This window comes from Nicrophorus vespilloides, unplaced genomic scaffold, assembly GCF_001412225.1.
Source record: "Nicrophorus vespilloides isolate i.1.1-1 unplaced genomic scaffold, Nicve_v1.0, whole genome shotgun sequence".
NCBI classification, from domain to species: Eukaryota; Metazoa; Arthropoda; class Insecta; order Coleoptera; family Silphidae; genus Nicrophorus; species Nicrophorus vespilloides.
In genome coordinates this window covers 10,840-155,018 of record NW_017096383.1, presented here as the reverse complement: position 1 = coordinate 155,018, position 144,179 = coordinate 10,840, and the positions used below count along the sequence as shown (strand labels likewise).

Below are 144,179 nucleotides of genomic sequence, written 5' to 3'. Positions count from 1 at the left end.
TATTCATAAAAATAAACAACAAAAGAAATTCATTAATTCCAACCGTAAAAATGTAATAGAAAAATTAAAGTTGTATTGTTTAAAATCGCTTTCATAGTTTTTGCTACGTATTATATGGAAATTATTAGATTACTAAAATCGTATTTGTAATAAACTTTAGTTGTTAGATTAAGAATTAAATCTAATTAGTACTAAACACAGTATTCAATTATATAGGTAAAACTTTTAAAGTTTGTGGGAGAAATTATTAAGAAAGATAAAATAAATTTTACAGAAAAATTGATGTTTGTCCAGAGAATCAAAATCCTTCAGTCACTTCAGTTTTCTTTCAATTATATAAGGTTTAAGCTTCAATAATAAGTTGTAAATTAACAGCATATTGAAATTGTATTTTTATGGTATTTTTAGTCGCAATTTCATAAAGTTCACGCATACAATCCTGAACTCGTTGGAAAAGTATTCAGCTTTGAATTGAGGTGGATCATGTAATTATCTTAAAGGGTTGTAGAGAAATTCATGAAAAACGTGAAAACTCGTCGGATTTCAACGAAACAGCGATTTTACCGAAAATCCTATTCACTTTTTTTTTTCCATTTCAACAGCTCGTTGTAGCTCGACGATAGCACGATAGTTTCGTTGGAAAGGTGATATGTATTCAGCTTTAAATTGTGTGTTCGATGATATAATTATCTCGCCAAATTGGATTGAGAATAAAATTAATATACTTGATTTGTATAGAAAAATAGTTAAATAAATGGTTATATTCATATATATTTGAAGCGTTTAATTTTAAAAATAATTATTTCACTTTCGTTTGCTTTAAAATAAACTAGTTTTTGCAAATTAATAAGAAAGTTATTAAGCTTTAATGAGTTGGCGGTTATCGCGTATTAAAAACGTCTGTCGGAATATTCAATAAACAGTCTGCAACCACACGTACGTATGCCTGCTGCAGACTTTTCGACAAATTCTGGTAGATGTTGCCGCTTGTCTTAATTAAAATGCATATAACTCGAAATATAATTAGTATTTTAATTATTAGACTAAAGTAATAACATTTGTTTATTTAAATGAGAAAGGAAATTTATTTTGCGCCTAAAGCACAGGCAACCAAACATACATATACACTTAGATGAAGAAATTGGAAAACAACGTTTGTAATATGCCCAGTATTTCCGTAAAAATGAGCTCCCAGAAGAATGTTATACATGGACGTTGATCTTGGATATACACGGATTAAAATGAGTGCAAGTATTAATTTGTAGGTGCAATGGTGTCTTCATAATTGATTAACAAACTTTGGTATTTCACAAATGAGTTGAGAAAATAACGTCTTCGAAAATGACCTTTATTTTCGTATACACCAACTCTCAGAAGTGTTTTGGACATTAATGTTCGTAAGCTCTTGCTTCTAGAAGAATGTTAAACATGAATGTTCCTCGTAAAATATTTGGGTGGTATTTGACAGATCAATCTTGGGTGCTTTTCTACACATTCTTCGGGGTCGCAAAAACTTTTTATGTCCAAAAGGGGATCGTGGACCAAAAAGTTTGAGAATCACTGCGTTATACTATAAGAACTTTTGTATTTTTATAGGAAGGAGTTTATCATGTTGTACATTTATCTATTTATCAAATTTTTAGAGTAGAATAAAACATTTTTTTTTATATAATCATATGTTTTTATATTGTTTTGATACAATTACTTTAAATATATAAATTGTGTTCAATAAACTAAATCATTTTTTCTCAATTCTAAATTAAAACAATTCAAACTATACAGTGAACTTGCTCACATAATGATTTTTTTGTTGTAGTTGTTTTTAATAAACTCTATTTACAGAAAATGTATTGAATTAATTAATACTTTTAACCATTGGTAACATTGATGGGAATGTTGATTACATTATTGTTGGGGTGCAGATTTGCTGCTTTCCTCGTTACTTGTCTGCTGATTCTGCATTTGCTGTCTGATCTCTCTGTTATCTTGCAGCAGCTTCTGGAGCTGAGAGTAAATATTATCGTTCTTCTGCTCCATGCTGTCTAGGGCTGAATTGAGTGCATCTATTTGACTGTTCAGGGCCTCCAACTCTGTAAAGGGTTGTCAGTGCAATTAAATGTTAATATTGTTGATGGAATATAATGTACCTTCTTGGCTCATGTCCTCCACATCTGAATCGCAGACCTCCGAATCGGAATCCTGGCCCTCATCCATATTTTCCTGCGGTGCGACCTTACCCATAATTTTGTTTATTACAGTTTATTTAAGCGCGACTGATAATGAATGCGATAAGCAGTCGAAATCATATGACTCTGACAGCTTAAAGTGAAGTTGGCTGTAGTTTGAATGAGTCATAAAATGCACTTTTTTTTTAAATGATTGCACAGTAAATTGTTTATTGGATATTTTTTTCGATGGTATAAAATTGGATTTACGAGACGAATCTATTGAATCCGTTAGTAATTATTGTGGCTTTTGTGAAATTGTAATGATAAGATGTCGTTTTTTCGACACCATCAGATAAGATGTCTCAACATCCCATGAACAAATAGGAAAATAACGTCTTAGATGTTACAGAAGAATGTTATAAATGAATGTTGATCTTAAATATACACGGATTAAAATGAGCGCAAATATTAATTTGTAGCTGCAATGATTGCCTCATAATTGATTAACAAACTTTGGTATTTCACAAATGAACTGGGAAAATAACGTCTTCGAAAATGGCCTGTATTTTCGTAAATATGAGCTCCCAGAAGAAAGTTATAAATTCATGTTGATCTTGAATATATACGGATTAAAATGAGAGCAAATGTTAATTTGTAGCTGCAATGGTGTCCTCATAATTGATTAACAAACTTTGGTATTTCACAAATGAGTTGGGAAAATAACTTCTTCGAAAATGGCCTGTATTTTCGTAAACATAAGCTCCCAGAAGAAAGTTATAAATGCATGTTGATCTTGAATATACACGGATTAAAATGAGCCCAAATATTAATTTGTAGCTGCAATGATGTCCTCATAATTGATTAACAAACTTTGGTATTTCACAAATGAACTGGAAAAATAACGTCTTCGAAAATGGCCTGTATTTTCGTAAACATGAGCTCCCAGAAGAAAGTTATAAATGCATGTTGATCTTGAATATACACGGATTAAAATGATCTCAAATGTTCATTAAAATGAGTATAAATACAGGTTTGTAGCTACTATAGCTTCTTTACAATTAATTATTAAACTTTGGTATTAGATAGGATGGAAAACAACCTTTTCGAAAATGGCCTGTATTTTCGTAAGCACATTCTTCCAGACTGTTGATCTAAAATATGCAGAGATTAAAACGAGTGTATATATTGATTGATAGCTAAATAAAAAAGCTTTTAATATGTTTCTGGTGATTTGAAGAAAATTTACATTTTTTATTTTCCTATATTTTCAATACATCTGGCATTCAAAAATGTTATCCTGTCTTTAAAGATCATGTAGGAAGCAACAATAGAATCATGGGTGATGTAGGGTTCATAGTTGTTATCCATTTCCTTAATGAAGTAATATAGTAACAGTTAAGGTTTCCACTATTTGCAATTTAAAACTGCTAGTAAAGAATGCTTTCCACTTTCTGGAGAACTTAAGGTCATCAACTATATATTAGGGGCATGTTGCTATCAGATCCTAAATTAATAACAATTCTACCAATAATTGTTGACTACTTACCTTATGATTATTAACAATTAATGCACATTCTTATATGAAGACACTGATTTGGTATGTTTTATGTAAAAGATTTTATACAGTTTCTGTTGTATTTTTTCTGAAGACAAAAAACTTTAGTGATCAATGGTTATTGACACGTTCCATTAGTACTTGCCAGAAGTGAAATATGAAGTTCAGAAAAAGGTTTTCCATAAAAGTAAATAGAAGAAGGAAGCAATGGAGCATGTTGATCATTAAGTTTGTATTCAGAAGAATGTAGAATGGACAGGAAATCCAATAAAGACCTTTAAATTTAACTTGCGATAGTAGTTGTCACTTTGACAGTTCTTTCACTAACACTAATGCAAATTTCAAATTACAACCAATCTGGAACGACAAATGCTAGGAGCTCAGATACCTACTCGCTACTCATAGTCTCCTAGTGCAAATCGAAATTTTCTGGCATTTTCGAGAATCTATAGGGGGGGGGGGACTTACGTTTTGATGCGCAAAAACCGCCAACGCATTAAAGCCTAATAACTTTCTTATTAATTGACCAAAACTAATATATGTTATAGCAAACGAAAGCGAAAGAATTATTCTTTACAACAGTAAATTCAAATTTTCTAATATATATGAATATAACCATTTATTTAAATATTTTTTATACCCTCACGTTTTTTTTAAATTAATCGTTTACCACTCGTGTAATTAAACAATCAAATACGCAAATTAAAGAAAAAACTGCAACCATTCCAATGAGCTAACGGCCGGTGCATTGTGGTTTGGTCAATACATGTATTAAAAGTTATCAAAATAAAGCATTTTAATTAAATTCTTAATCTAAATAATTAACCTATGACCTAACCTAATGAAAAATATATTAGCACCTAAAATATATTATTTAGCACGAATCGATTTACTCAAATTTTGTATTTGATGCAATAGGAATGATGTTATGCAACATGAGGTTCAGAGATGAGCCTTGTGGAACACCCTGAAGCGGGAAGAAGGATCCAGAGAAGTAAAAGCGGATATACATATATACAAATAATAAATGAAACAATATTTAATGTGTGTTTGGATATAGTTTTTTTTATTAATCAATTTTTTTTATCACAAGCTTTCAACAATTTAAAACATCTATATGTATATGAAAATACTTCTAAAAACTAGGACTCTTTTTGTTTATATTCAAATAACATTTTGAGATTACTCTAGTTATGTAAAAATTACACAATATTTTAATTTAATAAACGTTTTTTTTTTCTTTCTTTTTGGTGTTACGCAGTGTTCATCATTATTGTTGTATTATTATTTTCAAGTTAATTCCTCCTCACATTTCAAATACGGAATACGAAATTTCGACATATCCGCATGTCGCACAAAAGAACAAACGTAAAAACATGTTTGACGCAATCAAACAGGAAATTAAAAGAAGAACTAAACTACTCAACTCAACGTGCACACGAACGGTCGTAAATATGTTTATACAACAACGATTTATTCAAAGTAAATTAAAATAAATAACAACAAGTCTCGCCAGTTGCGAGCGTAAAACATAATTAATTAATTAATATATATATATAAATTGTTGATTATTTGTGAACCCCCGAGAAAAGAACGACTACAAACTAATAATACAATAGTTGGTTTCATAATTATATATATTTTTTTATATATTTAAATTATATTAAAAAAAAAAGAACAGGAAAAAATCTATTTGCTCTTGTGTTGTGTTTTTATTGTTGTTGTTGCTTCGTAAACCTATTAAAAGTATTTTCTTACAGGAATAGCCTGACTTGGTTTATGATACTTATTTTTTTCAGTTAGTCCACAGCCTAAGATTTTTTTCTCCTTCGTCTCCAGCTCCGCCATCAAAATTTCCTTTTTTTTTTTAAACTTCTCTCTCGAAATTGAAGAAAATAAATTAACACAAATAGAAAAAAAAACAAACATAGAAGAGAAAATAAACTAGACAAATAATACTATCCTTGAATTGGAGTCAATGGAGGACACTCTCGAAACCTGTGACTAGCAGTACACAGAATCCTAGTTTAAAAGTCTAAAAGTTACATAGATTACAAATCCTTGCGTTAGTGTAGTGTACAAAATAAATAAATATACAGTTACATTTTTTGCTTTCATAATTAATGCGAACGAATATAAAATTGTTATTATTACGTTATTTACTTGGTTTTGGTTTGATTTTATTTATTATTTTGACATCATTGTAGAAAATAGAAATAAATAAAGTAGTAAAAAAATGTTATGGTGGCGTTTTCTTTTCAGGATTATAACTAAGTATCCTTCATTTGAAAATAATTTTTGTAAAAAGTCTATGAATATAATATACATATACGTTTGTTTGTTTTTGTTTTTTTTTTCTTCCTTTTTTTTTTTTAGTTTATAGGTATTATAATTATATATTGGACTACCTAAAGGGAAAGTTGTCTTGTAGTTTTCATTTATCGTCCTCGTCACTATAGTCATCGTAATGATTATTGTGGGATGACTCCGGGGGACTCGGCGAGTCGTAACGTGGTGCTTTGCGCGGCGGCGATGACATCGCATCATCGTAGTCGTCGCCGTTCAAGGAGTTACTCGAGGATGAGGGACTGCCGTCGCGAGTCGGCGAACTTGGCGGGCTGAGGGCGTTCAGGATCTTCCCCTTGGACTCGTTCCACATGTGCGAGAGACGTTCACGGCCGAAGAGCAGCAGGAAGTTCTCGATGAACTCGCGCGATTTGTCCTCCCACTTGGTGATCAGATCGACGCGCCTCTCACCGATCGTGCCGAACACCTTTTTGCTCTTGTCCTTCAGCTCGTGCATCTTGTTCTGAAGACGGATCTTCTTTTCGCTGAGATATGAGATGTTCAGGTCTTTGGCGGAGTATCCTCTCGCGAGATTCCTTCTCACGTAGATGTCGTAATCGCGGACGATTCGCGCGACGATATCTGACGTGGAAACGCCGTCCGTCCTTTCGGTGGGCACGAACATGCCCTTCGCCTTCCACTTGGCGTAGATGTCATTGCAGTCGGCCGTTCCGTACGGCAGGTCATCGTGCGCTATGAAGTCGATCTTGTGCTTCTCAATGTACGTCTCATCCACCTCCCACGGAGCGTCTCTGATGATCTCGTCCACGTACCGGCAATGCCTCAGGGCTTCGTACCGTTCGGTCTCCGTCATCACGGTGCGACCCTTTTTACTATGTGTCAAAGAATCATTACACACTGTAATAAAAAAAAAAACGTTTATTAATTATCAATTCATCATCTACATCAGCGCTTTCCAAACTGTGAGGCGCGCCTCTATGGGGAGGGGTGGACTAGTCTAAGGTGAGGCGCGAATATTAGTAGCAGTGAGAAATTTTCCAAATATCTGCTAAATTATAGATACATTCCTGTGCTCTTATCCATATTGCTGTAATACGCGTTCAAAGTTGAAAAATTGAAATTAGAACGTTCGAAAAAGCAGTGTTTTCACATTTCATTGATTTACTCGATAACTATAATAGATAAAATTAATCCAATATATGCATATGAAAGCTGAATGTTTGGGGGAATCCAACAAGTATAGATACATTCCTGTGCTCTTATCTATATTGCTGTAATACGCTATAGAGGGGGGTGGGGAGGCGCCATGGTTACATACTTTTGAGGGAGCCGTAGTAACATCAAGTTTGGAAACCACTGATCTACATCATCTATTCAACATCTACAAATAAACAATCTCAACCAAATACTTATGATTTCAATTAAACTTCATATATGATATTTGCAAAATAAACAATAACAACATTCATTTCATGCTCACTCATCACTGTGCTATATTTTGCAGTCTTTATTTTTCCTTTCATAATAAATCGTATATAAATTGGTGCTTTTCCAGGTTTAGAACATTCTTTTCAAACTTGTTAAATTAATTTTCTTCCGTATTTTTGCTTAAAACTCGAACAATTTTTATTTTTAAGTTATTAAATTATGTATCCATTTATAAAGAAAAATAACGAATCAAAATGTTGACTCGTCGACTTTGAAAGGTTAAATAAACAAAGAGAAACAACTTGAAATTTATTGAGTAAATTCGGAAGTTTCAAAAGAAAACAAAACTTTTCATCTACTTGATTAATTTGACTATATAAATTTGTGTTTCACTTTATTATTCAAGACTTCTAAGATCATATCAAAAACAGTCTAAGTGAAAAAATAAAAGATAAACAACCAATCTACAAAATATATAAAATCAAATAATCTATTTCCAAGATTGTATTAATAATTGATGAAAAAGAATGTTATACTTTAATTTTAAAAAAACAAGTTAAAATGTTTGTATAATGTATATGATTTTATGCTTGTTATTGTGGTCTTGTTTCTGAAATAAATTGTATTTTGCATAACATATATAAATATGACATAACATCAACCAATTTCTATTCTAAGTCATATACTAAATAATATGATATTAACTGATTCTAATAGGAAATATATTAAAATAAAATCCTTTGAAACTTACCACCAACGATGAGATAGACATTGGGGAACACGTTCTTGGCCTGCATCAGCTGCCTCGCATGTCCCTGATGGAAAAGATCGTAGATGCCATCAGCGTAAACCCTCACCGGTCTATGAGTGTTCCCTGACCTCGCCATCTCGTACGTGATCTTCGAGTAGTCGCATTGCTCCCGAGTCTTCACAGCCTCAGCTTCCGTATCGAAAGGAGCCTCCCTGCAAACGGACTAAACAGAAAAAAACAAACAAACAATTAGAAACCAATAATTACATAAACTTCTGTCATCGACTCATGTTTCAATGTGCATCTTTCTACTGTTACATCAACGTCTTAATTACATTATCCGTCAAAGACGTCCTGTACCACGAACCCATGTTTTGATTTTTTTTTCTTCTTGTGATTGGCGTGCTTTGTATATATTTTTGTATGTATTTGTTTTTTGGATTTGCAACTTCTTTCCCGACGCGCGCTCAGTCTGATCGAACGTCTACGAACGTTCCTTTGTTGATGGCAGCCAACTTATTGAATAATTGAAGCATCAGGCCACTCTCCGTCGTTAAATATCGCCGCAACTGATCATTTAGAATTGAATTGGGACAGATTTAACTTGAAACAATCCACCACTTCTGTTCTCGCATCGATCTAAACGAATCGCAATTAAATAATAAATGGGACATAATCAATGAAACGTCAATTGATATACAATTCGAAAATTAACCAACTGTAATACGTTGCAAAGCATACACGAATCAGTATTAATTGGGAATTAAACAGTATAAATATTGATACTTTAAAATGTCTTTTAAAGTTTGTAGAATATTTAAAAAATAATAATTATTCATTTTAATTGATTATATAAACAATAGATGGATTATAATCAAGATAATTTACATAATCAATATTCACGGATCAGAAAGAGTATAACATTTTCATTATTATATAATATTATTATATTATAATATCTATGAGTAATTATTTCGGTATCAAAATACAAAATTAATTATTCAGTTAAGAGAAAATTATAAGAACATTCGTTAATCAAAGTTCAAAGTTGTGACGGTTGTATAAAGACTATCAGCAATTTCAGCAACATCTATCGCTGATTTTCTGTTTCACACAACTTGTTACACATTATCTGCAGTGACGGTTGTAGCTGATCCTATTATTCCGACTTAAACAAACTAAAGTTAAAACAAACATACTTCATACTAAAATCCAAATGATTCGCTAATTAGAACATATCCTCCGAAATGTAATTTAATTTTAAGGTCACAGTTGACTCATAAATTGAAAATTACAAATAATAACACGATTATTGTTTATATGCAATCAAAGTTTAACATATTTAACAAGAAGTTAAACAGTCGTTAAATATACATAAATAGGTCAATGCAGGTTTTAAAAATAAAACTTCAAAATGGTTATAAATAGTTATAATTTCCTTAAGTAACAAACGAATAAAACGATAAAATATTAAAAATCAAAACAATCAAGTATATAAAAAACAACAAATCTAAAAAAAAGCATAGAATATGTGTAAAATAGATAAAATGCAACAATTAATATTCATCCCTTGCTTACATACAAATCGCTTGTTATGGCTGTGTGTAACATTCATACATGAGAGAAAAAAACATGTGAAGAATGCGTAAAGAAGAGAAGATATGTTACGCAAGATTTGTATATGCATCCAAATAAACGCTTGATAAGCTTCAGTCTTCGATTGTGAAATCAGCGTTATGTACAACATAACGTTATAAGATTGAGTATGAGGCTAAAGAGTCAGTCTCGATGATTTAAAAAAATGCACTCGGTAAGTAACGCAATTATGTCAAAATAGGTAAAAAAATGAATTCAAAAGATTTCTTGAAAGTTTTTTTTCGTTGAATTTTAAAATTAAAAAATAAGTACCTTAATCAATAAGTACCGGCGACCAAAAATAAAATTAGAGAGGAAGTATATGATATATAGTAAAAACTGTACTTGTAAGAGAGAAAACTAAAGAAAACCTATGAAACTTATTGAAAACAAATGATCATCTAAAAATATGAATATGTTTTCCCTCTTATTGTTGTGATTGTTTTCGTTTATTTATGTGAGTCTAATTTTACTTGGAGGCTCTATGATGATTTCGTTATCGCTATCATCATCCTCATCATCGTAGGAGCGGCTCGGCGATCCGGGCGGTGTTATAGCATTCATGATCCGGGAACGCGATCCGGTCAGAATGCTCTTCAATTTATTCCTGTTCCTTCCGAAGAGCATCAGGAAATTGTCGATGAACTCTTTGCTCTTCTCCTCCCACTTGTTGATGATATCGTCCTTCCTCTCACCGATGCTCCCCAGCAATTCCTTGCTCTTATCTTTGAGCGACTCCATTTTATTCTGAAATTTGAACTTCTTCTCCCTCAGATAGGAGATGTTCAGTTCCTTTGCGGAGTAACCCCTGGCTAAATTCCTGCGGGCGTAGACGTCGTAGTGACGGACAATACGCGCTACGATGTCGGAGGTGGAGACACCCTCCGTTCTTTGAGTGGCTATGAACATGCCCTTCTTCTTCAGCGGCGCATAAATGTCTTCAGTGTCTTCACTGGGATAAGGGATGTCGTCGTGGGCGACGAAATCGATTTTGTGGGCAGCGATGAACGCCTCGCTGTGTTCCCAGGGCGCGTCCCTTAACACCTCATCAACGTATCTGCAGTGTCTGACCGCATTGTAACGTTCCTCCTCGTCCATGACGGTACGTCCCTTCAGTCTATGCAACGTCTTGTCACTGCACACTACAAATAAAGTACGTTTAAACTCATTCCTCATTAGTTTCTATTTGTTCTGTATTTTATTTAATTATTTTGTGCTGAAAGGAACTGGGGAAATCTTGGATTTACCTCCGACGATGAGATAGACGTTGGGAAAGCAGTTTTTGGCTTGCAAGAGGATTCTTGCATGGCCCTGATGGAACAGGTCAAAAGCCCCGTCCGCATAGACTCTGATCGGGCGCGGGGATTCCCCGCGCTCCGCCATCTCTTTCGTTATTTTAATGCTGTAATCGCATTGCTCCAAATTCTTTCTCGCCCCTTCGTCCTCACTAAACAGCGCTGCATCGCAGAAAGACTAGAATAAAATCTACATTAGACATACTCTACCACTAGTGCAAGATACAAACATATTAAAAACACAATAGAAAGATACAAGCGAAAATAATACACAACAAGCAGCACATACCAAAACAAAACAAAAATCGCATACATTCTTCATTTCTAATGACTTTTGTATGGTTTTCGCCATAAACAAAATATACAAGAAATAACGCAAGAAGCAATAAAAGAAGAAGCAAATAAGAAAACTACAATAGTGTGCTAATAAATAAATAAAAATATACATCTGTACGGTATACCCATACTTTACCTTCGCTTTAAATGCATTTCCCTTCGTCGCACGTCCTCAAAATAAAAGAGGATTTACAAAATAATGCACTTTTTTCACACCTTTAATTAATTTATTAAATTAATCATCAAGACGCAATTAGTAATTCATTGGTGTTTGTTGTTTACTGCACGTTCTTTCTTTCGATTTCAAAACGTTCCGATAAAACAACCAAATAACTAACTATAACAATGAAACACTAATGATGTCGTTGCGTTTTAATTGGATTCTATAATAGCATGCAGAATGCTTAACCCATTAACGCCCACTGTACTTTAACTAGTACAGTCCTCGCTAATTGTTTATCAACTATACGACTCGGCAGGCACTCCATTCCGAATGCATCCAATTTGTGCTCAAGTAACATAACACATTTTATTCTCATTACAAGAACAATTCTGTTTTTTGTTATAACAATAGTTAAATCAACAATCTATTGTAAATTTAGTTTATACATTTGTTTTTAACAAGTGTACCAACTTCAAATAATAGTTTGGTTCTGTTGCTAATAGTAACAAAAATACGTTAATATTATTTGTTTAAAATTCTACCAACTTGAAAATAATGTCACAAAAATTTAATAAATTGACGTTGAAATTTCCCATAACAATCAAATTAAATAATCTGTCACATACCAAACCACAAATCGCATAGTGTGTACACAACTTTAAAAAAAATATTTATTTATTAATTACAAACGAGATTTGTCGATTTGTTATTTGTATTCAAAAATGACAAAATTATTAGTTTACATATTGAATAATTTGATGATTATTCCAAATGCAAACAATTATTTATAAATGATTTTATTTTAATTTACTAATGTTTTCATTAAACGAATTTTCCATTAGCAGCAATCTATTTAAAACGCCGGAAATTATTCATGCCACGGAAAATCGATGAACTAATTTCATGGCCATGGTGTTGTTTCCACTGCGATTTCTTTGCATTCGTCGACAGAAGTATCGATTCGTTGGACGAAAATCCAAACCGAACGTTCGTACCTTTTATTTATTTAAAAACGAAAAAGAACGAATTTCAGAGTCATGTGAAATGAATGAAACTAGTACACAGCACGTTACCTCCTTGATAATCATGTTGCATAACAAACATAAAAAAACGTTCTAATAAACTTCTTTTATGTTCTGCTCTACCTCAATGCGTTGCCATCACAAGGAAACTTATGTAACGCACACTTTTTAACACAGCAGCTCGGTCCACACTATCAGGCTGTTAAGAATGAATGAATCGTGAGTCATCCGTCAGTCCGCATACACATTTTAATAAGTTATCTAAATAATTTATGGTCAAACATGAGATGAGGTCAGTCTGCTTCGGAACAGGACGTAATCGAAGAACTAAGGTTCAACGTGTTACAATTGCGCAATCGAATTTGAAGACCGAAGGTGTAGAGGTTTTTCATGATAGCGACGTGACCTTGACTTTGGTTCGCGTTTCGCAACTGCATTTGACCCAATTGCACTTGATAAAATCGCGAAAACAATTTTGCGCGAAACGATGCGCAAAGTGAATTTCTAGCCGAAAACAAAAATGTATGTTGGACGTTTATCAAGGCAAGATAACGACCGGATTCAGGATCGGATGAAACAGAATTTGCACGAAAATGTAATTAGTAATCACAAAAACTAATTAAAACATGTTATATAAACTATAGCAGATACATAAATGTAAAGATAAAAAAATAACAAATTTGTTAGGTTTAATCAGAAGCACGGCATTAATAAATTTGAATATTGAATTATTAATGATAGAGGATTAAAATAATTTAAAGATGTATGATAAAATATGTTGAAAGATACGTTTTGTAATACCAAACATTATTCAATATCTAAGTTAACTCATTAAATCACTTCTATCAAGAACAGGTCAGTATCCCAACAAATTGTATTCAACGTTTTGCTTCAAATTTAAGAAATATATCTTTTTTTCTCTTATTCAGTTTACAATCATATTGTAGTTTAATGTGGATAGGTCAGAGATCGTTATGTTGACATTAAATTTATAATTGTCAAATAATTTCTTTTGCTTTGGGAGAAAAGCATTGATAAAATGTTGTTATTGACAAAAATTTAGAAAACTTGCATTCTTATTTTTTTTCATAAAAATATTCTTTTAAAAGCGTATTTTTAAGGAAAAAAAAGCCTTGAGATTTTATTTGAACAAGATTGTATCTTGCCAGAGATTGAACGTAACCATCTTATAATAATAAAAAAAATAACGTAATTGCTGTGATGCAATATTGATAAGAGACGAGACGTGAGTGAGAGCTCGTGGAGATAATTAGTGAATAATACTGCATTCGCAAAGAAACTTAACGTATTTCGAACAATCGATGTCAAAAATATATCGCATTTCTCCGCAATGAAAAGCATAATTATTTGTTAATAGGTTTTCTTTTGTTTCAAAACATTTATTGTTTACTATTAAAGTTTTATTTCTAAAAACTTATTTCGCCGATAAGAATGAAACAATGTAGTTTCCGTTTTGAATAGAAAAAATTGCAATAACAAACAAAAAAAAACGCAAATAAATTAATTCATCTCGTTCAAAAATTTTAAAATAAAAATAATTATTATATTATTTTACACGTAAATCTACGAAATTTTTGTTTTAGAAACAGTTGAAAATCATTATAGAAAAATAAAATTATATCGATAATACTTTGAACAAATCAGGCGATTTTTTTTACTGAGTAATACTGAAATGATTTTATGTAATGTGTAGAGATAGAGGACGCAGATAACGGGAAAAAATAAACTTTGCGATATTCGCGGATTTCATTCAAACAACGTTATCGGAGATTTGCCACTAAACTAAACAGTAATGTGTGGATTTAGATGAAATCGCACCGTTGTGGTATGAAAATCTTTTCGGATTCACTAGAATTTAGAAATCTACACTAAATCGATACTAATTAAAGAAGAAAAAAAAACTTGGCCATGGATTGCGTGATTTCAATATTCTTGTATTGTGAATGAATTAGGTCAGGTCATGAATAGCTTAATCGAACTTCCGGTTTCTATACGTTTACAATCATATTGTAGTTTAATGTGGATAGGTCAAAGTTCGTTATGTTGACATTAAATTTATAGTGAATATAAATTTAAAAATAAACTAATTGTTAAATAATTTATTTTGCTTTGGGAGAAAAGCAATGATAAAATGTTGTTATTAACAAAAATTTAGAAAACTTGCATTCGCATATAAAATAAAAGCGGAAATAGATAATGAAAAATACTGAATCATAATGAACAATTATTTCATTTCTCATAATAATTTGCATTTCCGAAGCACATTATGTTTTTATTGCATAATACTGCAGTATTTCTAAAACTAATTAAATTGAAAAGTATAAAAGATTACATTTTCTAACTAATACAAAATATAATTATTTATAATTAAGAGCCAAAGCGACAAAAAATGTCAATGAATAATTTTTTTTTGAAATGAAATCTGAAATCAAATTTTAGATTAAATACACAGAAAACATGTATTTTTTTATTCACAAAAGGTTTTAATAAACTTTTCTGTCTATTTGTCTCTATAAACTACTTAAAATAATGAAATCAAGTAGCATGAAAGAAAAGTTTAAACGATTTCTTATTAATCTCTCGCATGTGATAACGAAACCACAAATTAGCATTTGTTTTGTGTTAATCAAAACAAAAATTGCTGTTTTGACGTTTAACATAGGTTATTGTAAAATTGTATTATTAACGAAGATAAAAACATTAATTCTATTGTTATGTCATTAAATAAACATTGATTTCAATTTTCCAAATTTGATGTTGAATTATGTCAACTTCAATGCTGAAATATATAAAATCATTAATCGTTAGATTACGCAACATGGGTCATGTGGTGCAAAATAAGCAAACTGATACTTGCGGATTGTAGTTATTAAAACATCTTTCGAAATAATGACAATGAACGATCACTTCGAACACCGTACTTACTTCCAGCTGGTAAAATATTGCTTTCATTATTTCTACTCTCACAACGAACGTTGATTAAACTTAAACTTTATAAATTTAAAAATAGATTTAAAACAAAACTGAAATAAATAAACAATTTCACAACGGAGGATTGTTGGTTTTGAAGTTGCGGAACGCGAACGTCATTAGGTTGTCACGATCGTTGTCAGACTGCCGGCGCTGCCGTCCTGCGTTATATACTCGAACATACAGGACTGTATATACGTGAAATACAAACGTGTAAGTTGTTATCAAACGTATTATCACTTCAGTTTCATGCATAAAACATAATGCGTTATTAATATTTATTTTTTGGTTTGTTAGCTTAGTAGTTGTGTTGTGAAATTAATTTCGAATAGTTTGTGTTTCCCGCTCGAATTGAAAAAGCTCATTGATTGATCAAAACATCGCTGAATTATTCAAAGGGGGAAAAGATGGTGAGATGGACGAGACACGCGATGGAATATTTCATCCATCGATATTAACCGGTACGTATCAACAGTAAGAGTCTAATTGCTTCTACAAATATTTAACAATAATCCAGTTTCGAAATGGTTAAAAAAAATATGTAGTTATACAGAGTGTTTTAGTTTGAATTTACCCATGGCGACCAACGTGTGTCTTCAATTTTTATTTAATTGTCAAATTCATTGTTTTATTACATAAACATTAGTTTAATTTTTTAATTTAATCATTTTCACGAAACAACAGTTTTGTAATCCAGATAAAAATTTGAATTCATTACTTTTACGTCCTTCATTTTTAATGATTAACATAACTTTTACATTTACTTACTAAAATATTTTTTGCACCAAAACGAGGAGCTTCAGATATTTCAAAAACCTGGCAAAATTTTCAAAAATTACGTTTTTAATACTAAATTTTTTTTAGAATCAATGGACATTTAATAACATCCCAATTATTATCGATTTATTTTTGTAAGGTTATTCGAAAACTTTCATCAATCTCAAATTTTAGATTGATTGGAAACAAATAAACATTTTATGATATAAATATAATTTGACAGTGACAATTATGATAATTCATTATAGATGATTTTTCTAATATTTCCTAACACTTACATTGTATATTTATATCATACAAATTTTGTAACAAATGATAAGATTATTTTGATGAAAATTAGTCAAAATTTGACTAACATTGAGCTCAAATTGTCATTTTGTGTATTTTGCTACGTTTTCATTATACAATTTCGATTCGATTATCATTACACTATTATTACAGTTACATAATAAAATGTCATACACGTCAAATCCAGAATCAATTGCTACTAATGTAACCTTTTAACACACTTAAGAAACTTCAGTCAATGTAAAATTGTGTGTCAAATATAAATTGCGCGGTAACAAATGAAATCAATAGCAAAGTTTATTTCTTCACGTAAATTCCTGAAAGAAAAATTATTACTTTATTTTGATTATAACTAATTTGTATATTAATAAATGTACAATTAAAGTTGTACTAAAATATAAATTAGTTCTATAAAAAAAAAGTGCAAAATTTAAATTTAAAAAATAAATGAAAGAAACTGGACTTTTTGCATTAATGTCATCACAAATGAAATGTATGTAAAATTTCAAATTGAATAAAGAAATATTAAACAGAACATAAAGTGAACATTATAAACCAGCGTTTCTCAACCTATGGGTTGCGTAATTTTTTTTCGCGAAATGTCATCTGTCACCATGTGTCAAATGATGACAGATGACATAAAATGTTGTCTGTACATAAAATGTTAATATTTTGACTGCAAATAATTGTATATGTATTATACACTTGAAATTACGTATTAGGCAGAAACGTCAAATGTGTCCACACTGAATTGAGCTACAGATATTGCGTGTCCTTAATTCTAAATATAAACATCAAACGAATATTTTCTGTTTAATTAAATTTCTTTAATAAACATTTTTTCTCTCTCCTCTCTGCTTCACGGAGCAATTAGAGTAAATATTTACTCACTGTCAATCTTTAAATAAACTCGTTGTCGCAATTGTAGTTACTTCTTATTAGTTTAAATGGAAACGTAATCCAATTTAGATTGAATAGAAAATATATATATATAAAATACGTGCTCGTAAATCCTGACCTGCCTTCATGTGACATCGACCTTCCACTTTTCTACAGGCTTCTTTTACTAAATTATTTCCGGCGAGCAGACAAAACATTCGAAGTTAATTTCTCTGATATTTAAATTTACAAAAAAAAGCAGTTATTTCTTTCTATTCTATCAGCATGCAAATGAAGATATTAAATTAGTATGAATCATTTATTGAAGGAATGACTCGTTCAATGAATATATTTTAAAACTTTGATTAGATTACATCATCTTCTATAATCCTTCCTCGTTCGACAACAAAACATATGTATTTATCGTATTTTCATGTGTCAACAACCCCTGGTGTACTTATATGAATGTATACATTATATTAATAGTAATAACTTGTACATTTGTTACACAAAATAATTATTCGAAAGAACTAATTAAGAAGTAAAAAGTTTCAGTTTGTTAACATAAATTATTTTTTTAATAAATTCGTTGATACACAAAAAAAATATGTAAAAAATAATAATAATCATAAATATATTATAATACTAAGGTATTACTGATTCATTCGCGAAAGATTCAATCATTATCATATGATTTTTGTTATAACCATTTTCACTTCACTAAATGATGCACAAATAAATGCGATCAATGTTTCAATGTTTTATACTTATATATAAGATGATATAAACGGGGGATATTTCTTTTTGTGCAAAAAATACGATAATTTTTAGATAGTGAAACAATTCCCATTGTCAAACATAGATGAATGAAACGACACGAAACACCTAAAAACGTTGAAATCGATTGCTTCACACATTTGTATAAAAAATGGACAAGTTTGTCACATCCGTTTAACTGTATTATTCGATATATATAAAACAATAAATATATTCTAAGGGTATTGATTTATCTAGTCTAATCTTCACAGGACGTGACTAATAAACTATATTTTGGGTACATATTCAAATACAGCAATAACTCGCATAGTGTCCATCAGTTTTTGTTCACTATAGTCCGGAATTGAGTAAAAATAAATAAATTTAAAAAAAATTATACTTATATATTCTTTTCATTCCATGTAGTCAAGTCTAGTTTTGTGCTGTTTATTTTTATGCGTCCTTGGTTAGTGCGGTTTCAAACAGCTCAGTAAATTATTAACCGCACTATACGAGGTATTGCTGCATAGTTCACTTTCTTTTACTTCATTACATATGTTCTATGTACCATAGAGATTATGTAATAAATTATTTCAAACTTTGACATAAGATATAACAACATTTGTGTCTGAGCAACATGACATGAATAATAACAATAAAATAATTAATACAAAACCTATGATCAAGTTCAATGCATTGTGTATATTTGGTTGCATATACCGAAATTTCGTAACGTAAAAAAATTGAACCATGGAACGACAATTAAAGAAATTAACGTTTCAGAAAGCGCGCGCAGTATTACAATTAACTTTATATCATGTAGCAAATATAGGAAACAAAAATTTCCGTTTTCTTTTTCGCGCTTGTTGCATAATTCTATTTCCGGCGGTCGATCTGCAGTTGCCTCGGTGCATTTTATATTGTCTTCTCTCTCTCTTTCTTTGTTTAAATAATCTTTTCGAAATTTCTTGGCGAGGACGCCAAAAATTCATATGCTCATAATAGAGTAGGAAACCGAAAACAAGTGGTGTTAATGAATTCGAAAATTGGGCCAATGGCTGAAATAGAAAACAGCGGAATGCAAGACCATATTGCAACGTGCTCTGCCAACCGACGATTATAAATCTCTCCTAGATTTTATATTTAGTTATTCTTTCTTTGCTATATTACCAAGACTTCTTGCATTCACTTGAGCAGTAGAAAAACTCATAAAAGTTTTAGTTCATCTCTGTTTTAATTCTGTCAATCAAATCTTCACAAACTCATTTTGAGTTCACTTTTCTATCTTATTGCAAAGGATTTATCATAAGTTTTTCAACCTCAAAACGTCTATTAAGTATAACTTGTTACTGAACTACTTTCAACTTTACAATTATTTGAAAACTGACTTGACAGGTACTTGATAATTTAAGTGACAGGTGTCAACTAACCAACTGTCAAGTAATATTACTGTAATAGTAGCACGTCATGTATTTATTATAAGAAAATATTACTAATTAGAAATACGACAACTGAAATATATAAAATTAAAAAAAAAATCATTCTGTAATGCATTAAAACTATTATTATTTCAAACTTACATTGATTAAGGCGTAAAAAATAATATTTACAAAGTGAATCTCACATGTTTGACAAATCTAATCTAAAAATTGATTATCAAAATAACATACACACGTCTATTTTTTTTATATATATAAATCACAAACAACAAACATTATATTACGTTCTATAATTATTTAACTAATCTTAAGTTTTTTTCTTCAATAAATAATAATTAATAATTTGATTAGTTTTTGAAGTATAAATAGAAGAACCACTATTTTATGATTTTAATTGTTTTGTTTTCATAGGAAATTTGTAAGCAAACATTTAAGTTTGATTATAATAATATTAAAATGATTGAAAAAAGTAACTTTTATCTGATGAGTGATGATCATTCTGCAAATGATTTCAAAGTCTAAATGTTATTTCTTTTTAGGTAATATTCAAATATTTCGGTTAATTGTCATGTATATAAATCTATATTGAATTTTCAAATTTTTTGCAACAAAAAAAAATGTGAAGTTCAAACATATCAATGTTATGAGTATTTAGTACGTAATATACTTATGATTTCGAAGGTTTTGTCTGCTTTCACTTATTAGTCACGATTATTGTATCAAACAGATACGTATTGATAAATCAAGATAGTTTATAGATTCTAGTTATCTACGATGGTATCAAAAGTATACAAATTAATATCTACAACATAAAATTCATAACAAAATTTTTGGTATTTCTTTTTTTAAACATTGGGAAAACCACAAAGCAACAGTTATTAATACAGGTATCCCCGACTTACAAACTCCCGGAGTTATGAAGAAAATTCTAAACTCTCTAAACTTTTTACAAGGAGATATAATTTAACATATATAAAAGTGAAAACCATGATAAAGTATGGTAAGCAGAGAATCGAACCGAACTTAATTTCGTTCCGGTTTACGGTTACCTTCCAAGTAAATGTTTATCGTTCCAGATTTGGTTTCGGTTTGTCAACAAATTTCGGTTCAGTTCTGGTTGAAATTAAATTACATTAAGAACATTGAAACTATTTAATAAAGTTTTTGATAATTTGTTATTTTAAATATGAAATAATTGTCTAATTATTCTTAAATATTATAATAAAAAAAATAATTTTAGATATAGTTTTGAAGTACAATATTAAAACCATAACTATTCTTTACAACATAAACTATTTCAAGATCTTTATACTTCGTGTCCTTGAATATTATATAATTTTTCTAAAGATGCTAAATAAAAAGTACAAGTATATTGAATGAAGGTCGTTTACTTTTTACACATAAAAAAATGTGTATGAGCACAATTATAAACCTTACAATTACTGGAAGTAAAGTAGCCTTGAATGTATTTTCACATGAATCTATTTTTTGGTCAAGGCGTACGAACGAACGTCATCAATTACAATTAGAAGAAAAAAAAACAAGAAACAATATTTTTGGCATATCCAAAATCGATGTTCGACCGAGCGTAGGCAGCCTTGACATTCGGTGGACAACCAAAATAGTTCGACGACCTAATCGAATTATAAAATCGATATACGCACTGGAATGTGTGCGTAACTGAACAAAAAGTTTTTTTTTTAATGAGACAAAAATAAACTATCATTTGATTGTAAGTTTCAAGTGAGTGAAAAAATTGAAGTTGTTATATTTAAATTACAGTTTTATTCGATGAGTAATCAATGTATCGCACTTTGGACTGCTTTCTAAAGTGGTTTTAGTTACCTCATCGATTCAGTCTGCGTCAGACGGAGCGAAAATTTAAGCTTGAATCGCAAATTCGACATGAATAATTGGCAGTGACATAAAAATAGAAAGAAAGCTAAAAATAAGAAGAATTAATCCAAACGTCATTATTATACAACTTACAGTACATATTTTAGAAGTTGTAAATTGGTAATATGGAAAAGAATTATGTAACTTTATATTGGATTTAGTAACAGTTTTAAGTCAAAAATATAAGCTTATAAAGCATATCCAAATCATTAACAAAATTAAAAAAATATATAATTAACTAGCTATGTACATTGTTGTTACTTGATTACAAATTATAAATAAATATTAATAACGGAAATCCAAAAAAATAAAATAAAAAATGTTATTTTAAGTGATTGAATAATTTAGTGATTTCATAACTAATGAACACAAAATATTACAAAAAAAAAATGAAATATGAATAATGAAATATAATAACTGTTTCATATAAATTAATTTGATTGAATAGTAATTTATTATTACATAACCTAAAAATCTTTCAATCATAAAATTCAATATAAACAAAATCAAGAATGTTTAATTAACCTTTTTAACAATATAAACATTTTTCAATGTCAAATATATTTCGAGTAAAAAGTTTTAAAATGTTTTCATTTCGTCTGCTTATTTTAAGACTTTAAAGTGATTATTATGAAAGCAAAATTAATTAATGAATAAACAACAATAATTACGTTGGATTGACGAAGTTTATTTATTTGAGTACTTGGAATTACCACAAATAATTACATCTGCAACTTTTATCATTTTGTTATGGAATTTCCATATTTATATAGAGCAAACAAAACTTGGCGTTTCTTAACACAAAATTTTGGTCGAGTGATATTTTTTAATGGGTCTTTAAATGACAGCTGTCACCTTGCGTCAAAGTTAGGATCTAATGAAATACTCTATTTTTATCTGTAACTAAAAACAATTGGGAAGTTAATAAACTTTAGTTATTTATTAAAATATGGAATTCCCATATTTATGAAGGAAAGAAGTGTTATATTATAACAAAATGTATTTTAGTCCAAATATATTTTAATAGAGTGTTAGGTCGAGTTATTTTTCTTAAGAGGTATCTAAACGACAGCTGTCACCTTACGTCAAAGTGACGAAATTGTGAAATACTCCTAACTATAAACAATTGGGAAGTTAATAAACTGTAGTGATTATCTAACATTTATTAAAAATATGGAATTCTCATATTTATGAAGAAAAAAAAATGTTATAACAAAATGTATTTTTAGTTAGCCTATTAAGTTACATTTTTACTGAGTCGTGAAATGACAGCTGTCACTTTGTGTCAAAGTGAAAGTGATGAAATACACTTAGCAATTGAACTACAAACAAATATGTTTGGTCGCGCAACAAAAAGGTTGAGAAACGCTGTTTTAATACATTAATGAACGCTCCGAACAAGCTACAAAAATAAATTTTACTATTCAAAATCTTTTAAGATATGAAAACCATAGCATTACAATTTTAGTTTAAATAAATATAAAGGGTGTCCTAAAACGCACGATTTGAATTAGCCGCCATTTGAGCAATAAATTGTCAAATTGTTTTTTTTGGGAAGTTGCCAACACTTTACTGCAGAAATGGCGGCAAATTCAAACATTGCGTTAATTTTGGAACACCCTTTAATTTGAAACATTCTATAATAGTGTGTACGTTTCTTTTTTTGGTAAAATTAGTCGATAATGAAAAAACTGTTTACCTCAAGCAATATCAAAGTTTTTTTTTGTAGAGAAACACTGGTATATATTCAATTATTAAACTAATCTATTACAAAATAAATACATTGTCATTTATCTAAAATAGTGTGTACGTTGCTTTTAATGCAAAAAAATACTTGATTAAGTTAAAATACAAAATTACGAAAAAGATTCTTCTATTTTGAGAAATTTGAATTATTTTCTATTATAAATTATTGATAAATTTTAAATTTTACAAAATAGATTACAAAGAATTTTTAAATATACGATGATCTAAAAACAGAAGTTCTCAACCTATGCGTCCTGTCAAACTTTTAATGGGTCATGAAATGACAGCTGTCACCTTGCTTTAAGCTAAATGACAGCTGTTACCTTGCTTTAAGCTAAATGACAGCTGTCACTTTGCTTCAAAGCCTCGACAAATTAATAATATAAACAATTGATTGCGACTAAAAAGTTGAAAAATTATTTTTGCTTAAATCATTCAAATCTAAACTTGGATAATGAACAACGGTTGGCCGAACCGCAGTGGAGACTTATTGAACGTATCACGCGATTTTCAATGATTGCCCGATTGAATGACTATTGTGAGAGGAGAGTTAGTGAATTGAGTGAGTATCCTGTTCTAAATCCGTCAGGCGTGTGTATGTATTTCGTTTAAAATAATAACATTTTTTGATAATGGAAATAATGTTTAAAAATAGACATCGAAAGGTATCCCCAATCCGAACTTTTCTATCTCCGTAGACGTGATAAGGACGGACGACGACACGCAGAAAGACATTATCTCGTGACCTTTTCGATCATCCACCGAACATAACTAATGAGTTTACAGCCCGAGACTACATCCGGAAATAGGTTTCAACACAAGAAGAAAAAAATAGTACTTCATTATTCTTACAAAAATAGAAATATACGCAATTTCTTAACAACCACGTCTATTATAAATAATTCTTCAGTTACATCATCATCATTTCGTAATGTAGTTAAGTGTGAAGATGCATTCCTACATTAAATATCAGTATGAATTTTATAATATTTAATTGTAAAATAAATAAATTTAAAAAAAAACATATTATCATATAACTAATGCTGAGAATGATATAATTGACTAAAAGTATCGGTTTTATCGTATCGTATTAAATATGTATTTATAGATCAAATTTAACAATATTTAAAAAAAAAACTGTAATAAAATCCAGAAAATTTCTATATTATGGTATGAGTAATGTTGTTAATAACTTAACGTTATTTTCATCACTCGCACAAAATGTGTATCAGTGGTTTTGTGTTCGCAGCACAAACATAATCTAATGGCGCATTAAACACTGTACATACACATGCGTCACATCTATTTCAAATTGTTGACTGGCCAAATGCGAAGTTGAATCAATAAACTATGTAAGATTCATACTCTACAATTCTTATTTCCTAATGTTTTGAAATAAAAAAAAATGCAACATAAACATTAATGTTTATATGATAATACAGGCCAGATGCGGAGTTGAATCAATAAACTTTATAAGATTAAAACTCTACAATTTCTAATGTTTTGAATTTAATAAAAATCAACAGAAACATTAATGTTTTATAAGATAGTCACAATGAAAGAGCAATAAGATTGATTTTTTTAGAAATAAATAATCGTGTACGTAAACAACACGAAACAACAGAAGATTATCTACGAAATTACATTTTCTTTCATTATTTTTTTAATACCGTTAATTAAAACCTTTTGTAATAATTAGTTTTACGCAATGTCGATTTCGAATGGACATGTTCTACAAAAAATATATATAAGCCCGTTACACGTGCTCGATTCGCGTGCAGTTACATAAACCCACCGAGTATTCACTTCTTCGTTACTTTTTTTTCATTCGTTTTGGCTGATTCATGCATTTATTTATGCACGTTTCTTTTCTTTCTCCTCGCCCAGCGAAAATGCAAATGTAACGACCGTAGTTAATGAAACATAAGGACATTTACCTTTTTGCATAAAATTGTCTCGACAATTCGCATTTTATTACGTTTTTCACAAATTTTAATATTGTGTACAGAAATAACTCGCATAATCCGGACAAATCGAGACTAAATAGATACAAAAAAACGTAAAAATAGTGATTGTATAAATATAAAGCCTTTTAAAATTAATTTGTTATTTTGTAAATTTGTTCTTTAATAAATATGGAAAACGTAAAGTGAAATATACGAGTTTATGAAATGAATTAGTGCTTTAGTAAATTGGGAATTCGTAAAGTGAAAACATGCCATTAAAAAATAAATTTGTACTTTAGTAAATCGAGAATTCGTAATGCAAAATAAATTTGTTGAATTCGTGAAGTGAGAACTCGCCTTTACGAAATTAATTCGTACTTTAATAAATTAGAAATGCGTTAAGTGAGAATATGATTTTACAAAATAAATTAATATTTTCGTAAATCGGTAATTCATAAAGTAAAAACATGCTTTTACAAATCAATTTGTACTTTCGTAAATAAATAAATTAGTTCTTTCCTAAAGTGAGACTACACATTTACATAATACATTAATTAAATCGTATATTTGTAATCTGAAAATTATTTTCGTAAATTGGGAATTCGTGAAATGAGAACTAATGCATTATTAATCACAACACAAAACGAAAACTATTTCTTCGATAAAATATTATACTTTTAGTTTTCTTTAGTCAATGTATTTCGAATAGATATGAGATTTTGATTACTAATGTTAAATAAAACATCAAACATTTCGTTTCGTTTGATCTTGCTTTGGAAGCGCAAAGAATCTTTGGCGAAGTTTGTTGGCAAACACGAGTTATGTTTACTCCATGATCCAACGAGAAATGATATTATCCTCAAGAGAAAACTGCCCCTTCCGACCGTTGACTTCACTCATCGATTGACCCTGTTTTTCATCTCCTTTTAGCTAAGTAAATAGGTTAGGATTTGTATTTTCTAGTTATCAATGCTGCTTTAAGGTTTGTTTCCTTATAGTTTTTATAATATTTTTACAAGAATTATAATGATACTTATTAATTATTTAAAAATTTTAATCAATTGTTTAGTTCTTTAGTTTTTTATATAAATACATCAAATTTTATATAAATACTCAAAGTTCTTCTTTGTTTGATTAAAATTAATTCTCTTTCTTCTCTTATATTTTATGACATAACATTCTATTACAGTTAATATTATAATATTTTAACACCTGTATTATTTCATCTTCTACTTGATACATGACGTGCATTTTTACTTTCGAATGAAAAAACCGGATCGAAAGCCGACGCAATGAAGTAAACGTCTGCAATTATTACGGATAATACGAGGAATAAAAAAAGCTAGAGAAAACGAAGGACATTTCATCGGCCGTACGATTACGCGAAAACGACTACACACACATGAGATAATCCAGATAACAAATAATGGATACACAATATACGTAATATCTATAGTTTATACAAACACCGTTAGATAACATCAGTACAAAAACGATATATTTCAATCACAATAACCACGTGAAAGAATACATGAAATTAGTTATCTTCTTCTTGTAAATTGTTTTTCTATTACATGTGTTTTTCATCTTACATTGACATTTCAGTAATTATATATTGTTGCTTTAATGCAGTGAAAAGTAAACAATGCAAGGACTAATGTTAGTTGTCATGACAAACAATAATAATTATCATTTATTAACAATAATTGCATATGTTGTCGATATATTTAATAGCAAATAAAAAATGAAATACTAATCAAAATTTTAATTTTCATACAAATTTGTTTACATGACAATAAAAAGTATTATCATTTGTTATATTATATAAAAATTGCAAAAAAAAACCGTTCCTTTCGTGATAAAACATGTGTTGATGTAAAATCATAATCAATAAATAAAAAAAGTAAAAGAAATGCTTACAAATTTGTTGATAACTTTTTCGAACCTAATAAATCAGCAATTTGTATGAAATAAACATGTTTTAATACGTATTTCCTGGTCATCGAAAGACGTTTCAGTAAAGGATTAAATGGAATTCGCAATATTTGAGCAAATAATTTAAAGAAAATATATGTGCAAATAATAAAATGGTTACCATGCAAACAATGCAAAGTTGCCATGGTGATTATCTTACGAGTCTTGACGTCGCAATTGATTTTCATCGACACGAAACCATAGAGACGACCGATGTTTAAAAGCCGTGGAATGTCTGCAACTTTTACTTGTCGGCTTTTCTTATGGTCAGACCGTCTGGGAGCGTTTACAATGTTTGCACAGAACACCTGGCATCTCGAGTTTCGAATTTCCATATCGTTTTGTTTACATTTTTCAATCACATCAAAAAAAAAAGCTGCTGTTACGTTGGATTATAATTAGATCAGTTAACACCTTAATTAAATTAATAATTGCATTCTTTAATAGATGCCGTGTTGCATCAATTATAATGAGTTACGCCCAACATCGACCCAATTCACCCAAATGCCAAAAACAAAGCACCTATGACATATTTACAGGATCGTCGATACTGACGTTACTTGAAGTATGTCAGATGTTATGAGTGCATATGTTGATATGACTGTACAGTATGATTCTTTTAAAATGACGATGCAAATCCGTAACTTACGTATACGATTTTGATTGTATGCTAATCGTTTTGAAAATTATGGAACAGTTTTATTTTTACATAGAGTTTATTATAAAACGAAGCAACGGCACGTCAGCGTTTGGGAGCGAAATAGAGCACAGCCTTTTTTTTATATATTTATATTTTCTCTAGTATACACATTGTACAATCCAGCCGAGTCGTCCAAATTGGCATATGGCACCAGATGCATGTACACACACCAGACAGACAGACACATTTATATATTTATATAAAACAGCAGATAGAAAGCACCATTTTTAGGGGGTGTTTCTAGGTTATGACACTCACCAGGTTGAGGGATTGGATTTTGGATTGTCCGTAGATGTTGTCTTCGGATCTGCTCCTCGTCCTTTTCCTTGACATCGTGGCTGTGCTGTGTTTCGTTGGCGGCCTCGTAGTAGTTTGCAAATCTGTTACAGACATAACCTATAAGTGCTGATGAGGTGTAACGCACAGACACACACACACTATTCGCTCTCTCAACCTTTCACAGCCTTTCTCTCGCTCTATCAAAATCCTATCTCTTCACCCCTCCAATCTATTTAGAATATCGAAAAGTTTACACACAGATTCATCTAAATTTAGATCACCATCTATGCAGATTGCGGAGGCGGCAGGTGAAGAACCAATTCATACAAAACAAAAATAGAAGCACCACAAAGTCAATGATGCTTACCCAACATCCTTCGGTGATTCAACGGAAGAAGCACCACTCAAGAACTGAACAACACTGGGTGAAAAAACACGAAACGAAAAGATCTCGCGCGCGTTTATTTACTCTTTATTGGTCTTGAATGTTAAAAGATCGGATGGACAACTAAGAAGAACTGAAAAGCACGAGAGTTCTTAGACCCTGCTACCGGCTTTCGGAGCAGTTCGAAATGGAATGAGGCCGAACGCCGGTGCGCCCCTTCTCCACCTTTCCCAACCCGGTCTTTCCCTACCAACAATAGGTTTGTATTTCTTCGAATTTCGGCTTAGGTATCCCATTCAAGATACAATCGGTCTACCAAACAACGACCCTCTTCATGCAGAACAAATTTCTAACGTTATTTGAACCCAATACCGTCATCTTCGTCACGATTTTTATTCCCTTTTCGACGATCCTAATTCGATTCGGGAGAGCACCGCCCCCTCTACAAACATTCAAAAGATCGATTGTTTTCGGAGGACAGCTCCATCTGGCGGCGTCGGTCACGTGGCGACGTCGTGACGTCACATCGTATGATCCGGGATTCCATGAACTTTGGCACAAGACATGCTATGTATCAGTGGTCTACGCGTCACCTATCATTCATTTCATTCTTTCTTTTTATTTGCTTGCTACGAAATTGAAACATACGCTATTACGCTGCTGCTGCAACGTTACACAACATATCAAACCGAAATTGCAACTGAAAGCATTTCATGTTTTTTTTTTTTATTTTGATTGAAGAAATTTTCAAAATGTTTCCATTCTATTCGTTTTATTTTTCTTTGACTTTAACGCCATGTCATTCACTTGTTCAATGTGCAGTTTTATATTCATAAGCAACTTGTTTTCTTCCTAAATGCATATTTTTTAATAAAATAATATATGTTTTGGTTATTAAGAAAATTAACTCATATAAAGTCAAGTTTCTTTTACACAATATAAGCATTCTCATTATGACAGTTATTTTACCATAACAAGAAGAATAAGTTGATTTTTATCAACTGTGAAATCCGTATAATATTAAATATTTTAAATTAAAAACAAGATTCTATACAGAAATGGTAAAATTTAAACATTATATATAACTTAGTGATATTAAAGAAAAACAAAAATGATTCATGCAAAATGCTGAAACCATAATTTCTGAAATAATAAATGTGAATCACTACAAAACAGGAGAATAAGAAAAAAGAACATGTAATGAGATAAACTTGTTTCTTTGACACCAACTGTCTCATTAAAGTATTGAATAACAAGAAAATAAAATCAAGATATTCTTGTATATAATAAATACATTTTGTTTGTTTATTAATATGAAATGCCATAATAATATGACATTTGACATTACAATCGAAATGTTTGAAAAAGATAGTAATAATTGTTGGGTTAATTGTTTCAGAACAGTAAAAAAATTCATGAAACTTTGGTTTTCTTTCAATAATTGTCATCATAATATAACATTTTCACATGACATTCGAAATATTATTTAAAAATTATAAATATATTATTTATATGACATTTGACAGGATTATAACCAACTTTTTAAATAGAGAAATTTTGAATTTTGAAATAATAAATATCACCATATTTGACATTACATTGGGCCGAGTCAATTTTAGGTTATGAAATGACAGCTGTCACCTTGTGTCAAAGCGAGAAACAGATGAAATACACTTAGCAAAAGGGTCATAGTACAACTACAAATAAAAATGTTGGGTAAAAATTTAAAATATTAATGTTTAAATTACCTTAAGTATCAAAGATTTACAATCTTGAATAGTTTTTAAATAGTTAAATTTGTATTTTAAATAAATTTCATTCAAATTATATTGTTTTGTATCATAGTAAATACATAAATATAAATAATTTTAAATCGATTTAAATAATACTTCAAAACATAAAATTTGTATTCACATTGTAACAGAATTTGCACGCGTTATACGATACGTCATTTTACACGGTTGTTTTGCTGTTACAATATCAAGGTTACATTTGCACTAATTTTAAATTTCTCCTCAACTTGGAAAATACTGCAAAGATTGCCAACTTCAATAATAAATTTCAAACTTCATTTTATTCAGAATCGGGTTCTATATTATTTTGCACTCAAATACAAGTAAATTTAATTTGTGCTGTAAACATATTTTTTTGTACTGTAATTTGTACTGTTTCGTTGACATACATATTGGATTTTTTTTATAAATCTAATCATCTCTGGTTTTCTTTCAGTTCAGAAATATCTAGATACCAGTCCTGGGAAATTCGATGAATCATTTTTGGTACAAACAACTGCGTTTAATTTATTGTAAACGCATGTGTTGTTTATACGCTTTCATTATTACTTTGTAATAGTCTAATTAACTATTTTTTCTTTTGTAATTAACCTGATGATATAACAAATTATAAATAACAAGCAGAAAATTTGAATTCAAATTTTCGCATCAATTTCATTCCATTTTATTTTGTTGTACACTTGTTAGAAACATGTCGCATGTGTAAATTTCATGCAAAAGCATTGGATCAATTACCATTTAACGAAGCCAACGAATAAAATCCGTTCGGACAGAAATGAGAATTTTCTCCAATTGCGTAAGCACACTTGATGCTTTCTCGCAAAACCGAATGGACGTGTTTGCTCGAAAGAAAAACGCAATTATGCAATTAAAAATTCTCTGTTAAACATCGTTATACTAAAAATAGCACAAAATAACGAAAATAATTGGGAATTGCGAGAAAATGTAAAATTTACAGAAGAAACGGGGGGACGTTTTCTGCTGACTCACTCTGTTATTATTCCACTCTGAACTTTGCTGCAATCATGCCACATTATAGAATAATAATACAGAATAATTTTGTTTGTTACGCAATGGGAAAATTGAGGTTATTTTTTCAATTAAAAGTATGTAAACAATAAATTTATGGGTATTTCAAAATGGGACATTTTTTATTGAAAATTTTGATATAAATATTTTAAATTTGATGAATTGTATTTGTAAAATATATGTGTACAGAAATACCTCGCATAGTGCCGGTAATTGGTTCCGCCAATATCCGGACTGTTTGAAATTAAATGAAAGTAAACAATAAATTTGATTTTTTAGGTATTTTTTTTATTGAAAATTTTGATAAAAATATTATAAAATTGGTGAATTGTATTTGTAAAATATATGTGTACAGAAATACTTCGCATAGTGCGGGTAATTAGTTCCGCCAATATCCGGACTGTTTGAAATTAAATGAAAGTAAACAATAAATTTGATTTCTTGGTTATTTTTTTATTGAAAATTTTGATATAAATATTTCAAAAATGATGAATTGTATTTGTAAAATATATATTTACAGAAATAACTCGCATAGTGCATATCCGGACTATTTGAAAGTAAATCAAAGTAAACTATAAATTTGATTTCTTAGGTATTTTTTTATTGAAAATTTTTATATAAATATTTCAAAATTGGTGAATTGTATTTGTAAAATATATATTTACAGAAATACCTCGCATAGTGCGGGTAATTGGTTCTGCCAATATACGGACTGTTTAAAACTAAATGAAAATAAAAATAAATCTGTTTCTTATGTAATTTTTATATTGAAAATATTTGATTTAAACATTTCCAATTTGGTACATATTTTATAAATGTGTACAACAATACCTCATATAGTGCGGGTAATCGGTTCCGCCAATATACCGGACTCTTTGAAACTAAATCAAAGTAAACAATAAATTTATAATTGAAAATGTACATCAATATAAACATTACAAATTTAGTTAATTGAACATTCCGGACTGTTTGAAACCGGACTAATCGAGGACTACAAAACGACATACAAATAAACAGTGCAGACTTGACTGTTCAAAGGAAAAAGATGCGAATTTTTTGAAATTAAAGAAAATTTTCTTTGATTTGAAATTTCTAAAGCAAACTGTAGTAAATCCGGACTGATGAAAGGCGCACTATGTAAGGTATTGCTGTATTAGTCATTACATTACACGCCCAGAATAGGGCAACGACCTTAAACTATTCTCAACAAAAGTATTGATTGAATTTAGCTTTTTGTTTATATGTTAAAATTTAAAAGTTTATTTCTTAATTATATTTAGCTTTACTTGATATTAACTTGCGATATAGTAAATATTGAATCAAAACTTAAATAACAACAATTTATAAAATATCATTTGAAAACTGACTAGTAAATGTTTGTATGTAATTGTACACGAAATGTGCACGTCACTTCCGCATGAGAATTATGTATTCATAAAATTTTCAAACGGATACGGATGGTCGAAAACCGTTTGAATGTGAATGGGAAGGTCACTCGTCTACCTGTAAAATCTAAATTTAGACGAGATATTATTTTGTACTTGCAAGAATTGCTGAAATTCCAACGATTTATACTAATCCATTACCTGATTTTGAAATGGTCAAACACGTTTTGTTGACGATTAGCACGAAACAGATGTTCAAACCTACTTTTTTTCTTTGCTAACATTCTTTTATTGTAATATTTAAATCGAATGACTAATAATAGAAAGTGCAAATTCGACTCAGTTTCTGAGTAACAAGTGTACATGCCAGTGGCGGAACTACAATGCTGGAGCGTGCAAATGAAAATTTGTTTAGGGTCTTCAAATAGTAAAACTAACTAATGTCTACTACTTTCTTAATGTTGTCCTCTGAGAACCGACTCCCTCGTTTTCATAACAAATTTTCTTGTATATATACGCCTCTCCAGCTTTGTGAACGAACTCCTTTACACATTCCTTATAGATGCTCCACGTTTACTCATGTTTTATTTTCTTAATCTAAGAAACAAACATTTCAAAATTTTGAACTATCAATAATCAATATAGAAGATCATTGGTCCTTTGAGCAAAATGTCATTTCTATATGCAATTGAAGAAAATGAAATAAGGGAAAAAGAAACCGATTATTTATATATACATTTTTTTAAATTTTGTCAATTAAAATTTAGTGAATCCGCACTGATCGAAGCTGCATTAAGCGAGGTACTGATATATAGTCAATCCGGACAGATCGAAGCAGCACTATGCGAGTTATTACTGTATATTGATGAATAATGTAATTGAGCAATTAATGCTTACATTAGCGTTGATTTCCGTTTTATTATCATAGCTACAATGACTATTTTAGACGATATTGACTAGACAATACACTTGAATACTGTAATACAATAATGCTTCGTTAGCTGAAGTAACTTGTTCATTTTTTCAAACTTTTATTGAAAATATAATTTAACAATAAAATTTCTGACCTCATCATAATTACTATAAAAATGAAATAATTATACAAAGTGGATTGAGATAGTTAATGGTTGATTATTCAAACTCTACAGGACAGGAAGGTCTTATCTAGGCGCCAATGGTAATGGAATAACTTTCTTGAAGTTTACATTTTTTTCTTCTTATCTTCTATTTGACAAATAGCAAACGATTAAGATATTTCCTACATTCATTTGTTAAACAACTTGATTTCAATTTCAATTTACGTACAACCTTTTCTTTTTAGTTTATTAGTGAGCTGTACATTGTTTTTATTTCAATATTAAATATGATATAATTACCTAACTTAATAAATAAAAAATAATGGTTATGAAATGTATACAAATTCGATAATTATTAATAATTTAATGTTAAATAATATGCAACCAAATATACATTTTAAATTGAATTGAATAATTCTTTAAATTTTTTTTAATATTATTATATTTGTTATTAAAATTACAATATTTACTGCTTTTTGAATAATTAATTTACTTTTTGTTGTCAATTTCCATGTAAAAGTTCATTTCTTATTCAAGTTTCTTTCATAATTATGTTAAATTGCTTTTAGTATTTATTATTTCGCATAATACTTTGCACAAAGTACTTCATTTTCCTTGAAATTCATGTTGTAATTAGTTTTAGATTCCTATGAAATATTAATTGCGTTGGGGTACTTCCGGAAGGGCTATAGACTATGTACTTAGTTTTGAATTATATATTAGATATGAATCATTACTTTCACTGCAACATACTGTAAATTCAGTCTTAAAATCCAAAAGCTTATTATTACATCATTTCTATTGTATAGAGTATTGTAAAAAGTAGTTATTATTCAACTTATAACATCATAACTAATTTCTGTAAAAGTTGTAACATAGCTATTGTATTTCGAGTATTTAGTAATATTATACAAGTACAGTGGAACCTCGCTTAACGAGTTTAATCCGTTCCAAAATTTTCGGATTTTTACTCGTATAGTGAAACATATTCAAAAATACTTCTCTTCTCATCGTCACTATGTTTCACGATACGAGTAAAAATCCGGATATTTTGGAACTCGTTAATCGAGGTTCCACTGTATTTTGTTATACTTTTATAATATTGACGATTGAAACAGACATTATGATATAAAATCAATTCACTAACGCATTATTTCTTACAAAATTATAACAAACAAATGTTAACAAGCAAATTTCAATTGTTTAAATAAATTTACAAAATTTCCAAACATAATTTTGTGAAAAAGTACTATATAAACATATGAAAGTATAGTTTTTTTTAAACAAATTATGTTTATAAATACTTATTTGTAAGTAATTTAAATAATATTATTTATTTATCAAATATTGAATACAAAGTAAAATACAAGATTCTAGAGTGTATGCAACTTAACTAACATCATAACTTAATACTAAATGTATAAAAAAAATAAAGTATGCAGAAGAGAATTAAATAAATAATTATCATGTTTTATTTGATATAATCGTCATTAAATAGTGTATCTAACAGAATAGAAACTAACATTACAAAAAAAAATAATAATGGAAGAAGTTAAAAACAAATTATGTACAAGAAAAAATAAAGAGGATTCCTTGTTGCGAGAATCTGGATATCTATCGTGTTCTTTTTTTACTTCTTCTATTGGATTAGTAAGGTCTCCTGAAGACGCCCGTGAATAGAAGGGCCTTTTCTACTTTGTCGTAGATCACGTAAACGAACGGATGGTTGCAGTTGAATTGGGCTGGTTCTGCAGGTCGGCTCGACCTGAAAGTGAAGAGGACCGTCGCCGCAGCAGCTTTCGTTCCCTCCTCGGTCACCTCAATTTTAGCCTTGTGGAAAGCATCTCCGAGGGAAACGTTGCTGTTGGTCAGAGTGGAGAAGTCGCTAGAGGACGTAAACAAATTGCCGACACCTAAAGCTTCCAAGATCTAAAAAAATACAAAGCAGAAAGATACGGAACACATGAGGAGGCATAGCATAATCTCACATATATTTTATTTAACAAATTCAATGTCCGTTCTTAAAAGAACGAAGAAAAAATAGTGAAAATAATTATAAAACTACCCGTAGTATAAGCATTAAATTTACACATGTATTATTATTATTTTTTTTTTTAGTAATTTGAAGCTGCCGAGCGTGTTCTTAATTGAGTATTCTCAATAGGGTTTTCTGTAAATTCCCGTGAAGAGGACGGTGTGCATGCGTTTGTTGTATATGAGGTAGACGAATGGTCTGCTGCAGTTGAAGACAACCGGTTGAATTTCGTTCATCATTCTGAATGTGAAGACTGCCGTTGCGGCTGCAGCGGTAGCCCCGTTCTCGTCTACTTGGATCTTTGCTTTGTGAATGGCTTCGCCGAGGGAGACGCGCTTTCTGCCTGTTGTTAGTAGGGAAAAGTCGGCGTCTGGACGGAAAAGGTTGCCCACACCAAGTGATTCAAGGATCTATGCAAAAATCACCACTTCACTGATTAACCGACGGACACAAACATCTCTTCGTATCCACATGTCTAACTACCACGAAAACAATTAAAATGCTTGCAGGCAACAACTTTATTATCAAAATAATCAATTGCGCGGAATTTCATTGTGATGCAAAAATCTATTAAAATTTAATTATGTATCGAAATTTTGGGGATGTTGATGTTTTTCCAACAAGCGCATCAATTGATAATTGGTGCTTCTTAAACTCAGGATTTCCCAGATATTATTTCTTTAGTAAATATTGTTATTACAAAACAAAAGTTCTGTTTTTCTATTGTAATTAATTTAATATTAAACACTTTAAACATAAAGGCTATATTATAAGAATGTTTGAAAATAGTAAAAATAGTAATAATTTCAATGAAAAGAGTAGTCATTGAAACTGAAGTGTAAGTACCAAAAGGACAAAGAAAAGAGGATTATATTTTTTAGCAAAGTATTTACATTGTAAATGATGAACTTCATACTGTAGGTTATATAAGGTCAAATAATGATATTTGAACTGGAGACTAAGTATCAAAAGTAGACGAAAATAGTAGAGGCACAAGAAAATAGATTATAACAGCAATTGAATTGAATAAAAGTATCAATAGTAAAGGAAAAGTATAAACTTAAGAAAAATAAACTGAAGACTAAGACGAATAAGAATTGAAACTAAACACTTATAAACAAATATTCAAGTTAAAATATTAATAATTGTCTATTAACCTTATGTGTTTTACCCATGTTTTATTGGCATAGTATTAATTAGTAAGTTCCTTTCAATTTTAATTATGGAAAACATGTTATTATGTCATAACTAAGCATTATTGTTGAATTTTGATTCAATTTAATGCGAATTTAATTTGAATCAATCAAATAAGAACTGCAATGTAAGCATGTATGTATAAAGTGTATTGAAAAACTTCCATTATTCTCTCATCCAAATATATAAATAATATTTGGCATCACGTAAAGGCATTGAGTTTCAGAAGCACTTCCCGATGTATTATTAGTTACAGAATGTTTAAAAATATTTAATCGATCATTAATCCGGTAATCCAAAATCAATTCAAAAATCAAATTTACTCGACAAAAGATCAATTACAAAAAATATGATAAACTATTTAAGGGATGGCTGGTAGGGCTTTCCTTTTCAAAATCACGTCATCGTCGGCTCTCTTGTTGTCAAAACCTTCAGCTTCGGACATTGCTTTAATCGGTTGGCTGTGCACAACCTTCCTGAGTCTTCTTAGAGGTGGAGCATCTTTCATAGTTTGTTTCTTTTCGATGCCAATTGGAAACTTGGCTGGAACCAAAATTGGCAACGTTTTCCGTTTATAGAGATCTTTGTCGTCGTCGGCGCGTGCAACTCCAGTCGAATACTTCTTCACCAATCTCGGAATCATGGAGGGTCTACGCGATTGAGTGCTGAAATTCCTCTGACCAGACTTGTTGATTTGCTTCCTGAATTTTGGGTTTTTCCTCTTGAAATTCTCCTCACGCTCGTTTCCGTACTTGTTCAACTCGACGTATTTGCTTCCGGTGAACGCGTACCAATCCGTCATCAACGTCGGAGGCGTCTCCTCCTCAATCTCCTCGACCGATTCCGGTACTTGCTTTTCCTCCTGCTCCTCCTTCGTCGCTTCTTGAGGCATTACAATTGGAATCTTTTGGCTCTTCTTGAAGGGATTGTACTGCTTCGGAGGTGCGTATTGTATAGTCTTGTTGTTGAGCTGATCAATCCTAATATCTGATTGGCTCTTGTTGATCCAATCCTCGATCACATTCTTGACGTTCATATCGACTTTCTTATCCGCAAATGTCGAATATTGGCGTTTCTTTAATCCGAACATCTCATCCCGTTTGGCTCTCTTCAGTTTTAACCTATCCGAATACGATGGCCACGGGTACGATTCCGAAATCGGTTTCAACATAGCCTTGGGCGCTTCGATCATCGCCCCGTTGACGTTCCTGAAGCCGATCTTCTTAATCTGCTCCTTGCTATCAATTTCCTTCACTACGCTCTCATCTTTCGTCGGTGTCATCAGCTCCACTTCATCACCAGTCGAAGACTTCTTCGTATCCTCCTCCTGCGTTTCCTGCTCCTTCAAAATCGCTCCGCTCAACGCTCTACCCTCATGATGAATCTTTATGCCGCGTTTCGAATCTTTTTTACCATTATTTCTTGGACCCGAAACGCTTTGGAATTTTCTATTTGCGTACCGAGAATTGTGCAATAATCGATCGCGGAATACGAAAATACGATTTAAAAGCCATAACGCCATAATGCACTGAAAATTTACGTGACGCCGATAAAATTTTTGAAGTTTTGCTCTGATTCCAACGCCGCCATCGACATTTCGAAGATCATCAAAACACTCGATTTATTATTATTAAAAAAAAACAAATCATTTTTATTAATTATTCAAAATCAGATGTTCAGCGAGAAACCAGGGCTAAAAGATATATGGTTCTTCCTCTTGTATTTCGTCAGAGGTACGCAACTGCTTCCGGTGTAATATTTTTGCGTCGTGAGTTCGGGTTTACGCTGTCGCACTTCAGTTATAGGTAAACCGGAGAGATTTGTTGTTCTGTACTGACGGAAATTAATTGGATTTAAATTGCACTTTAATACGTTCAACGGGTCCAGATTATTGATATCCTTCTGCTTATGTTCATTATCAATTTCCACTTTATCATTCAGTATCTCATCCAGGTAATTAGAGTTGTTATTTACATTTTCGTTGACCTCCTCCATTTTACCAAAAACAAGTTCCTTATTCTCTTCCGTCGTAGATTGATTTTCTTCGTTTTCCGTAGCCTTGGGTTTAATCAAGTCCAAATTATCTTGCGACGAAAACCAATCGGTAAGTTCCTGTTTCCTGTAGATATCGTGAACTGCTTTATCTATGAAATGTTTCAATTTGTCACTTTTATCGGTTTTGTGCTCCAAAACATTGCATGCCAAAATAGTGGGAGACTCTATTTGAAGCTCTTCCATCTTCTTCTGGTTTCTGGCTTTGATCCAGGAAGTGACATGCTGCAACTTGGCCAGTGTGGATGAATATCTGCTCGCGTTCGTGCAGTATTCTCTCTTATGTTTGATCTTGATCACGGCCGGATTGTTCAGAGCAATTTTGATGTTCGCTTTAGTTTTCATCGGTTTCGTCTCGAATGATTCCGTTTCGTATTTGCGCCATTCCGAGAAGTGCCTATTCAATCTGCGTAACTGATCAATTTCCGTTATTTTCTCCAGATGCTCTTTAGGTTTCGCGCATTCCAAATAGTAGCGATTGTCGTAGACTCTGGGCTTCGGCGGACACTGATTCTTGAAGTGCTTGGAGAGGAATATTCTAGCAATTTCGCGATTTACTCGAGGAATCTCTTGGCCGAACGGTTGCAAATTGATGGGCTGCAATTCTTTGGATGTCTGCTTTTTCCTTTCCAACTCTTCACGGACGCTTCTCGACATGACAGTCTGTAGGGTGTAGGGCATCATTCGAGAGTTTTCCATCGGAAAGAATCGATTAACATTCTTGAGTAGAAGGGGATGGTTGATCTCGCTGCGAACCGTCGGCGCTCTGTTGCCGAACTTTGGTAAATTCTGCGGCTGCAGCTTCTCAACGGCCTGCGGGGTTTGAACTTCTTCATTTAAAGTGTGGACTCCCTTCGAGTCGCAGTAGTTCCTCCGCCATGGTAACCCTTGGAGACAGCTGCTGAGTTTTCTGTACAAAACTCGAACGCCGCTCATCCTTCAAGAAAGGTAGACATCTTCTGGAGCACAGATCTTCGACTCGCGGATTTGTTTTTTTTTTGTGCGCTAACAATTTTGACAGTGATATTTTGTTTCAACTTTTTTTATGGAGCCACAGCAATTTGATATTCTGACGTTCTATTTATGTAAATTCGCTTTTGTTCTTTTTAAATACTTTCAAACATTCGTTGGTGTTATTTGTAAGATTTAGTTTTTGCAACTTACCGGGACCATCTGAATGGTGTGCTCCAAACTGAATTTGGGTACAGATACTTGGACGGTTCTGGCTGACAAAGAGCTGTTCTCATCGACGATGCTCTTGAAACGTTCCAAGGTGAGGCGTTTCAGGATTGTGGGGATTCCGTCTTCTTTGGCGAAGGGTGGCAACAAAATGTACATGCTTATATCGCCGCCTTGGTAAGGCAGTTCCAAGATGTGAGCCATCAAATCCTCGGAGACGTCTTTAATATTTACCAATTAGTTAATGAAATTTTGAAATGTTTTTATTAAGATTACCATGATTGAAGGTTCCTTCCACATGCATCATATCAACAAAGGTTCTTTTGCTCGGGGTGATGTGGAAGACATCGGGTTTAGTCAGTGCCGGATCGAATTTGTTCTCCCAAATACCCTTGAAGTAAGCAGCATTGACCAAGACCAGATCGGTGTTTTGATCGATAGTTCCTCCGGGAAGCAAATCCTTGATCATGTCCCTAGTTTGAGCTTCGACCCACGAATTGATGCCCATGCGAGCGACCTCCGGATCCTTCTGGAAATCGACGCTTTGCAACTCGTCCAAGAACAATGGACTCATGCACGACCTCACTTCAACGCTCTTGTCCACGTATATCCGGTTGGCGTTTGAGAACTCGTAGGAGGCATTCTTGGAACGCAATTGCGTCGCGAATTTGTCCAATTTGTACGCGTTGAATACATCGGCCTTGTCCTACAAAAATCAACAAATTTAGAATTCAATAGATTCAAATTAGATCGAAACACCAACCTGATGTTGATTCAGTTTCAGCGCTTTCCTCAAGTATCCTTCCGTTTGACTCCCGGAGATGAAGTAAGCCAGGAGAAGAGCGTGGTACGTGCTGTAGGGCGAGAAGAACAGGTTGGCATCCGGGTTGAGTTGGTTGATGGCCTGAAGAAGGGCCAGAGAGAACTCCTGCTGGCCATTGTATAAACCACTCTTGCTGTTCGGATTCGGAGGTCTGTTGTCGTTCGGCGTTAGACAACTTTGGGAATTAACCAATGCCACGGAGAGCAGCACGAGGCCGAAGGTTATCTTCATGCTAAAAAATTTATATAATTCTGTACGAGGAACGTGAAAACGGACTGATTTCCTTTCGATGTGCGCGCAACTGGACGGTTTCACTGTGACTGTGGGACCGAAAACCTCTGACTCAAGACCGGGAGAAAGTTTGACCCAGAATGAATTTCTTCACTTTCTCGTTGCGAAGACAAACAAACAGTCACTGCGTTCAATATTATATATATAGACACACTCACAGTCATCCAGTAACGCATTATGAATTCCCACTCTCGCAAAAATGATATATTTTCTTGATATCATTGCACAAACTTTTATCAAAAGTCGCAACAATCTAACAAGGCATTGTTATTATAATTTAAACGTTTTTAGATATGACAAATCTCTTCCACGAATCACGGTTTACATAAGCGTGTATGCAAAAAGATTTAAGTGCCCGAAGCGCAGAAAATAATCTATAATTAAGAGAAACTGCATTTACAAGCAAAAAAAAGACTTCCTACTCTTTAATTCTTCTCCAATTATTAATTCTCGCTTTTATTTTTCGACACGGATGACCCAAAACGTGCCAACATCGTGTGTCATCTCAAGAGAAAGAGATAAATGATTGTAGTTCAAGTTCAAGTGTTGATCCGTATCCATGAATGTAACGAGCCAACATTGAACATTATTAAATTTAAAAAAAAAAAACATCCAAATAATGAATTCTATTGCAAACGAAGAAAGAAAATCCTTGAACGTCAATCGGGAAAGCCGCGGTGAAATTCGCATTACGCAAGGCCCCATTGTACGAATGCAACGAAAACGCGACCAAAATGATTATTTATTGACGCAAACTTACGTAATCCGCGCCGATTATTTCGATAATTACGTTTCAAATCATTGCTTCAGCTACAATCCAAAATTGTGCATCCAATTCAGTGATAACTCTTAATTCATATCAAAATTTTCTATTATACATTTTCATTTTACTAACAGTTCTTTTATTACATAATTCGCATCCGGTTTCGACTATCTTTTTTTTTCAAATCGCTCTTGATTCATGCTAAATACAAGCTTGTATTAACATGAGCGAGACGGGATTCCCGCAAGGAGAAATTCATGTACGAGGAAGTCGCTGTTTTGTTTTCAAACAATCACGATTTATCATTGAAAACGCACAAAGAAACAACAGTTATTTCCACTTAACGATCCAGAATAAAAATAAATGAAAAACGTGCATCCATTTAATGCATTTTCGATTGTTTTCGAATTGCCGTATCACGAATCTGTTGAACAATAGAATTTTTGTTATAGTAAAAACAACACATGAATTTATATATAGATTTAGTACATTTTATGAGTAGAGACATTTTCTCAACTATAATAAGTTTCGAATGGAAATGGAAACACCAAAATGGAAATTGTCATAATCAATCAATAAATATTAACAGATCTACAGTTCAAGAAAGTTCACTTTAAGTTACGCTTAAATAAACATTATTATCAGTGTACACTTGATACGTGTGTGTATCTACGTTCCACGAAAGAATAATTCTTATTAGGTGAACTTGATCATGGAAATTCCTGATGTGACTGTTTCGAATTGTTTTATCTCACTTAACTTATGCACATATTCGCCAATCAAAGAAATATCTAAGAAGCACAGAAATAAAAACAAACTTGAATATATTTACAACTAAATTGAGCTAATTTAAATGCCATTGTTTTTGTTTTTGAACTTTTTGTTTTACGTGTATACTTTGCACGCCTACAAACAAATTATGTATCTTTCAAAGCCATCGAGTTTATTTATGTTTTTTTCATTATTAACACCATGCAATCATATGAAAAAAAAATGTTATGTCCAGACAGAAGAGAACAACACTGACCTGGTTGTGTGTGGTTTATTGTCATGGCAATTAGAAGGGTTATCAGGTCATGGAAACTGCTCATTATAACATGTTTTGCGTAGGTTACTACTGTACATATCCTGATTGATGTTTGAATGTAGTTAGCATTTTTACAGTTCGATGTAATTGAAAATAAGTTTATAAAAACTTCAATGAAATGTACAGCAAATACCTCGCATAGTACCCTCTATCGTACTATTCGAAGACTTAAAAAGACTTAACTTTGATGAAAACGAATGAATCGAAACCGTACTATGCGTGGTATTGCTATTTTTTTAATATTTTGGACGGAAAAACTTATGGCCATATAGTGAAACTACAATTCCTTAATTGTAGTGGGCTCATACAATAATGAATAATGTTTTGTATTAGCCCTTCTCAATAGTTATGATTAAATTAATTAATTCCTTATAAATGTAAGTACTTACTTCAATTTAGTTTTCTTTTTGTAATCTGTATACAACTTGCAATCAATATTATTGTTATTGTTTGTATTTATTGACATGTACTAAAATACGTCATTTTGTGACAGAAGCCTACTTGAATTTTAGATCCATATCGAAGAAAAACTTTCCATTTACTGTACATTTGATTCATACTTTAGTAATCTGCTTATTATTAAAAAAATATTTCATAAATTATTAATTTATTGAATTAAATGCCAATAAGGATTTATTATTTTATGTTTTTTTTATAAAATAAATTTTATAGCACGTCCACTATTACCGCTTATTTTATTGATGTAAATTGAATTTCAAGGAAATATTATGTTATTTTTATGTTTCACTTTGTACAAGTCTATATAGTGTGTCTTGAATTATTGATCTAATTGCAAATTTTATTATACAATTTCTCTACATCTTCTTACGTCATTTCGAGTGAACTATTAAATCTTGTAATTAAAGAAAATAACGTCAGAAAACTGATATTTTAAAATTTAAAAAAAATCCTTTGGTTTCATGGAAATATGCAAGTTTCAATGATTACAAGACGTCAATACAATTAAGTTTATGTATTTCCCATTGCAATACATAATGCTCGTTTCCAAGGTGATAGGTTACAAATTAGTAAACTTGTATCAACTGAATAATGCATGATTTCGAATTATTTGATAGAATTTCCATTTATTTTCATTAATTTCTTTTTATATTATTATTAAAACATCTTATTATCTTCAGTATTCTCAAAAGTTTGTTTTAAGAAAAAAAAAACAATATTTCAGAGTTGAAAATTTTCAAATTATTTTCATTCATATTAAATTATTTATTAAAATTGATCTCATTACCTTCAGTGTTTCAAAAAGTTTGTTTTATAATCATATTTTTTTTAGTTGAAATATCGCAAGATTTCTGAAAATTTAAATTAATTTTCATTCATTTTAAATCAATTATTAGAAAAAAATATTTCGTTGAAATATTGAAAGATTTTAGAGCTGAAATGTTCAAAATTTACTTATATATGAAAATTATGATATTATCATCAATATTCCATAAATGTTATTTATCATAATAATTATTAGTTAAAAGTGTGTTAGATTTTAAAACTTGAACAATTTCAAAATTAACTAACATAATTTTGATTAGTTATAATATATATAAAAAAAAATCTATTACACTCAATTCCCAATAGATTTTCATCCAATTTGTAAAATAAATATGTAGGAATCTACTAATAAAAGAAATAATTATATCTTAGTTTAATTGTGAAAAAAAACATGTTTAATAAACGTGAGAATCTATTATTTTAAAATATTAAGTATGTAAAAATATATAAAAAATTCAATTTTACCGAAGCAATTTCAATTTTATCAAGAAAATGATTGCATTTATTTATTAATTTTATGGATGTGGTTACTTGATTATTACAATTACACAGTTATTTATTATTAAATCATTATCGCTTGGGACAAACCCGAAGACTCTTGTATTTTTCGCCATTTCAAATCATTCGAATACAAATAAAAAAGAATACGAATTATGAGAAGTCAAAGAAAGTAAAAGGTGACAAATTAAATATGGATTTTGAATGTAGATGAAAGCATTCCGTGTATGTTCGATGCGTGCGTATTCCGACTTAGCAAAACTCACCTTGTAAATAAAGAGATATTTGAGACGATAGTTATAATTTGTATTCTGCACTTGGTCGTCCGATTCACATGAAGCGATTGCAATTGATGCGATGGGAAGGGTCAACAAAATGTTGCTGCTGATGATGATGTTTTTTTTTCTTTTCCTCTTTCTTTTCGAAAGCGATGTTCTCTTCGGAGAGATCGACGCGTCGACTTTCGGTTGCAGACTGAGCTGTGCTAAAGACCATCAACAGGTAATATATACGGACGCACTTCGGTTGCCGTAGTCAAGGTATTCACTAGTTCATACAACACACACACACTTATTCTCACTCAACCATCGACTTCACAATTTACGGAGAGTGCACATAGAGAGAGAGAGAGTACAATGGGTAAGTGCGAAGTGCGATTTGAAATATTCATTTTATCAACAGGCAACTGGTAAATCAGATCTATTACCTCAGTTGCAGATATTTTCTCATAAGACTGTAATAATTAATTCAAGAAAGACTCGTCAGTATTTACATTCGTTATTAAAGCAAATATAAGACCAAAATATTCAATAACTATAAATTTAAACTAGAAAATGTTCTGGAAAGAAAAACTAATTTCTATTATATATTACAAAATCATATTTTATCATGATACAGCAATAGTTGAGATTGAACTAATAATAGTAATTACACTCATTGGAAGTATAAAAGGCTACGATATTAAAGGAAGAATAATATATCTCAATTTCTGAAGTTTTACTTCTATATTAAAAACAGTATTTTATCATGATTAATTAATATTCACACATTGTTGTGATTTCATCCATTTGGCTATAATTCGCGTTCAATTTTTTTCACATTTTAGTGATTTACTCGGAAACTATAATAGATTGAATGGTTTTAAAATATGCATATGAAAGCTGGATGTTTGAGAGTATTCATACATTGCTGTGATTTCATCCATTTGGCTGTAGTACGAGTTCAAATTTGCAAAAAAAAAAGTGAATAATTAACGCTCTTAAAAGCTATAATACATTGAATGAGTACAAAACATGCATATGAAAGCTGTATGTCTGGCGAATATAGCGAGAAATCACAAATTGCTGTATGATTAGTATTAACTCGCGTTCAAAGTTGTAAAAATATTCAAAATAAACGCTCTTAAAAGCATTGTTTTCATATTTTAGTGATTTTCTCGGAAACTATAATAGATTGAATGGTATAATAAAACATGCATATGAAAGCTGGATGTTTGGCGAATGTAGCTAGTATTCACATATTGCTGTGATTTCATGAGTTTGGCAGTAATTCAAGTTCAAGTTTGTAAAAAAAAGTGAATAATTGAATAATATATATTATAATACATTGAATGAGTACAAAACATGCATATGAAAGCTGTTTTTTGACAAATGTAGCATGAAATCACAGATTGCTGTATGATTATTATTAATTCGCGTTCAAAATTGTAAAAATATTCAAAATTAACGCTCTTAATAGCAATGTTTTCACCTTTTTGTGGTTTTCTCGGAAGCTATAATAGATTGAATGGTTATAAAACATGCATATGAAAGCTGGATGTTTGGCGAATGTAGCAAAAAAAAAATGATTATTATGAGTTCTTGTTCAAGGTTGTAAAAATATTCCAAATTAACGCTCTTAAAAGCAATGTTCTTACATTTTAGTGATTTTCTCGGAAACTATAATAGATTAAATGGCTATAAAACATTCACTTGAAAGCTGGATGTTTGGGAAATATAGCGAGTATTGGTTTCATATTTTGGCTGTAATTCGAGTTCAAGTTTAAAAAAATAGTGAATAATTAACGCTCTTTAAAGCGTTCTCTCTGAAACTATAATACATTGAATGAGTACAAAACATGCATATGAAAGCTGTATGTTTGTCGATTGTAGCGATAAATCACAAATTGCTGTATGATTAGTATTAATTCGCGATCAAAGTTGTAAAAGTATTCAAAATTAACGCTCTTAAAAGCAATGTTTTCACCTTTTTGTGATTTTCTCGGAAGCTATAATAGATTGAATGGTTATAAAACATGCATATGAAAGCTGGATGTTTGGAAAATGTAACGAGTATTCACACATTGCTGTGGTTTCATGAGTTTAGCAGTAATTCGAGTTCAAGTTTGTAAAAAAAAAGTGAAAAATTAACGCTTTTAAAAGCGTTCTCTCGGAAACTATAATACATTGAATGAGTACAAAATATGCATATGAAAGCTGGCGAATGTAGCAAAAATTCCCAAATTGCTGTGTGATTAGTATTAATTCGCGTTCAAAGTTGTTAAAATATTCAAAATTAACGCTCTTAAAAGCAATGTTTTCACTTTTTAGTGATTTTCTCGGACACTATACTTATAATTATACTTATTAGAAAGTTTTCCCTTTGACTATCAAGCAAACTGTCAAAATTGAGACTCTTTATTAAAGTAAATTTAATATGAAAATATTGATAAATTATGAATTTCTGGAGTAAAAAATTATTCAACTTGTTCGTGCATTACTGATACCTAAATTTATCAGAATTGTTATAAACTGTTAAAAAAGTACATTTTAGACTTTAATACTTTTCTATTACTAGAAAGCCAAAAATGACACTAAAACAATAACTAAGAAATAATATAACTATTCTGTTTACGGAAAAGATGCTTTTTGTGAGAAAACTAAGTTTAGAGCTCGTGATTTCAGTCTTAATATTGATAATATTGATGAAAGCAAGATATTTATTGATAATAATCAGCAATATACGAAACATGAATTAGTAGAGATCTTAGAAAATATCAAAAACAAATTTCTATAGTGAAAAATTGATCAAATTACTTTACAAAGTAATATGTTATCATTTTACAGAGAAACAAAATACAAGAATTTCTTTGGTAACTCGTGGAATTGGAGCCATCAGATTTCAAAGTTTGAAAAACTCTTTGAATGGTAAAACTTTCACCATTATGATAACCAAATATTGAAATTGGTTCATTTTTTGGTGATAAGCGCAGAATCATGAAGTTGTCAGAAAGACGTCATTAGACAAAATGGAAAATATATAATTGTATTTCACACTAAAAAACTTGATAATAAATTTTGTTTAAAAATTCTATACGAATTATATTAAAAAAAATCAATATTGGAATATGAGAATATTTAAACATTATAATAATAATTATCTTCGTTAATCAAGTGAAATATACGATTATTTATGTAAGCTGATCGTTAGAGATAGAAATTCGAGGCGTGGAAAAATTTACGACTGAACGTTATGGCATAATGAGTCGACTGAAATTCTCATCAGATTGTATTCGACGATAAATTGGTCTGACATTGAGGTCGTCCTCGGAATCGCGTACGCTTCTACACAGTTGATACCGAACATCAGTCGGATCTACTTGCCGCAAAATATCAATAACAAAATATATCAAAACAAGTATTATCTCTCTCCCGGTTTTGTGTGTACAGTAAGTATCCAAAACTATTTATTAATATTATTATTTGATAACAGAAGCTGTAATTGTAGATAACATGAAAAAGTCTAATAAATCATTTGCATTTATACATTTAGCAATAATCAAAAATAGAATATCAAATAAAACATACAAAAAGATACATGTGTGTATTTTAAGTATTTTATATATAAACTCTAGCAAATAAGTAAAATAACATATTTTAGAATTGGATTAACTGAAATTCAATTATTTACTTAATAATTACTCTCATTAAATGTATATTGTGTTATATACAGGTATACCTCATATAGTACGGCTTCAATTAGTCCGGATTCACATTCAAAAAAATCAATTCTAAAAAAGTAGTATACAATATTTTTTGAAATATAAATAATTAAATAAATAATAATTAATGGACTTTTGTTTTAAAATGTAATAAATTAATACAAAAAAAATAATACATTAAAAATTTAGCAAAAAAAAACTGTATTTAAAAAGAAATCACAATCACTTTATGCATTTGCGGTAAATTATTAGAGGCTAACATAACCTAAATTTACCTAACCTATTCTTGCGAATACCTAATGAATTTATCAAAATCTCCGCTTTTTTTGTTAATTACAAACATATACAGTAAACCAAGTTTAATTGCAACATAAATATAAGTAATTAAGTAATGGTTAAATAAAATCTATTTTTTAACACTTTGTTACCAGAACATAGTTAAAATAAAAAAATTAAACTTTTCTTTGGATTTCTTTTAAAACACATTAAAATTATTTTTGCCTATACAGTTTTATTAAATTTCAGAAATATTTTCTATGAAAAAAATATATGGTACTTTTGGTGAAGTCAAACAATTTTAAGCTAAAATTGTATAATAAGTTGAATTATAGTGATTTAGATTAAAAAACGGTTCCATTTTTATGTATATATATATATATATATGTTTAGTAACAATATTATTTTATAAACTTATTTCATGGTAATCTGCTATATTTTTTTCTTTTCATTACAACATAAAAAATAACTTATACAGAAGTGACAAATATTACTTGAATGTAGGTTTGTACTCACTTAGTGCTTCCAATTTTAAAACAAATCATCATATAACAAGTATTTAGGTCTGTTTCATGTTTGCTTATAATTGGATAATTTATTTCTTTGATTTGATTTAATTCTTTTTTGGAGTCTTTCCGACAAAAATAGACTAAATATTGACAGATGTTAACAATGATTATATTTTAGTCTCAATTATTAATCGTTAGTCTAGACGTGTAGTATATGCATGTAATCATTTTAATATAACAACTATGTCACTCTAGAAACTCATCTTCATTTAAGCACACCAATATTCTTCAGCAAGTGGAATATACAATTATTGACCTGAAATAGGTTTCTTCTCAATAACAATAATACCAAATTAAAGATTTTATGTATAGCAGCTGCGTGCATCCATAAAATAATTCAGGACGAAAGATTTTATTACACTCGTTGAAAGCGAGTTTATATCCATATATAAATTGAATTCAATATTAAAACACAGTTTATTAAAAAAAAACACTCTATTTTTTTAAATATTTAAACTGAGTACGAATCTTTTATTAAGTTTTGCAATTTGAGTCAATCAATATAAAAATGATGATGAAACACTGAACATATGAATTAGTTTTTATCTTTTCCAAATTCAGTTTATATAAGTCGTATTCATGTGATATAATTTGATACAAATACTGCCTATTTAATACAAATATACACTTAGTTAGATGGATTCACTGACTTTCTTATGTATTTCCATCATATGATTACTAGTTAGTAAGATTTCAAATCCTTTTATATTGATACAAATTTATACTATTTTTGAGACATTTATATTATATATATATTAGTTTGAGTTTAACATTAACTTGTTTTAATTTAATATAAATCTAAACAAATATACTAATATCAAGTATTGAAGAATACATTTTCAGTAGTTTTATATTTTGAATATTCAAATTCTTTTGACTTGTTCGGAGTGAATGTTGAAATTTTCTTATTTGATCTGAATAAAATCTAAACTGATTTTTGTTATATATTTTTATGTAATATTTCAGCATAAATCTTTACTTCTCAAGTTTTCTACATTAAATATCACAAACATTTTCACTGTCTATTTTATATAACTCTAAAGGTCAAATGTTACTTGATGATGATATTTGGTAGATAGAAATCAGAAATCAATACTGATTTTTCATGTATTTTGATCGAATATTGTATTATTACATATTTACTATTTGTCGAGTTTCCTATATAGAGTTTTCAAATACTTTTGACTTTTCCGATTTATATTGTTAAACACTGCCTATTTAATACAAATCTGAAAGTCCGATGTTGCTTGGATTAAATACTACAGCTGATTTGAGTTTCCAAATCCTTTTTACTTATTAGAATTCAATTTTTAAACACTAGCCACTTCAAATAAATCTTCACCGATCTTTCATGTATTTCTAGAGAATACTTCAGCATGAATCTTCACTAGTTGTTGCGCAGTTGTGAAATACAATTAATTGGTTCCCATGTTACCTCGTTCACCGAGGTTATTGACTTTCGTTGCAGATGGTAATTTCCAAATGAAAAGACTCACGTATATTGATTTATTTTAATGCATCCGCGACACGCAACCTGCTTTACGTAATCTTTATTTATTCCAGATCATGGGTATCCCCACGGTGACGCTGAGTAACGGCCAGAAAATACCGGCAGTCGGTTTGGGCACTTGGCAGGTAAACCACATAATTCAAGTGATTTCTTCATAGGAAATTGAACAGGAAGAATTTTTTTTTTGGTAGGCGGCACCTGGAGAGGTGGAAGATGCCGTGAAGAACGCCATCGACATGGGTTATCGCCATTTCGACTGCGCATTTCTCTATGGCAACGAGCACGAAATTGGTAACGCAATCAGAGAGAAGATCAAGGATGGATCGGTGAAACGCGAGGATCTTTATATCGTGACGAAACTGTGGAACACTTTTCACGAGACGGAGCAAGTAGTCCCTGCGTGCAAGAAGTCGTTGGAGAACTTTGGCCTGGATTATGTTGATCTGTATTTGGTGCATTGGCCAGTTGCGCAAAAGATGAAAGGCGAAAGCTCCAAAGATCTTCCGTTCAAAGATGCTGAAGGTTACGATTACGATTACGTAGACACGTGGAAAGGGATGGAGGAATGCTTGAGTTTAGGATTAACGAAAAGCATAGGTGTTTCCAATTTCAATAGCGAGCAGATCGAGAGGCTCTTGGAAAACTGCAAAGTTAAACCTGTCATGAATCAGGTGTGATTTCCTACAAAGTTTTTGCGTTTCCTTTGCTAATTCGATATCAAATTTCAGATTGAGGTTCACCCGAATTTGAACCAAAAGAAGTTGATCAAGTTCTGCAAGGAGCGCGATATTGCGATCACCGCTTACAGCCCTTTCGGATCACCATCGAGACCATGGGCCAAACCCGGAGATCCTGTACTCTCGTTGACTGATCCACACATCGTTGCCATAGGTAACAACCACGGGAAGACATCTGCTCAGGTCATCCTCCGCTACATCGTTCAATTAGGTTGCATCCCGATTCCCAAATCGACGTCTCTCAAACGCATTACAGAGAACAGCGAGATCTTCGACTTTGAGCTGACCGAATCCGAAGTCGAAGTCCTTGATGGGATGAACTGCGAAGGCAGAGCCGTTCCCGCATTCGAGCTTCGCGACATGCCCAATTACCCATTCAACATAGCCTTTTGAAGACGCAACAAATCAATCAATAAATAAATAAACTTATTAAGCAAATTTACAGTTTTTTTTAATGTACGATACAGATATAATTATTATCAGGACTTAATCATACTGTTGATGTAGGCCATGTGTTTCTCGTCCAGTTTCATAAGGTAATCGGGTTTCTCGGTGGAGACCACTGCTTTTTTTGAGAGCAGTGGTCGAGCCACGAAGATGCTGAGATGGAGCACCGCGATCGTTCCAAGTAGCAGCTTGACGTTGGGTGTCAGGCGGCTCACCTTCAGTGGCCTGTTCTTCCTTTCAAAGTAAGCCATAACTCTGCGTTTGCAAGTTGAACAGGAAAGAGAAAAAATGTCAAAAATAATCAGTAAAAATTATCAGTTGAATAATTGACACAGCGAATTTTGTTTATTATTTACATTATTACTTGATTTTTTTTACTGCATTAATATGAATAATTGCATTACGTAATGCAATTTTAATCTCATATTTCGGAAGAAAAATTAAAGTTAAAGTTAATTAATAATGAATGGCAAAAACATATAACACAGCCAAGAAGACAGTCTCCAAACTCTGTTCCTCAGCGGTAGCAATCGCAAGCCCGACAACCGAAATACCGTCAAACAAATTCCCGACGTTCGAAATCCCGACTGTATTAAATCTTGCTTTGTTGCTCTTGTTTCCACCGCACACTCAGAATTAGTGAGAAAATTAAAAAATGTACATATCCTTGACACGTGTGGACATTTCATAAATACTTTTCGTTTAATTTCGTTTTTCAATATTACAAAATGATGTATTTAAAAACTAAATAATGATTTTATAAGTTATAAAAGTATTTCTCTCCTGCCACAATATGTACATTTTGTTTATTTATTTACATTGAATTTATGGAATTAATGATTGTCACAAAGATCGGTTTAAAAGAGATGAGTTTCAATCTCAGTGTAAAATTAAAAAAAAATGGTTTCTTATAGGAAATATCGCAGAAATAAAGCAATAATTGTTCGAAAAAACTTTAATTTATTAATGTTTATCGTTTTCAAATTGTTAACACAAATAATGAGATTCATGTATTTCTTATTCCAAATATATTTATTTTGATTGACATTTAGTTATAAATTGAATACAGTTGGTATAAACAAACCAGTTCTAGTTTTTTTTTTACTGAATACATTTCATGTGTGTAATATTTTTACAGTTGGAAATAGAGGATGAATAGATGAATCTAAAAAAAATAACAAGCTGCTTTGGTATCCCTGCTACCAACTAACTGAATATGATTGTATAAAGTATGCAGTTGGTGTACTTGTTAATAAAACTTTAAGTAGTTGGCAAATACAAAAAAAAATACTTCGCATGCTAATATTGGCTACATATTTGATAATTGACTACAAAATTCAAATAGTGTGAATACCCGTGGACTTGATTCAACCTAACAGTATCAGTATTCACAAGTATAAGTCACCCATCTAAATGCTAACCGCAACATACGTTTCTTAACTTTTATAATTGACAACAAACGTTAATGTCTTCAAATAATATAAAAAACGTAATGAATTAGTAGCATCTTGATATTGCGTACAAATTAAAGAAGAACCCACGATTTAGTGGGCGAAGGTTCAAAACAAGTGCCTGCGCCTAGCATTGAATAAGGACGAATTGCACGAGGAAGTGAACATTCCTAGGATTCAGGACTACGCAAAGAAGCTGGCGCATAACTTCTACGCAACAAAAGTTGAGGATTACGCCAATCCAACAATCATAACTTATTGTCTTTGCCATCATTTCCCGCAATTTTTTTTATTATTTTCAATATGTATATACAGCTTATTAGTTATAGATAACGTTTTTTTATTCACTCGACCCAAACCGAAGCAACGGACGCCAACCAATTGGAAAATTGGGAGCCGGTTCAAATTGGGCCCTTTCTGATCCCTCTCAGTGCTTGCAGCAATAGGGCTATTGTTCATCACAGATTGACAGTCAAATGAATGGACCTTCAGCCAAGTCGATGGACAATGACAGTGATAAGGATAGCAGCAGATTCACAGTCAAAGGAAATATTTGAATCGCAGAGCATCAATATACAAATCATCATAATGGTAACTATCCACCGGGAAAGATTATCCATTTAATGGATAAAAATGTAAGAAATATTCATATTTTTACAATCAAAATGTTGAAAAATTGTGTCTAGTAACAATAAATTAGTTGAGGCGGGTAACATAAAGTGATTAACTGGAATCAGGGATTTCTAAGAATTTTCTATCAGGGCTCTAAGGAATTTCTATGGAATTTGATGAGATTTATAATGGGTTTTCTAAGCGTTTTGTATAAGATTTTTATGAAATTTCTATAGTATTTACAGGATTATTTCCATTTTGAAGATTTTTGAAATTAATTTATATGTTTTCATTCATTTATATACTATTCATGGATCTCTTGACTTCTTTAATTACATAATAGTATCTCTAGGATCTATAAAAATATTTCAAAAAATAAATATTTTCATAATGGTTGTGGTTAAATGTAAAAAAATATTAATGTTATTAATTAAAATCAATTGGAAAATAATCTTATTTTTTTAATTGCTTCATAAAATCGTACCGCAATTTATTAACCATTAAATAAATAAATTGAAAGTGGTTAGGAAATTCTATGTATGTTTTTTGAATTACACCTTTTCTTATTTGTGAATAGAAAAGGAAAACCCAGTGCACTAAAACAGCAGATAATCCAATATGCAAATATTGCATATATTTAACATAACATTAATCTTTTCGCTTCGTTTACTTCCTAGTATAACCCCAAGGTGCTTTAAATCCTTTTTTCTTTTAAATTCATTTTAATGCGAATGTTATCAGTTTCCGTTTTATATCTGCTTTCTTTTTGTTTGTCGTTGCTGCTAATCAGGTACACAGGTTTCAAGTGCTGGGATTTTTCGAAAGACTCCGTCATGGCGAAGGATATACGACTGGGTATTTCGTGATGTAATAGTAAAAAAAAAAGAGAGGACGGAAGAATGGTAACGGATATACACTTTGTGGAAATACCCACGGATCTTCTGCCCGATAAGTAAAGGTTTCTTTCAATGTCCATACGAAAGATCTTGAAAGCTTACGTAGATCGTCAAATATTTCTTAGTCATTCAGAGTCATGCATGCTTCTCTTTTGCAATACATTCAAACAGCTAAAAGTCTAATAAAATCTATATACAAAAAAATGTAAAAAATTAACGGTGGCAATCGCAACCGAAAGACCGTCTATTGAAATCCCGACTATATCAAAATCTCGACAACCCTAATCCCGACTGTTTCAAAATCCCTACTATATCGAAGCGTAGTGACTTTTAAATTGTTATTAATAATAAATAATAACAATTAATAATCTAATTGTATTTGAGATTATTTCATAATGTTAAGGTTTATTATGAATAATTAAACAAAATTAAATAAATTAATAATAATTTATTTTTATTAATAATAAAAGTGTAGCACAAGGTGACTACGCTGCGAAATAATTTAAAAATATTATTGTAAAAATTTTCGATATAGTCGGCATTTTGATACAGTCGGGATTTTGATATAGTTGGGATTATGTTTGTCGGGATTATGGTTGTCGAGATTTTGATATAGTCGGGATTTCGAACGTTGGGATTTAGATACAGTCGGGATTTTGTACGTCGGGATTTTCGGTTGCCGGGCTTGCGATATTGACCCAAAAATTAAGATTAACTGATGCATTTTTCAACTAATTATTCGAATCTTCTAAGTTGAAAGTTCTAAGTAAATTTTATATTACTACTAGTATTTTAATGTTTCTACGTAATTAGTGTAATAATAAAACAAATGTCCATTATGAAACATATTTGGTAAATATTGACAATTTAACAATTCTTAAACTTGATCAAATGAACAAAAAAGAGAGAGTTAGTTAAATTATTCAATTTTAATTTAACTAACTCTCAGTGATTAAATAAACAAAACTAAACGTATGAAGTGATTGAAATAAATTAAATGAACAAGAAAAAGAATAAATGAACAAAAATAGGAAATAATTCAAAAATTAAAATCAATTTTTTATAATTAATTTTGAATTTTAATAAAAATTTAATGAACATTAATAAATATGAAATAAACAAATAATAAACTAAACTAAAATACTTCAATTGGTTTTAAAGAAACTTGAATATAGATTTTATTCAAACATGTTCAACTAGATCAGTGGTCGGCAAAGTGCGGCTCCAGAGCCGTATGTGGCTCTTTTGCTCCTTAAGTGCGGCTCTGGCACAAATATTCACGGAGGCGCAACAACATACAAACCTGACTTACTCAAACTTTCCAAGGATATGCAAGCACATTGTTCGCATTAATAAATATTTATTAAGTTTAAAATTTAGTTTTATTTAGTGTACTACTTATTTACTGTAATAAAAGTTTACTAAACAAGCAGATTTGGCTCCAATTTTTTTTTTAAATTGTTGTAATGTTCATATTTGGCTCTTTGACTAATAAATTTGCCGACTACTGAACTAAATTATATTTACGACTTACGAACTCCCGGACTTACGAACAAAATTCTAAAAACACTAACTTGTTACAAAACAATTTCTTTAATAAAATATAATATTTTTGGACCTGTTTTGTTGAATTTGTTTTTTTTGTCGTCTTTCATTAAATATTTGTGATGTTTACACGGAAATGTATTTGTAAGTTAGTATTTTGTTTATTTTAATCTATGTTTTCAAATTTATACAGTCAGTAGTACGGAATTAAACATATATAAAAGAAAAAAACTATGATCAAACCAATTCCCTTGATTTGGAATGGAACTAGTTCGTAATTCGTAATTAAGTTTTCATAATTAATATTGAATTTTAATAAAATTTAATAAAAATTCATAGATATTAAATAACAAATGCAATAATATGATTTTAAGCAAACTTGATTGTATGTTTTTTTTTGTATTCAAAGGTATGGAATTTTGTTTATTCTTTACGGAAGAATAATGCCAATTATCTGCAACAACAGGTTTTGTAATTACTATTAAAACAGTTACATCATAATGCAATTATCTTGAATGAATGAAATATGCAATACACTTAACACTTAATAAAAGATAATTTATATACAAGTCTTCGGCGCGTGCAGCAATTAAATAAAATACTTATAAATCATTTATTTCCAATTAAATTGATTTCTAATTATATTTCTCAATACCACAAAACTATCTTTTATGTATCATCATTGCATTTACATCTTGATTTTAGTTTAGTTTAATAATTTAGAATTTGTAAAATTATAATAAAAGTTTTCTAATCTGGTAAATTTGAGCCTTTCTAATGCTTTTTGTAACTGGAAATATATTTGAGTCATTTGTGAAATCAATGTTATTAAAAAAAATCTTTCAAAAATTTCCAATTTTATAATTCGTATTAACAGATGGCAAACAGAGATGCTACTGACTAAAGAGGTAGATGAGCGGAAGCTGCAGAGGGCCTACAGTTACAGTGGCATTGACATAAGTGATCCAAGGAAAGGACAATCAGCATCGCAGAGGAGTACAGTAATCCTGTATGCCGACGAAGAAGAGGAGAGGTTTTAGTGCGGAAAGAATCCCACTGTACCACGACTCCACTCGTGGTCCCTATGTAAGGTTTCTTCTCCTCTACAAAAAAAAGATGGTAAATTCACTAATATTACATTTAGACAATTCAATAAAACTATTATAAACGTTTTAATTGATTTTTGTTTTGATATCTTTCAAAGATTTTAAGTAGTACCACAATAATTTCCATAATTACTATTCATTTTTCAGAATAGTAATCTTTTAATATTTGAAAAAATTGACACATCATTTAGATTATGTCAAATTGCCCTCAATCTGACAGATGTCAAATATAGGTTTATTGGATAGATCAGTGATTCTCAACCTTTTTTTTTGTCACGGCACACTTTTAACGATTTCAAAATTTGACTGCACACAAAGAAAAAGATAAGATCAAGTTTAAATAATGAAGATTTACCACTAAAGCAAATTGGAATACATTTTCATTTATAAAAAAAAACAATATTAGATTAATTTATTATTATATTTATTTTCAATTTAATTGTACAATTATAATAATCTTATTTAAATTGTATTGCAGAGTAGTTTACATTATTAATAGCGTTGAATAATAACATAACACGTCATAAATCTTCATTGAAACAAAATAAGTTTTGCACTTTATTTTCAATAATTTAAGATTAATAAAAAAAGAGAGAGTTAAAACATCAAAATTAATTAGTTATTAAACATAATGGTAGTTTCTATATACAGGATGGTTACAAAAGTGGCGAAAGTTGAAAATAACATTCGCGACTTTTGCAAAATGTTTATTTATATAAAATATGTTTACAAATATAAAGTTTATAAACAAAATTAGAGTGTTTCATCCCTTGTTTATGTAATTGAAAAAACAAATGATAGAGGAAAACGAACAAAATATGTACATGTTATTGCTTCAACAATTAAATCGTATGGCACAATCATAGTAAAATCTAAAATGGCACAAAATTCACTCGATAATCATAAAAAATATATATATATATATACAAGACGAAGTAAGAAATATTTACAGATCATCCTGGAATAATCCAGGATTCAATTGTTTTCCTAATTATTAGATAATAAATTTAATTCGTTTCGCTTAATACAACGTGTAAACAAAATTTGGAAACGTTCAATTTTAATTAAGAATTTGATTATAGGTTGCTCAAAGCATTTTTTGGGAAATTAAAAGACAAGGTAAAATAATAATAATAAAAAATAATTAAAAAAAGACGACGATTTTCAGCTAGAATTTTTAATGGATTTAGTTTGCGTTTTGATCGAATTGTTCATTCGCAAAAGTAGAATCGATTAAAAATTCTAGCTAATTCAAAAAAGGAGGTAGCGTCACGTATGTTTGATTGGTGTTCGGTTCGATTTTGATCTCTTTTATCCGACTGTCGTACTCCTGTTTGATGTCGTGCATCATGTTCGTATCGTATTTGGGTGAGATGTTTCCGTAACGTTCCGGTGATCCGCCGTTGATGTGATTGACGTATTCGATTTTGGTGCCGATCGCGGCCTCCTCGGCGTTCGGGGAATGCGTTTGAAGCATCGAATATTCTCTGTTCAGGGGCGGACTCTGGTTGGTCAAGGGTGGACCGTACTCGTGGGCCCTTAGCGGTGCAGCGAACAGCTGATTGTCGTGCGAGTTGAGCATGTAGGAGTATCCGCCTTGTGGAGAACCGAAACTCTGGTAGCTGCTTGCTGGAGATGAGTTCAACAAGTTCAGATGTCCTAGTTCGTATCCAGGTTGGTAGCTCCAGGTGTCTACCGGCACGGAGCTGTTGATGGTGTTCGTGGATTGCGTGAATGGTCCGAGGGTGTTGTTGAAGTTCGAGCTGATGCTCGAGCTAGGTGAATTTGAAGCGATGTATCCGGTTTTGCGTGGTGGTTCCCTTTTGCGCCATTTCGCCCTTCGGTTCTGGAACCAGACTTGCACCCTGGACTCGCTCAGATTCAACTTTAAAGCTAGTTCTTCGCGGGCAAAGACGTCCGGGTATGGAGCCCTTTCGAAAGCCCTTTCCAGTTCTTCCAATTGGAATGCAGTGAATGTGGTTCTGTAACAAGAAAATAATAAATTAATTTGTGATAAAATATACACATCGATAAAATTACAAGATTTCAACTAATTTTATATTTAGTTACAAAGCTCAAGAACTGTTACTTTTGAATTGGTTATTGATGAGCTAGGCAACTTATATTACACAAAAAAAATAAAAATTAAACAAAGTCTAAATATAAGTTGTATTGTAAATGAATATTAGTGCATTAACTCCAAATTTAATCGATTAATAAACACTGCTATACCCAACAATATAGATTTATTGTTTTTAAAAATATTCATTTAAAGTTTTCCAAAAGTTTCATTAATACATTTTTAAAATTACTGAATTTAAATTTAATTGTCTTTGTTGTGATTTAAATCAAAATAATAATATGTTTCTATTAACTGAAAAAGGAATCTTATTTTAACTTTGATTAAAGGAATGTTATTAATTATTATTATTTGTTACATAATATTTTATTAACGTTACTTTGTTTATCAAAAAGTATGTTTCCGCCCGGGTTCGAACCGGGGACCTTCTGCGTGTGAAGCAGACGTGATAACCACTACACTACGGAAACTTATATAAGTTTTACTTTTATAACAATTAGCAAGAAAAGTGTAATTATATGGAACCCCGCTTAACGAGCACCTCGCATAACGAACATTTCGTTTAACGAGCAAAATAAATTGAATGAAAACTGACTCCAAAATGGAACGCCTTATAGTATATTACTATAGTTTATATGAGGAAAATTGTTTCACTATACGAGTAAAAATCCGGATTATGCTCGTTAAGTGAGGTTCCACTGTATTTTAATTACAATAGTTAGTTCATTATTTGACTCAAATACTTGCATTTATTACAATTCACACTAAAATTATCGATAAACCAAACAAATCTTTCATATTATTGTATATTGACCTAACAAATAGTTTTTTTTTTAACATGAACTGTCAAAAATGTCAATATTTGATTTTATATATTATTATTATATTTTATACACGATAAATTTATAAAATGTTAAAAGTATATCATATTATTATTTAATCAATATATAAAAGTTTATATACTGAAAACGAAAGCTTTTTTAAATATATTTTTGTTTATAATTGATTTTATATAATATTATTTTCTTTCTATTGGCATTATGTACTTTGATTATATTGGTTTCGCTGTAAAATCGTATAGCCAACTTTAATTATTGACCGCAGTCTGTCCGCACTTTTTCAAATATTTAGAAACTCAAAGTTTTTAGTTCATATTAACATTATATATTTACAATATATTTAAAATTTTCATTCTGAAGTATAAGATTTGAAAGATATACATCGTAATTATCTGTATATTTTTTAAATTGTTGTTTTGACTTTTGAATCAAATTGTATATTTCTCTTTACTGCGTTATTATTTGTATTGTATTAGGTAGTTTCTTTCCCAAGTCTTAATTGATAATATTTAGGTGAATTATGTAATACTATAACTAAACAGAATGCATTTTTATTAGCAAACTTAACTTTTTTCTTTTGTCATGTGATTTATACCTAAATTACAAAATCTTTACTTGCGATTTTGTCTTTTATGGAATTTGAACTAAATAACTTATTTTTTTTTATAAAACCGTTTACCTGCAATTTTGATGATAGTTTTTCTACAAATTTTAAGAATTTACTTTATACACCTATTTACTCGGTAAGTAGATTCCTGACAAAAACGTGTAAATCGAAATTGTAACTTTTTGAATATAAAACCGTGCTAATCGAAAAGTATGCAAGAAACGCCTAGGATATGTTATTGAAAGCCCGAAAACGTGTAAATAGAATACCGTGTAAAACGAGGGATAGGTGTATTTATATATTTTATATTGTAAGAATGTTATGTAAATGCAGCGCAATTAATAAGTAGCTAATAAACCTTTTTTTGGATATAAAATAAAACGGCTGTTGCATAAAACACGGGTGTCATGTGTTCAGAGGGGAGTTGAAACTAATTCTTTTTCCGTAAAGCATATGGTCCAATTAACCGTAGCCGCTGAGGCGTGCGAAACCATCCGTAGTAATTTGGACAAACCAAAAAAAAAAGTGCGAATTTCCTCACCTAGTCTTCTTCTTTTTGACACCGTTGTTATCGTTCTTCTTCTTATCGTTCTTTTTGGGCGGCGGAGCCGGTGTCACGGTGGTCGTCCCAATCTCATTGGAACTAAGATTCTGACTCTGCAGAAGCACCACGTCCTCGTTCTTCCTCTTAACTCCACCCTGGTTCCCATTGTTGTTCTCCATGTTGAACATACCCAGCTCCTGGTGCATCGGTGAGTTCTCCATCTTCGGCGAACCTTTGTAATCCAACGGTGATCCCATGCTCGTGAACATGTCGTGCTGCTGCTGAAGACCGAGCATCACCTGGATCGAATGCACGTTCATATTGTCCTGGTTCTTGTTCAGCAAAGTCGAATTCAGCGAGGGCAGAGGTTGTCCGGCGTACTCGAAGCTCGCATCCTCGAACGGTCCACCCTCCATGTCTTCTTCGCCTTCTTCAACGGACGTGGAAAACCAAAAGATCCAACACGATTTTTATTATATGTATTATTATTTTTTTTTGTGAAAGTAACGAAAATCCTCCGACAACGACGCTTCTTTTTTTCCGCTCTTTCTTCTGATTAATCACAATTGCGCCAATTGCGTAAGTAATTACAACGGTGCCAAATCAAAGCAATTTGTTTAATTTAGTCTGATTAAGGCGAATATAATAATAAAACCGAATTGACAATTGGCGCTGTTACTCCACTACTGACTTGTGACATTATTATTTGTACCAATTTATATTTAACGAGCTTAAACGGTCGGCCTATGGGCGTCGGGCAGGGCGCATCATTGTCATCTCCTATTGGTCAGATGAGGGGTCACGTGGCCTTGGGAAGCGCCGATAGGGTGGTTCCAGCCTCAAAGCCATCCCCCTATTCCGAACAATGCGCGCAACTTTTCTGAACTTCTATCGTTGGAGAAGATCGGAAAATGTACATGCCTGAAATGTTAATACACAAAATACATATATAATCGACAAACACTTATGAATGATATCAAAGTTCAGAAAACCTATTTCAATTTATATTTTACTATCATCACAATTGTAAGAATCTGTTAAAATTTCAGAAACAAATTCATTTAAAATAATTAGTAATTCAGTAAAAAAAATGTATACAATTGCACGAATCAAGTTCATTTAAAATTTATGTTTTAATATCATTGCAATTGTATAAATTTGGAAACAAATTAATTTAATATAATTAGTGTTTATTTAAAATAAATATTCTTACGAATCAAGAAAAGAGAAGAAATTGACTTTTTTTCCACTTATGACTGACTTCAAAGTTATATTTACACATTGATTTAAAAAATTGTGAATTTAACTTTATTTTCATTAACAAAACTCATCTAAATTCATAATTTACTTTTATTATCATTATATTCATAAATTCAAATCAATTTGTACAAATAAATTAATTTGAATCAATTAAAAGTTAATTAGAGATGTAAGTTTTTAATAATGTGATACATATATTTACTAATACTAATATACTGACTCTATTTAGCTCTTTAAAAAAATTGTTACTATAGCAACAAATTAATTATAATTCACAGCCTATTTTGATATTTTTTTATTTCAAATAAATTAGCAAAATTAATAACAAAAATGTATCTTAAAAAGAAAAAAATAATTAGATATCTTCATATATCTTACATTTTTTTTATAATTGAAAAAAAATCTTCATATTACAGAAAACGTATGTACATGCAAAATAAATGATAGTGATATTTCGTCTGGATATAGTCCAAATACTTGGCTTGTATTACAAAAAACGCAAGTATTTACAAAACACATAATCATTTGGATAGGCAAGTATTTGATAATTTACTTGGTAAGTAACGTATATCAATTAGATATGGCAAAAATCAAGTATTTATAATACAAACTATAGTAATATGGAGATTATATGTGTCTCATCTATGTCAAATACAATACTTAATAGTTCACTTCATAAATACCCGTGTTTCGGGTGAAATATAGTATAAATACTTGAGTAGTATTATGTAAAATGTTAGTATTTACAAAACACATAATCCTTTCGAATAGCAAGTATTTGATAATTTACTTGTTGAGTAACGTATATTAACTGAATATAGTAAAAATACTTGACAAGTATTACAGAAAATGCAAGTATTTACAAAATGCATAATCCTTTTGATAGGCAAGTATTTGATAATTTACTTGCTAATTAACGTATATCAATTAGATATGGCAAAAAGCAAGTATTCATAATACAAACTATAGTAATATGGAGATTATATGTGTCTCATCTATGTCAAATACAATACTTAATAGTTCACTTCATAAATATCCGTATTTCGGGTGAAATATAGTATAAATACTTGACTAGTATTATGTAAAATGTAAGTATTTACAAAACACATAATCCTTTCGAATGGCAAGTATTTGATAATTTACTTGTTAAGTAACGTATATTAACTGAATATAGTAAAAATACTTGGCAAGTATTATGAAGAAACAAGTATTTATAATACAAACAATAGTAATATGGAGATTATATGCATCTCATTTATTTCAAATTAAATACTTAATAGTTCACGTTATAAATATTGAAACTACGATATTTATAACGTAAACTATTTTTTACGAAAATTACGATTACGAAAATAGTACAGTACACCACAGTACAGTACAAATAAAGCACATAATCCTTTTATTTGGCAAATATTTGATAATTTTAATTGTTAAGTGACGTCTATTAAGTAAATATACTTAAAAATAGTAACAATATACTTGGAAAATAGTAACAATATAAGCAATAGTAATAAGGAGATTATTTACATATCATTTATGTTAAATACTTAATAGTTCACTTCATAAGTATCGTGTGTAATACTTGACTAGTATTACAGAAAATGCAAGTATTCACAAACCGCATAATATAAATAAATATACAGTATACTTTAAATAAAGCAAGTACCTATAAAACAAATGTTAGTGATATTGAAACAATGTATATTTTATACATGGCAAATACTTGAACAAATATGATGTATCGAAAGGATATCATCTGCAATACATTAATTGTGTTGCGGTAATGTGAGAAAAGTAAACGAAATGTTTAATACTTTTGAGACTCCCGCATGTATCGACTCGAATCATGCAGTTCTCATAATCATCCGTATACTTCATCCTTCCATCACCGCAAACCGCATAACCCCCTACGATTGTTTCCCAAAATATTTCTCACAGACAGGAACAACAGGAACTCCCATGACAAAGGGAGGCATATCCATATATATCACTGGTCCACTTGATAACTGAATTGGTGTAAAGGAGCCGGGCATAGGGGCATTTAGCGTATTGCCGCCACCCCTGCCTGCCCCAAAGTGAATGAAAAAAAAAAAGAAATAAAAAGGAGGAAAGGAGAGTCGCGTCGTCGACGTCAACAGGTTGAGAGTGAGAGATCGTCCCCTAATCTGGAGGACGACGATGGTGGTCACGTTTACCAAAATACCCGAAAAACGCCAGAGGTCGCAACCGATGCATGTGGGTCCTAAACGCTTCTAATTGCACTTTTTCTTGTGGGAAATCACAATCATGTGGGTCGGTCCTCGATAACATAAATTTAATATAATAATATCAAATATTGTATAAGCCGAGGGCAGATCACGCTTTTCCTCAACATTGGCCCTTATAATACACACACACATATATCTTTTACAGTCAAATGATTTCAAAAGAAACATAATCGATTTTAAACAGTTTTAGACTGTTTATTGCACATAGCGCATGACCACTTTATAACAATATTAAAAACAAAAAACTATATAAATAATACTCAAAAACAGTTTAATCTTCCAACAAGCTTCACAAAAAGTGTAAAAACGACCAATTATAAGAACATGAACTAAATCAACAAATTTAAAATTGAAAAAAAATGATATTAGTAAAGTAACCGTTATTTCATATGATATTTATTAGATATTTGATAACAGTTAAAACAGAAAACAGTTTGTATCAGAAAATTGTAATATTTTTTCTTTTCAATTATGATTACAAATTTATGTTGTTTTTAAATATCATTACTATCTTTAGAACAAATTATTATAACAATTAATTTTAGAATATGAATGATCAAAGTTTTTTCTTAGAAAATCCTATACAAACAAAGTTTTGATATTGTTTTATTTGATTTATTTGTCCCTAAATATTTGTTTTATAAAGTAATTGGTTTATATTTTCTTGTAAAATATGTGTATTTTTTTATTAGATTTGAAAATAATTTTATTTTTTAGATCAGTTTATTTTCAAATTTCTTTTAACACTGAAACTTATTCTAAAAAAAAAGTTGAATAATAATCAATTTTTATGTTTGTAAAAAGTAATTGGTTTGTCTTTTCATTTAAAATATGTGTTTTTATTTTAAAAATTAATAAATATTTTGATTTTTTGTAATTATAAGTAAATAAAGTCAATGATATTGAGAAACGTATATGAATTTGTTTTAAGTATTATTTCAGTTGGAATCATTAGATGTCTTATAAAAGTTAAGCAATTTAACTTAAGGTCGATTTTTGAATTGAAGATAATTAAAATAAACATAAAACGTACAAAAAAAAAATAGATTTTGTTGAAATAATAATATAGTCTTTTCTGAACAAGAAAACCAAGATCATAAAGATCAAATTGCCTTGATGCTATTCCCATCAAACAAATCATGGAGGAGGAAGACCTTTGACACTCCGCATGATTCATATTTTTTTCATATCGCAACGTTTTATTATTTTGTTTTCAATTTAGTGAATTAAAAAACAACTCACCTTCATAAATATTATTTATAAATGAATTAACACTATTAATACATATTAAACAACTTATAGTTTCATTAATTTACACTAATATCACAGAAAATAATGAAAACCGGAAACTGAACTTTTGTGAAAACTGCAATTTTTAATTTCCGTTTATTGGTGCGGAATGTGTTGCATTCTGCGTTCGGAATAATACTAAATGTATGTGGAAATGGGTTTAATAAACGTGTGGCAAAGTTATTAAACGTTTATTAGAGTTAATAAATGAATCGACCCTTTGGGTTGTAATTAAATTAATTAATGCGCGATGGAAATCGTCTGCCGTTTGTCGTCTGCCCGATGATGGCAAATGATGTTGGTGTATGTGTGTATATATGTATGTATGTGTTCATGCATCCTTGTTTTTATTTGTTTATAGTGTGGCCGTGTTAAGTAGCATTTAGTTCAATCAACCACTAAGTGAATTTATCAATTTACCCAATTTTTGCCTATTAGTGACAATGGCTATTAGTGCAGCTTATATTAGTTAAACAGGACAGATTCTTTAATGCAATACAACTCAATATTGTCCAATTGTTACTATTAAAAACATTTTACGGAGCATAAATGACGGCCAGTCTGGTTCCTCTCATTATCTGGGGTTGATCACGGAATTTCCACCAAATCCATGCCGTTCCGCAACTGGAAAAAAAGGCGACGCAACGATGGAAACACGTGTACGCGCATCTTCAACATCATCATCATCTTACAGTTTTCAAGTGGTAGTTTTTGTTTTCTGTGAAAGTGATTAACAACAGCAATTACATAATTGGATTACCTATCTACTATATAACACATTCGACGTATTTTTATCACGTACAATACGTAAGTTTACCACTGACCTAGTTTATTCTTTTTTTTTTGTGAAAAATCCAATTACTTTTCATTTTGACTGTACATTTTAAACACATTTAATATCAAATTCCATTATACATATTTCTATAGGTTTTTGACTAAAAAATTACCAAAATTTTGTTTTTTTTTTAAATAAAAGATTTTACTCATTGAAAACAAAAATAATACAATTCGTTTTTAGTAAAGAATACTATAACGTTTCATTTTGAAACTAAATATTAAACATAAACATTTATTTTTAATACTAAATTACATTATATAGTTTTTATACTTTTTATATGTACAAAAACAGTTGAATTTTTCGAAAATCCTGATAACAAATTTAGTAACAACCAATAAGAACAAAATACAAATCAATAAATGATTATAGAAACGTTGAATCGAAAGTAACCGTTATTTAAAACTTACATTTTGTTTTTGAAACAAAATTAAAATTCAAGTAATGATTTCATTTGCTCATTAAAAACAAAGTTCTGATATCTTTGAAATAACAGTAATGTCGTTGTTTATTCTAAAAAAAATTTAATCTGCATCTGTATTATTTATAATTAACTTTTATGTTTGCAAAAAAAAAAGATAAACTAAGTAGAAAATTTTATTTAATCACTCAAAAAATTATAACAGTAAAATTGTTATTTATTCATAAATGTTGAATGAAAATCATTTTCAATCTATGTTTAGTATATTTTTGTTTTAAACAAATCCGACTTAATTTTCCAGAAAATTATTTATTACACGTTTCCTATTGATTTTACAATTTTGTAGAATATATATGAAATAATCTTCTTCAGTTAGGATTGGAACCTAATATACCAATCCAATATACAATACCCAACATTGGTTAGTATCAAATTGTTAATGGTTTGCAAAATGACAGCTGTCATCTTCTGTCAAATCGAGGAACTGTTAAAAATACTCTTAGCCATTGGATCTCAGTACAACTACAAACAAATATGTAAGGTCGCTAAATGACAGCTGTCACCTTTTGACAAAGCACGGAACTTATGAAATACTCTTAACAAATGGATCAGTCTAATATGTTGTGTCACACAGCAAAAAAATTAAGAAACGCTGTTGTAAAAAAAATACTGTAGTTTTTTTTAATTTTAAACATTCAACTGTGACCTTTTTTTATTAGGAATCTTGATTATTAAACTTATTTATATTAGCAAAAATTATTACTTTAAATATTTCAAGAAATTCATGAGTCATAGTATTTCTCAACATTTTTAACGCACGTCCCAAAATGTTTGTTTGTAGTTATAATGCAATACAACTATTTATTACAAACAATTTTGATACATTATGACAGCTGTCATTTTACGACACATTAAAAACTTAACGAAACCCAATATTGGGACGTCATTCATAAGTTGAAGAACACTGGTCTTAAACATTTAAAGTTATCTAATTTCATAGGTTTTCTGACATGATCTTTAACGTTGAGTAATGAATCATGTAATATACAGTGGTACCTCGACATACGAGTTTAATTCGTAACCTTGCTCGTATGTCAAATTGTTCGTATCTCAAAGCAATATTCCCCATTGAAATTAATTGAAATGAAATTAATCCTAATTATCAAAAATGCTTCGAAAACCAGTGAAAAAGACACACAAACTGAGGTCTAGTCTGAGGTGGAAGAAACTGTGCAGCGGTGTAGTGTGCGATTCCTCGTATCTCAAATCTTGCTCTCATCTCAAAGCAAAACACTCGTATATTAGGGCAATCGTATATCGAGGTACCACTGTATTATATATTTCAAGAAATGTGTGGTATAGACATGAGTCACACCGTTTCTCAACTTTTTTTTACCGCTCGTCCCAACATATTTATTTGTAGTTATAATGCGACCCAACAAGTTAAGACATACAATTTTGACACTTTGACGCAAGATGACAGCTGTCATTTTACGGCACATAAAAAATTAAAAAAAAAAAAACAATATTGGGACGCCATTCATAACTTGAAGAACACTGGTCTCAAACATTTAAAGTTATCTTATTTCATAGGTTTTCTGACTTGATCTTAAACTTTCAGCAATGAATCATATAATATATTATATATTTCAAGAAATGAAATGAGTCACAGCGTTTCTCAACTTTTTTACCGCATGTCCCAACATATTTATTTGTAATTATAACATAAAATTTTGACATTTTGACGCAAGATGACAGCTGTCATTTTACGGCATATTAAAAATTAAAAAAAAAACAATATTGGGTCGCAATTCATATGTTGAAGAACGCTGGTCTAATACATTAAGAGTTAACTTATTTAATGTTTTTAACTTGAATTTAAACATAATATTTACTTTGGAATAAAATTATGTTATATATATTTTGTATACGAAATGTTTAACACTATACAAACCGTAATAGTAGCAACATTTTTAAGTTGTATAATAAATGTCAGGTGTTAAATTGCAAATTACTGGAATATACATGTTTATCTTGCAATAAAATATTTTCTTAAAATTATCCGTTTTATTATGTTACGAAATGTAATAGAATACCAATAGCTTTCATCACATTATACATGGCTTTTGCACCCCTTTTTTTCTCTCCTCTCTACCTCCATTGTATATTATTACGCGGCATTATACACACAAACATATCTGGTGTACGTTTATTTTTTTATTCTGAATAATGGATCAGGGTGGCGTCGTTCCAATGAATGGTCTCGTAAGATGGGGCTCGTGCCGTCCCCGTTTCGCCCTCAGCAATTTTCATACCACCATGAAAATCATAGATGGATGTGAATGCCTCCCCATCTATAAAATTAAGAACCGCTTAATGAGAAGAACGTGCGTCCATATGGTCACCGCCGCCGCCTATGATGCTGGTCATTGCGTAACACAGAAGATACAATCTATGCTAATACACCAGAATATATTGTGTGTGTGTTTTTTTTATTGTTGTTGTTTCTCTTTTTTCTTTTGCCGTTGACTAATTGCGTCCCTCATATCTAAATTGACCTCCGGTAATTGGTCTCTCGCTGAAAGAATGACCGTTTGCTATTTATAGTCGTTCACGGTGAAAAGTTCATTCATTTTCTTTCCATTGACAAAATTAAAACAGATCGCGCACATACGATTCAAATTAATTGAGCTTTGTGTTTTTCTTTTCAATATTAAGTCATTAAGTCATTCATTTCATAATTTTTTAATTGAAGTAAAATCATTTTGAAGTAAAATATATTTTTTTAACTTTAACTGTATACTTTAATGTTAATGATTAGTTCTGTTAAGTAAAATTGTATAGTAATGAAAAAATGTATTATAAAATATATACTTTGTAATAATAACAAAAAACAATGGAATTAATAAAGGAATCTGAATATCATAAGTATTAGTATTAGTATAACTACTATAACTAGGTAGTAGTAAAATTAATAAAATACACACTTTTGTATTATAGTTGAACTGTTTGTGGAAAGAAATTTTAATAAGGAGTTATTTTGTATTGATTAAAATAATTATAAAATTTGAAGGAAAGTAGTTCTAAATTCTCATTTAAGTTTGTATTAACGATTGTACTAACTACTTTTAATTATTAAATCAAATTAACAAATGTAACCAATAGATGGCGCTGCAGATGCACATGTCCTTGAAAAATTGTAACAGTCGTTTGGTCATTGCAAAATCCGATACAAAGGTGGTGAGTTCAAATTTAAGACCAAATAAAAAAAATCTAGTAATAATAGTAAAATAAATCTTATAATAATTTATAAATTTCTTTCAACTTAATCATTTAAATGTTGCATTCTTTTTTATTATTACATATTTTAAAAAATGACAAAATGTGTCAAAATATTTCTTTATTGAAAGAATAACGTTCAAGTTTTATTCTTCTTAATCGAGTGAGCTCATAGTTTCAAATTGAATATCTGAATTTAATCAATGTTGGTAGAAACATGAAATATGCACACAACGTTCAAGTGTAATCAAAAAGCAGTTATTGATGGAGAAGAAACCGTTAGGAAAGTCCAAGAAATTGTAATTAATGAACACTGGTTAAGAAGATGGCAAAGAGTATCTCCTCAGACCAATTCCAATGACATTTTGCGTCTAGAATTTGTTATTTTTTCGTAATTTGACAGTTGCGGAATAATGAAATCACATTAAGTGATCTATTGTAGTTATTGTACAAGAAACCATTAGTAAAGTCAAAGGAACGAATAAACATATTTTGACAATTGAGAAATAAGAAAATTCGACAGTGACGAAACAATGAAATAATAGAAAATAGAAGCAAAAAAAAGATCACACATTCAATATTGAAGTAGAAAAGCAGTAGTTGATGAAGCAACTGTAAAGAAAGTAAAAGGTAATAGCAAATAAACATTGACTAAAAACAATTCAAAGAAACCAAAAATACTTTTTTTTTACTATTGAACAAAAACAAATTCTAATAACAATTGTTCGTTAAAGTATTGATTTTGTAATTGTTTTATAATCTGACAGTGAAATCACAAAATATATAAAATAACATTTATGTAAATAATCCTATGGAAAGATCAAGAAATTATAAAGAATAAGTATTAAGAAGATTGCAATAAATATCTTCTCTAACCAGTAGGTTTTTTGACAATTGAACAAAAAAAAATTTCTATGACATTCTTTTGTGAAATTAAACATTGTTTCGTAATCTAAAAGTTACGAAACAATGATATCACTGATGTCAGAGACTAAAAAAATCTACAAACAATAGAATAAATGCTTGAACTTTTGAAATTATTATGGTTGCAGTTTTATGAGAAAGAATCCAATAAAAAAAGCATAAATTGTTATAAGATTAAATCGAATTAGAATGAAATCAAACCTATTCCACCAGGACAATGCATTTATTTGCAATTTTGTATAAAGAAATAATTGAAAATGCATTTCTTTGTCTTTCTAATTTTAATAGAAATTGCTAAGTAATTATTTCAAATTTGTATATCAAAATTTGATGAATTAGAATTAATAATTAGAATACAAAAATACATTTCTTTATGTTTCCATTTTATTGAAATTATTGTATTTGAAAAAAACAAAAAATCCATATTGCAATGATTGTGATCTTCAATTTTATTGAAAACATGAAATATTTTGAAAGGCTGAACTTTTCGGTTCTTAATAACAATGAACTTGTGTATATATTGTAAAAGGTGAGATTTCAACCGTTTTTAGAAAAATGTTTGGTTTGGATCAAATGAAACTGATACATTTAGCACAATCATGAAGATGAAAGAAAACAAAGTGCATTTTAGACTTTTATAATTTTCTATTACTGGAAAGCCAAAAATGCCACTAAAGCAATAATTAAGATATATTCTGCTTACGGAGAAGTTGCTTTATATAAATGAACTTTAGGAACATAATTATCTAAATTTAGAGCTGATGATTTCAGCTTTAAAGTTTTGCTAGTAATAATGATGAAATCAAGACATGGATCGAGAATAACCGTGTAGTGGGACACGTGAATGAGCAGAGATATTAAAAATATCAAAAACAACTATTAACAAACGTTTTTGAAGCTTGCTACATAAACCGTGAAGATATATGAGATTTGCGCATTTTAATGGATAAAAATCACGACAATATCAACCATTATATTTCTTTTACTACTCAACAAAAGATTGGATCTTTGCAAAATTCCGTTAACTGCAGGAACGAGTAACTTTTAGTCGACATAAAAAACCACCTGAAGAAGTATTTTTGGACGAAAAATCTAATAAATTCTAGTAGAATGTATTGTTTAAGTTGCGTGAAAGATGAAGAAAGGTTTATAGATTTTTGATGGTGGATACATAATTAAAAAATTATATGTTATATATAAAAATGTTAAGTTTTGTGAAAAATTGGCACGAATTTTCCGGACAAAAAGTTGAACATTGAATTTTAAAATATTCTTGTGTCGGTATACATCAAAGTTTTGTTTCTCTCGTTTGTTGCTTTTGCAATATTTTTTTTGCTTCTAATATTATAAACGTATACATGTGCACACGTATGTAAGAATGTCGGTAGTATCATTTGTGACGAACACTTGTTGGGATGTAGCAATTGAGACAATTAAAGAGCCATTTGGTTCAATTGGCTTTAACGAAGCTAAATTGGTGAAGTGTAGGGGTCGACCGTGCAGAGGAGACAACCAACAGCGAGAAAAAATACATGCGGGACATGCAATCATCACCGAGAGAGAGACAGAGAGAACACACTCACATCCACACAAACACACAGAGAAAAACGGTCACAAAAGATACGTTCTCTCCCGTTCCACGTCGCTCCTCTTACGTTATATTCCGCTCATTCTCATATAGTTCTTATTTTCTCCTCCTTTTTTTTATATACTTTTGTCCTTTTCGTTTCGTATTATTACATAAAGGGAATTGAACGACCACCTCCCTCCACTCCTCATTCTCATCCTCGTTCTCCTCTTGATCATCATTTGTCGGACGAGCATCGACGTCCCTAATAATAGTCAAAGAGTTCCAACGAGAAACCTTTTGTTGCATTTCCAAATCCTAATTGGACACTTCCACCGCGTCTGCGATGGAATCCTCCGCATCGAGCGACATTACAAATAAAGCAAACGCAGGAGGAAGGCATTCATTAAACGTTTTAACATGAGACTTTGAACTGCTGCTACTGTTGCTGCTTTCACTGATATCAATTATATGCATGTACGTGTTAAAGGGGTTAATGCTATAAAAATAACGAAAATAACTTTTTTATAGTCAATTATTTCATTTAACAAAGTATTTTAGTCTCAGTTACTAATTTGTGAATAAAAATAGGAATTGTAACTCAAGAAAAATCAACAATCGAAAAAGTTAAATTTGAAATCAAAATACAAAAGATATATATAAATTACTAAACTATAGTTAGAATCTATAAATAATCAATGATTTAATAAAATTTAGTAAAAAGAAAGTTTTCTTCTAATTTAAGTAAAATTCACAATTCAAAAAAGGTAAATAATAAATGCTGATATCAAAAACCAATAAATTCTAGTTAAGAAGAAAATTAAAAGAATATTACAATTCTGAATGCTGTACTTTAAAACTGATATATTTTTTATGAAGTTACATAACAAAAATCTGGTTTGAATTCAAAAGCGGAATAAAGAATAGAAACTTGTAAATTTAATAAAATTTTTAAATTAATTAACTAAGTAAAGTTTTCATTCAATTCACATGAAATCCACAATATAAAAAGATAAATGATAAACAAATATATTGAAATGCAATAAGTATAAGTTAATTAGAAAGAAAATACAATACGTAATATTGTACTTTAAATTTTGTTTATAAAATTACAATAAAAAAATAAATAACAAAGACCAATTAACAATTAATCAATAATTCAACATAATTTACAAATTAATTAAATTTAAAAATCATTAAAAAAAGTAGTTTTCTTTTAATTCCAATGAAATTTACAATATGAAAAGGTAAATGATAAACAAAAATATTGAAAATAAGTACAAGTTAATTAGAAAGAAAATCCAGAAATTATTTCATTTTTAATACTTCTGCTTCAAAATAAAAACGCTATAATACATAATATTGAAGATGAAAAAAGCAAACAAGAAATGTTTTTAGAAACACTGACGCAAAAGTTCCCATTCAAGGACAAAAAAAACACAGAGATATTAGAAAACCAAACACTTTTAAATCATTTCAAATGATCCACACAATTATTTATGGAAAATATCTTACAACACAAATACAATGAGTACAACTGAATAAAATTCAAAGAGTTACGAAACAATAATTAAAGATATTTTACAAATTAATTTATGTACATACAGTTTCTTCATTTCAAAGGAAATTTACAATTTTAATGATGCATAAACTTAACAAGTAGTCCAAAATAATGAGAAAAAAATACAGTTGTGGAAATATAAGTTTTTTTTTTGGTTTTCACTGTTTCATGTTTTGGTTATACTGAAGAAAATAAAGACATATACAAACAATAATCAAACAAACATTTGCAAATTGATTCAATTTATACCAAAAAAAAGTAATAGTTTTCATAAATTCAACTGAAACTTAAATGATTAATAAAAATAGAAGAAAAGTATAGGATTGTGAGAAAATTTCGGTTCTTAATAAAAAACAAAGAGGAATAAAATAGATAAAATTACAAATCAGAAAAAGTTTACTACAAAAATACATTTATCAAACAAAATAAATTAATTCAATTTACTAATTATTTAAAACAAAAGCAATAGTTTATTTTAATTATATTGAAAAAAATAGTAATTAAAGAGTAGATAAAATATTATATAATATACAAAATAAAATTTTTAATATTATTCTTAATTAATAATAAAAACAAACATCTAATAGATAATGTTGATTGACGGAAATAAACAGCACTATTTTTGCACAGTAGATGCAAACTAATACAGCAAATACTACAAAGTAGAAAACTTAATCAAGTACAAAAATATTCTATATGAAATAATGCTAACTAATTCTATCATCAAAGTCAAAATATAAAACTAAGTATGTTATTACAAAGAACAACAAAGAAGAACAAATTTCATAATTTTTTTATTTTTTGTGTACAAATTCTTTACATTTACATACTAAACAAATGAGATAATTTATTTATGAACAAATTTAATTGCAGATGAAATGTTTTGTATTTAATTTTAAAAAAGTGATGCAAATTTTAGTTAGTTTCATATAAAAAGAAAACTGACCCAATCTTAATATAGTTTCAAGATATTGCGGAGGCGGTATGAAAATATTTACAGGATTTGAAAAAAAAAAGATGAATCCTGCGTAAACGAAAGAGTATTTAGATGCACGATGGAAACGAAAACAACGGAAAATGTAAATATAAGCATGTAAAGAACAACAAAGAAGAACAAATTTCATAATTTTTTATTTATTGTGTACAAATTCTTTACATTTACATACTAAACAAATGAGTTAATTTATTTATGAACAAATTTAATAGCAGATGAAATGTTTTTTATTTAATTTAAAAAAAGTGATGCAAATTTTAGTTAGTTTCATATAAAAAGAAAACTGACCCAATCTTAATATAGTTTCAAGATATTGCGGAGGCGGCATGAAAATATTTACAGGATTTGAAAAAAAAAAGATGAATCCTGCGTAAACGAAAGAGTATTTAGATGCACGATGGAAACGAAAACAACGGAAAATGTAAATATAAGCATGTAACCAAAATGTATTCGCTGTTGATGATGCGTGCGACGCTAGTGGATGGAAAAGCTGAAAATAAATAGGTAAAATATTACGGCAAAATATTACGTTCACGCACTCCGCGAAGGAGTCGAGGTTGGTGTACGAAAACTGTACCAAAGCCGAACACTTTTCGTCAAATTTAATTTTGTTTTGGTTGGTGCGCACACGAACTGCAATTAACGCCCGTCACGTCAATCTAAATTAGTATCAGTACCGAGTGCCAGAACACACCAAAAAATCAAATAATGGATGGACTGTGCCACGAGACCGAGAAAATTATTGAAAATCACCTGAGAAGAAGAGGAATCTGGAAGGATGAGAAACTCTGGGAAGTCGGAAAGTCGAGGTTCAGCGGAAGAGGAGTGTACGCGACGCGCGACATCCAACCAGGTGAAATTATTTTCGTCGATTCGCCTGTGATTTTAGGGCCAAGGGCGATACCTGAAAACACATGCGTCTCATGTTACAATGATACTAACATCGTGCTCTGTCCAATGTCGTGTGGCCTTTACTTGTGTCCATCCTGTTTGGACGGAGATAAGCATTCTCAGGAATGTGCTAAGATAAACTCTTGGAAAACTGAAAAGTCTTTCGTTACCGATAGAATGATGATATGCTTGGCACCGATACGAAGTTTGTTTCTCGACGATTCCGATCGGGAATCGATCTCGATGCTGGAGGCGCACCGGGAACCGCAGCACGGAATCGAGGTGGATCTCATGAAGAAAAAGATGCTTTTGGAATTATGCGATGAGGAAGAGAATTGGATTCGACTCACATGCGCCGTTCTGGACGCCAACTCCTTCGAAGTCCTTCCGAAAACGGGACCAACTTTGAGAGGACTCTTTCCGCTCTCGAGTCTCCTCAACCATTCTTGCGTTCCCAACGTTATGCACGTCTTCGACGAAGATCATCACATGATCCTGAAAGCAGCGAAACCTATCAAGAAAGGTGAAGAAATATTCCTCACATACTCAAGAATCCTCTGGTGTACTTTGAGCAGACGCACTCATCTATTGAGAACCAAACACTTTGCTTGCGAATGCCCCAGATGCCATGATCCCACCGAATTCGGAACGAACCTCAGCGCCATGCTCTGCGAATCCTGCTCCGGTTTCGTTCTACCCAAAAATCCGCTCATCTTCAACGGAGTCTGGACCTGCAACTCTTGCGATCGGCAAGTCGAGGAAAGTAAAATCGCTTTCATAATGTCCGTTTTAGCTAAAAGATTCAGCGACGTCGACGAAGATCACATGAAAAGCTTCGATCTGTTCCGATCCAAATCAGAAAAGATCATACCGAAATGCAATCAGGTCTCATTGGAATTCATGTACAGGACTATCTGGATTTTAGGAGGTGCAGGTAAATAAGCCTAATTGTATTGATCACTATTAGGTTTCGTTTATTTTTCAGAACTGTCGGACGAGCATTTTCAAATCAAGGGCGAATGCTTGAAATACGTTCTGGACGTTCTGATGAAACTCGACGTGGGCGCAAGTAAAATGCGCGGATTGCTGCTGCACGAGTTGTACAAATGCCAAAAGGAGCTTATTTCTAGAGGAGTAAATCTAAGCAATTCGATACACCACATTTATGTACGTTTTGTTTCTTTCTTACTTGCAGATCGTAATGGATGAAAAATTCAACGAAGATGAGATACTCGAAGAAGCTGCAGAAATATACATGTTCGACGTTTCGGCGCCTGAAATCATTAAGAACGTATGGAAAAAGAAAAATTTATCTACAGACTGGAATGATTACTTTTTTTAAAAACAAATTATGTGAATTAATGTGAAAGAAATTAATATTTTTTTAGAACATGTAACATAATTGAATTTTAAATAAATTAATACAAAATAAATGATGTTTTTTATTTAATAAAAATAAAAATATAATTAGATAAATTAATGAATGATTACTTTTATTGAAAAGTAAAAGAATATGAAAAAAAATACTGATAATAACCTTTATTACAATAATAATAAAATTAAACTTATTTATAAAATTATAAAAGTAATAGAATATTCTTAAAAGATTTAAAAACTTAAATTTAGCTAAAATATTTTTGATAAAAACATTATTCAACAGAAAAAAATGTAAAATACATTTAGTTTGTGTCAAAATTGTATGTCTAATAAAATTATATAATGTACTGTGGTATATGCAACCACTGACACATAATTACATTAAACTTCTTCAATAACCAATTTAAATTAACTTATACTAAGTTCTACTAACTGTAAGATGAATCAATTAAATGCAGATTTTAAGAAATTTCAGACAATTTTTGATGCAAAAAAAAATAAGTTTAAATTTAGAGCAATTTAATAATGCAATTAAGTAAATCAATTTAAAAATGGGGTTGTTTGGGGTAAATGAGGTATAAATTACTTGTATTGTTAAATAAAAAATAGCGTTTTTACTTATATCTGGCTCGTTGGTCTAGGGGTATGATTTTCGCTTAGGGTGCGAGAGGTCCCGGGTTCAAATCCCGGACGAGCCCACTTTCTTTTGCTAAAATTGTAATTAACTATTTATTACATAATACGATATTAAACACTAAATTTTAAATAGTAATTCAGAACAGATACCAATTTAAAAAAAATCAAATGTACTTTTAAATAATAATGTTTATTGTATACATTAAAAACTCATATACAAAGGGATTTCTGACCTACGTTCATTTTTTTGTTTATATTTAAGCTACAGAGTCTTATTTCTAACAAAAAAAGTGTTATATATTAATAAAATTATTATAAGTTAAATAGGGTGGTCTTAGTTATTAAGTAAGAAGCTCAGGTCTTCGTTGACTTTGATGATCTTGGGTTCCTTTCCTCTGAAACGTCATCAAAATTAATACCGATATTTTTGCAAATGATTGAAGTAACTTACGGTTGAAACAGTTTAGCATCGTTGATGCCCTTCAAAACGGCCCTGTCACCTGTCACTCTTAGCATGCAGCCTTCGCGCAACCCCAAAACAGGTCCGGCCTCTTCCATTTGCAGAAATTCTGCAATCCTCTGATCCCTGGTTTCGCCCTTATGGACAGCCTTGTAAGGGCTCTCTATGTAATGCGGATTGATGTTGAACGGAACCAAGTTCAAAGATTTAAACGAAGGTGGATAGACGATGGGCATATCGTTGGTTGTATTAATACTGCAAGTGGCTACATTGGTACCAGCCGATGAACCGATATATGGAATGCCGTTCTCCAAAACCCTTTTCCTGATCGCCCCAAGCAAATTCTTCTCGTAAAGCGTCTTCAAGAGTAGGAATGTATTGCCACCGCCAATGAATATAGCTTCAGCCTTGTTCACGGCTTCAACTGGATCCTCATGCTCGTGAATTCCTTCTATATCATAGCCTGCGCAAACAACAATAAATTAATACAATTTTTATAGACAAAACGCTGAAAATATCTACCGAAATCGGTAAACGGTTGCGTCACGGTATTCAAATAAGCATCGTAATCCTTCAGGGCATATGGTATGAACAAAACAGTCGAAACACTGTTACTGAAACAAAGCGCAACTTTTTTAAAATTTGAAAACACTGATATATGTTTGTAGGGTTGCATATACAAAATAACCATTCCCTATTGTTTTTTTTATACACTATACATTATAAATTTGCAGTTAGTATACATTGAACAATTCGATGTGTCCACTTTCATAGCTTTAAAATGGTCGTACTATCCTACAATAATTTATTTTACTTTTAAAAGAAAACAGCGAAAGAACATAACCTATAAATAGGTGATAAATATACAAAATTCGAAATGGTAGACTTACAAGGACAGTACATTTTTGATTTCATCTTGGGCGACTTCCAGATATTTAAATCCGATCACACGGGACGATGAAATCAACAGTAAGTTCCTCATTTCGTTCAGTTCTTTTAACAGCGTATATCCCGCCCTACTATGTAGTCTAACTGGATGCAGCTGGAATGGGAACCTAGTATAGATGATCAAATTAATTATGATTTATATCGACTAACTGATAATTTGTTATCGGAAATTGATTTACGATACGAATGTATCTGATTTGTGATAGTAATAATACTAGTAACAAAAATACTCGAATTCAAATACTTTTCTATATTTTTAATCCCATGTATTTGCGTAAAGCTGTTAGTAAAATAAATAATAAATGAACGTAGCAATTTTGATATAATTTATATTCTCCAAATAGGCATTTGTGACTAGTAAATTTCCATTTCATAAATTTGAATAATCTCTCAGGAAAAGTATAAAAAAACTGTGAAGACAATGGAAGGTTTTAAATAATATATTCAGAATCTAACGGCTGAAATGTATAAAATATTAATTGACTGTGTTTTGTGTTTGCTAAACTGCATTTTCAGGTAAAATTTAAGAGGTTGGCATGAAATATAGAAATGTATTATTGTTTTCTTATTTTTATGATGAATCTTATATAATTATGTAAAATGCTTACGTAAATTGACGTTCTTAATTGAGATGTTTGGAACTGAACGAATGAGCTAAGAAATGTTCATGAAAAATGGACTATGCAACCAAAGTTTCTGAATAAGTGGAGTTAACTTCACAGCTATTATGGCTGAAATGTCATAAGGGCAATTTACAAAATGTGAAATCAATGTTAAAAAGCAATTAAACCAAAACCCTGTAGGAATAATATGTTTCGTCTCCTGAGTTAGCCAGTAAATGAAAGCAAAGGAAAGCAGCGATAAAATGTTGAAGATTCTCTAGCACAGACATCAACTAGTAGGTTATGTGTGTTATGCTTATTGTTTGCTTTGTTAATTAGCACATTTTTAAGATAAAAGAAGACATGATCTATGCTATAAATGTTGAATGCATATAAAATGGAAAACAATAACCAGGGTCTGTTGCCACCGATGATAAAAAATGAGCATGAAGAGTCGATGCACAACTTCTACAATGACTACCTCCAGATAAACCTGAAGGTGGACTACCCGAGTCCACCACCACCTGTACTGGCTGTACCCAAGAAGGAGGTGGTTCAGCAGATAAAGTTCCATTGCGAGTACTGCTCAAAGGGCTTCAGCACGAAAGGTAATTTAATTGTACACACCAGGACGCACACATTGGAGAAACCCTATGTGTGCAATGTGTGCGGCAAGTCATTCACAGCCAAGGGCAACCTCAACACACACATGATTTCTCATTCCAATTTGAAGCCGTTCACTTGCGAGCTCTGCAGCAAAGGCTTCACAACCAAGGGCAACCTGATGGTGCACATGCGTTCGCACAACAATGAAAAGCCCTTCGGTTGTGACGTCTGCCCGAAACGGTTCACGACGAAGGGCAACCTGATCACACACAGTATGATCCACAAAGACATAAAACCATTCAAATGCGAGTTCTGTGATAAACAGTTTGCAACCAACAACAACTTGATCATACACAAAAGGACGCATACGAAGGAGAAACCGTTCGTGTGCAATATCTGTTTTAAATTATTTCATAGCAAGGGTAATCTTATGTCGCACGTGAAGCACCGGCATCCACAAGACGGAAGCGGGAACTTGATTAGTACAAATCAAAATCATGTTGGAGGGCAGATGCACGCGCCGCCGATGGTGATGGGAATGGGGCTGGAACCAATGAAGAATAGTCATCTAATGATGCATTAGTACGCTAAACGTTAAAAGAAAAGTCGTATTGGATTGGTTATAATCTTAGTGTAAGTGAAACGAGTTTTATTTGGAAACTTGCATATAAGTTATTAATTTCTATTAAAATGTCTGGAGCCACACTAAAATAGTTTACAACTTTAAAAACAAAACAAATTGATGTGAACTTATCAATATTTATTTTGTGCAATGATCATAGTATATTTATATAACAGATTATTTTATACACAATATATTATATAATACATGGATTTGGATTAAAATTGTCATTTTACAATATGAAGAAATATATCAAAAGTGTTCTTAATGTGGGGTTCCTACTTTTGATATTTAGGCACATAAACTAGTGTGATTAGTGATATAATATATATTTCTCTATAAATATTATTATTATTAGTTTAATCAAATGTGACAAATTTTGATTTCTATTGCCTGTAAGCTGAATTAACTTTATTATTTAAACAAACATAAAGTATATTATATATAAATACATTTTATAGCGATATTGTTATATTTATAATTTTATATTTATATGGCGTAATCTTGATTCCTCTTTTCTTTTATTCCTCTGCTTCTGGACATATTTTTAAACTATGTTTACAATAGAATTGTCTAAAACTCTTGTCAAAAATATCATATTTCATTTCCCAAATTTCAATTATTTTCAATAACAATATTTCTCAATTGTACATTGATATTATCAATAAAAATATTAAACATTTATTTCGTTTCTTTAGTGATTACATAATCACAATATGCTTGTATGTCCAAATATTTTACGTATAACTAACGTTAAGTTGTTCATCGTTCTTTATTTTACCTTTGTCTGTCAATAGTCATAATTGGACAATCGTTTAATCATTGTAAAGTGTTTGCCATGTCCAACATGAGAACAACGCAACGAAGTATTATAATTGTATATAATTATAATGAATTACAAGAGTGGCTTATTTTGTATAACATGTATAAATATCGGGTGGTCTAGAAATAAGTTTTCATTTATTACAAAAAAAAAGCTGTAGATGTTTGTTTTCTGGAAAAAAAAGTTGAGAACTTTTTATCACTTGACCGAGTGTTAATTGTAATAAATCCTAACTCAGCCAGATTGTAAGATCTTGTTGTAAACTTAATTAAATAAAAAACATAGTGTTTTCAATATTGTTATCCTTTGTTTCATTCATTACCTAAAATCCATTCATTATAATAAATCCTTTAGGTGTTAGGATTGTGTATTAAGATTTAGTTATATAAGAATCACATTGAAAAGTTAGAAAAATTACACACTAAATCACTGTTTTTTCTTTTATAATACTGTCAATGAATTCTGAACTTATTTAGGATGGAATAAGGATAGAAAAAAAAGGTATTATTAAAAACAGAAATATATTTAAAAAAGTAACATATAAAATTGTTTGCACAAAAATAAAGATTCAAACCTGAGTTCATCATATTTCTTTTTATCATCTTATACACATAATTATACCGACTAGGAAGAGAAGTGCACGAGAGGCTCTGTGATATTTTTTTTAGTATTTCGTCAGAGCGCAATAAAATGTATACATCAAATAATGGATAAAAAACAGAATACGAAGCTTGAACGAATTTGAAGCTACATAAATAGAAATTATTTAAAAAGCATGTTTTTCTTGTTTGTTTTTTCTCTTTCTTCTTTAAAAAGTAAGTATCTATGAATTAACAAAAATATATAGATCTTTTTTGCGTTTTAGCTTTCACGTTTGAAGCTAATCGAAACAACGCGACGCAACGATCATTGGTTATCGTCGCCTTCAGGATCATCCTCATCGTCGAGCTCCTCTTTGGGTCTAGTCCATTTGATAAGTGTTTCAGGTGATCTGTAGAGGAAGACCAGTTTGGCAAATAGGTCTTCTTCCAAGCAGAACTCTCTGGCCTCGCGCACCAAATAGATGTCCAGGCAGAGTTGCAGGACTCTGTCCACGTACGGCATATCATCGAACATGATCTTGAAGCAGATCTCCGAGAAGAATCCGCGCAACAGACGCGACGCCACGAATACAAGAGTGGTATATAAACCGATTATACTGTAACAATAATATGTGTAAGTCATAATTAAATTTACTATTTGTAAAAAAAAACTCACCCTCCTCCAGTTATTATGCTCAGAGTCGATGGGAATATCTTATCGTTGAACGTGTAGATGATGAAACTGTTTTTGTCCGCGTACGGGAGGTTTTGCAGGATGTGCTTATAATTTTGATCGTCGACCTGCTCAAGGATATTCCACCAAACCTTATCGGAGTTCGGATCGCTCTCCAACATCAGCGTGATGTTCCTCAACTTCGTGTCCTTCTCGTCTTGCACTTTCAGCATGAACTGGTTTAGTACTTGAACCGTTGCTCGACTGGTCACCTTCACGAACTTCGGCATGATGTAAGTTAATAGAACCGGCTCGCTTTTGTTCTTTTTGAGCATGTTCAGTAGATTCTGTCTGATCGGATTTGTCTTGTTGTCCTCGAACGCAGGGATTTCGAGCTTGATTTCATCCCTCATGATGCCTGGGTCCTCCTTCGAGTTCGACTTGTGCGATATATGGTAAGTCAAATGCACAGTCAAGGTGTTATCTGCACGTAAAAATAGTCATTATTACTGTTAATATTAATAATAAGGAAATTGGTTTTACTTGATTCAACTTCTTCGACGAGTCGATCGTGATCCGGCGGCGAGATGCTCCAAACCGTAGCGGAATCTCCGCTCAATTTAACGGCTGCCAAATCTGAATACTCGTAATTGGATAAAAACGTTTGCGCCCCTTTGTGCTTGGTGAACAGTTGCTGGAACACGTGGAAATCGTTTTCTTTGAACTTGTAGATGTTGTTGGTTTGAGCGGTCATCCGGTACAGGGATTCGTAAGGTCCTAATTTCAGGTCAACGGTCACGTCGTACGGTGGATTAGGTTCTCCTACAGCGTTTCCTAGCGAGAAGAAGACCAGTGGGAACCAAATGATGCCGATGATGATGACCAGGAGACCACCGCCCATAAAGTATTTGATTAACGGTTTCTTCTTTTCGCCGCGCGGTTGTGGATATTCGCTTTCAATATGCCTTGTACACTATAAGAAACAATGATGATTATCGAGTTAAATGTTAACATATTGGATCGAACCTTCAATTGGAAGATGTGAGCGAAAATATCTTCCATCTTGATGAAATCAAAAACCGTCATCGAAGTGTCCGTCCACATCCAATCCATGACTGTTCGTAGCTCGAACAGGAATGGTATAAGCATGAAGCCTTTGAACAAGAACATGTTCGCGTAGTTGTATCCTTTGCACAAGAAATTTCCTAAAATTCTGGATGGATAACCGGAGCGGATTTGGTATGCCGAGAGAAGCAGGTAGAAGCATTTCACCATGTAATACATCTGAGGAGGGATGACTAAATTGATTTTCCTATAAATTAACACAATTAAATCAATGAGTATTTCTAATTGAATGTGTGAAATTACCTTTCTGTAATTACTGGGAAAATGACGAAAAGCCAAATGTGCAGTATAAGTATTTGCAAGAACTGGAACACGATTTTGGCGAAGATGTTTTTGCGTAAGAAAATCGCTCGATCCACTATGATAATCAAGAACTGCAATATCAACATTAGAAGGAAAAGCACTGGTACTCTGTTATCTTCTATATACGAAGATACTCCTCCATCTCCTTGTTGCGTCTACGGATTCAATATTAAAATATTTGTAACTAATCTATGTAAATTTAATTACCCCGAATGAAGAATAACCAATTAAGATAACGAAGAAATTGAAGAAATCGCAGAGGAACATGTAAGAGTACACATCGGTGGCTACACGTGATCCAGGATCGAAGAGTTGTTGAAAGAAATGCTTCATCGAATCCACGTACTTTGTCATTCTAGAGTAATATCTATTTTGTAATTTTATTTAAAATGATATCGTGAATTATTGTAGACTTACACCATGGGTAGAGACGCCGGCCACATTTCTTGAGGCGAGAGTTCGATCGATCGCAGTTCCACCCTTTCCTCTGTTTCGGAATCGTCGACCAATTGCTCCAAATCGCTTTCCTTTCTCTTGGAGACTGAATGTCTACAACCATAACGTATAATTTATGTCTTTGTTAAATGCTTATCGAAAGAAAGACTTACTGCAAAGTTTGATCAGATGACGTTGGAACTAATTCACCATCTTCGACGCTGTATTCTCCATCGGCTAATGCCGCTATTGATACGAAGGTCGTTTTCCAAAGACCCAAACATTTGAGCATATACCTTAATAAAAATAAAAATTAATAGCGAAAGGAAAGTCTTGAAAAATCAGGAATTTGTTTTAGATGGATTTGGATCATTTCATGACCATATTTTATAAAAAGCATACATACCTATGGAAGTAGACTACAAGCAATAAAAGTAAATCCCAAACAGCGTAATCTTTCTTCCTCTCGATGCCAATCAAACTGGCAGAATTGATGTTGGAAGAGTAATCTTTGCTGGTCCAAGGTAGAATATCGAATTGGAAAACGCACTTGATGACAACGATGATCTGTGAAATGAATCAAAGTTAAACTATATTTCCTGATATATTCCTGAGTAATGTGTTTACCTGAGTGTAAGCAATGATGGTGACCCAGAAGGTTTTCGAAGGTCTAGGAACTGTCAACGTGCCCCAGAAGAAGACCATCAACGGTAACGGCAACGACATGAACGTGGCGTTCTTGATCTGGTTGAGGAAAATGATGAAGTAGCAGAAGAGATCGGAGTGACTCAGGATGATGTACCAAACGGCGAGGATCAATCGCAGGATGGTCGGCTGATCGTAGGAAGACATCTCGCCGGTGTCGTACTCGTAGATCTCATTTCCAGTCGATTTGCTGCGAAAGCAACATAAAAATAAGACAACACGAACAAAAATAAACGATCGAAAACGGTGCGCATCCTCCTCCTCCTATCTCTCTCATCTCACGTACAGATTAATAAAGCGGATGAAAAGCATGCATGTTTTAGTTCTTTTTGGGTTTCGTTACCTTCCGGGCGAGTCGAGCCCCCTTTCCATGCTCGGTGCCAGGATTCGAATCTCTGGGATGGTGTAAACACTTGCCTTGCGCCTACAGCCAAACACACAGAACAATAGCCCACTAAACTACAACGAATCTATTAACTATCCCCAAAACAATTGTTAAATCTTTTCTTTTACTTCGTGCATTCGAGAATAAAGCAAAACCTCATGTTACCAAAAGCATTTGAATCTCATCACTCGTGTATGCAACAACATCGTGAAATCAGGTATCAACCAAATGAAAACTTGAATATCATCAATTGTTTTCATTGGATCGATATTCCTTTGATTTAGTGTTGAAGCTATAAGAACAAGTTCTTCTAACTTCTGCTAATCTAGTATTAAATTAAGTTAGGTGATCTGCACGTTCTAGACATGCGTTTCAACGAGTTATTTCAGTGAAATGATGATGATCGGTTAATTTGTTAATGTTATTGATTCCCTTGTTCTTTGTTTAGTACCTGTCCCGCTCTGCTGAGTAGGGCAGGGGCGATGTCCCAATGGGTTTAGTGTCAGACTCGTCGCTATCCGCGGTCTTCTTGATGCTACTGCTAAGCGTGTCCGGCATCCTAAATACACAAACCACACGAAGAACAAACTACTAACTAATATAACAACATACTTCGGGACGGTACTCGACAAATCAAGTACATAATCTCATCAAAACTAAAATTACAGTAAAAAAATAGACATGCAGTAAAAATAATAATACTATACTTTGTGAAAATGTTCAATTACAACTTCAGTAATTATCAAATTTAAAGATTTGTGACTATAATTTAACAACATATATTTCCTTAATCAATAATAAAATAGTTCATTTGTCTGATTACTTATTTCGCTTGAACGTTTTCACAAATTTGATGTTACAAGTTACCCTGATTCAAGCTACTAAAATCTATACTACGCAAAAAATATATATTCTTGTAATGGTTTCAACTTTAAATTCGAAGAAATTTGTTTTCAAAAATATAAGTTTCGAGACAAAATAGTGTGCTTATTGTGAACGTATTTCTTAAAAAATTGCAAGAAACTGTTAATTCAAATTTATTTGAAAAAAAGTGAGTGAAAATGTTTATAAACTGAAAATTTTCTAATTTGTCCATTAACTATTCTATGTTTTGTAATAAAATGTTTTGCTTTTCTGTAGGGTAGTTAAGAATAAATTAACATTTTCAGTCACTCTTTAGAAATTTGGAGATTATTTTTTGTAATGAATCAAGTGAATTGTATATTTTGTAATAAAATTGAAAGGGTGCGTTCAGAAAAGAAGATTAGAAATTGTAGTTTTTTTTTTAAGTAAATTCACACCTTTCACGTATGGGTCCACAAAAAGAAACCCTGTAAGAGTCTGAGGGACTACAAGTCCCCACCGAAGGAGTCACTAAGTACGACTCGTCGCTAGTTACACGTGGAAAAGAAAGACATACATCTAATTTGCTAATTCTGCTCTAATCAAAGATGAACCAATAAAATTGGTAAATAAGAACTTACTCGGATTTCATGAGGAGAGCCTTATGAGTGCTAGCAGGCTGCCAAATGTAGTTCGGACTCAATCGTATTCCCACATTGTATTCAGTCGACTCCTAAGAAAATATCAAAACGAAAATATATCTTTAAATTATTTGTAAAGATTTATTTTTTTACCTTCAATATTTTCTTTTCTCTGCTCAATACTTTAAGTACGTATCTGTAATCCTTGGTGTACTTATTCAGATACGTTATGGCGCTGAGCATGAAACTTTCGATGAACGCAAACACGAACAAAACGTAGTCGAGTATTTTCTGATACTTGTGGACGTTGCTTTCTATGAATTGAAAATAATTAAATAAGAAGTTACAATAATTGAATTAGATTCTTACTTTTGCTTTCCGCATCTTTTTGCGTTTCCCTACTCGTACTTGGTTGAGGTTCATCTTCGTCGTCTTCATCCTTAACGTGAACCTAAAACATTACATTACAGTTGCACAATTTAGGAAAGTTCTTTGAAAACCCATTAAATTGATCATAAGCATTATTTAAACTTGCTCAAGCAGTGTAAACAAAGACAAACTATTAGTTGTAGGCTAATTCAAAAGATTTGACTTAAATCTCTGTTGTGAAAAAAATAATAGCAAATATCTAAAGAAATAAAAATGCACAAAAATTGGACAACTACTACTAATAGTTATAAAAGTTAAAAATAATATTTTTTTTTAATTTTCAAAGAAACTGCAACTAGTAAATAATAATAGTAAATAAATAAACAGTGAACATGCATTTTGATCATTTGATATCTATGTTTAGAAAAGTATAAAAAAAAATAAAGTTGGCTTAGATACCATGCAAAATGTTCCGTAATTGTATGAAAAAAGAAAGTAGCCTGCGGAGACATGTTAATTACGGTGTAAAACAAAATAATTATGGCTGAAAACATAGATGTGATAATGTGACGTAACAGAAAGTCGTGTTTTATATAGTGTGCATTTGTTCGGAAAAGAAAAACCTGAACATTTTCCTTGCGGAAACTCACGGCAGGTGGCGCTGAGAGTGGCGCGGAAAATTGCGAGTCGACCGTGTCTCTTTTTTGGGGCGGTAGGCTGACCCTTCTCTTAGCGCCGCCCACGCCCACGCCTCCGCCTTCTAACCTAATCGCCGTACCTACGTCCGTCTTCAATGTCGCACTTAGCAACTAGAAATGTTAGTAAATTTAACAAACGCTCTCTATCATCTCCAAAACACGATAAGTACTTTGAGTAATTACAAAAAATGGTTGTCGATTCTGAACTTACCTCGCCCAGTGTGAACTTTTTGCTCCGCCTTCTCGCCTTAATTTCGTCGTCGTCCTCATCAATTGGAACGTTATCTTCGATCAAATCCAGCTCTTCATTATCCAAATCATCGAACATGTAATAATCTCCGGAACGAATGGCTACACACAAAGTAATTTAATTTCGATTAAATATATCCTTTTTCAGTATAAGTTGATCATGCAAAGCTGTTTTTTTTATTATATTTATAATTCATGCTTTTGTCAATCAGTATTTACATTATATTTACACATTTCTTTCAAAATTTAAAATGTTCATTTCGTTTTGAATTTATGAAATTGAAACATGAAAAAAAAAATTACCGGCTTTATAATGCTTGGGCTCCTTCCTTCTGTACATGGGCCTATTAGATTTAGGAAAAATTGAATCTATAAGCAAAAATATAAAAAGAAACGGAACCAAATAATAAATAAAGAACTAAACGAATAATAATAATAATGTTTGTACACATAAAATAGAACAGAAGAAGGTGGTGGAGACAAGAGTGTGTGTAGTCTATGTACATTTTCAAGCAAGTATGTACGGCTTTTCGATCACACTCTAGATAATTTGAAGGGAATTACATGTGTGATGACTCATCGGAGAGCGGGAGGAGTATGAGATGACGCTTTGTCGGGGCGTGACCAAGCTTCCGGCCATCCAATGAGGGCCCAAACTGTGCTGACGCTGGATCACAGTCGTTTGTTCGTCGCTAACGGCCTCTGCGTAGGGCGGGGCGTCGTCGTAAGGGGGCGGGGAGAACACGGGGAAACTTTCGTCGGGTGACGGAGGTCTGGGATTGAGCTCGGAGTTCGGAGGTGAACTGAACGACATCCTCTGAGGTTCCAAGTAACCCTCGAGCGAATTTATAGCGGAGAACGGAGAAGGTGCGTTGGGTTGGATCAAGGAAGAACCGGCGGCAGGAGTCAAGGGGGCGGGATCTCCGTCTTGCTCCTCCTCTTCTTCGATGGGGGTGTGGTATCCGGCCGGAGTTGTTGCCGACGTCGCCGAGGTATACGAAGACATTGAGGTGCAATGAGCTAACGGAGGACGATCTGACGCAATTTGGGGTAACAAGTTTATTCAACAATTCCAATTATTGTTTTGGATTAATAAAAATAATAGTCAAATTCATATAATAAAAACAAACCGAAACTTACCGACATAATGGTTTTCAGAATCTTGATAGTTTGGCCCTAAAATCTTCTGTTGATTGGCCTTGATCTTATCCATTTTCATCTTGATCTTCTCAATGATTTTCTTCTCCTCTTCCTCTTGCTCGACCATCCGCTTCTGCCTCAACTCTTCGATCAACTCTGCTCCCCTCGTTGCCAAAATTGCTGACGCCTTGTTATCGTTGATTATGTGGAAGAAGCTGTAACTTTGGAAGAGTCTTTTTTGAAATACCAAACAGGCAAAACATGCTCCATCCCAAGCTAAACCGATGTATTCTGGTGGGACTGTACAATCATTTCCATCAAAAGCCCCGTTGGTTCCAGGTATTTTGAACTTTCGCACGCAGCTAATTCCCAAAAGTTGAATCAACCAGCAACAATCAGCTTCAAGATATTCTATAAAGATACATCCAATTAACTGCAGCAATGCCTTCACTGTAATAACAGCTACGTTGTACGAAATCAACACGTTCCATCTATAATATAAAGTATTAATATTTCGATCAAAATGAATATTAATGCATATACTTCTGGATAATTCTCGGTATTTGTCTTAAATAGATGTCGGATCCTTGCCAGAGGAAGTAGAACGACCCGAGAAGATATCCGATCGAGAACAAGTTAACTCGGTTAGTTCCGGCTAAGAAGACGATGGCCAAAGTAATCCACATGAAGGGAAGGAATACAGCTTTCTTTAATATGTCCAAATACGTTCTGAAATAAATGTAATTTAACATATGCACATTTCGTAGTTCTTCAAAACTTACCGGCTGTAAGTTACAAAGTCCGGAATCGGAATGGTGAAATTCTGGTCTTCGGCGTTATGAACTATACTATCGTTAGAACCACCAGTATAATCATCTCCGTACCTCCGTTCGATTCTGAAGACCAAAGCTTGTCTGGACACGAGAAGTAATAAGATAAAGTCGCACATAATCTTCTTGGCAGGAGGCGGAGTCGTTGCTGACATTAGATACGCCCACTCCTGAAGCCTTCGCAAGAATTCAGAAGAATCCCAAGGGAAACCTTTGAAAAAATGATTTATAAACGTCTGATCAACTTCTTTTCTGATATTTGAACTTACTTATACACAGACTGGGAGGTAATCCGATGACCATAATGTACTGAATGGAAATAACGAATGCTATAAATATTAAAAAGACGTTCCACACTTTGGCCATTGTAGTTCTGTTGAGAGAGAACAGAATGCACAGCCAAATTGCGTACATCAATGCGTACATGTCCATTCGAAATCCGATAGTTGCAACGATTCCAATCAAGGAAATCTGTAAATTGTATTAATAATGAATTTGGTTATATTGGTTATTTGTGCACTTACTTCGACACCTAAACGGTAATAGAAATAGTTGGCTAAATATTTCAAATAGGTTTTCAGGTTTCTATGAGAATCGCCGACTTTGATGTGCGGGAACATGAAGAAGGGACGACCCAAGAAATCTCCGCCCATCGCGCGGAAATTTATCTGTCGCACTTTGAGCACGCACCATAAGGTTACGATTATGATGAACACGATATTCCATTTGACCATTTCGGGTAAGTCACGGCCGTTGGGGACTTTCCTGAATCCCAACCATTCAGCATCGTTCATAGAAAGGTTCTTATCGTTTACCTATAAAAATTGATTTATTTAATTTAGTTTAATGTTATTTTTTTTGTGATAATCATCCATACTGTGCAATTGACGTTCCAAATATCGTGATCGATGTACTTGATTTGATAGACCATCCTCAGGAGCATCAGAATCGAGACGATGAAAGAACTCCAGTAGATCGATATGTTGAGCATCGATTTTCCAACCGAAGCTCCTAATACGATGAAGACTATGACTATTAAGTAGAGAGCGCACGTGTCCATCAGACACACAACCATAGCCATGAGCAGCACGAATTTGGGCATGTGAATTTCCAAGAAGAGCAGACACAAATTCCAAATTTCGTAGAGGAAAGTCAGGAATTTGTAGAACTTCTTTTGGACCACTTTGACGGACACATCTATGGAATTGTATAATTTGTAATTGTATTCATTGCAATAATCAATATTTTTGTTGCATACTTTCGATGTCCGTAAGATCCAGATTCGAATATTGACCATCCTCGTTCTCTTCATCATCGTCGTCCATCATTTTGATGCCACCCTGCGCTGAACTATTCGCCTCGGACTTAGTTGTGTCCATAATATTTCCATAATTTGGTTTCGATAATTCCAGGAAATCCTTATGGAAGTAGTGGACTTGTATCACAGTTATTATGACGAAGAATGTGGGTGTCACTAATCGCACGAACAATTGTTTAGCATCGTATTTTTCCAACCCGATATCCAATTGTCTTAAAACACCAATATTATTATTTTAATGATATATTATTAATTTTAATGTTACTCACTGTTCTTCACTAACATGGAGATAGTCCCTCCAATAATCGGCGAAATGATTGAATTGATATGTATAGACCAGTACTAAAATTAACATGGAATAAACGATAACCGTGATCCAGAAGGCGAACATGATTTTTCTCCAAGCTCTGAACGAAACCTAAAATTGGAAATTTACTTTAATCTTTATTGCCTAAATAGTTCATCAAAGTTTACCTGAAAACTTAAGATGAAGGTTAAAAACAGCGCCATGTAGAGGATTCTGAAACTGGTCATTCTTTCCCCGGTAATAGCAACGAAGAACAAGGTGATGGCAACAATCCAGATCCAGAAGCGCGTCAGAATACCTCTGACTACGTTTCCGAATCTCGTCAGTATTTCCTTATCCTTCTTCTTCGTGCTTTCATCTAAAGTTACAAATACTCATTAGTGGATAAATACAAAAAACTAATTTATTTCTATGAAATATGAATTTATAAATTTGAATGATTGAAATCTCTTTGAAGGTATATTTCGCAAAACGTGTACCTGCTGCTGAGATACTATCTGCTCCATGCTCATTGAACGGCGCCAAATATTGCGGCTGATCGTTCAAATTTTCCGGATACACTTGTTGTTTACATTTAAAATTTTTGAGTGCAAGAGCATCGACTCCTGCAACTAGTAACCAATCCGAAATTATCGTCACTATTTACACGAAATTTTGAAAAATTATCTACAGAAAAAAATTTAGAAGCGAATTCAAAATAACGTTGTTTCGGTTGTATTGTACAAAGCGAAAAATTGCGAAATAATATGAAATATGAGAAAGACGATTTGTGCTTGGTAGTCTTACCGGTAACGGCACCGACGGAAATTTGGAGAGGAGCCGTCATATCGGCGAGAACGGAAATGTTTCTGGCATCTTCGCGCTCTTTCACGTACTGCTTGAGGGTGATCCAGAACATTGTCGTGAAAAGGCACTTGATAAAAAGCGGGGTGCAAGCCATTATCCTGATCTTCTGGAAACCTATTTGGGCTAGATCGATGTTGTAAATGATTACGGGCAGTTCTTCGTCGGTGAGGTTCATCGAGTAAATGTAAGCGGAAATTAATAGGAACCATGCATACAGCACCAGAAACGGACTCGAACGCAACATGAACTTCCTCTGGTTGGGCACCATCCACAGAATATTCGCCCATAGAAGAAGCACGAATGTTAACCAGCTGTGGTATGTGATACTCCATGCCTAAAACATATAGATGTTATTAAAATTGTAATTTTAGAATTTAACGCCTAAGTTAAATGATCTAATATACTATAATTCCCTTCAAATACGACTAGTAAATTTAGATTACAAATTACTATTTTTCAATGTACTTACCATCATGATGATATTGGTAGCAATGTATGACGTCCTGATGACGAAGAGCAGAATTGATTCAAGAATGTAAACGGTTTGCTCGAATATAGAAGGTTCATCATCTGCCACTCCATTTCCTATTGAAACAGGAAAAACGTTCAAACCATGTGCAAAAAAATACCATTTAGCACGTTACCATTTTCTATATTCTCCATGGGAATATCATCCATTGCATCTTCATTGTTCACTATGACGCTTCCAGTTGAATCCTGAAGTATGGTTCCCTTGCCACGTCCGTACTTTTGCCCTGCTCCGGCTCTGTGCAGCAGCTAAACATCAAAACAAACATTAACGAACCAAATCCCGAAGAAATCCGAAAGAAGTAATTGAAGATTTGTTTGTTAATGAGGCCAAAATTAAATAAAATTTAAGTGAAATGAAAATATAAAATAAAAGATACATACGGGCGTGGACTCGCCAACAATCCCTTCAATCAGCGGGTTAGAACTCTAGAATTGCACCAAAAGCAAAAGCAAAAAAAAAATAATAATAACATAAAATCCAAATAAAATAAAACTGTAATTAATAGACAAAAAAGTAAATTATTAAACAAACGAGGTAAAGAGAAGTTGCAAATTAATCATAAATATAAAATAAAGGTAAATAAAGAGAGAGATTGTGTGTGTAGTAAGGTAGGTGTGTCAATGTGGATGCTCTTTTTTTCCTTACGCGAACTTTCCGTGTGGCGCTCTGCCAACGGTTTTTACTGGTGCCAGATCTCCGGAGACGTCTGTCAGACAATCTCTGGGATAGCTGGCGGCTAAGAGGCCCCTTAAAGCTGCCCTCCAAGCGCGAGAATGTCCCTTGCTTCTTGGCCGGCTTTCCGGTAAGAACAATGACGAACGAACAATCGTAAAATTACAAGATGTTAGTTAGTTACGGTGCAACAACTTTAGGTAATATTATTATATTAATACTATGGTTTAATGCCCATCAGAAGATGCTTATGAAATGATGCAATGAATTTACCTGAGCTTGGAGCAGTTGCTTCGATTCCATGGCGATGATGAAGTAAAGAAGTAAAAGGGCCACGACGTTTGCGTAATCGGTCCAAATTGTTTCCTCGTAGATGAAGTTTCGAGGTTCATCGCAATTCACCTTCAGCATCACCGAGAGCCCAAAGTACCTGGCGTAAGTGCTGTTCGGATCTAGGAACTCCTGAGGCCACTGCGTCTGGTAGGTGTACAGTGTGAAGATGTGGCAAATAACGACGGCCATGCATATCTTCAGAACTACGCCGAAACATTTGGCCAACTGCTTGTTGCAGGACCACCAAGTGGCTGATGACAAGAACACCAAGAAGTAGAACCCTCCGATCACCGAGGGCTTGAAAATTGCAGCGACGCAGAACGCGAGGATCGTCAGGTACTTCCCCATAGCTAAGAAGAAGTTGCTTTTTCCATTTTTAACCTGAGTCTCTTCTCTCTGCGGAACGCCTTCCTCTTCAGAATGCGACTCGATTGGCATCACAAGTTTCTTGAAAGTTATGAAGAAAGCGATGGAGGCTAGGAACATTACCACCTCAGGGGTGACCCACACGAGGATGTTCTGCACGTCCAGTTGGTCCAGACGTACGAATCCAGCGTGTCGGAGGAGACGTTCAAGGAAACCGCAGCTGTTGAGGATCTCACCGTAAGGTGTATACTTTAACAGGAGGAGGCATTGGAATATTAGCTGGCCGAGACCGGTCAGCGTTGATAGCATTATCAGTATCTTTAGGTATATTCCGGTGGCTCCATTCATCGTCTCCGGTGTCGGAACGGGAACCGAAGCCGACACCAAAGTGAATAACAGGTAGATGCCCGATAAAATGCATGGCCTGAATACAACACCTGAAACAAATACAAGACTAATTAACATATGCATATTACATTTACTCAATTGATAAGATAATTATTATTTCTATTCTACCATTATTTTTCAACCAAAAATGATTGCATTACTCTCTTTTGACTGTAATTGTAGTGTTGCAATAAATATTGTTAAAAGATAACTAATGCAAATAATATCAAAATTTACAATATTAAGATCTTCAATATCAAATAAATTAAATTTTAGTGTAACAACTTGATTACCTAACAATGTTAATGCAACTAGAATAAACGCATCTATTAATGTTTACATACACTAAGAAAATTAATGTGTTTTTTTTTCAGACAACTGGAGTAATTATCAAGTATAAATCAAAACTGTAAATAATAATTACACGTCTACATCTGAAATTCCTGCTTTTATTGTCTATGTTCTTTATGTAAATTAGTAATTAGATTTCATTATTGTTTTTGTTTAATAATTCAAAATAATTTGAACATTACTTAAAGCTGTAATATATATAATAATTAAATTAGTACGTTAATAAATATATTTTTAAAGAAATTGACAACAACTGCATTGTTTTAGATTAATACATATTACATAACACAAACAATACATTAACAAGTAAATATTCAGATGTGAAACAATAACTGTTTATATACTGTTGTCATGCAGCATTGGCAAGTGGGCAATGTATGTGTGACAGATGTTTTAACATGAACAAGTCCTATAATTTCGTATGGTGTTGAGCTCATTGACTCTCGCAGCAGAAATTTGTGCTAACAACAACGCACAAGACAATTGAAAAATTATGTCACTACATTATCTGGTATCTTTAGTTGATCCATAGTTGTAATATTACATAATTAATTAAATATAATTATTTTTAATATTTTTATTATTCTTGTATAATTCCCATATTAATTGCAGTAATAAGTATATAATATTTCTAATATAAATATAAGTTTAACAAAAATTAGTAAACTTCTGTAATTATTTTCTGAACTTTACAAGTACTTGTACAAACTTGTCAAGTAATTTGTCCATGTATTTGCAAAAAAAAACATGGTTTGTTTGATAATATTTGACAACTTAATAATGAAGCGTCCTTAACAACGGTGGTGGCGTTCGTAGCAACCAAAAAGTACCCATAACAACATTGAGGGTTATAGTATTTACAACACACCCTGATCAACTGGGGTGAATTGCTAATAATTGGCAAATGGAGAATCAATCAAAAGATGTCATGACGTTAACTGTCATAAAAACCATAGCAACCATAATGTATCTTTAGCAACATTGGTTAATTTGTGGACATTAATTATATAAAAGCAACTATTATTCAAGATGGCTATTACCAAAAATGTCTTTCATATGAGTCGTACTAAAGTAAAAACGTTTGTCTGAACCACATAAGAAACAAAGCTGTATATTCAAGTCCATAATATATACTCCTACTGAGATAAAATAATAAAATATCGTCGAATAATCGAACAGTTCTTGTGAATTCGATGACCTCACCGCCCACATTTACAAACGCCTTTGCAAACCTTTCAAAACGCATCATAAACATACCAAGAACCGTTTTTTACAAAAAAAAAAACTGCGAATTATTAACATTATTTCTATTAAACGCACAGAATCCATAAACTACTTTCACGTTAATCATTTATAATCGTTTTGTGTAATTAATTGCTTCAATAATTATTAGCTTCGATAATTATGTTTTGCTGTAGTCAATTCCAATTTAATTAAAGGAGAACAGCGAAATCGTTCTTAATGAATTGAATTCGCGAAGGCGAGGGAGAAGTGCCAAGGTTAATCAATCGTCAGACGATGCCCATTCATGATTTCGGAGCATCCACACCTCGTGACCAAGATAGTAAAACCTGCCAATAACCTTTTATCGCAGACAAACTTTCCCCAAATGGTAAAAACAAATCAACCCTTCGTCCCACCTCCTTCACCTTAACTCAAACAAACGATCAATAAATCCAACCCCACGAAAGAACACACCTTCGACATAAAAAGATACGCAAACCGTTCGTCATTCCAATACGAATTATTTCCATCTTCGATTCTATCCAACAAATAATTCGGTAGACACAAATATAGTATACAAAAGATAATCAATAAACGAATAAAGTTTGAGTATTTCAATATTAGCACGCGTTAAGTAGGCATATGCCAAACATTTAGGTCTTGTCTAACATGTCAGGGTTGCCATGTCCCATATATAAATGACATGACGTGCAATCAAATGTAAATTATAACACACACACAAAAAAAGGGAGAGTTCGTAGGGAGGAGGCCGGAAATAAGTGTAATGCATGCAATATCGGATTTCGCGGAAACGATACGCAAAAATGTTACCCAAAAACAACACCCTACCCAAGCACGAAACTCGAATCGAAATAATTATTATTATCTTATCAGGGGATTAATGCTCAATATGCAGGATCGATTATTTCAACATTTAGCTACAATATTCATTGATTTCATATATTCCTATAGGAACTGTTTTTAAACAATTATAAACAGTTAATAAAATTGCATCCTCTTATATAATTTATATGTGCGTTTCTCAACATATGGTTCGCAAAATGACAACTGTCATCTAATGTCAAAGACTGAAACTGGTTAATATTATAACCAATTGAGTCGCTGCATAATAACAAAAAAATATATTGGATCGTGCGACAAATAGGTTGAGAAACGCTGGTTTATATTATAATTTTTGTGGATTATTATGTATAAAAAAATGTTTCTAAACTTACATAAAAATATTACAATAATAACTACAAAATAATTAAATTGAATAATTACCTGAGTATTTGTATGTTCATCATTGTTAATTAAGGACATATTTAAGTACCAAACGAAACATTTAATGCGTTGCTAAACTTATTTAGAACTGATTCATTGTTCAATGTTGGATAAACGTCAAATTGACGGATGTGATGTAAATTGTCATAGAAATGCCAAAGCATTCACGATTCAAGAAAAAAAAAACAATAGAAGAAATAAAATAAATGTGACTCAGTCAAAAAGAAAAAAACAGGAAATCATAATTAAAAGGAAGATTATGTTAAAGTTTCGTCCTTGTAAAAAAAAATAACTGTATTTTACAAGTTATTTACTTGTCTTTGATAACTTTTCAAGTGCTATCATTTTCTTAAAAGGTTTAATTTAAAAAAAAACATTGTAAAGAATAATATACACAATTTCACTTGATCATATTCATTTTTACATTTGTTGTATTACAATTATTATAGAAAAAATCAGCAGTAATTAAGTATTAAAATAAATATGTTATTGATTCCAAAAGTATCAATATATTCAGAATTTCATCAATATATTACAAATCTTCAGAAATTCATAACTTTTACGAAATTTCTAAAATCAATTAAATTTTATTTTAATTTGATTTCCTGCATGTAACAGACCGGATTTCTCTTTTAAAGATGTTATCACTTGACTATTTCAAATTTAAATATAAACTACATAAAACTATTTAAACAAATCAGTTTGAAACTAAAATATTATTTTTTTTAAGGTCAAAGATCAAATGACTCGAACTAATCTAATTGTCGGTCAATTAATCTACAAGAGATTACACTTCGAACTATTCCGTACACTTGTTGTAATTAGTTATGGTGACCTATTTAAGATAAATTGCATCAATTACGTAACGAAGTTTATTTCGTCAACAATAAAAGAAAACTATTGTTTCGGAATTGAATAGATTGTATCAGAATTGTATAAAAATTTAAAACGTAATTTACAACTGAAAAGATTGTATCGAATTCGTGTAAAAAAAACAACTGTGATATACGATTCAATGCTATTAATTAAAAGAGAGATACATGTGATGATTCAACTAGGAGTTAATGGAATTGCACGCCTCACGTATTATGCAACAGATCGCGATAATGTTTGTTAAATTAATAAAGCTTCCCACGTTGTTTGCATGTGGATTATTATGTACGAATAATCTTTGTATCGACCCGAACGCGCGTTCACTGTGTAAGAGGACAGGAAAACGCACGCAACGGTTCTAACGGTATTTCGAAATGATGCTTTTTAATGGACCTGACCGAATGTACCAAAAAACAAAGATGTTTTTTAGTGCGTGAGATAAAATGAATGGACACATTTCAAATTGAACATATTATAAAGTAGAATTTATATGTTGAAGATCTATCATTATTTAAACTTTTTGTTGAATGTTGTATAACGTAAAATGACAGCTGTCAGCTTACGTCAAACCAAGTTAATTCATAAACAATTAGTCCGTAGTGAAACAATTATGTTGGGTCGCACGGAAATTAGGTTGAGAAACACTGCTTTATAATAAAAAAGCGAAATAGAATTACATCAAAATAACATAGGAAAGTTGTAATAAACGAAATTCGATAGTTGATACCATTGATTTCTATTAGTATCATGACTTTAGAAGAATCTTTAGGATAAAATGCGTGATTATTAACGCATTAATTAAGTTGGTTGTATTAACTTTAACATTTTGTAAATTAGAACTTTCGTAATTTTATTGATATAACTTCAACATTTTTTTTTTGATTATTTGGGAATAAACGTTCATTTTGTAACAGCAAATATAAAATAAATTACGTGTAAATATTAGTTTAAAAAGAACACAAAACTGGTCCATATTAACGGTATTTTGGTATTTCAATATAAAAAGCTTTTAATGAACTCTGAGTCCAAGATGGTAACAAATTCGTTTAGGACTTATTACTAATCTATCACTTAATATTTTTTTATATAAAAATCTGGTGAAGAAATCGTAGATTCCTGAGTAAACCCAATAGAATACAATGATATAAAATTTACATTTTTTAAATTACAACTTTCGTTCATGAAAAATCAGTTCATCATTTTAAAATTTTGTTGAAATATAACATAAATTATATATTAATATATAATAGTAAAAAATGTAATTTTTTTTCTTATTTTTCGAATTCGTAATTTTATGATATTAACGAGAAATTTTAAATATGTATTCAAAGGTAAAAATGAGAGTAGGATTATAATTAGATTGAATAAAAAATAAAATACGTAATCACATAATTCGCTACAGTTAGAATTTGATGATTAAGCGTTCACAAGAGAATCAGCCTAAGTGGAGGTCTCTTATACGTAGTTTGTTTATATACTGTAATCAAGATTGGACACAACTTGTTAATAATTAATAACCAAACAAAAGACTTCATGGTTTGTAAATTATATCAATTTATATGTTCATTATTTAAACAATTTGTTAATTGGTATAGAAAGACACGTTTTGTAGCAGCAAATATAAAGATCATCAAGTCAGGATATCAATTCATCATTTAAACTATTTTTTATAAATTATGTGTACAAGTTTAGTGACCATCTATCAATAACAGTAAAAAAAAATGCTGAAATTGTCAGGAAATTACATTATTTTCTGTATGAAATGAAATTTATAAATATTGAATAATAGTAATTACTAAAGATACATTTTTACTGTACTCAAATAGAAATTGAAATATTTTTGTCTAATTATTAATTACTAAAGTTTATATCTTGATTTCATATGAAAATGTTATAGAAATATATATTTTCTAGTAGAAAATATAAAGCAGAATAGGTGTAAATGTATGTAAACTTAAAAATTATCAACATTTGTATTATGTTATAATGATTCAAGCAGAGAGAAGAATTCAATATTTGTTAGTAATTAATTTGTAAAGAAGAAGTTTTATTAAAACTATATCAAATATTAAGAAAATTATGTATAAATATGAAATACTAACATTCGTATTTTTCGTAATTAAAAAATTACGTAATTTTGTTGATGATTTCTCACATTATTTAAACATTACGCCCAACTTTACAGGATATTACGTTACACCCATTAAATATTACCATGTATGAATGAACAAGAAAAAAAAAAAGATGAATATTTAGAAATGTAGCTTTAAATTGTATGAAGAAATGAAAAAAACTCAGCCTTTTATTTTATTTCCAGTTTTAATAATTATTCGATGTTATCACTAATTTCGTAAAATTATAAATAATTTTATATGAAAAATTTATAACAAAATTGTCAAAAAACTAAATATTTTTTCACTTTTTGAAGAAACATTGCTTTATGTTTCTTAAAAAGTGGAAAAATTATAAATGATTTTAGTTTGTGATAATTTTATGACCAATTTTGTCCAACTGTTCAATTTTCTTAACATTTTTTTCGCATCTGAAGGTTCCAAAGATTTGAAGAAGTTTAAATCTGAAAAAAGGTAATATTTTCTTCATCACATCTTATATCCTTTAGAGTTGTTGCATTTTTATAGATTGTCAGAAAATACATTCTGTTGCGTCTAACTTTTATAAGAGCATATTTACACACAAAGATATTTCCACAAAGAACCCTAATTGATTGATATTAACAATTGTAAGAGACTTGAGTCGGGTTTAATCATCAATTTACAAATAAAGCCATACATGCAATCACAAGTCCCATCCATTGTTAATAATAATTAACTTTGAAAGTTGAATAATTCTTTTAGAATTAGGCCCAGTAACAAAGTAAAAGGTACGAAAGTTTTAGTTGATACGAGAAGAAAAGAATAGTCGAATAAAGTTATGTAAAACCAATTAAATTTCAACATTTCAACTACAACATTTTAATGTATTTCCATCCCTGGTTCATAACAATTATTTAAATTGTTTGCTAAATGTAATAGGAAATTACTTTATACAACAGCAACTATAAAATTGGAAATAGATTATATTTTATAAACTAGAATTTGTCGGATAGTTTATTATCTTGCTAAATGGTACAGAAAATTAGTTTATATTGCAGAAAATTGTGAATGTAGAAAAAGATCGCAGTTTATAATTTAAACCCGTAGAAATTTTGCAGATTGTTTATAAGTACATTATTTAAATAAATTGCTAAATGGTATAGAAAATTAGTTTATACTGATGAACAGATGTAAAGTAGATTATCTGTGAATGTATGAAAGTTCATCATTGAGTAACGGTAAATGAAAATGTTGCTTTTAATGGTTCGAAGACACCAAAGACTCTTCTTAATGCGTGATCCCAATAGAAGTCTCGTGCATATCAACTTTCGCTCTCCTTCCTCTTCGGGCGAGTCACAATTAATTAGGCCACGACCCAGTTTTCCTGTTGACCGAGTTTTTGGGCCTTTTCGCGTGGCATTTGAGGGACCGCAGCGCATTTTCAACCCCGTGCGTGCACAAAGGCTGGAGGGTGTGGACGCACCGCAACAAAAATAAAATCACCACCGCCAATATACAAAAAAAAAAATAAAAATCAACGAAAATGTGCTTTACGCTATTCTGGTTTTAGAAGACGGAAAAAGGCCATGAGCTTGGCCTTTTGGAACGGAAACCTCCCAAAAATTTACAACACTTAATTTATTTTTATTTCCACTGAGAATGTCGTCTCCTCGCGTATATTATGACTGTTTTTTTTATCATTGACCTTGTGACCTTTTCCTGCTTTTCACATGGAGAAATACACGAATTTCGTTTCACGTTCTCTCTTTGATGAAATCGACAATTATTAAACCGCGGCGAAAAAATGGTTGTGAATGAACGTATGCAGATTTTTTGCGATAAGTCATTGCTTAATATAGTTTCGTTTTAGTTTATTTAAACGGAACGAGACCGTTTTTATAAATAGCGATGAAACTTGTTATCAAGACATTGACCGGTTGCATCATGTTTATTTATAGAGAATTGGAAAAAATATAGTTATCATTGTAACTGAGTAATTTGCATGCCTTCGAAAACGTAAATTAACTAACGCGTCGTGTGTTTTTTTATGCATTTCTGAAATTTACGTAGAAATACGAGTAAAATCATCGACCCAAAATACACGCACGCACTAATCTTCGTGGAAACCGCATTTTGTTAACGTGGTCGCTTTTATTTTCATACAAGTTTTTATAATTATCATGTCGATGTCATTTCAAATGTTGTAAAATCCACTTAAATGTTTTGAAGATATATTTTTTCCACTGATTTATGTTTCTTAAAAAGTGGAAGTATTCAATTTTCACTATTCTTTTCATTTGTAGAACTAAGTGAAAATGGATCAATTTTGTTAACTGTTTTTCTTTAAGAAATACTGGTTTATATTTCTTAAAAAGTTGAAAAATGATTAAAAAATATTAATATGTCACCTATTTTGTCCACCAATTCAATGTTCACTAATGTTTTCGTTTGTTTAACTAATTTTCTTTAAGAAACACTGATTTATGTTTTTTAAGTGGATAAAATATAAATTATTTTATTTTCTAACAATTTTGTCAACCAAAGTATTCAATTTTCACTATTCATTTCATTTGCCAAACTAAGTGAAAATGGATCAATTTTGTTAACTATTTTTCTTTAAGAAATACTGGTTTATATTTCTTAAAAAGTTGAAAAATTATTAAAAAATATTAATTTGTTCACCAATCAAGTGTTCAATTTTCACTAATGTTTTCGTTTATTTAACTAATTTTCTTTAAGAAACACTGATTTATGTTTTTTAAGTGGATAAAATATAAATTATTTTATTTTGTAACAATTTTGTCAACCAAAGTATTCAATTTTCACTATTCTTTTCATTTGCCAAACTAAGTGAAAATGGATCAATTTTGTTAACTATTTTTCTTTAAGAAATACTGGTTTATATTTCTTAAAAAGTTGAAAAATTATTAAAAAATATTAATTTGTTCACCAATCAAGTGTTCAATTTTCACTAATGTTTTCGTTTGTTTAACTAATTTTCTTTAAGAAACACTGATTTATGTTTTTTAAGTGGATTATATTTAAATTATTTTATTTTGCAACAATTTTGTCAACCAATCAAAGTTAATTTTTACTATTCTTTCCAATTTTATAAATTTGAAAAACGGTACTATTTTGTTCGCTATTTTTCTTTAAGAAAAATAAACTTATTTTGTCAACGAATCAAAGTGTCCAATTTTCTTTGATCAATTTGGAAAAACGATTAACAATAATAGGTTTGTAGAATAGTTTTAAATTAAAAAAAAAAACAAATAAACTTAAAAATTGGTTCAAGTATCATACCTTGAGGTACATCCCGAAACACTTGGATTCATCATGTAACATTAGTAAACAATCCAAATTTTAAGATTCGATTGATATTTGTATGTTTTTGTTGTCATTAAGTTTATATACAATGAGTGAAAACAAACTTATTTATAAATATGAACAATCATTATGTACAGAGTAGAATTCAATTGTCACGAAAGATTAGTGCTAATTCGTTAATCACGAATGATGGGGATGATGCGAGGTGTGCCCAACATGGGCTGAACCGGCCCTGACCCTATTACGTTCTTCACAATCAAGCACAGTCTCACCTTCCTGCCATTCCTCCTTTTCATTTAATAATACTTTCCAAACCATTCATTTCCACGAATTTGTACTTTGTTCTATTACATTTAATGCATAAACTGTGACTCAATGTTGAATCACTTTAAGCAACGAGCAAAGATAACTGTTTTTCAGGAAGTTTCTTGCAGACGACTTCGTGATAAGAACTTTTCTGTATTATTCTACGTCTGCAGCATTGAACGTATGGAAATATTCATGTTTCGTCCATTTGGAACGACGATAACGGCTATCAATAAGTATTTGTAATATGTTTATTGCACGTTCTGCGACTAACAAAAGTTTCCTTCCTTTTGTACCAAAAATTAAAACCTTAATGTTCCAACAAATTTAGCAAAATATATTTGAAAGAAAAATCGTTATAAGTGAAAAATGTATCTGACTTTATGAAAACGTTCACTTTAACTGATATTATTAGAAGAATCTGGTTTGAATATGAAAAGGAAGTCTAGCCAAGAGCAATTTGTTTTCGAATTACAATGCATGGACTAGTTCCAAAACGCTCAATTTCGAACTTTAACAGTTGATAGTAAAAACAACTTATACACTTAAAAAGTATTGATTAAATAAAGTAAATTTCGTATTTTCATTACTCTGAAGGTTACAAAATAAATGGTGGTTGACACAATTGGATTCTTGACGTTTGACAGCTTACGAAAAAGTTAAGCATCGCGTTTAGATGATGGATTTCATTTTTGACAGCTTGTCAAGTATAAGTATAAAGTTAAATAATATTATAGTAGAACGATAAAAAAATGAAAGTGTTACACATTTGATATAAATATTACTATTTTTAATCAATTAAATTAAAACTGTGAGATTAGTCGATAGAATAGTTATTGTAATGTTATACTCAATGACAAATAGGAATTCAATATCAATGTAATTCACTTTTTTGACAACTCTTAAATGAAGATGTTCCAGATATTTCAACATAAATTCCTAAGTTTTTTTTCTTTATTCTAAAATAGATAGACGTAACATTTAAATTAATTAAAAACATAATACAAAAATTGAATAATCAAAGTTACCAATTTTGTTAACTGGAAATATTAAGAGGAAGAAAACAAAATTGTTAGAATTAAAAATTTACACCTTTCAAGTTTCATATGGAAAATAATGATTCACATTTCTTTCTTTAGAAATTATCACTTTACAAATGATCATATTCATTCAGAAAGTCTGGAATTATCCACTAATTCATCTTAACTTGAGATTTTCTTAAAATTATAAAAATTGTTAACTTTTACACTCTTAATATATTAGTGTGTATCTTGTTTATTTAACAATTGACACAATTCAAGTTTTATACGGAAAATAATGATTCACATTTCTTTCTTTAGAAATTATCACTTTTTAGATGATCATATTCATTCAGAAAGTCTGGAACTATCCTCTAATTCGTCTTAACTTAACGATTTTTTTTATAATCATAAAGAGTGTTAAGTTTTATACTCTTAATATATTAATGTGTATCATGTTTATTTAACAATTGACACCTTTCAAGTTTTATACGGAAAATAATGATTCACATATTTTTTTTTAGAAACTATCACTTTACAAATGATCATATTCATTCAGAATGTCTAGATCTATCCACTAATTCATCTTGGCTTGAGATTTTCTTGAAATTATAAAGATTGTTAACTTTTATACTCATAATATATTAATGTGTATCACCTTTATTTAACAATTGACACCTTTCAAGTTTTATATGGAAAATAATGATTCACATTTCTTTCTTTAAAAATTATCACTTTACAAATAATCATATTCATTAAGAAAGTCTGGAACTATCCACCAATTCATCTTAACTTTAGATTTTCTTAAAATTATAAAGATTGTTAACTTTTATACTCTTAATATATTAGTGTGTATCATGTTTATTTAACAATTGACACCTTTCAAGTTTTATATGGAAAATGATGATTCACATTTCTTTCTTTAGAAACTATCACTTTACAAATGATCATATTCATTCAGAAAGTCTGGAATGATCCTCTAATTCATCTTAGCTTGAGATTTTCTTAAAATTATAAATTGTTATTTTATACTCTTGATAAATTAGTGTGTATCATGTTTATTTTTAGCTTTACAATTGCAACATGCAATTACAATTAAATCCAAGTAATTCGAACATTTTGAACGCGATTTACTATCTCCGAGTATAAATAACAACCGTAAATAGTAAATAAATAAGAGTTGTAAAAGGCCTTGGTCGTTTCGTTACAACTAAATTCCAGACGGATTACGTTCGGTGGCCTTCTTTGAATTTATAATAGAATCATATTTGCATCATGGCAAAACAATTCGAATCAGGAAATAAATTCAACAGAAGGAAGAGAGATGAAAAAAAAACACAACATAATGTACGTCCGGTGGAGTCCAAATTGCGCGCACAAATGATGATAATATTTTTTTACACGTGTTTTGAATTAATTTACGTGCAGACACGCATCATTAGTTAATAGGATAAGCGACAAACACGCTAAAATCGTATTAATTATGCAAAACGTATTTGGTTAATCATTCAAATGAGGTACAGGTTCTTCGTAAATTTGATGGATGTGACAACAGTAACAATGGAAGAAAAAAACAACAGATTTATACTTACACGTTAACAGAATCAAGGGCATGACGACCCTGAATAGGGCCGAACAAACTAAAAAGTTGGCCATGTTTGGGATTTTCCGAAACCTGAAATAACATCAAAGTTAGCTACGAATCCAATCAAATGTTACTATTACAATAAATAAAATAACAATTTAAACACTAAATAAACCATATAGATAACCTTATTTAATCATACAAAACAATGAATCATCAGCAGGTGAAATTCCGGAAATATTTTCCTCTATACTCAAATTGTAATATTGTTCAGTATGTGCATAGTTCCTAAAATTATAGTGATCTTTTATATTATTCATTAAAATATAACTAAAGTTTGTAAAAAGAAAATATATAAATTTGCAGATTTTAATTGTATTTGTTATGAGGTTTCCCCTGTCTGCTGGTCATCGACCTCGAAATCCCTCGTGCGTTAAACATCAATTAACTTTTAAACGTCACCTGGCGTCGCCTCGTTTTCATTTACTTCACAATTGATACAATCAAACACAATTTAACTGTCAGATTAATTGAAAGTTAAGCAATCGTCTGTCACTGATTTTACTTGACGTTTAAAGACATTTAATTTAGTAATTCAAAAACTAACATATAAACTAGTTTATATTAGAAACGAAAATAAATTTCTTAACTTTAAAAAAATGTTAATAAATCAAAATCTGACATTTTTCCAAATACTTTTGAAACTTATTTCATAAATAATTGATTCGAATAAGTTAAAATTATATTATTTATATTTAAAGCATATACGAAACAGCATCATTGTCTTATTCAATTAAACTTTGGAGTGAAATTACTTGGTAATTTAAACGAAACTCGTAAAATTACTTCCATTATAACTGATTGAACTAAAAGGCGAAATGTAATAAGATAAATTTAACTTAATTCTTCCATGCGTTCGGGTTAAAGATCAGCGATATAAAAGACCCATTAATAAAGCAGACATAACGCATTACTTAATTTCCTTCTAATACAATAACACCTTTGTCAATTTAAAACCAACAAACTCGCAGATTTATTGATTCCTTTTTCACAATTATTTATTTATTTCTGCAGTTTTGAAATAATGAAACGCTCGAAGCTTCCTACTCTATTGCCGAAATCAACTATTTTTGGATAACTATAAATATATTTACGCAAGTGGTGGCGGAGCATGCAGAGTTTCAAAAAAAAAATGTTCTTAAATAAAACGCCGAATAACAAAAAAATATGTGCCACGATCTGACAATGTGTAAACAATAACAAAACGTATAGATAATAAACTTCGCCGTTTTTCCAAACAAAAGCGGACTTCTTTGATGTAAATCAAACAAATTTCCAAATATTTGCAATAAACGCATGTTCTTGAATTATAATCAAATCTGGACTAATGGACTCGGCAACGCGATTGTTATTCGTTTAATCAAAATAATAATTTATAAGAAATCCCTTTCGTCACAATCCTTAAAGAAAAATCTATTGAGGAAACCGCACTAAATTGTATAAATTCTATATTAGATAAGATAACATTGTAGGTTTGATGTCAGGTGAAGAAATCAATGAGGAGGGTTATTATTAATGATTCACCGGTGCGTTCCAATAACAAAAATAGTGCATGTATCTAATGTCGTCGTGTGGGATGAACAGCAACTTACAATTAACATAAATTTGTTGTTGTTTCTATATATTTCTTTTTTGTTATGCGAATACAGTTTTAACAGTCATATCTAAAACAATGTAGGGATTGTCCACTGATGGTTACGAAACATCACATTGCAACACAGAACTTCTCATGAACAGGTCATCATCGTACAGAAGGAAAACGGACGCCCCGACGACTGTTCGATGCACCGAATTCAATGGTTTACTAATTTGCTGGCCGATGTTGTTCTGCTACAATCCTTTCTAAATGAACAGCTGGAGACTTGGGGGCGGTCCAATACCCCCACTATATCTGCTTATAGGCAAACCTATGTACACACCTCCTTCAGCTAACTCATTATTGGTTAATCTTAAATATTGCTTTTTGTACATATACTAAATTACATACATTAAATAAATACAAGTTAACTACATTTACATGTAATCATTAATTTTAATAAATACATGACTAAAGTAAACAAAATAATGTATATTAGATAAATAACAATACTGAAAATAATTTGTATATATTATAGAGTATAATAATTAAAACTTACCTGAAATGTTTATATTATTTAAAACTATAACATAAATAATTCCGATGCAAAAAAATTGCATATTTTATTGTATGAATTTAAAAAATATGTAAATGCAGGTGATTCTGCTTAATCTGGACAGATATATTTTGTCCCAATTATCCGAAGTTCCAGTAAATTTGTTACTTCTTCAGTTTTGCTTCTGTTCTTTAGGATTTATCCCTAATGAACGGCTGTTACAAAACATGTCTTGGGGGGCGGGGTATTAATTGAAAAGTGGTTTAAGTGGGAGGAGCTAGACAGTTAACGCCAAATGTCATCTTGAATATGTCTACTTTATTGTAGTAGAAAAACGATTATAACCACGAGTATTATTTGAAATGAACCATTTATTGGTTAAAATCAGTTCACAAATCTTGTCATATTTCACAGTGCATCTAAATTCAACATATTAAGTATATGCAGCAGAAACAACAAACACTTTGGATACTGAGACAACATTTACTATGTTAACAAAATAAAAACTAAGAAATTTGATATTAGAATCACATTTCTGTTTATATTAATAACAAAATAAAAACAACATGAAACAAATAAAATAACAGTTTAGTATTATTTACAAATTGAGATCGCAGTTCAGTCGCTTTTCGGTGTTGCTTCTTTATGCTTCAATTTATCCTCCAGCTTTCGGAACTGCGATTTCACCACCAAATCTTGCTCATCTTCGATCTGCTCGACGCCTAAGACTTCCGGGATATAAAACTGCATCATGTTCTGAACTCCGTTCTTCAGCGTCACCGTCGAACTGGGACAATTCGAGCAAGAACCCTGCATCTTCAATTTCACAATACCATCTTCATACCCCTTGAATATAATATCACCTAAAAAAACGTAAAGTTTTATGAATGGTAATACAAAATTTTAGATTGTACCTCCATCCTCTTGTACTGTGGGTCTAATCCTAGTGTCCAAGAGTTCTTTGATCATTTGAACAGTTTCACTGTCATCTTCATTTACTTCTACAAATGAAACAGTGTAATAAATTAAACTGATTGAATAATTGCAATGACTACTAACGGGTATCTGCATTTGGGGTACCCTCATTCAAGACTGGTAAGCCACTAGCAAAGAAATCCATGATGGTAGCAAATATTTCAGGTTTCAGCAGTTTCCATTCAGTCTCATCATCCACTTTTGTGACAGTGATAAAGTCAGGACCTAAGAAAACAGCCTTAACTCCTTCAACTCTGAAGAGATGTTTTCCCAATGGAGAACAGTATGCATCTTGACCAGTGGGAAAGTCCATTGTTTGGCCTGGCTCCAGCACTTGGACTCCAGGCAAGAATTTTAAACTATTTGGGTTTGGAGTCTCTTGGGTCTGGACGAACATTGATCTTGGCAATGAAGTCATGAAGTTTCTTCTTTGGTTTGGGATCAAGATACATTTTTGAGCAGGAGGGACACTTTAATTAAACGTATATGCAATGATTACCTGTTATTTAGGAGTTAATAATTGAACTTACATTTTATTTAGTACTAATTTATTTAATTTCACAGCTTTGTAGCAAAATCTAACGGTATTTCGCAACATTTTTGATACAGTCAAAACAAGATCATAGGTTATGTACCCATAACCTATGGAAGTTACAATTACAGAAAACTGTAATGTCTTACAAAAAAACTGCTTTGAGGACATCTTTATATACACAACTTTAATTAAATTATTCTTACTTTAAACAAAGATACATTCTATAACAAAAAAAAAACGTAATTATTGTCCTTTCTTCCATTTCTCTGCAGTTGAGAATTCAGTCATTGGTTTTCCACTAATCCCACAAGTGCCAATTCCAACTCTGCCTGTGACAGATTCTGGGGATGCAAAAATGCTCTTGGCTTTAACACCAGCCTTTTTACTTTTGCTTGCTTTACTCGTAAAAGCAATCCACTTATTCTTTTCACATTCCCTTTCTTCCTCTATTTCCTTGAAACGCTGGATTTTCTTCTGCTTCTTTTTCTTGAGGTATTCTTTGTTGTTCATTTTGGCACGTTTCAGTTTCTCTGCCTCTGTGAGTTGCCTTTTTTCTCCTGTGAATTCTTTTAGTTCGGATAAGGTGGTGACACCTCTGTTTTTGTATGTTTCAAATGTAACATTTACCTGTCCATCTGGGTTTATTGAATCTATACGGGCAGCATAAAATTGATTGTTATCATTCCACTTGGCACTGCACATGTCGCCAACGCGCCACAGCTTCTTTTTCTTATTTTTGGCGACGAACTCTTCAACAGCCAATAGGGATTTTGTGATTTCATCTTCATCAGAAGGATGTATCGGCAGCTCATGGTATTCTGGCTGGTTTGCAGCCTCTTCAGCCTTTGTTTTTAAATCTAGTGAGAGCTCGATGACCTCCTCCAAATCAACTTTCAGTTTCTGCAGTTCTTTGTTGTCAGCGTCCGTCAGGAGAGCAGCCTCCACTTGTTGCAGTTGCAGCTTGTAGTTTTGTAAATCATCAGCCATAATGGTTTGTTAGGATACTTTTATACTATCAAAGTAAATGTAGGACAAAATATTACCTTTTCGGTTTCTCTAATAACTCTTTCACAAATGCACTATATGAACACTTGAAACTACACAAATTTCATCTAAATTGGTCCTCGACAACTGCAGTATATATTTTCAGTAGTTTGGCGATGTTGTTTACAAAATGGCCGCTTTGCTCTGCATGTATACCAACTCATACTTGCAAATACAAAATATTTCAATGTTTCATACTTCATAATTAATGATATTTACATAAATAAACTTTATGATTAATACGTACAAAATGTACTATAATAATTAATAATACTGAGCTCACAAATTATAAAAAAAAATATGTTAAATTAACAATAAGCAACCAAATATACACAAAAGAAGAAGACTACAAGATGCCGCAGGTAATGCAAGTTCTACAATGTTACAATTGCAAATGCTATCAGGTAATAAAATTTTATTTCAAAATAAAAATAATATGTTTAATACAATCTATGTTTAGGTACACATTGTAAAGAAAGTTCCAAAATGGGCGTGCAAAATGTGTACGGAAATACAAAGTGTTAAAAAGGTATAAACATGTAAAAAGTCCATTATAAAAGTATTTCAACGTTAAATTATAGATTTTTTCAACTGGATCAGGACAAGAATGCCGTGTTATTGTGCAAGAATTGAATATGCGTAGGGCAACGAATGAGACAGAAGTAAAATATGAGGAAGTCACAATCCCAAGTTCTTCCCATACTGACATTGACAAGGATGAAGGCGATGAAGGTGTGTCAGAAAATGAATTTAATGCCAGCAAATGGGATGTTTTTGATACAAAAGATGATGATGATGATATGGATGAAACAAAATATACTTTTCAAAGAACGGCGACGGATAAGAAACGGAAGCTAATTGCAAAGAAAGACATCGATTCAGAGGCTGAAAACACTAAAAAATATAAGCCTGATTTCAAATCCAGCAAATGGGAGAGATTTATAACGAAGAACGATGATTGATTGGTTGCCTATGGCAATAGAAGGAATTTAATTTCGTTATCATTATTTAAGAATACTTATTATTAAGTTACATTTGCTTATTTGTGTGAATAATTAAATATTTTGGTTGTTATGTAATTGTATTTTCATATAATATTGTTATACAATGTTGCGAAGTTAGTCGAAGATTGTCGAAGTATTTCTGTTGCTTGTTTTTTTTTTCATAACCAAAATGTCAACAAGTTTTGTAGCATTTTGGTAGAATTTCTTTCGATGTAGCTACACATATTTTGACGAAAAGAAGAGGACCGTTTATTTTCATTTTGTTTTTAATTATTTATTTTCACCATGTCCGACCAGGCGAGTGGCCCTGCGGAGGTGGTGCAGCAGAGTGCACAACCACAGACCAGCAACAACAATAACATTGGTAACAAACCGGAGCAAGCCTCATACCAGACCAATCTTGAAATCATACAGCAGAGGAAGAGAGCAGTGCTTGCTTTGCCCTACAACAAGAAATTGATCAAATTGGCTATATACTCTAAATGTCAGGTAAACAGATATCAGTGTTTTGTTTTTGAAATGAAGTTTGTGATTTAATTATGCAATATTTCAGGCTGAAAACTGCAATTGTACAGGATGGAAGAAAACTGAGAATATTACCATAAGTTCTTTTAATGACCCTTGCAGATGTGAACATTCTTTAGGTAATAACTGTTTGCTCAACTTATATTTGTATGTTAATTGTTGGTGTTATAGAATGTCATGTATCACATCTTCGCAATCAAAGTGAGCATGAACTGAATCGACTGCTGAAGATGGTGGTTGATGTGGAAAATATGTATACTGCAATGAAGAATAAAGTGAATCCAGACACAAAGAAAGTTTATAATTATTTATTTAGCGTAAGTAACTATTCTATTATTCCAATGATGTTTACTAATTTTATATTGTTTTTAGTTGTTACGCAAATGTATATTAACTTTGGACACACCTGTGATTGACACCTTGTTCAGCCAACCACCATTTGAGAAGCCTTCAATTTATAAAGCTGTTACTAATTTGGTGGTGTTTAAGTTCGCGCATTTGACCCAGCAGGAATGGAACACGATGTACGAACTGGCTAAGATTTTTCTGCATTGCCTGAACACATGGGATTTCCCATTACCGAGTAGCCAAAGACACGTTCTGAGCAGGGATGAAGCATCCTTGTACGAGGAGTCTTACACTCGTTGGTTCGTCTTCTGTCACGTCCCAGCGTTTTGCGATTCGTTGAGACACTATGATACTACCATGGTGTTCGGTAAAACGCTGTTGAAGGCTGTCTTCAAACATATTCGTAAACAAATTATGGACCAGTTTTACCAAGAGAGAGATCGGATGCCTCTGGAACGTAGAGTGATGATTTTAACGCATTTTCCTGCTTTTCTTAACGCCCTTGACACGGAGATTTATGCTCCGAATTCGCCGATTTGGGATCCGGATTTTAAACCGCCTCCATCCATTCACCTGCAGAATTTGATCGAATTGAACAAATTGAAAAGTATGTTTAATTTTGTAGTTAATTAAATTGCAGAAATAATGTTGTATATTTTCAGAGGCTGCGGCGGCGGCTGCTGCAATGAAGAGGTCCATGAGCGAAGCTCAGAAGCTTTCCTCGAGCGGGAACAAGGATAGCTTTACGGATAAATCCTCTAAAGTGCCAGAAACACCTGTACGTGAGAAACGCCGGAGGTTAGCACAGGAGGACCAATTCGAGGATCTGACTCCTGAAAATCTTGCTGAGATTATAGCCACCATCGACGATCCGAAATATATGACAGGGCCTGATGTAATAAGATGGAACTTGCGAGCTTCTTGCAGATTTATTTAATATGTATTTGTTATAGATGGTTTTCGCAGAAGAAGCGTTAGCAAGAGACGAAGCGGCAAAATTGGAAGAAAAGAAAAAGATCATAGAGTTCCACGTCGTAGGTAACAGTTTAACAGAACCTGTTACGAAGCAAACTATGCTTTGGTTAATAGGCTTGCAGAACGTCATCTCGCACCAATTGCCCAAGATGCCTAAAGAATACATCACGCAGTTCCTGTTTGATCCGTAAGTTGTAAAACTTAAAGCAATTATATTCTTAATAAGTTATTTCTAACTGTTAATAGGAAACATCGAACTTTGGCGTTGATTAAAGACAACCAACCGATCGGTGCAATTTGCTTCCGGACGTTTCCCACGCAAGGATTCACTGAAATCGTCTTCTGCGCGGTCGCCACTGATGAACAGGTCAAGGGGTACGGCACTCATTTGATGAATCATCTGAAGGACTTCCACATCGGAAAAAACATCTATCACTTTTTGACATTCGCTGATGAGTTTGCTATTGGGTATTTCGAGAAGCAGGGCTTCTCGAAAGAAATTAAATTGTCGCGAGGCATCTATCAGGGATACATTAAGGATTACCAAGGTGCTACCCTGATGCACTGCGAATTGAATCCGAAAATTATTTACACCCAATTCACGTCGATCGTCATGAAGCAAAAGAAAATCATCAAGCATTTGATCTATCAACAACAGAGGAAAGTTTCGAAAGTTCATCAAGGATTGACATTTTTCAAAGAAGGTAGTTTAACGAATGTTAATTGAAATTGCAATTTCTCATTGAATATTAAATTTTAGGTGTAAGGAATATACCAATAGAATCAATTCCTGGAATCCAGGAAACAGGATGGCGTCCTGCTGCTAGAGCTACTAGAGGCGGGCAACAACTGGAGGAATCTCAAGATGTAGATACGTTGGCTGTGATGTTAAAGGGGGTTTTGCAAGCCGTGAAGAACCACGAAGCCGCTTGGCCTTTCAAATCACCCGTCGATAAGAATGTAGTGCCTGACTATTACGACCACATAAAATATCCCATGGGTAAGAGACAAAAATCGATTTGAAAAAAAAAAACAAATTTTATCATGTTGTTTTATTTTCTTATAGACTTGAAAACGATGACCGAAAGATTGAAAGCCAGATATTACGTGTCCAGGCGACTGTTCGTTGCAGACATGATGAGAATTTTCACTAACTGCAAGATTTACAACTCGCCTGAAACGGAATACTACCAGTGCGCCGTACATCTGCAGCAGTACTTTCAAACGAAGATGAAGGAACTAGGTTTGTGGGATAAATAGGTTGTTAGTTGTTTTATACTTATTGAAGATGGCAGATTTAGATGTATCTTTATACATCTAATATATATTATATTATATATAAATATATATATTTACAGCAAACCATTATTTGTTGAAATTGTAATCAATAAAGTGAAATATTTTTTGATGATTTATTGTACCAATGTTATCCTACTAATAATTAATAAAGGCTATCTAAAAAAATACTCATTTCTACTAAATTACGTAACCTCTCAACTTATTACATTAACAAACAAATAATGCAAGGTTTTCAATAATTAGAACAATTAGAAAATATACTAAAAACTTAGATGAGTACGAAACTAAGGTTAGAAGAAATATAATATAAAGAACTTAAACTTACCTTTTTGTATATCAATTTACGTTGTAAAAACTTTATTTTTTAAGAACACTTGTGTTCTTAAGATATTACTAAGTATTCTTTTGTTTTGTAATAATATCACCAAGAATGAGTATATACACTTAGAAGAAATTAAGAAGAGCCATGAGTTTTGGATGGAAGTATTTTCTTGTGGGAAGTTGAGTGCTTCATCAATATTTATAGAGAAAACCATTAATGTATTTCAATCTACATAATAAACAACTTTATACAATGTTACACAATTTCTTTTTTGTTTAATATAATAGGTATTCAATAATAATAATAATGTAAATGACTAGTAACTCGATACACGATCAAATTAAAAACGTTAATAAACTATACTATATAAATTTTAACAAAGTATACTAAATTGCATCATAGATATAACCAAAATAAAAAAAAAAGAAAGAGATTGGTTGCAATGATGATAAATTTAACACCTATAATATATTTAATAATAATAATATAGTAGTAGCATAAGAAAAAAAATGTTGTCCGAATCATAGAACAAAACCAACAGAACAGAAAGATAAATAATAATACTATCAAAATGAGAGCACACCTATATATGATGGGAGTAACCATGGTAACGTATGAAATAATTTGTGCGTATTTAGTCGTTGCTATGATATAAATGATGTAAGTAAAGGTGCTTTTAAGTATGCTCAAATCTCAATGGCGATCGTTAATATTACTTAACCGAAGTCTATGATTGGATAATTATATATATATAATGACCTAACACGATTCAAATTATATAATATATTTATATACAACATAATAATAATATTTTTTGTTTATAAGTTAAATAGAAAAAAAAAAGCGTAGTATTATATAATATTACTATAATAACCATAATAATAATAATATAAAAGAAAACAATTATTTTAACAGTAAAATAATTATGATAAATATTAAATATTTCACTAATAATACAAATAAATCAGTATAATATATTATTTTACTTGTCAATAATTAAACATGTTTTTTTAGTTATAAGTTAACAAAAAACGTTAATGAACTTGGGCATATCATGGATATGTCACTTTTTATTTAGTATGCAGCAGTAACAAATACTAAATACTTAAGATATATAAAAAAAATACGTTTGTCAGAAACAAAAGATATTGAGTACTTTCGAGATTAGAGACTAGAAGATAAAATAAATAATTAATTAATTATATATATATAAAAAAAACAATATTCTACCACACATCACACTCGTTCGATTACTTGTTCTAGCTAGGGCTGAGATTCCGAATACTTTACAACACGTAAACATCTAATCAAGTATAAAAGTTGTACTGTTTTTTTTTCTCTCTCTCTTCTTTTCGTTTCTTTTAAATACAATCCCTCCCTGGAAAATATCCACCTATCGTCGAGGATTCCTCGAATTAGTCCATCAACTACAAATAAATAATAACGATTCCTTCCTAATGCCAATCATCACACAAAATATAATTTCACGAAAATGAATCACGCGATTGCTAAATACTGCATTCGTCGCTCTCGTCAGAAAGGCCACATTGTGCGTCCAAGTCCAGCACCACGTCCAGACTCGGGGACAGAGGGTCCTCCTCGTTGTTTCCCTCATCGAACGAGCTACAAATACAAGAGTACAGAAATTAGGTAAACATCGAGTGTAGAAAGAAAGGAAAAAGCTCAAGTGTACATCCTCGCAAAATGTATATTTGAAAGTTAATTATTATCAACAAGTTAGTATATCAATCATGCTTAATCAGAAGAATAAGCAGTCTGCTTAAAAGCATTTTTTTGTACACTCATGTATTTGTATTATTCAAACATCGAATATTATAGAATATTCAATATGTTCATATTAAATGCTGTTGTTTATTAAATTAGTATTTTAAGTTAATGGTTTGTATTTAAAGTGAAAACTTAATCTGAAAAACAAAATTTTACGATTTTTTAAATAAAATTTTGTGTATTAATAAAAATAGGATTTGATACTCAATCAGACTGCGTTAGTATCGATTAAATCATTAATTGTGGCGTTAATAGTAAGAAGCCTCTTTTTTTATGGTTAATACAAAAACGTGGCCAAAAGAAATCGTCACCAGGTTCTCTTACCCTATCAAACCCACAATCGTATTCCCTAAACACAAGCAATATATAATATATATTAAATAACAACAAGAATTTTCACAAATCAATAATAAAATATTATATATATAATATTATATTTGCGTTTTTCAAAATATTTTATTATAAATTTGGATCAATCACCAACGAGTAAAAAAAAATATTGAAATGCGATGATAAAGAGAAACAGATGTGATTACGAGTAGTGAATAATGTATTGAGGATAGCGATGAAATGTTGTTTGATACTTACAGGCTGTTCGGATCGTCGGTGCCTCCTTCCTCCGCAACCAAAAGTTCGTATTCTTCGGCCGCATAACGATCCCAATCCGATAACTAAAAGAAAGATCATTTCGCAATCAAGAATAGTTGTAAATTAACACTTGATACAATTGATAGTCGAGGCTATAAGCATCTAAATCTATAAGAAAAAATGCTTAAGCTAAAATGACTAAAGCTCTGCTAATTCAGCGGTTCGCAAACATTTCGGGTACTTTATGTTTTTGTATGATGTTAAGTAAAAAAAAGAAGAAATATATAATACAATACTTTACAATCAATTAATAGAAGTTTGCTAACCACTCTGTTGTATATAGTCTAAAGAAAAAATAAATAAATTCCTGACTAGAAAAAAAAGTGTACATTGTGTTTATTGAATTTACTCTGTAGAGCTTAGTTTATTAAATCTGAACTTACTTCGGATTCCCTCGAAGGGATTTGTGCAATGCACTTAAGAGAAACGGTATTATTGCAGATGAATTGAATAAGGGATGGGATTTAGCGAGGAATGGGTACGAACCTCTTGGCCGTCGATGTCGTGATCGCGCTGTGAAGCGAACGGATCTCTTTGTTCGTGGTCCAGGTACTTCTCTAAATTAAAGAACGTGTCGAAGAAGATCGGTGTCATCTTGCACTTCTTCAGATCGCTCAGAGTTATTTTACCATCGACCGCGGGCTTCACCATGTCCAACATTTGGCACAGGCAATCCTGAAGTATATTAGAAATAAAGAAAAGGAAATGAATATAAAAATATTGCAATTTTGCGTTTGTTACCTCGAATGGCAGAGTTTCAATTCCGATCAATTCCATGCGATGCATCTGCTCCTCGTAGAAATATTCCAATTCGTACATGGAAATGTATCCGTCTCCATCAAGATCCATGCACCGGAACCAATATTCGATGGCGGTGGGATGTCTCTTGTCCTCTTCGCTCAGGAGGAACCACACGAATTCGCAGTAGGAGAGCTTCTCGTCGTGCTGTGATTTCCTTTGTCCGCGCGTGACGCACCCGCTGAATATCCGGTCGATGATTCTCTTCGATAAAGCTATGCAAGTAAAAACTGGGTTATGAAGCGTGAAGGTATTCGAATCGAGCTGGATCTACCGTGGTCATTGTGTCTGGTCATGTCCTGCTTGTCGATGAACAGATCGTGGTCTCTGTCCAGCTCCCAGAATTTGCAATAGATGACGTAGAAGTGCTCGTAGCTGAAGTACTGGGTGACCTGATTGATGTCCTCCTCCTCCTCAAGAATCTGGATGACGTTGAGGAGATTGGATCGTCGCATCTCGGGGATGGAGATGCGTCCGCTCCAGGAACGGTTCACGCAGTAGAAGATCCTGGCGATGACCGTGTGCACGTAGCGCGAATGGAACTCGGTGGCTTCCTTGAGGAAGGTCAAACCGGGATGCGTTTCCACCACGTCCTGGACCAAAGGTATGAAGTCTTCGGGACTCAGCCAATTCTTTTTACCGCGCGTCAGGATGTGGATGAACCTGGAGGCGGCATCGTGACATGTGCTCGCCATTCTGTGGAATATGCAAATTTCAGCGTCTCAAGAATCGTTTCCGTAGTCGAGGTAAAGTACTCACGTAGTCCAGAAGCTGTTGAACTGCTCGAGGGTGCAACTGTCTTTGTCGGCGCAAGCGGCGAGGTACAATGGGGTCTTCCAGTAAAGAGGCAGTTGGCAGGCTGTAGTCAAGGCAGCGAAGTGTTCTCGCAAAGCCCTGTCTCCGATCGTTGCAAAGGCATTAGTAATCCTTTGTCGGATGGTCTCCAAAGTTCCGGGCGTCGTCGGTTTACCCATTGGGAAATGGAATCTCGGGATGTGCACGTTCCTGTTGGCCCTCACGTGTCGCTGCAGCGTTGTATGTGGAAGAGTTTGTTGCTTGAGGAGTTGCTACACATAATACAAAACATAATGTTACAAAAATGTATTTATTTCATTCTTGAAGAAATATTTCAATAAAAGTATCTATTCAGTAATACTATAAATAATTCTTCTATTTCCGTTGCTTTATGGAATATTTTTTTTAAATTTTAAAGTAAAAGAGACGTGAAAGCATTTCGATAGAGACTCTTTGAACTCGTCCGAGAAATCTGAGACCGTCGAGTCATCAAATACTCTCACGTAAATGAAGACCGAACGGAAACGTACAAATAACAGGACTCGGAGGTGTCGTTTCTGAACACAAATGAAGAGGAAAAATGCTTATTATTTTGTATACCTAAAGATATAGACGCATTATTAATTAGATTTAATATTAATTGATGACCAGAAGTTTATATTAAATACAACATTTACCCATAAATGGTAATAAAGTTGACAATATTAATCAACTAATTTAATCAAAATTTGTACAATGTACAAATTATATAGAATCAAAATTTTGCAAACAGCAAATATCCATTGGAATTAATAATATGTTTTTCAAAATCATTAGTTAATTAGGATATTTTTAATTGCATAGATTAATATAGATAGTTTGTGATTATTATAGAAGAATTAAATTGATAAAACGACAATAAGACTTATTAACTTATGAAAGTCAATGAAAGTGAAATACTTAGGAATAGATCAAATTAACAGTAAAATATGAGGTTTACCAAATTATTAATATTAGATAATAATGAAACTAATCTGGATTTAAAGCATCCTTTAAAAGGAATATTTATTAAAATTATTATCTTAGAACACTTTCGTAAAGCTACTTTTCAGATGTAGAATTTTATTTGAATTGCGATCAAATTAACTTAATGTTGGAACGGAACGGATTGTAAATAAAATAAGCCAACGAAAAATTACCATATCTTAATTAGAATTTAAATTAAATGGCTTTGAAAAATGAGGTCATTAAATTAATATGGTAGTTAATAGATAGATAGTTATTAATCATAATGATTGTTAATATGTGATAAGGACGATGTTCGTATTTTGTGGGGGCACGTTTTTGAATGCGCCAAATGTGGAGGAGTTTCCTAAGTAAATAATACAATGCGTCCTGAATTTGTTTAAAAGAGATTTACGAACTGCTGCAATCGTGGGCGGCTAATTTAAACCATGACGTCAGTTGCGGAGAGAACAAACAAACGCAAGTCGCGTTCGCGCTCTCGATTACATAACACGCGACAAGGTCTCTTTTCCGACGGCGCGCGAGGTTTACCTGCGGTTTTGGAAGCTGCACGGTGGGCGCCCTCGCTCTCTTGTCCAGCAGGAGATCGCTGGGACATCTCTCGAAGATGAGGACACGCTCAGCAACGGATCCTCTGGTCAGGAAGGGCCGAACAGGATTGACGGCCGTCTGCCGCAGATGCTGCCTCTGCGTGGTGGTCAGTTCTGGATGCGGCACCTGCTGTTCAGGTCTTCTTGCATTCCTCAGACCCCATTTGGTGGTGACCTCAGTTTTGGCGCCGTCCTCGTTCAGAACGTCTCCATTCTTCAGAGCGGCCAGAAGTTTCTTCTCCTCGACAGCAACCTCCTCGAGGTACGCGTTGATCGAGGGTTTGGTCGAGGCCGAACCACCGGAAACAGTCTTTTTCACGTTCTCCGTGGATATCACGCGGTTCTTCAGAGGCCAGGTCTGCAGAGGCGACCTTTCCGCCGGTAAGGTCATCTCGATGGTATCAGCTAATCGAGGCTTCGGGGAAATTTGGGGCTTCTGTCCGATCGCCGGTTTCACCTTAGAACAACAAGCGAATTAGGTTAATTGGTAATCCCATCAATCACGAACAAGCATTTTCGCACGCCAATAACCCATTACGACGTGCGCCGGGTCCCAAAAAACTGAAAGAGATCGAAGCGAGCGGGCAAGCATCGAAAATAAAAAAAGATTAAAACTGCTGCAAGGTGTAATCGTCCAAGTAACGAAGATAAATCGATGTCGATATCGGGCGTTGAGCGATTCTATTCTAATTAAAAGTTCGCATACGAAAATACCCATCCCGGCGACGGGATTATATCTATAACCCAAATTAGCCGCGAACAGAAATAGCTAATGCGAAGGGATTGGCAATCGTTCAAGACAACCTCCAATTCGTACCGTACCTGCAAGTTTGTACTCTTCTGCTGCTGCTGCTGCTGTTGATGACCGTTCGAGGCGGGTTGTCCCACCTTCAGAGGGGCGCGCTTGAAGGGCCCCGCATTCTCCGCCTGAGAATTCTTCTCGAATTTCTGAAGGGCAAACTGGATGCTCGAAGGCATGTTTCTAGCCGCGTTCCTCGCCTTATCCTCATCAACGAAGTTCTTTACCAACTTGTTCAAATGGTTATTGTCCATCGACGGCGCCTGAGCCAGAAGCTCAATTGACGGCTTCGCCGGTGGCTGTGGCTTCAACATCGATCTAAATAAAGAAAAAGAAATACATCAAATTCTATATTTCAAACATACAGACATAATTAATGATGATGAGAGCTTGTATCATGCGATTTTTATATGTTATTGTTTATAATTATATAATTTTATGATAATTATAAATTTTATGATAAACAAATGTTATTAGTATTTATTTAAAAGTTACGACAAAAAGAGATTCCAAAGTTTTTATTATCTCTGCCAACATTTTTACGAGTACGCAAAATATTCATAACATAATTTGTCTTTCAGCGATTTAAACGAAATTATATATACAAATAATACAAATGTATCCATATTTTATGTGCCGAAATGAAATATATACATTTAATAATAGAATTATAAACATAGTTTTTAGAATTTTCGATTTAAGAAATATTCAAAGATTTTTTAATTGAGTAGAAAGACGACGACGATTTGAATAACAAATAAGTTATTGATTTTACAAATCTCTTATATTTAATGATGAAAATGCATAAAAGGACTTTTATAATAAATAACCTTTATATATTGTTGATGTATTTCCAAGTAACTTAAGTAACTTCTATGTCAAGTAAACAGTAACCATGACTACCAAGCAACACTTGATTTTAATTGATTGTACAAGTTTGCCAACAAATTTATTACATTATCATTACCAAATTTATAAAAAAAAATATCAAACTAACAACTAAAATATTAATCTTCTGACCATTACAATAAATATTATGTAAAAATGATAATAAATATTATGATTGTTAATAATAAGTGTATAAAAATGTGATTTTTGCAGTAAAATAAATGTAAATTGCATATAAAAAACACGCATCAATTAAATAAATATTAAGATGCCATTGCGATATACCCTTATTTCTATTTAAAACAAACCGCAATCTCTTGTTAATCAACAATTATATACCAAAGAAGCATACAATGGACTTCCGTCAATTAAACGAGCGAACGAGGAAAAAAAGAATACGTTTTTTTGTGTTTAATGGAAAGAAATGTTTCGAAGGAAACAAAAGAACAGTGGTCTTAGTCACGGTTGAGATTATTATACATTCCCCAATCGTCTGAATTCACATTTTTTTTTTAATTTACAAATGAATTCAGATCAAAGGTGTATTTGAATAATATGCATACAAAATTAACATCCGATGGAGGATTGAAGAAAGCGGCGCCAACGATTATTAAAAAGATTTCTTAACATTCAACGTCGAATCAAGGCTGTGTGGAAATGACATAAACAGGAAATGGATCAGTATGCATTTATCGAAAAACCAATATAGTTTGATACGATTAAATCGATTCAAGAGGAACGCGAGGGTGATGATAATAGCTAAACTAGAACAGGAAAATGATTGGATATGCAATCGTAGATGCAAGATATATGTGCTGAATGAGTGATGTTTTCGATGCACAAGCCGGAATAGCTTAGAAATGGCTTCAATTAACGCAATTTAGGCCAATGCTGCTTCTGCATGCACGCACGAATATTTCAGAGGATATCGAACACTACTCTAGGAAATTGCCTCTTATTTACATTATACTGAAATTATAGTTAATTCATTCAATTATTTACTAAAAATATTATTTAAAATTACATTTTATTTTTACGTTTATCCCTTTTCAAACTATACTAAAATTATAGTTGATTCTTGTACTAACAATAACTTAAAAAATACATAATTTCAATGTCAAAATCGTCTATAAACGCAGTTATAATTATACTGCGACTCAATTGTTTATAACATTTTTTTGACGTTTTACCGCAAAATGTCATTTCTCGATTCATTAAAAAATTAAATTCAAAGGTTGAGAACTGCTGGTTTATAACAAAAAGATAAATTCTTATAAATATATGAGAAATGAAATAAAAAATAAAGTCAAAGATAATTCATTAATATTGCACTAAATTATTGAAGGTAATTAATACTTTTTTCATGTTAAAACAATCAATAAAAAATTGAAAAAATCTAACAAATATATGATTTTTGAGGAATCAAATGCAGACTAAAATTGTTGATATTTGATTAATTTTGTTCTGAAACTATCAAGAAGAAAAATTCCAATAACTGTGTGACTTATAAGGAATGAAATACATAATAGAAGTAACTATACGGCAATTAAAAGGAATGCATAATAATTAATGATACATATGCAAGAGTTTATGGTGATCTTTAATGGCTGGAATCAATAAGATTGGATTGAAATATACCGGTAGAAATATAATTTCACGTGGAATGCAATAATGAGACAATAATTAAGTGTGTGCAATAAAAAAAAATACTGAAAATAGCAGCATTTCACATTCCTCGAATCAATTAGTTACAAATTCTATTAATGGAACAAAAAAACGAGTACAATATGCACTTCAGTTGAGTTTGCTTAGAAACGAATTTAGAATGCATGACCGATGCAATAATTTATGCGTCTCCTGGGGTGGCGAAAAACGAGCGGAAAAATTTCCCCAATGGTTTAAAGTTAGATTATTTCTGTCGGACGGAAAGGTATTTCTAAGTGCAGGATAGAGTTTATCAACGTTGTGCTTGCCTATTGGACTCTGGGGTGTTCCTATGTTTCGAGACTTCGCTGATTTATGTACCGTTAAAAGCTATGTATCTTTTGTTATTCGTAGGTATATTCGTTCATTATTTACGACTATTAAATAATAATATTAGTTAGTAAGTAGACTAGAGGTCGGCAACCTTTTTAGAGTAAATATATTGTCTGTTAAAATAAAGTCCAAAGAGCCGCATGTTATGTTTCCTAGTAACATCAATTTTCGCTGTATAAAATGGGAGCTGTAATTTATCATGAAAAGAAGCTCCTAGATTATATAAAGAAAATTCTAAACTGTACTAACCTAAGCACACTGAAAATATATAGAATTATCAATTTTGTATATAATCTACTACAGTCAATAAATTGGAATTGAGTTAAACTATCTTCTTGAAGGAAACATTGAAGTATTCACTTAAGAAGACGTTTTAGAAATGAGACACATGAGGCTCCTAGATTGTATAAAGAAAATTCTAAACTGGACAAACCTAAGCACACTGAATATATATAAAATTATCTACTTTGAATCTAATCTACTATAATTAACAAATTGGAATCGAATTAAACTATCTTCTTGAAGGAAACGTTGAAGATCTTTTAGAAATGGACTAGCACACAAATATTTGAACGAAATCTATTGTTTTACTTTTAAATATGAAATATTTCAATGACATGTTTATCTCTGCTTTCAGAAATGAAATACATAAGCTTCTTTTATTAATATTTTTTACTATTTCTGTCTCTTCTCAAGAAGTGTGCTTCATTACATGAAAGTGTGTCACTTATGTCAACTTCATGTTTCTGTTACGTGGCTTTTTAAACAATGTTGAGAACTACTACTTTAATATATTAAAAAGTTGTGCTAGATGATGGATGTGCATTTGTAAAGTTTATAGTTTATATAATAAAATTAAACGAAAGAAATCTAAACTTTGAAATTAACAAATCACCATTTTCGTATAAAAGTTGACATTCTAAAACCAATTTATTTAAAAAGTCGTTATTTGTATTCGTTCCTATAATGTTATACGTTGTTAAACTACATAAAAGCAAATGACATAATGGAATATTGTATAAATAAGCTTCATTTATTAGTCATAAATGTCACAACATTGACAAGTGACGAAATATTAAATGAATGTTTAAATAATCATGAAGGATCAGTTACATTATTTAAAAGACGTGAATCCGTTGGATGTCAAATAAATTGGTGAAACTATGTATAATTAAACTTGATTTCTATTAAACATTTTAACTATCTGCTTAGATATTTGTAGTTCTGAGTTTTTTTTTGTATAATAACTATATCTAAATGCTGTTATTTAAACATGAAGGATTAATATCTTAACTATAAACTGTTGATCTTCTGAAAATGAAAATTCGATGTTGAAATAGTACAACATATAGTAATGAATGTAGGCATCAGCGACAGCAGTGTGGTAACTTAGTGTGTTTATGATGATGGCACTGGCTTTGGGCTGGCATTGAATACGTAATAGCGGAAGTGTAATATAAATTGTAAATTTTACCCTAATTTCGAGGTATCGCCGGCTGCATGGCATGTGATCAGGTCTGCTGGTGAGAGGCCACGGCTCATCCAATTCTGATAGATCGCCTCGGCCTGATCGAAAATTTCATTGTAGATGTCAGCGATATCCTCGTCCTGATCTCTCCTTCGAGCCGTGGCGGCCATTTAGTCCTTCCGTTTGGCAAAGAACGAACGAACGAAGAACAAACAACAAGGACACCTCAATTGCACTCAAGACAACCACCCCTCATAGCTCTTCTCCCTCCCTCAGATCACTTCCGCACGTTACAGAACGCCTCTCAGTTGCACAGACGAAGAGGAAATCTACAAACAAATGAAATAGAAAACAAAAAGAAGTAACGTAGATGTATGCAAATTGGCGAAAGTCTTTCTTTTTTTTTTAATTTGTTTTTAATTGTTAAATCCCCACATCAGAAGGCGATAACCATTATTTCTTTTCGCACTTTCAATAATCCAATCGCGTTCCACATTGCAACAATGAATAGTAGTAATAATAATAATAATGGAGACGGTGTTGTAGCTCGTTAAGTTCTGCAGGTGAGGAAAACCGCATTCGGATTCGCACGTTCCGATTCAAACAACGGTCGGTGCGGGGGAAGATATACATCCGACAACAACAGCAGCAGGTAAAAAAAACTAATAAGAACGTACGACGAAAAGAAACGGAAAAGAAATCAATAAGTTGCAACTTTCTAGCCAACAATAATTTCGAACCGAATCATTTCTATTCTGCGCCAAATATTAATTTAATTTGTTCATGAAATTAATCTGGTAAAGAAATATCAATCTGTTTAAAACCGGACTAATCGAGGACTTTAAAAGCGCACAAAAAGAGATTTGATTGTATAAAAAAAACGATAATTTTTGTATAAAAATAATTTTGTGTACTACTTTTTGTTTTGAGATTATAGTGAAGCTATCAGGAATATGAACAAATGCTAGTTTAGTTTTAGTATCTTAGGAATTACAAATGATCAATAGAAATTGGTACACCTGACAGATATTTATGTCTCATACTACACACAGTGTGTATGCTTCTTTTACACCTCACAGCTTAAATTAGCTTTAGCACATTTGCAATAGTGTTCTTAATTGTGTTCATAGTGTGGATGTAACAAAAAGTATGTTGCTGAATTTGAATCACAGATGTCGCTAATTGGCAAAATTACATTACTATTCGAATACGTATTATGAATCGTCGTCTGTATTACGATATTCGATATGAAGGAGAATTGTTCGAATCTCATAAAAAAATATGCTTTGCATTCAAGAGAACCAAAAGAGAAATTAGTAAAAAAAATGTGATTTTTATGCATATTCTTATTTGTTATATTGTATTTTATTGCATTTAATCTTGTTATTATGATTAAATAACAATTTGTTAATGATATCACTTACAGACATGGCGCCAAAGTTGCGGAAAATTATGTAAAGTAAACAAATATTTTTACTTCAATACAATAATTTATTTCTAGAAATGAACTCAATCTAATGCAATAACTATATTTAAAATCAATTTCCAAATAAATTGAAGCTACATTTAAATAAAATCTGTGACTAATTGCGAAATTCCATTATAAGTGTTAGAGAAAAAATGACAATTAATTCCAATAAAATAGATTAATAAATAAATGGTATTAAATTTAGAAAACTCAATCAGATTTCATTGATAAATCGAATAAATTGAAAGCGTATTCAATAATAAAATGGAATTGAAATTAAATATTAATTAAATTGATCCACAATTGAAATTGAATTTCCATGCAAATTAATCGAATCATAATAATTATTATTAATGAGAGTTTCAAATTGTAGGGAATTTATATTATATAAATTCGGAACAAATTGGATTCGATGGAACTGGAATGTATTCGTTCTGGAATCGAGTGTTTATTAAAGAATGTTACACGTTTGTTGAATAAAAACAAATGATTTATTGAACAAACAACATTCCGACGGAGCAGGAAAATATGCAACTTTTTGTTATTACTGGAGATTTGTGAAAAGAGGATTAAATATATATATATAATGCGAAGATTTAATGAAGGATTTTTCTTAATGCGAGTACGTTACATAGTTACCATTTGGTATCACGTTTCTGAGCGTACGCAGAGAACGTCTATTTTTAGTAATTATTTAATGTTTGTTTTGCTTTAAGAGATGCGGTTTATTTTCTTTATTATTATCGGGGAAAGAATGTTCGGTTTCGGAAAAATATTTTTTTTTTTAAAGATTCAAAACAATATGATTTTAAAACTACAATAGTGTAAATACAAAAGAACTATTGTAATTTACATAAATTTCTTGGTTAATGAAATCGTTTAATTAATAAAAAAAAATCATTACCTTTTTTTTTACTAATAACTTTTTTTAACGACAATACTTAAATCTTTATTTAAGTGTTAAATTTTTAATTGATCGTAAAATGACAGCAGTCAGGGTAAAATGACACAAGGTGACAGCTGTCACAAGGAACTTGCGAAATACTCCTAGCAATTGGGTCGCAGTACAATTACAAATAAATATGTTTTGTTGTGCGAGAAAAAAATTGAAAACGTTGATATAAAATTAATTCAAATAACTAAACTTTAAGTAAATTTTATACAAATATAGGTAGTCATGGTAATCATCAATAAATTAAGTAAATATAGAAGTAATAATGATTTCTATTCATTTTGTAGAAGAAAAGTTTCAAAATATTAAAAAAAACACATTACTATTGCCTACAAAAGAGTTTCCCAAACTTTTCCTGCAACGGAACACTTCGTAAATCACGGAACACCTTGTTTATTTTTGTAGGATAAGCAATAACACATAATACAAAAACAGTAAGAAAAAAACATTGATTATTTATATAGTAATTATTTCATTCCAGGATTTCATCAGTGATCCACGGAACATAGTTTGGGAAACCCTGATCTACATACATTTAAGTTCCTTAATGCAATCAAAGAAGAATTTATTTAGTAGAAATGAAACATTTTCATTTATATTTCTCATAATGAATGAGTTTCAATTGATGTTTAACATATTTAATTAAAAACATATATTTTTTTATTAATCATAGAATATTTTAACAAAAAGAGTAAAATTAGTAATTCATATTCATCATTAAATTATGAGGAATTACTGATAACAAAATATCATTTAAAAAATAATAAAACAATTTGTCATTTATATTGGTGAATGAACATTCCATAAATCATACTAAAACCAAGAAGATAGAATGTTATGAATCATTTTCAAAGACATACTTTTATGTTATATTAATATATAAGAAAAAAAAACTATATTATATTGCAAGAAATATTGTAAATAGAATAAATATAGACTTGATTGTGTATACTTATATATAAATAAAGCAAAACCTCGACTGCTTCGATTAGTCCGGATTTAAAAATTTCATTTTACACACAAATTTCTTCTTACATATTTGTTCAATTTCTATTTATTAAACCTAATATTTTATACTTTAATGCGCATTTCATTTACATGTTTCTACTTGTACCCAAATATCACGAAATTAGAAGAGTTTGAACTTTTATTGTAATAAAATATATCAAAGTGTGTTTGTGTACTGCTTCGATTAGTATGGATTTACTATAGTCCGGTTTATAAAAGTCATTGTACAACCAAGTTTCTTTTTATGTAGTTCTACGATTAGATCGGTTTCAAACAGTGCGGTATATTGACTCGCACTATATACATACAGGTATTCCTGTATACATTTTTAACAATAGTTTACTAATAAATTAGTAAGCGCTTGTTGTTAAATTTCTATTTATTCAAACCTAATATATTATAATTTAATCCGTATTTACATGAGAAATTTTGATTGTGTATATTTGTATATAAATATAGCAATTCTTCGCATAGTACGGCTCCGATTAGTCCGGATTTACTAAAGTCCGTTTTAAAAATTTCATTGTCCATGACTGTTGGCAAGACAAAAATACACTTCTCTCTGTGTAGTTCCACAATTAGTCCAGGGATATTGACACGCACTATGCGAGGTATTGCTGTACCTAGTTAACAAGAATTTAGTTGTACTTTTATAGTATTAAAATATATCAAATTGTTGCAGAAATATCAATTCGATAACGTTGACATTTAAAAAAAAAACAATACAAATAGATATTGACAGACAATTGGTTTGTGATTAGTTCACGTTGACATTGATCCGGAATTGGATCGTATCGTTGGTGATCGGCTGAGCTCTTTCTTGCAGAGCCTCGAATGGAAAATGGAATGGGGAAATTGTAAACATGGAAGCAGCTCGGGGCCGACCATAAATTTCGACGCTGTATAAGGTAAACGAAAACGGTTCGGATGAAAAGTGAAGCGAAGTTGGGAGAAAGAAAGAAAGAGTAAATGGAAGGTGAGACAATGGATGTCTTCCGAAACAGCAGCTGTGTCCGAGATCATTCCAACTGATGAAGCAAGCAACATAGTTTAGTTAGTAAGTGTTTGAAACGATCTTGTTTCCTGTTTCAGATGGATCTGATCGGTCTTCTGCTTCGTCTGCTGCCCGGCTTCGTGATCATCATGCTTTTCTTCTTTCTGTACCTCATTTTTCTATCGTTGATGGTTGGTAACAGCTTCATAGTCATAGATGCGTTGGAACATCGATAATAAACGGACGGATTATGTGATGCAAAGCAATGCAGTATTCATTTCATTTTTTTTTTGTTTGTTTGTATTCCTGTGGAGGAGAGGCTCTACTCATAAATATTCAACGGAATGCGCGCTTAAATCAAACGGTCGGTCGAATGCAATAGAATTCGCTCTTGAGTTTCGTTTTCTTGCTCTGTGTTTATGCGCGAAACCGCAAAATCGCTAATTCGCTTTTCCACTCTCCGTGTGTTGTTTGTACATTTAATTCGCCGCCAGGTCTCTTCGGATGACTTCATAATACTTTTACTACGTCTAATTTAGCTAATGCAAAACTAATAGCAATTAATTAATAGAAATTAAGCTACTCCACTTGTGTTTACGTATAATTCAATAAAATCAAACAACAAGTATTTATTTCCTACTAATTATTTATAAATAACAATTTGTATTTACATTTATCCAAATACATTATTTTCTTCAATTACATAACTATAAATTATCTCAATTAAATTATTATTAATTTTATACATTTTATTGAAGCAAATTCGCAAATTTTCCTGAAGAAAAGTTCTAAATTTGCATTTAAAAATAAACAATTGTTAATAAAACATAATTCTAAGTAACAATTTTCATTTACATTTCTTCAAATAAATAAGTTTCAATTACTTTGTTTTATAACTGTAAGTTCTCATGATCACTTTATGATGAATTCACAAATTTTATGCATTTTACAGAAGTGAAGTTTCAAATTTTGTATGGTTCGAATGAAACGAACTCATCTCAAGTGCGAAACTTTCCGCTGGAAATATTTCGAAATTTATCGAAATGCCAATAACTTTATGCGCATTTCCCATGAACATCCAAGCGAATTTAACCATTACAAATTGATTATCCCGATGATTTTGCAGCATTACAATTCTAAATAACACATATTTATTGTACGAGTAAAAATCTAGGGAATGTTTTCACGAAATTACTGTAATTGAAAATTGAAACATGGAAATTCATATTAATTTTACTAAAGAAATCCAGATCCTTTTAACAATTTTGTTTATTCGATACATTTATGAATGTATTATTTGTATATATTGAACCAATTATTTGTAGTATTATGTTAAAGCATAAAATCTTATATTTTATATAGCAGTGTTTCTCAACATTTTTGTAACGTGACACAACATATTTGTTTTTAGTTGAACTGCGACCTAATTTTTAAAAGTATTTTACCAGTTCCTCGCTTTGACAGCTAAGGTGACAGCTGTCATTTTGCTACTCTTAAAAAAAATGAGAAACGCTCTTATATATACAATAGAATATCTCAATAATAACGCCGAATTCAGTTTTTGAATTATAACTTATTGTCCAAAATTCAACCAGTTTTATCAATATTTTAATAAATCTTGGAATTTGGAGCATTATTTCGACTGAAAATTCAACGAAATTTACAAAGTGCAAAACTTAATATGTCAACTTAATAAAAAAAAATGGCGCCAAATTTAAATCTGGTGCTTTTCTCGGCTGTATATTATTCTAATTTATGTTGTTGTTATTAATGTAAGAAAAACATATTTTTTTTTCCATTTATTTCAATGTATAAATTCAATTTAAACTAAATTTTCTTTGTTTCATAATTTTTATCTATTGGAGAGTACGAGGGGTCTAACAAAAGTTAGCTAATTCATTTTTTTCTGAAAAAACAAAAGTTGTTTGTCAATTTGTTAAAGTCTAACGATATTTCATGTGAAATTTCAAGAAGATCGTTAAGATTGGATACGAGAAAACGAAATATTAGTAATGTAATGTTGGTAGAAATTGTACTATCAACACAGCAAGACATTCCGTATATTAAAAGTTACAAAAATAAAAAAAAATGTTTTTTCAATACAATATATCAAATAAATAATCAACGTTTTCCGTTGTGCATTCTCATAGGAAATAAGCAATCAGAGGCTGGCGCCTAATCTCATCGTTCGTCTGTGATTATTAAAATATCTACAAAATTATAAAAAAAAAACTTTGAATTTAATATTTCTTCTAATTCATATTTTCCCATCATTAATAAATATATATTTAGAAAGACGACAGAGTTTCTATGGCATAACTTAATCCAATAAATTAAAAAAAAAACTAGATCTTAATTTAAAAAAATAATATATGTTAATTATTTTATATTTCAACTCAACTCGTTACTTAATAATGAAACATAAGCAATACCTCGCATAATGCGGTTTCGATCAGTTCGAATTCACTATAGTTTGGTTGGAAAATTTCCAAAGAAACTAAATTTTAATTGAAATTATTTTGTTTCAATTACTAAAAATTGACTAAAAAAAGACAAGTTTCATTTTTTTGCGGATTATTATTGTAAGTACATACTACGGATTCGATTAGTGCGGATTTACTATAGTAAGTTTTAACACAAACAAAATTTTAATTGAGCAACATTAAATAATCGTTTATTTCCCTTCTAGCTTACAGCCAAATCTCTTTTTGTGCTCTTTATTTTATATGGTTTTAAAGTCCTCGATTAGTCCGGATATTATCCGCATTATACGAGATATATGAATATCAATAAACAAACTGCAAAATGTTAACAAAAATATCAGATTATTGTTTAATATACATTTGACAGGAAATTGACTCAAGGCCAAAATGTGAGTAGTAGAAGTGGGTTTCCTCAAACAGGTTGTTGATTATGTGCAAGAATACAAAATCATTGTGACTTTTCCGTGTTAACACTCGCACGTTGTGCCAGCAATTTATAAGGATCAGATTCGTCCGTCAAATGACTTCCTGTAGATATTCTATGTAAATCTTTGTAAATCACTTATACTTTTCCTTTATTTATGTATTAAATATATAATATTATAAATTCAATAAAACATAAACAAATAATCATTGAATTTAAGTTTAGATATCAAGTATAAAACTCACATATGCGGCTTCGATCAGTCCGGAATCACTTAAACATTTGGAAATGGAGTCAATTATATAATAGTTTTAATACAAACAATCAAATATAATTAGAAGAATTTAAATTTAATGAAAAAAAACTTTTGAATTAACATTTTAGTGATATTTTGTATTAACAAAAAAAAAAGAATGAAATTGTTTAAACAATGTATATTTCCATGGAGTAAAGCCATCGAGTTAAGCAAATTAGTAGTAGTTGAACTCTGGAAGGTTTTTCTTTGATGATTTATGCTTTGTTTACATTGTGCAAACGGGGTTTGCGCAGTCCGCCTATGCAAATCGGTGCACCGCGGAGCGACAAAGAAACGAGTCTCTGTTTTTTTTTTCTCTCACTCACCAGAGGAAAGTAGTATTTCGCTCTGTTTGCTCTCCGCAGAATAACAACAAGAAAGAAAAATCTGGAGCGAGTCGAGGAGGAGGAAAAGAAGAAGGAGAATCATCCTCTTCACTGCTTACTTCATTTGCAAATGAAAAACAAACATTTTCTGCATTAATTGAGCGAAAACTATTTAACGTTCACTTCTCGTTAATTTTCTTTGCCGTCGAATTAATTAAATCCTACAATTATGTATTATTAAAGGATACAAGACTTTGTATTCCTTGAGAGGTTTTCTATCTAATTTTATTTTACTTTTATTATTTATTGCATCAAAAACAACTTATTGTATAAAATAAAAGATATTGAACGACTTGTAAAAAAGTTTATACTTTGCTTTCTTACTTGAATGTGAAAAACAAACTTTAACCCTTTGTTACCTGAACATAGTTAAAATAATTTTTTCTAGGGATTTCTTCTAAAAAACATTGCAATTAACTTTTAGTAATATTTTCAATGAAAAAAAAGTGTTTTTTTGAGATAAATTCATGCAATTTTAAGCTAAAATTGTATAATAAATTAATTATAGCGATTTAGACTACAACAATTTTCGTATTTAGTAACAATATCATTTTCTAAACTTATTTCATGGTATTCTGCTATACAATTTTTCTTTTCGTTACAACATAAAAAATAATCTATACAGAAGTGACAAGTATTACTTGAATGTAGATTTATACTCACTTCGTGTTTCCAATTGCAAAACAAATCATTTTTGTGTACAATATAAAGATTACATTAAAGTACCAACAAGTGTTTAGGTATGTTTCACGTCAGACGACAAAGGGTTAAAATATAAACATAATTTACAATCATGAATATATTCTACAGGAAAAACTGCTTTATTATTACGAAAAAAGGGCAGTAACAGATAAACTATTATGGAATACAGAAAGACCTCGTTTAGCGATTAGAATGCGTTCCTAGACGACAAGTGTTAAACGAAGTCACATTAACACATAGTAAATAGATACATTTAGAGATTTCCTTATGTCGAATCAGCGTTGATCGAGGAAGCGTTAAACGAGGTCTTACTCTATCTTTATTAGAGTTAAAACCTTGTTTTGATAAACTGAAAAACGGTTTTTGAGATGTAATTGATGTAAATTGTAAACATTAATTAATTATATGATTAAAAACATTTTGACACAAAATCGTCTGTTTAATGAAACAAACAGAAAATTGGAAAGGAATCAAGTCTTATTCTTAATTTTCAAACGAGATGGAATAGAGGTCATAATAGAAAAACCAATTCATAAATTATCTTCAAGAACTAAAAGTCCTGCCTAAAATAAGAGTTTTTAATATTATATATAAAAACACAAAAACGTAAAATAGATTCATTATTTAATGTTCTAAAGACGTTGAACAATAAGAAGTAAAGTAATATTTTATAGTAATTTATTATTATTCGCTTTATTTTGTTAGAGTTTGATGTCATATTCTAGAATTCTTTTGATTTTGTTATATTTTTTAATTTTATATAAATCAGGGGTGGCCAAACTGTGGCTCGCGAGCCGCATGCGGCTCTTCAAGAGTCTTGTTGTGGCTAGTTGAGCCACAACAAAACACACATATTATATATATTTTATAATATGATTGAGATTTATAAAAAAATATTATACCAAAAAGTTTAGGTGCGGCTCTCAATATTTTCGGGTAGGTAATAATTGCTCTTGCTGCAAAAAGTCTGGCCACCCCTGGTATAGGCATTAAATAAATATAAAATAAGTTGTAAAAATCTCTATTGTTTTGTGATCATTCTAAAACCGGTTTAAACCGATTTTGTTGAAAAGTTGAGATTCGAAAACCGTTTTATTTTAGTCGGTTTTTTTGTATAAACTCTACTCTATATCATTATGTAAACCAGGAGTGTTTAACATTTTAGCTTTCCTGTGCCAAATTTGAAGAATACGGTTTGTTTTTGAGCAACATATAAAATACAAAAAAAATGATATATTTATTCGCAATCTCTAAAAGTTTATAAGTTTTGAACTCTGAACCTCGTTTGAATAAATGTAATGTAAATAATCATATATAAATTATTGAATTTATAATTTTATTGATATTTATGTCTAAACAGTTATAACTGTATTAAGTTTAATCCAAATAGATGGGAACGATTAAAGCTATGTTATTAATGGCCAACTGTGTGCAATAAATATTAGACTATATCTAATTGGATTAAATGTTATTTGAAACAGAAGAGAAATATAAAAAAAAAACATCGAGCAGAAGCATAACTAATTTGTCAAGTAATCAGTAAAACCATCGGCGTAATAGCATAATGCCGGTCAATAATACACGTTTAATTATGCGTTTCGGGACTGGCGAATGTAAATTTAATTAGTCCAGATCAATTGGCTTTTCGGGTCGGATTCATTAGTGGGCTAATTGCTGTACGAATGGCAGGAAATTAATAATAGCCGGACGCTTATATATATATGTTTTTTCTTCTTTTCGTTCGTTTCCGTAGAATAAAAATAATTGATTCTCACTTATCCTTCGAAAGCGAAACAGTAAATCAAATAATGGAAGAAACGAAAGCGAATTTTAACATAATTATCTTTAAATAGTGAAATTAATTTAACAATTAAAAATATATGAATGGAATTTTTAGAAATAAGGTCTTTTTTTTTCACTATAGCGAAACAATGGATGATTGTAAAAGTAAAAACAATTTTCAAAATTAATTTTAAATGATGCAACAAATTTGAAATTAAATGTTGGATAATTTCAAATGTAATTTTCTCTTTCACATTATGTTGAAACTATTAATAGATTTGTTGTTTTTATGAAGATAAAACATTGGATGTGTGTGAAATGAATATGCAGAAAGGTGTTATTTTCTATGGTGAAACAGTGAAAGAATAAAAATGTGAAAACAAAAATTATTTTTTCATAATGTAACTAATTTTAATTTTTGATAATTTCTAGTTTCACATTATGGTGAAACTATAAATAGATTTCTTATATTTTATGTATATAAATCATAGTATACATGAAATGTTTAGGAAAACCGTCCTTTTGCGAATCCGGATTATGCGAGGTATTGTTGTATTGTAATATTGTAATTAAGGTTTGTCGATTTTAAAACCCGTTTTTTATTTTGAAGAAGAAATGTATTATATTTAGGAAAAAGTTATGAAAAATAATAATGTTTGTTATGAAATTTTCAAAACCGGACTATTGTGAATCCGAACTATGACACCTCGCATAGTCCGCATTCATAGTATTGTACTTTATGTGGATAGAAGAAATATGTAAATTTAATATTAAGAGTGAAAATATAGAAAATTGTAAATTATAGAAGAAAAGATGGGAAAACGTATTTAAAAATGAATTTTCAATATGATATTGTGGTGAAACTATGAATAGATTTTGTCGTAATTTATGTGGATAAAACGATGCATGGATGGAATGTTTAGGAAGAAGGTCTTTAGTGTAATAAATATAGAGAGATATATTCATGTGCGCGTCGTGGATAATTCAAGGATGAATTATTTCATACACAAATCTTGCTCGGCGTTGGCGTGCATTTCGAATTCGATGTACCAGAAATGGATGGTAAATTAGGAAATACCCATTGATAATGATGTAAGTAATTATGTAATTTACTTTGTTTTGAACTTTTCAAATCGCCTTATAGTAAATCCGCACTGATAGAAGCTGTATTTTTTATGTAAGCAATAAATTTTAGCTGATTTCAATATGATTTTTCCTTTTTAATATACAGTGGAACGAGTTTAATCCATTCCGAAATTTCCGAACTTTTACTCGTATAGTGAAAAATATTCAAAAATACACATAATATGTGTACACAAGTTTTTAAAATGATGTAGCAGTCGCGCAATTCGGGACTTCTCTTCTCATCGTCACTCTTTATGCAAAACGTCGCTCGTTAAGCGAATCATTTTTCTTACAATTCATTTTGCTAGTTAAGTGAAATAATCGTTATGCAAGGTGCTCGTTAAGCGAAGTTCCATTGTCTTTCATCCTTACACATTTATTCAACGATCTTGTTTCTATAGAAGCATAAAAAATGTGTATTTATAATAAATAACAAATTCTTTTGCAAATAATAAATTTATAAGATATACTAATAATAATTATTTTCTTCTAATTTTCTCATGAATAATAAAAACTATTCAATAAAATTACAAATTCGTAGTTAAACGTTTCGTTGTAAAACTGCAGGTAAAAAATACAATAGTTTGACTACACAAATATTTTTTTAATTGCATCCCTAATAAAAATGAGTGTACCTGAGGGAATTACCAGAAAAATATGATATATAAACTGCGAACTCAGTGCTACCATCATCAGTTCCTTAGCAGCCGTTGCCGGAGAAACACAGTAAACAAAAAATATATCCAAGATGTTTACCTTCAACGAGAATGAATCTACAAATTCGTCGCAGGATAATTTGTCACAAAATGAAATGGAGTACGAGGAAGATCCGTATGCAGATTACCCAGAGGAGGACGTAGACGATGACAACATATTCAATGAAGATACGCGCGAGTTGATTTTCATTGATGAATTCGACGATATTAGTAAAATTATCACCGATAAGGACAAAGAGGAGGATGACGATGATGTTCCAACTTATAGTAATTTTGAGAGTTCCATCGAGCAGATGCAGATGGATTGCTCAATGGAAGGAGAATTTACTAGCGAACCTTTGATGGAGAATGATCAACAACAGAATTGTACCATAGATAACAATGTTTGTAATAATTTGCAGTTCCTTAAATTAACATAATTCTCTCACAATTATCGTAATTTGTATTTAATGTTACTGAACCATGTATAAACATTTTTTTTTAAAGTTGTTGTATTATAAATAAATTATCTTGTATATATTAATAATAATGCCAATTTTTATGAATTAATTTCAAAGCCCTTATCACACTTATATTTTCTAATTAATTATTAAGAAAGTATAATTTACTTAAAGAAATAAACTTCGCATACTGCGACTTCGATCAGTACAAATTCAGTACCGTTTTAAATTTCAAATATTTAAAGTTATCAATTAGTCCGGTTTCAAATAGTGCAGGTTATTACTGAAACTGGTTATCTGCGCTATGCTAGGTATTAAGATTAACTATAATAAACAAAAAAGAAAATTGTTGTAGTTCATAAGTTCTGTTGATTTCAAATTTAGGATATAACTTAAAAAGTATTTAAGTTTTCTGATTTGGTACTTTTATATATAAATAATATAAAAGAAAATTTTGATGATTAAATTAGTTATTTTATTGAATTATGTCTAAGCATAATTCAATAAGAAACAAAACTTGGAATATCTTGTGGTTTCTTAATTGAATGATGTATACAATTTATGAAAACTGTAAATGTAAATAAGTTGTATTAATCAAAAATAATTTGAATATCATATTATGGTAATAAATTGAATTTTTTTTAAAAAGCATTACTTTTTATGAAGTTTTTCATTCTTGGCCGATGTTGAGAAACGAGTATGTAACATGTAATTGATTCATCCGTCTCTCTGAATCATGCCCTCAAGTTTTCCTCTATGCAAATCTGAGCCGAGAGCCAAGTACCGTTAGGTTTTATATATTCAATTTACTTTTATTTATATATCATAAGCGAACGATCATCGTAAAGAAAGCGATTTATGATCGTGACCACAATTGCATCACAGCGCGCCGCAAATAAAAGTGGAATTGGAAAAGGAACGTCGATGTTGTGTTGGCAAAGCAAAGCAAAGCAAAGCAAAGAGATGGAGAACGAAACAAGAACGGATCTAAATATTTTGATGGATCTGACCTTCTCCACTTCTGCACCGAGCATCACCTCTTTCACATCCTCTTCATCTTCAACCTCGGTGTTGTCGATAATTCGATTTCTGAGGAAACCCCGGAGATTGTCAGGAAATGTACTTTGCCTCGAATCAATAATCCCATTTACTACAAAAAAAAATAACAACTTCACTCCATCCACCTTTTGTTGCATTCTTTCCATTTACTTATTCACCTTTCTTTATTTATTCATTATTATTATTTTTTTTTTTCGTTTATTTCTTCTGTTCTTCGGGAATTATTTCGCACAGCTTGGGGTCCCGAGGTGCGGTTTTTGCGAACAATGTGAACGCTTTCGTAACCGCAGAATGCAGCGCCGCATTTCAGACCAGTCATCCTAAAACTAGAACAAAATTCAATTGAGGACTCCTCTTTTTTTTTCATTCTTCATCATCATCATCATCTTCTTTACTTTCGAAGTCATTCAATGGCCAATGCAGTTCGAACGAAATAATTAAAACGTTTTACTTTTGTTTGGCCAATGTTATCCTCTCATCCAAGAATGCAAAACCTCTTTCTCTCTTTTCCCATTCTTCGCTTTTACGCCCAGTCTCATCTCGAAACTTGTTGACATATCGCTCATCAAACCCATCAACGACCTCCAACTGCAACAATAAAAAAAAGTAGTTACATATAATATATATATGAGTGGTTTCCTTGAGACATTTGCAAGCAACAATAGACAATCATATATATTTTTTTTCTCTCTTTCCTTCTATTATTGTCTCCAATTCCGAGAACAGTTGATTGAAATAGAGCCG

The 144,179-nt window shown here is 31.3% G+C and overlaps 14 protein-coding genes and 2 non-coding genes across 32 annotated transcripts; 6 read left to right on the top strand and 10 right to left on the bottom strand.

The window, feature by feature from the left end:
- Positions 1-1,816: 1,816 nt before the first annotated feature.
- On the bottom strand, positions 1,817-2,339 carry LOC108556878 (UPF0184 protein AAEL002161). The gene is made up of 2 exons (XM_017913164.1): positions 2,148-2,339; positions 1,817-2,090 (listed from the first exon to the last, which is right to left on the bottom strand). The coding sequence occupies exons 1-2, from the start codon at positions 2,239-2,241 to the stop codon at positions 1,906-1,908; spliced, it is 279 nt and encodes a 92-aa protein (XP_017768653.1). The 5' UTR covers positions 2,242-2,339; the 3' UTR covers positions 1,817-1,905.
- Positions 2,340-6,086: 3,747 nt separating this feature from the next.
- Positions 6,087-29,161, bottom strand: LOC108556883 (choline-phosphate cytidylyltransferase A). Of its 6 annotated transcripts, none has more exons than XM_017913179.1 (4): positions 28,699-29,110; positions 28,311-28,432; positions 8,210-8,432; positions 6,087-6,927 (listed from the first exon to the last, which is right to left on the bottom strand). In XM_017913179.1, the coding sequence occupies exons 1-4, from the start codon at positions 28,703-28,705 to the stop codon at positions 6,158-6,160; spliced, it is 1,122 nt and encodes a 373-aa protein (XP_017768668.1). In that variant the 5' UTR covers positions 28,706-29,110; the 3' UTR covers positions 6,087-6,157. The 6 variants fall into 6 exon arrangements, with proteins under 6 accessions (XP_017768668.1, XP_017768671.1, XP_017768672.1 ...); XM_017913180.1 differs by lacking the exons at positions 6,087-6,927; positions 8,210-8,432 and adding exons at positions 9,722-10,986; positions 11,092-11,317 and having other exon boundaries at positions 28,699-29,161; XM_017913182.1 differs by lacking the exons at positions 28,311-28,432; positions 28,699-29,110 and adding an exon at positions 15,607-15,715.
- A 6,287-nt stretch (positions 29,162-35,448) lies between these two features.
- On the bottom strand, positions 35,449-45,806 carry LOC108556881 (serpin B4-like). Of its 2 annotated transcripts, none has more exons than XM_017913175.1 (5): positions 45,472-45,801; positions 41,223-41,514; positions 40,736-41,165; positions 40,445-40,680; positions 35,449-35,928 (listed from the first exon to the last, which is right to left on the bottom strand). In XM_017913175.1, the coding sequence occupies exons 2-5, from the start codon at positions 41,511-41,513 to the stop codon at positions 35,647-35,649; spliced, it is 1,239 nt and encodes a 412-aa protein (XP_017768664.1). In that variant the 5' UTR covers position 41,514; positions 45,472-45,801; the 3' UTR covers positions 35,449-35,646. The 2 variants fall into 2 exon arrangements, with proteins under 2 accessions (XP_017768664.1, XP_017768663.1); XM_017913174.1 differs by lacking the exon at positions 35,449-35,928 and adding an exon at positions 35,979-36,444 and having other exon boundaries at positions 45,472-45,806.
- LOC108556882 (1,5-anhydro-D-fructose reductase-like) lies at positions 45,688-52,714 on the top strand. 2 transcript variants are annotated; one of them, XM_017913178.1, is made up of 4 exons: positions 45,688-45,706; positions 51,593-51,664; positions 51,731-52,210; positions 52,268-52,714. In XM_017913178.1, the coding sequence occupies exons 2-4, from the start codon at positions 51,596-51,598 to the stop codon at positions 52,667-52,669; spliced, it is 951 nt and encodes a 316-aa protein (XP_017768667.1). In that variant the 5' UTR covers positions 45,688-45,706; positions 51,593-51,595; the 3' UTR covers positions 52,670-52,714. The 2 variants fall into 2 exon arrangements, with proteins under 2 accessions (XP_017768667.1, XP_017768665.1); XM_017913176.1 differs by lacking the exon at positions 45,688-45,706 and adding an exon at positions 48,774-48,911.
- A 6,706-nt stretch (positions 52,715-59,420) lies between these two features.
- Positions 59,421-63,104, bottom strand: LOC108556870 (retinal homeobox protein Rx-A). Its single transcript, XM_017913152.1, has 2 exons — positions 62,401-63,104; positions 59,421-60,315 (listed from the first exon to the last, which is right to left on the bottom strand). Exons 1-2 carry the CDS (start codon positions 62,817-62,819, stop codon positions 59,580-59,582), a joined length of 1,155 nt encoding a protein of 384 aa, XP_017768641.1. The 5' UTR covers positions 62,820-63,104; the 3' UTR covers positions 59,421-59,579.
- Positions 60,811-60,883, bottom strand: Trnav-cac. Its single transcript has one exon. It is a non-coding gene; the product is annotated as a tRNA-Val (tRNA).
- A 4,595-nt stretch (positions 63,105-67,699) lies between the features above and the next one.
- On the top strand, positions 67,700-79,034 carry LOC108556863 (protein msta-like). Its single transcript, XM_017913145.1, has 4 exons — positions 67,700-68,027; positions 77,105-78,626; positions 78,678-78,826; positions 78,888-79,034. Exons 2-4 carry the CDS (start codon positions 77,510-77,512, stop codon positions 79,032-79,034), a joined length of 1,413 nt encoding a protein of 470 aa, XP_017768634.1. The 5' UTR covers positions 67,700-68,027; positions 77,105-77,509.
- Positions 79,035-79,695: 661 nt separating this feature from the next.
- On the top strand, positions 79,696-79,767 carry Trnap-agg. Its single transcript has one exon. It is a non-coding gene; the product is annotated as a tRNA-Pro (tRNA).
- A 109-nt stretch (positions 79,768-79,876) lies between these two features.
- Positions 79,877-81,736, bottom strand: LOC108556887 (alpha-aspartyl dipeptidase). 2 transcript variants are annotated; one of them, XM_017913190.1, is made up of 5 exons: positions 81,722-81,736; positions 81,056-81,220; positions 80,688-80,773; positions 80,157-80,628; positions 79,877-80,100 (listed from the first exon to the last, which is right to left on the bottom strand). In XM_017913190.1, the coding sequence occupies exons 2-5, from the start codon at positions 81,145-81,147 to the stop codon at positions 80,040-80,042; spliced, it is 711 nt and encodes a 236-aa protein (XP_017768679.1). In that variant the 5' UTR covers positions 81,148-81,220; positions 81,722-81,736; the 3' UTR covers positions 79,877-80,039. The 2 variants fall into 2 exon arrangements, with proteins under 2 accessions (XP_017768679.1, XP_017768678.1); XM_017913189.1 differs by lacking the exon at positions 81,722-81,736 and having other exon boundaries at positions 80,688-80,779.
- A 109-nt stretch (positions 81,737-81,845) lies between these two features.
- On the top strand, positions 81,846-82,913 carry LOC108556886 (gastrula zinc finger protein XlCGF7.1-like). Its single transcript, XM_017913188.1, has 2 exons — positions 81,846-82,011; positions 82,067-82,913. Exon 2 carries the CDS (start codon positions 82,095-82,097, stop codon positions 82,902-82,904), a length of 810 nt encoding a protein of 269 aa, XP_017768677.1. The 5' UTR covers positions 81,846-82,011; positions 82,067-82,094; the 3' UTR covers positions 82,905-82,913.
- Positions 82,914-84,320: 1,407 nt separating this feature from the next.
- Positions 84,321-111,486, bottom strand: LOC108556880 (piezo-type mechanosensitive ion channel component). Of its 7 annotated transcripts, none has more exons than XM_017913166.1 (33): positions 111,219-111,486; positions 109,574-109,656; positions 96,692-97,554; positions 96,392-96,541; positions 95,859-95,991; positions 95,684-95,799; positions 95,155-95,548; positions 94,536-94,726; positions 94,331-94,479; positions 94,002-94,273; positions 93,621-93,940; positions 93,268-93,558; positions 93,013-93,214; positions 92,696-92,954; positions 92,457-92,642; positions 91,914-92,404; positions 91,077-91,142; positions 90,736-90,875; positions 90,450-90,635; positions 89,827-89,908; positions 89,611-89,771; positions 89,458-89,549; positions 88,425-88,532; positions 87,511-87,778; positions 87,290-87,450; positions 87,057-87,179; positions 86,866-86,997; positions 86,656-86,815; positions 86,389-86,603; positions 86,047-86,332; positions 85,564-85,993; positions 85,024-85,504; positions 84,321-84,964 (listed from the first exon to the last, which is right to left on the bottom strand). In XM_017913166.1, exons 2-33 carry the CDS (start codon positions 109,635-109,637, stop codon positions 84,673-84,675), a joined length of 7,464 nt encoding a protein of 2,487 aa, XP_017768655.1. In that variant the 5' UTR covers positions 109,638-109,656; positions 111,219-111,486; the 3' UTR covers positions 84,321-84,672. The 7 variants fall into 7 exon arrangements, with proteins under 7 accessions (XP_017768655.1, XP_017768657.1, XP_017768658.1 ...); XM_017913168.1 differs by having other exon boundaries at positions 86,656-86,803; XM_017913169.1 differs by having other exon boundaries at positions 90,477-90,635.
- A 625-nt stretch (positions 111,487-112,111) lies between these two features.
- LOC108556903 (NFU1 iron-sulfur cluster scaffold homolog, mitochondrial-like) lies at positions 112,112-113,449 on the bottom strand. Its single transcript, XM_017913215.1, has 4 exons — positions 113,264-113,449; positions 112,818-113,203; positions 112,673-112,759; positions 112,112-112,621 (listed from the first exon to the last, which is right to left on the bottom strand). The coding sequence occupies exons 1-4, from the start codon at positions 113,434-113,436 to the stop codon at positions 112,377-112,379; spliced, it is 891 nt and encodes a 296-aa protein (XP_017768704.1). The 5' UTR covers positions 113,437-113,449; the 3' UTR covers positions 112,112-112,376.
- A 39-nt stretch (positions 113,450-113,488) lies between these two features.
- On the bottom strand, positions 113,489-114,450 carry LOC108556904 (survival of motor neuron-related-splicing factor 30). The gene has a single exon (XM_017913216.1). It carries the CDS (start codon positions 114,253-114,255, stop codon positions 113,512-113,514), a length of 744 nt encoding a protein of 247 aa, XP_017768705.1. The 5' UTR covers positions 114,256-114,450; the 3' UTR covers positions 113,489-113,511.
- Positions 114,451-114,656: 206 nt separating this feature from the next.
- Positions 114,657-115,358, top strand: LOC108556898 (UPF0544 protein C5orf45 homolog). Its single transcript, XM_017913208.1, has 3 exons — positions 114,657-114,716; positions 114,773-114,841; positions 114,894-115,358. Exons 1-3 carry the CDS (start codon positions 114,666-114,668, stop codon positions 115,272-115,274), a joined length of 501 nt encoding a protein of 166 aa, XP_017768697.1. The 5' UTR covers positions 114,657-114,665; the 3' UTR covers positions 115,275-115,358.
- A 100-nt stretch (positions 115,359-115,458) lies between these two features.
- On the top strand, positions 115,459-118,521 carry LOC108556897 (histone acetyltransferase KAT2B-like). Its single transcript, XM_017913207.1, has 9 exons — positions 115,459-115,805; positions 115,870-115,960; positions 116,013-116,158; positions 116,214-116,796; positions 116,852-117,084; positions 117,143-117,351; positions 117,411-117,868; positions 117,925-118,164; positions 118,231-118,521. Exons 1-9 carry the CDS (start codon positions 115,602-115,604, stop codon positions 118,422-118,424), a joined length of 2,358 nt encoding a protein of 785 aa, XP_017768696.1. The 5' UTR covers positions 115,459-115,601; the 3' UTR covers positions 118,425-118,521.
- Positions 118,522-119,839: 1,318 nt separating this feature from the next.
- Positions 119,840-129,926, bottom strand: LOC108556896 (serine/threonine-protein phosphatase 2A regulatory subunit B'' subunit beta-like). 3 transcript variants are annotated; one of them, XM_017913206.1, is made up of 10 exons: positions 129,608-129,926; positions 125,232-125,526; positions 124,351-124,866; positions 122,779-123,086; positions 122,294-122,715; positions 121,963-122,249; positions 121,708-121,896; positions 121,162-121,244; positions 120,898-120,922; positions 120,313-120,408 (listed from the first exon to the last, which is right to left on the bottom strand). In XM_017913206.1, the coding sequence occupies exons 1-10, from the start codon at positions 129,769-129,771 to the stop codon at positions 120,397-120,399; spliced, it is 2,301 nt and encodes a 766-aa protein (XP_017768695.1). In that variant the 5' UTR covers positions 129,772-129,926; the 3' UTR covers positions 120,313-120,396. The 3 variants fall into 3 exon arrangements, with proteins under 3 accessions (XP_017768693.1, XP_017768694.1, XP_017768695.1); XM_017913204.1 differs by lacking the exon at positions 120,898-120,922 and having other exon boundaries at positions 119,840-120,408; XM_017913205.1 differs by lacking the exon at positions 120,898-120,922 and having other exon boundaries at positions 119,842-120,408; positions 121,963-122,234.
- Between the last annotated feature and the right edge of the window lie 14,253 nt (positions 129,927-144,179).

Excerpts from the sequence above, each read along its gene's own strand:
- LOC108556880 (XM_017913166.1), bottom strand. The coding sequence starts at position 109,637 with ATGGCCAACTTTTTAGTTTGTTCGGCCCTATTCAGGGTCGTCATGCCC. Across the intron at positions 89,550-89,610 it reads GAGAAAAGAAAATATTGAAG|GAGTCGACTGAATACAATGT; the intron begins GTAAAAAAATAA and ends ATATTTTCTTAG. Across the intron at positions 88,533-89,457 it reads GCTCTCCTCATGAAATCCGA|GATGCCGGACACGCTTAGCA; the intron begins GTAAGTTCTTAT and ends TTGTGTATTTAG.
- LOC108556903 (XM_017913215.1), bottom strand. The coding sequence starts at position 113,436 with ATGTCCTCAAAGCAGTTTTTTTGTAAGACATTACAGTTTTCTGTAATT. Across the intron at positions 112,760-112,817 it reads TACCCCAAATGCAGATACCC|AAGTAAATGAAGATGACAGT; the intron begins GTTAGTAGTCAT and ends TTTCATTTGTAG. Across the intron at positions 112,622-112,672 it reads CACAGTACAAGAGGATGGAG|GTGATATTATATTCAAGGGG; the intron begins GTACAATCTAAA and ends ACGTTTTTTTAG.
- LOC108556881 (XM_017913174.1), bottom strand. The coding sequence starts at position 41,513 with ATGAAGATAACCTTCGGCCTCGTGCTGCTCTCCGTGGCATTGGTTAAT. Across the intron at positions 41,166-41,222 it reads TGAAACTGAATCAACATCAG|GACAAGGCCGATGTATTCAA; the intron begins GTTGGTGTTTCG and ends TGATTTTTGTAG. Across the intron at positions 36,445-40,444 it reads ACACCATTCAGATGGTCCCG|ATCCTTGAATCACTTGGTGT; the intron begins GTAAGTTGCAAA and ends ATTTTTGCATAG.
- LOC108556886 (XM_017913188.1), top strand. The coding sequence starts at position 82,095 with ATGTTGAATGCATATAAAATGGAAAACAATAACCAGGGTCTGTTGCCA.
- LOC108556870 (XM_017913152.1), bottom strand. The coding sequence starts at position 62,819 with ATGGAGGGTGGACCGTTCGAGGATGCGAGCTTCGAGTACGCCGGACAA. Across the intron at positions 60,316-62,400 it reads GTCAAAAAGAAGAAGACTAG|AACCACATTCACTGCATTCC; the intron begins GTGAGGAAATTC and ends TTCTTGTTACAG.
- LOC108556897 (XM_017913207.1), top strand. The coding sequence starts at position 115,602 with ATGTCCGACCAGGCGAGTGGCCCTGCGGAGGTGGTGCAGCAGAGTGCA. Across the intron at positions 115,806-115,869 it reads CTATATACTCTAAATGTCAG|GCTGAAAACTGCAATTGTAC; the intron begins GTAAACAGATAT and ends GCAATATTTCAG. Across the intron at positions 116,159-116,213 it reads TTTATAATTATTTATTTAGC|TTGTTACGCAAATGTATATT; the intron begins GTAAGTAACTAT and ends TATTGTTTTTAG.
- LOC108556887 (XM_017913189.1), bottom strand. The coding sequence starts at position 81,147 with ATGAGGAACTTACTGTTGATTTCATCGTCCCGTGTGATCGGATTTAAA. Across the intron at positions 80,629-80,687 it reads GCAACCGTTTACCGATTTCG|GCTATGATATAGAAGGAATT; the intron begins GTAGATATTTTC and ends TTGTTTGCGCAG. Across the intron at positions 80,101-80,156 it reads GATGCTAAACTGTTTCAACC|AGGAAAGGAACCCAAGATCA; the intron begins GTAAGTTACTTC and ends ATGACGTTTCAG.
- LOC108556878 (XM_017913164.1), bottom strand. The coding sequence starts at position 2,241 with ATGGGTAAGGTCGCACCGCAGGAAAATATGGATGAGGGCCAGGATTCC. Across the intron at positions 2,091-2,147 it reads GGAGGACATGAGCCAAGAAG|AGTTGGAGGCCCTGAACAGT; the intron begins GTACATTATATT and ends AACCCTTTACAG.
- LOC108556883 (XM_017913179.1), bottom strand. Across the intron at positions 8,433-28,310 it reads AAATCCAATCCCTCAACCTG|TCCGTTTGCAGGGAGGCTCC; the intron begins GTGAGTGTCATA and ends TTTTCTGTTTAG. Across the intron at positions 6,928-8,209 it reads TGTCTATCTCATCGTTGGTG|TGTGTAATGATTCTTTGACA; the intron begins GTAAGTTTCAAA and ends TTTTTATTACAG.
- LOC108556882 (XM_017913178.1), top strand. The coding sequence starts at position 51,596 with ATGGGTATCCCCACGGTGACGCTGAGTAACGGCCAGAAAATACCGGCA. Across the intron at positions 51,665-51,730 it reads TCGGTTTGGGCACTTGGCAG|GCGGCACCTGGAGAGGTGGA; the intron begins GTAAACCACATA and ends TTTTTTTGGTAG. Across the intron at positions 52,211-52,267 it reads TTAAACCTGTCATGAATCAG|ATTGAGGTTCACCCGAATTT; the intron begins GTGTGATTTCCT and ends ATCAAATTTCAG.
- LOC108556896 (XM_017913204.1), bottom strand. The coding sequence starts at position 129,771 with ATGGCCGCCACGGCTCGAAGGAGAGATCAGGACGAGGATATCGCTGAC. Across the intron at positions 123,087-124,350 it reads TGCAGCTTCCAAAACCGCAG|CAACTCCTCAAGCAACAAAC; the intron begins GTAAACCTCGCG and ends TATTATGTGTAG. Across the intron at positions 121,897-121,962 it reads TTGAAACTCTGCCATTCGAG|GATTGCCTGTGCCAAATGTT; the intron begins GTAACAAACGCA and ends AATATACTTCAG.
- LOC108556904 (XM_017913216.1), bottom strand. The coding sequence starts at position 114,255 with ATGGCTGATGATTTACAAAACTACAAGCTGCAACTGCAACAAGTGGAG.
- LOC108556898 (XM_017913208.1), top strand. The coding sequence starts at position 114,666 with ATGCCGCAGGTAATGCAAGTTCTACAATGTTACAATTGCAAATGCTAT. Across the intron at positions 114,717-114,772 it reads ACAATTGCAAATGCTATCAG|GTACACATTGTAAAGAAAGT; the intron begins GTAATAAAATTT and ends ATCTATGTTTAG. Across the intron at positions 114,842-114,893 it reads AAATACAAAGTGTTAAAAAG|ATTTTTTCAACTGGATCAGG; the intron begins GTATAAACATGT and ends GTTAAATTATAG.
- LOC108556863 (XM_017913145.1), top strand. The coding sequence starts at position 77,510 with ATGGATGGACTGTGCCACGAGACCGAGAAAATTATTGAAAATCACCTG. Across the intron at positions 78,627-78,677 it reads CTGGATTTTAGGAGGTGCAG|AACTGTCGGACGAGCATTTT; the intron begins GTAAATAAGCCT and ends TTTATTTTTCAG. Across the intron at positions 78,827-78,887 it reads AGGAGCTTATTTCTAGAGGA|ATCGTAATGGATGAAAAATT; the intron begins GTAAATCTAAGC and ends TCTTACTTGCAG.